Below are 139,722 nucleotides of genomic sequence, written 5' to 3'. Positions count from 1 at the left end.
CTTCTGCCCCTTCCAGTCACTGAGCAACCCCAGTTCTCTCTGGACCCCACAGCCTAGATGCATATCAGGAGAGAAGATATCTGTGGGGTTGATGAACTGGTCTTACCCTAAAATGCGACACCCTGGAGCATATGTGCCCCTGGGGCCCCCAGTGGGGAAGATCCTGGTCGGGGGTGGGCAGTGAGCTTGGTCTCCCCAGTCCTTCCTCCCACAGGTGGGCGGAATCACAGTGACGCAGACGTTTGCAGAGGTTACGGAGCTGCCCTTGATACCCTTCATGCTGGCCAAGTTTGATGGGGTTCTGGGCATGGGCTTCCCTGCACAGGCCGTCGGTGGGGTCACCCCCGTCTTTGACCACATCCTCTCCCAGAGGGTGCTAAAGGAAGACGTCTTCTCTGTCTACTACAGCAGGTGGGCCTGGGCCTCCAGGGGCTGAGGCAGGGAAAGCGGGGAGGCAGGCCAGCTGGGAGAGCAGGAGCGCTCGGGCCAGGTGTGTTCCCGGGCTCTTCCGCCCTGATGTAGAGCTGCACCGTACAATGTGGAAGCCACTACTTACATGTAAATTAATTAAAGTTAAGCAAAATTAGGCATTCAATTCCTTAGCCTCACGAGCACATTTCCAGTGGTCAGCAACCACAGTGGCTATTGGCTACCATATCAGATAGTACGGACACAGAACATTGGCATTACTGCGCAGCCTCAGGTAGACAGCACTGCTCTAGAACAAGGGGACAGTGCAGGGTAGGGGCATGGGAAGGAGGCACTGCTGTCACCTAGGGACCCTGCCTGTGAGGGCCCATGGCTCCTCCCACACAGTGACAGCCAACTTTGTTCATTCATTCATTGGTGAATTTGCTCACTCATTGATTCAACAAACATTGGGTGCTTATGTGCCAAGCACTCTGCGAGGCTCTGGGTGCCGCCATGAATGCAGCGTGTGAGACAGAGTGTCTGTGCACACAGAGCCTGCAGTCTACAGGGGAAACAAGAAGCGTGTGAGCAACAGCAGTGGGCACAGGGCTGAGGCCCATGGGTACTTTCCAACTCTAGGCTGAGCTTATGGGCAGCTCCGCCAGCCCTGGGGAAACCGTCGTCAGCAGCTGAGCAGGGCTATGATCTGCTCCGAGCTGCTGGGTTTAGAAAGACGGCCTGAGCTGGAGAGGAAGAATGATAAGGGTAAGAACATGAGGCCAGTGGCAGTGAGGATGCAGGGGACGGTCGAAGTCCAGAGAGATCGCAGAGGTCAAAGGGAGAGGAGCGTCTGGTTTGGTGAGAGAAAGGGAGGCACTGAGAAAACGCCCCGGCTTGGCTCTGCCGTCAGGGGCAGTCTGGCAAGAGCTGTTGCAGAGGGGAGCAAGGCCAGCCGGCAGGCAGTGAAAAGGCAGATGCAGCCTGCTCTGAGAAATTCAACAGGGAAGGGGATGTCAGGTGGAGGCGCAGGCAGAGAAGCAGAGAAAAGAAGGGTGGGTGTTTTTAAATGCTAGAGGATGCCAGAGCATGCTTGCAGGTGAGGGAGGAAGTCAATGGAAAGCAAGAGACTGAAAATGGAAAAAAGAGGAGATCATTGAGGGCCCAGGAGCCTGGAGGCCATGGCAGGTAGGGGCATCCAGCACACAGGAAGTGGGGGGGCCCTTGTTGAGGAGAGGGCCTGCCTCTTCCTTTGCCCTAGGCCGGGAAGGAGGGAACATCCCGAGAGATCTTGAAGTGTTGGGCTAGCCCAAGCACACACGTACTGGATTTGCAAAAATGCAATTAACTGCACTTGCACAAATAACATGTACACACCTACACACCCGTGCACAATGGTGCATGGAATCAGGCCTCCTATTACGAGTGCTGGAAAACCCCACCTCTCTCTCTTCACACACACACACACACGCGCACACACGCTCTGGAAACCAGCCCTAAGATAGGCCCTGAGCTGTGGGAGGCATCGTGCAGCCTGGAGGAGAGGAAAGCAAGGGGGATCAGCTTCAGACTGGGCACCAGGAGCCCTCGCTCCAATCCTCCATCACCCCACTCACCACCTGGGTGACTTCAGGCAAGTGACTTCACTTCTTGGTGATGACGCCATTGCCTGAAGGGTAACAAGGGTGCATAACACCCACCTGCCAGACCAGAAGCTGGTGAGGCTCACCGGAAACAAAGGCTTCCTTTCTGCTGTGTCTCTTTCTTTGCAGAAATTCCAAGTAAGGAGAAACCCCCCTCACGGTCCTGACCCTCCAGAGCACCTGGCCCAGAATCATACACGGCACTCGCCCAAAACTCACCTCAGCAGGCCCAGGCTCTGCGGATGCTGAAGTTCTCCCCCCCACCCCCACTTCCTGCCCCTGCCCACCCCCACCCAGCAGCTCCCCAGACTCCCCTCCCACGCACCTGCTCAACCCGCAGCAACCGGAACCCAAGTGGGGGGGCGGGGCATGGCGATTTGCCTCTTGTTTGCTTTCTACTGGCTGTCTCTGTGCCTGTTCCTTTTCTGTGACCTCTCTGGGGATGCTCTATTCCGCATGGTTGGACTGTCCTGGAACCACCCCTGGCTGGGCTTGGGGAGGAGCAGGAAAGATAAGGTGGTGTGCTCTGCAGATTCCCAGCCTTGCCCTCCCTGCCCCCCTTCCTCTGCCACACCCTGCACCCTGCCCAACTTCCCCTGTCGCTAGGGTCTTTGGGTCTCAGAGGTTATGGGTCTCCAAGAGCCTCTGATCTTCCCTTTAGGAATTCCCACTTGCTAGGGGGAGAGATTGTGCTGGGAGGCAGCGATCCCCAGTATTACCAAGGGAACTTCCACTACGTGAGCGTCAGCAAGACTGACTCCTGGCAGATCAAAATGAAAGGGTCAGGAATCCTCAACCCTCTCCCCTCTCCAAAAACGCTGCTGCCTGGGGGCGGGGGAGCAGGGAGGGCAGCTCCTCTCTCCTGACGCAGCCACTTCTTAAGGCACAGCCAACATTTGCTCTCTGCCTGCTCTGTCTGGGGATGGGAACAGAGATATGAGGAACAGAGGGGAGGGGGCCTCCTGAGAGTAGGTGGGGGGTCACTAAGCCATGCGCTGAGGGAGGGGGGCAGCACCTTTCCTCCTCCAGCACATGCCTTACCTGTCCTCCAGTGCATCACTGGACCACCGGCATGGCTTCCCCTCACTGGCCTGGCGTCAGGAAAGTTATGCAGCCTGGTGGTGCCCCATCAGCCCTCCCTGTCTGTCTGTCTGTCTGACTGTGGTCTCCCCCAGGGTATCTGTGAGGTCGGCCACCTTACTCTGTGAGGAGGGCTGCATGGTAGTGGTGGATACTGGCGCATCCTACATCTCGGGTCCCACCAGCTCCCTGAGGCTGCTCATGGAGACCCTGGGGGCCAAGGAGCTGAGCTCAGATGAAGTAAGAAGCTTGGGGGGGCGGGGGAGGGGGAGGCAGGCCAGGGATTAGGGGAGCACCACCTGGTCCAGGCCCTGAAATGACCCCAGGCAGCATTAGGTCCCAAATGAGGCCATTTTGGGCTTTCCCCTCTTCATCTCTCACACTCTTCCCCCCAGGGAGGGGGCATGCACCCAGCCCTCTCCAGAGAAGGGCCCAGGCCACAAGCACAGGGCTACGTCTGCTGGGGGACTTCCCACACTCAAAGACGCTCCCTCTACCCTCCCCCAAGTATGTCGTGAACTGTAACCAAGTGCCCACACTCCCTGACATCTCCTTCCACCTCGGAGGAAGAGCCTACACGCTTACCAGCGCAGACTACGTATTACAGGTGAGGCCCGGGCCTGCCCTCAGTGACAGGGAGGACGGGTGGGCGGGGGCCCTCAAAAAGGGACAAGTCATCATGCACAGATTGCACGCTACCTCACTGGTTCTCAAACGTGGCTGCATGTTAGAGTCACCTGGGAGCTTTTAAAAGTCCCACTAACAAGCCACTTCCCCTACTTCTTAACTCAGAACCTCTGGGCGTGGCACCTGGGCATCAGAGTTTTCAAAACTCCCCAGGTGACTGCAATGTGCAGTCAAGCATGGGAATCATGTGCTCATCCCCTTGTCTCCGGGTTCTCATCAAACGCCCCCAGGAATGCTGTGCTTCTGTCTTATCCCCTTTCATACCCAGCAGACTTAGCGCAATGAAGTGAAGGCCTAGGGTCAGAGCTCTGCCAGACTGTAAGCTCTTGAAGGTAGCGCTGTACCCAATGCATTGTCTGCCCGGTGTCTAGCTCAGCGCCTGCATCCAGGAGGCATGCGACCCACAGCGGGTTGAAAGGGCCAGGATGCGATGGAGGCCCACGGCAGATGGGGGGAGGGGACAATGCTGAGGACAGCTGCTGGGCTCAGGCGAGGTGGAGGAAGAATGGTTATGTGCTGGGCAGTGAGGAAACCCTCTTCCTTCCTGCCAGGATCCCTACAGTAATGATGATCTGTGCACACTGGCCCTCCACGGTCTAGATGTCCCACCACCCACCGGGCCTGTCTGGGTCCTGGGCGCCAGCTTCATTCGCAAGTTCTACACGGAGTTTGATCGGCATAACAATCGCATTGGCTTTGCCTTGGCCCGCTGAGGCCCTCTGCTGCCCAGGCGGGCCTTGCCCTCAGCCCTAGCCCAGAGCCAGAGCACTCTCTGGGAACCCCCTGCCTAGCTTGCGCCCTCATGCAGGAGCCCAGGGCGTGGGGCTCCTCCCCACCACTTCCCCTGTTCACATCACCAGCTCTTCCTGGCTTTGAAGACAAACAGAATAAAAACTTCATGTTCACAACCCTGTGGCACCTGGGTTCACTTGGGTTTGAAACTGAGGCACAGCCATGTGATCACGGCAGATAGGGGTGTGACACAAGATGATAAACTACACATTCCCCTGCATGCAGGGTTCCTGCGTGCAGGGGTGACGCCATTTGTCCAGTGTCGGCAGGGCTTAGCTGGGGTTGTTTACACAACCTCGGTGGGAAGTTTGCAGAGTCAGCCCCGTGCCCCCTCCAGCTCCTCGAGGACCAGAGCTAAGGCTGTGACAGTAGACAGTAGCTCAGAAAGGCGCTCCCAGCTCGTGGAAGCCAGCCCCAAGCTTAGGTCTGCATTGCTGAGCTGGCCAGTGCTGCCTCATGCACTGCAAACCAGCCTGGCCCCTGCAGCCATTTACATCTGCAGTCTAAGGCATCACCTAGAAACAGAGCACTAGAGAACCGACATGTGGGGAAACCGAGGCTCAGAGAATGGAAGTCATTTGGCCAAGATCACTCAGTGAAGTGCGAAAATCAAGACTAGAGCCAGCCTGTCAGACTCTGCCTTGGGGGACTACACGCAGGGGTGCCTTCTCAGGCGCTGAGCTTCCCACACCCTGGTGTGGGGCCGCGTGCACAAGCACACAGACGCACACTGTTCCCCTCCGTCTTGGGGACTTGGGAATGATAGGCTGAAGTCTTCTCCTGCTCTTACCCCTTGGGTCACCTGCAGGGGATGTGTAGCTTGGGAATGAGAGGCAGCACCCACCTGAAGCCACTGACACTGTCCCTCCTCATGGGAGCGGCTCACCCCTCTTTTGACCAAAATGGGTGGCCTAACCAAGCCCTGGCAAACCTCATAGTTCTAGAATTGCAACCTCTTGGGATTGTAGGGGACCCCAGCATTCCTCTAGGACAGCATTCCTGTGCAGAGACTAGAGCAGGAACCTGTGTTCAGGACCCTGGACCCCCACCTTGCTTTCCTGGTGGCTTGTTGCCTGCCTGGCTGTATTTTCTCACCACAAAAAGGAAGGGTTGCCATCGGTATCCTTTCCAGCTCTGATATCCTGGGGCTCCATGACCTGAAGTAGGCAGACCCCCATAATCTCCTATTCCAATAGGGTGGTCACATAATGGCCATTTAAATTAAAATTAAATAAAATGTCGCAGCAGCCATATTTCAATTGCTGGAGAGTCACACGTGGCCAGCGGCGACTGCAACGGACGGCACAGATACGGAACATTTCCACCATTGCAGAAGTTGCGGTGGGCAGAGCTGGATTCTGGACAGCAATAAAGATAGGGGCCTTGTGGTTGAGAGGGTCCTGAACAGGCCAAAGGGACAACCCGGGGAAAAAGCAAAGGGCCCCTTCTCTGCAGGCGCTTTGCTGGGTGGGCAGAGAGAGCTCTCCCACCTGGGCTGGTGACTAGTGAGGTCCCCATTGGCATGCCCACCCCCAATACGCATCACCCAGTGTCCTCTCGCCATCGAGTGTGTGGGGGGGGGGGGGGCGTCGGGGGCAGGATTTGTCTTGAGGGTTCCCTGCAGGGAAGGGCCTTTGAGACGCAGCAGGGTCGCTCCGCAGAGCTTTCTCCAGGAGTCAAGGGACTTGGGGCAGCGAGCCGGCGAACAAGAGCGCGAGCCCAAGCTGACCTTTTGGAAGCAGCCGGATCTCCATACTCCAGGACGGAGTCGGGGCGCAGGAAGAGACCTCCCGCGTCCCCGCCCCAGGAGGCCCAGGGAGAGCGGCCGCAGCCGAGGTGGGAGGGAGGAGGCCGCCTCACCGCCTCTCGAGCCGGGAAGGGAGCCGGGGCGGAGACGCCAGGGACCCAGGTGGGGGCGGCCCCGGGCCGGGCCCCGCCCCGGCCCCGCCCCTGGCGTCACGGCCTCCCGGCAGTGTCGCCCCGCCCGGCGCTCCAGGTAGCACCGCCGCGGCGCTCCCCAACGGCCGGCGAGCCCGGGAGGGGACGTCCCCACGGCCTCCGCCTCGCGGCCCTCGCCCGTGATGTCACCAGCGCGGCGGGCCCGGCGTCCCCGGGTCGGCCTCGGGCGCCGGGCCGCGGGCTCCTGAGTCACGGGCTGCCCGCGGCCCCTCCTCCAGCGCTCCCACTCGCGCCGGCCCTCTGCAGGGGCTGGCGTTGGCGCGAGGCTCCGAGGGGGCGGGGGCCGCGGATGGCTGTGCCCCCTCCGGCTCCTCCGCCGCGCTCGCCCGCGCACCTGGGGAGGCGGGCGCCGCGCGCACGCTGCTCATGGGGCATGGAGGAGAAGGCGGCGGCCAGCGCGGGCTGCCGGGCGCCGCCGGGCCCCCCGAGGGCCGGCGCCGTCCCGTGCTTCGGCATATCCGTGGACCAGGACGACATCCTCCCCGGCGCCCTGCGCCTCATCCGGGAGCTGCGGCCGCACTGGAAGACCGAGCAAGTTCGGACTAAGGTAGCCGAGCGGGCGCGGGGTGTGGGCTGTGGCCCTGCCAGGGCTGGAGCCGGGGCGTGGGGACGTCTGTCCGTGCATCCTCCCGGGTGTCGGTGCGGGCGCGCGCTGCTGCTGCGCAGCAAGGGGTTGGATTGGTGGTTTGTGTATGTATCTTTCTCCCTCTATTTTGGTCTCTAAGCAAAGCTAGGCTCCCACCTCCGTCGGCCCTGCACACACCCCAGTCCTCTTGGGGTCTCCTGCCCACTGTCAGCATGCTGCGCGAGCAGGCCCCACCCCCTGTCGCGGCGTGCTGGTGCCCCTGGCTGCCCAGAGGCACGTCCCCAGCCGGCTCTGAAGCCTGAGGCGGCGGGAACTTTTAAGGGAACCCCCACACGCACACACACATGCTGCTCCTTCTCCACCCTGGGTGGGAGCAAAGCCGCCAGACCCTGAGTGGCCCTGCAGCCCCGGGAGCCACCCCGAGGATGTGAGGCCAGCCCCAATCTCTGCTCTTGGTGGCAGCCCCGCCATGCGCCCCCACAGGGCGCTCCCCAGCCCAGCTGGGCACACTCTCAGGGACACAGATGGAGGCAGAGCCTCGGCTGAGGAGCCTCAGGCTGACTCCCCAGCTGACCTGCGTCCTCTGAAAAGTCTTCACCTGCCCACCTCCCCTGACCCCTCTGGGAGCTGCCTGTGGAGGAAGGTGCCCTGAGCCGGGCACCTGCAGCTTGCGCCGGAGTGGCAGGGGCTCTGCGCTGGGCTTTGGGGTGGGGGGAGGCGGGGTCAGGACCAAGTGTGGAGGCTGACAGTCTTCTCTTGCGGGAGGAGTAGGTGGGTAGTGTTTTCAGAATAAAAGGCCCACTCTGGTGTAAGACTGTCCCGTGTCAAGCAGGCCTGAAGCTGATTCCAGCGCCAGTTAACGTGCTGTCTGCCAGTCTCTCCTCTCTCTGGGCCTCAGTTTCCCTACCTAGAACTAGTGCAGATGTCCTCTAAGGCCCCTTCCAGCTTCGTCAGGCTGTGCCCCGTAAATTCCATGGTTCATTCCTCCCTGTCACCCTACCCAGAGAGTCCGCTCTCCCAGCCCAGGATCCCCTGCCGCTTCTGGTGGGAATCCAGAGGCCAGGTGGAGCCTTGGCCACGGAGCCCTGGGGTCCCGCACCTTTGCCCCTGAGGGCCAACGGACAGCAGACAGCCCTGTGCCTTGCAGGGAGTGAGAGGCCGCGGGTCGGATGCGCTCCTCCTGGGCGACTCCTGGCCTTCCTCTGCGCATTCTGGTCTGTGGAGGTTTCATTCAGGGCCAGGGTGAAGGAGTAAGGAGGGGGGACTTCTAACCACCGATTGGTGTGGGAGTTCCTCCACTGCCAGATCCCATCCACTAGAGGCAGGCCCGGGAGGAGTGAGTGCCGGGGCTGAGCCCAGGCTGCCGTCTTCTTCCTGAACTCTGTGGTCCGCCTCAGGCGTGGAGACGGAGTGGAGCACTGGCAACAGTGCTGAGCTTGGTTAAGTGAGGGGGCTAAAGGCCTGGGGGTCCTGCGTGGTGTGCTCAGCATTCAGATGAGCTCCCCGTGCTGGAGCTGGGGAGCCCGAGGGCAGGAGCGGAGGCCCTGCCCACACGCCCTTGCACTGTCCCCATGCTAGCGCTTCACTGATGGCATCACCAACAAGCTGGTGGCCTGCTACGTGGAGGAGGACATGCAGGACTGTGTACTGGTCCGTGTGTACGGGGAGCGGACGGAGCTGCTGGTGGACCGGGAGAATGAGGTCAGGAACTTCCAGCTGCTGCGAGCACATGGCTGTGCCCCTAAGCTCTACTGCACCTTCCAGAATGGGCTGTGCTATGAATACATGCGGGGCATGGCCCTGGAGCCTGAGCACATCCGTGAGCCCCGGCTTTTCAGGTGAGTAGGGTGCCCAGGTACCCTTCGTCTCTACTATTCCTCTGGCCTGGGCTTTGAACTCCTTGGCCAGCTTCTTATGGTGTCCATGAATGAGTGTCTTAAGATCTGTGAACTCCCTGAAATTGCATGAAAAATGTTTGTGCGTTTATGTGCATTGCTCTGCAGACAGGGGCAATAGCTTTGTGTAGGTTTTCAGTGGGGCCTGTTAGAAGGATGAGTTCTTGAGGAGGCGAGTGAGAATTTTGGTAAACATTGGACCAAAGGACCTGGTTCCCTAAATGCAACAGGGCTCTGCTTCCTGGCCCATGCCTCAGCCTTCTGCCCACCCCAAGTCTGCCCTGGAAACATTCTGGAGCCTTGGAGATGAAATCTGAGCCGAATCCCCAGAGTGGATGGGGTTTCCTGCCCTCCCCCGACTCCTGCCAAGAGCTCAGGCCTGCTAGCAGAGTGGGCCCCATCCAGGGTGAGCATGGTTTTACCAGCCCAGAGAGAAGCCATCCCTCCCCCCATCTGAGCTCCTTTCGGGTTCCCTGACAGGTGGGAGCCCAGGTTTGAGGAGCTGCCAAGGCTTCCTTCCAGAAGCTCACCAGAACCATGGCCCGCGGGGAACCCCTCCCATTAAATGCCTGGATAGGACTGTGTAGGACCCAGGAATTGGACTTGACCTTCAAGCCCTGTGGATGCCGCTGTGGGGTCTGGAAGGGGTAGAACCAGAGAGGAGCCCAGAGTGCATTCCCTCTCTCTGGCCATGCTAGGCAGGGGTGTCTGCCAGCTCTCGCCTTCCTCCTTCCAATGCCACGTCCACATGCAGGGCACTCAGATGCCAGTGAGGCCCCAGGCAGATGAGGTTTATGCCTGACACTGGGGACAGCCACACAGGGGTCTGCCTGGGATGCTTGGTGTCTATCCTGTCTCACCCAAGGGGAAGGAGCCTGCCACATTCCGAGGGGAAACAAGCCCACCCAGGGAGTCAACCAGGAAGCTTCCTTGCCCCTCACCTGGTACCCAGTGAACCCCGAGTTAGTGCATCTGGGCCTCTTTGTAGAGACCTTCTGCCAGGCCCTCTAGGGACCTAGAAGAAGGGAATCTGAGAGCCGCCCGCCCGTGCTCCTGAGCACTGCGTCTGGGGCTGGTGAGTTGTGTGTTCAGCTGTCTGTGTGGGTCTGCAGGTGGGGGACATACAAACCTGTGCAAGGGTCTTCTCAGGCTCCGGCTGAGCAGCTGCTGCGCGCCCACCTGGAGGTGTGAGGTCAGAGCAGGGCGAGGGACCTGTCCTGGCTTCTTGCACCAGCTTCCTCCCAGCTGTCCCTCAGTCTGGTGCAAATAAGCTCCGATCCTGGCAGCTCCTCACCACTCCGTCTGCCCCCAGCTCTGTGAATCTGATGCTGCCCCTCGTTCTCTCAGGGAGACAATTACCATTGTCAGGAAGATTGAAGCTGGATGTAGGTTCACTAATAAGAACTTTACATTTGGGGAGAGCCAGAAATTGGGATGGGTATAGGAGGTAGGCCCTTCCTTGGTGGTTTTCCCAGGATAGACCATTGTCCTTCTGGGGTGAAGGTGGAGCTCTGAGGGAAAGGCAGGGAGGAGAAGTACCTCTTTCTCCTACTACCTCCCCATGTCCCCTGAACCCCAGCTCCCACCCTCTGCCTGCCAAGGCTCTGCAGTGTAAAGATGCTGAGTGTTGAGGTCGCTTTCATTGCTATTCCAGACAACAGCCCTATTGATGTCCAAGGAAACGCTCTGTTCGTGCTCTATTTGGAATCTTCTTTTGGGAAGGGAAGGCCTGCGTCTCGGGTCTCTTTCTCTGCCTTGCCCAAACCCTGGTGGGCTCCCTCCTGCCCCAGGGCCTCCAGCCTCTGAAAGCACAGCCTTCATCTCTCACCTACTGGGTGGCTGCCACACCCCTGCCTCTTGCACCGTTTAGGAGGTGGGGGCCTCAGGGGCTTCTGGAGGAGCCCCTAGTCTGCTCTGTTATCCTGTTGGGTGATGGCCTGCCCCTTCCCAGGACCTGGAACAACTCGGTAACAAGGTTTCAAACAGCCAATGCCTTTGTTGTCTTTCCCAGTGATTATTATTTGAGCAACAGGCAGAGGCGAAGGAAGCTTGAACATTGGAGGCTTGGCAGCCGGGTGGGGGCTGGGACTCCAGAAGGGAGGGCTGTCAGAGGCCTGGGGGAGCCCAGCTGGCACATAGGGCCTCGATGCTGAGGTCCTTATCAAGGCCCTCCCTCTCTGACCGGTCAGTCCTCCGTCCACCCCCGCCCTCTCCCGGCAGCCTTCCCCAGTGCTGCTTTCTCCTCTCCCCGCCGCCCCCTCCTTCTCTCCCGGGGACCTTGGATAATGTCCACAGGAGAGCTTGAAAATAGACCGCTGGTTTGTTTTGCGGCCTTGGCACCCAGCCACCAGCATAAACTCCCTGCCACAGAGGAAGGGGCTGCCCTGCACGGCCTGCTTCCCTCCCCACCTTGGCCAGGCTGATAAGAGGTGGGCGTTCCCTCCCTGCCTGGCACACCATCCCTGATCCCTTGGTGCCCTGCACTCCCCTCCCCCTGAGGGCACGGGTCAGAGTCCAAGCAGGGAGGAAGGGTACCACCTCCATCCCCAGGTGACCTCTCTGTCCTCAGGGATTGCTATGGGCACAGCCTTGGGGTGGGGCCAGGTCACTGACCTGTGGCCAGCAGCCCACTGCTTTGCCCTTCTGCTGCCTGAAGCCACCTGGCTCTGGAGAGGGCATGGGAGCTGCTGGGCCAAAGGCTTTCTCTCCCTTTCATGCCCTCTGCTGAGACCCTCCTCCTGCAGGACCCAGAGCTCCTGAAAGATTTGTAGCAGCCCCACACTTGCCCTCTGGTTAGCCCCCAGTGGGCCCTGTAGGCCCCTTTCTGGGCAGGAGGGGCTGAGCCGAGGGGGGCCTGCCCCACACTGATACACTGCCCTTCCTGTTTTCTGCTGTAGGCTAATCGCCTTAGAAATGGCAAAGATTCACACCATCCACACCAACGGCAGCCTGCCCAGGCCCACCCTCTGGCACAAGATGCACAATTATTTCACCCTCGTGAAGAACGAGATCAACCCCAGGTACAAAGATCTGGGAGGGTTCAAGGCTGCCTCTGTCTCCACTGCCTTCATGTGATCCCCCCTTCTTTCAGCTCCATCCATCCCAGCAGGAGGTTTGGGGGATTTGGTCCTAATTGCCGAGCCTGTGTCTCCAGCAGAGTTGGGCTGACCGACCACCACAGGAGCTTAGATCCACAGTTTCATACCTGAGTGCTTATCTCTCCTTGAGTTTGCTGGTTGTGGCAGGGACTAGGGTCGGGGGCAGTGTCTCCCAGTTTATTTAAAGGATACCGGGGCTCAGAGACTAAGCTTTGCCCAATGTCAAGGCCTAGTCAGAGGCAGAGCTTGTTTTCCCAGCCCAGGGCCCTTCCTATCTGGGCTGCCTTCTGAGCAGTGAGAAGGGAGGGCCGGCCCTCAGAATGGGTTGAGACCGGGTTCAGACCAGGCAGAGGAGCTGCACTCATCAGCCGACAAGCCCTTGGAGCCTCGAGGCTCCTGCTGCCTGCCTGGCTGCCTCTCGTCCCCACACGCTCCAGGGACACTGCCCCCACCTGGTTCAGATGGCTGGGTGGCTTCTCTCTCGGAAGGGGGTACTCCACCCATCCTGACACTGCCTTTCCCCAGGGAAGACGGACTTCCTAAACAGTTAAGCTCTCTGGCCGGCACCCCGAGGGTCCTCCTGGCCTTCAGATGCCGACTCCCTGCATCGCACTGAGGGGTGGAGAACAGAGTGCTGCCCCTCCTCGCGCCTCCAGGGGGGCGCAGCACTGAGCCTCTCCTCCCTCATGCTCCCCACCGGGCTGAGCGCCATCCTTCTTCCAGAAGTTCACGGGAGCAGGCACAGAGGGATTTGGGGGAGGGGTGTCTCCTTTTGCCCTCTGAGATGACAAGACAGTAAACAACTCTGTCTTGGTCATGTGTCTCTGTCACATGCCCACACACATGCATGACTTTATCTGGATCCTTCCACTTAATGAACATCAAGCACTGCTTTGGGACTATTTGTCCAGGATGGCCCTTGTTCAGACCCTCTGTATCAAATGTCATCTCTAGGACAAGGACCGCCTTCTCCTTTAGGACTAGAACTGTGCGGGGCGAGCAGGATCCTTTGGTGTCTGCACGAACGGGACCCTCTGATCATGCAACCCACCATCTTCATTGGACAGATGGAAAAACTGAGGCCCAGAGAGAGGAGGGCACTTGCCCAAGGTGACATTGATCAGTGGCAGCTCAAGGACTAGAGTCCAGGCCTGTTGCTCAGGCATGACCCTTGCTACTGCAGCTTCCTTTGACTGTACTGTCACTGTGTGACCTTGGGGGTGACCTTCTTGGGAGGGGAGTGGTTCCTGGAGAAGAGCCAGCCAACCCCTTTGCTCTTGTCACACCATTGACCTTGGGCAAATCAAGTTTCTTAACCTCTTTGAGCCTCGTTAGGGGATGCTGTCTGCCCTAACTGCCTAATGTGCCCACAGCAGGGTGGTGGTGAGCAGTCACTTGGACAAGATGAAGCACTTTGCTCCAGTCATTGCCTAATAACCCTGACTTAGTCAGTCCTTCATTTCACAAATGTTGATGGATTGGGATTTAAAACAAAAACAAGAACTTGACATTCACTCTGTCCTCAAGGAGCTTAGGAACTATCTGGGTAAATAGGACCTGCCCATGCATAGCTAGGAAAGAAGGCAGGGTGTATAATGTATGCTGAGGGTGGGGGAGCAGGGAGAGTCTTCTTGGCGGAGGCTGCATGGCAGAGGTGAGAAGGAAAGCCATTCTGGCTGGAGGATGCGGCATGAGCTTGGTTTGCTCCTAGATGAGCCAGCTGGAGCACACCTTCAGGAGGGAGTGGGAGCAGTCATGCGAGATGGGCTGCAGGGGTGAGTTGGAGCTGGATTATTAGGGGTCTTAAATACCAGGTTAAGGAGCCAAGATTTAACCTAAGAGGCGGTGGAAAGTCATTGTGAAGGTGTTTGAGCAGGGGGCTCAGATCAGTAACTTGACCATGACTGTGGTTTAGGAAGAAAGCTTTCCAATGTTGTAGAGGAAGATTTGGGTGGGAGTGGGGGAAAGGGCAGGGATTTGGGGTAGGGGCCAGCTGAGGATGCTGTAACTGAGAGAGCAGAACCTGGGACTAGGGATTTCAGCCTGGGAGCCTGGGAGTCCCTGCACCTTGCTAGGCACACATGCCCGGCCCGAGTGGAGATCCACTGATCAGAGGCCTCGCGTCAGAGCCTAGGCTTCTGCATTTTGACAGGCTCCCCAGGTGATTCCGAGGCAGGGGTCAAGGAACCATGTTTCCAGGAGTATTGCCCTAGGGCAGCTCATCGAGGGGGCGGACAGTAGGGGGATGAGGCAGAGACTTTGTGGACATCCATTTGGTAGTCTTGCTATTTGGGTGGGCGTGGAGGTGTCCGCAGCGGCTGGGAGAATGTGGGGTTGATGACGGCGTGAGGGGCGTTAAGAGGTGACTCGGACGGGCTGAGTGGTGTGAAGGAAAGGTGAGGAGCCAGGAAGCTGGAGCACTTAGAAGGCCCACGGTGAGGGAGGGTACGCTGAGAGCTGAGTGGACGCTCGCTGGGCAGTGGTCCCTTGTTCAGGAGGAACTCCCAGGCCTCCTGGGGGGCCACCCCTCCTGCTGCCTCTGAGGGACAGAGGAGTGGGAGGAGCAGTTCTGGCTGCAGTGTGAACGTTTCTGTGGTGTGGTGGTGGTTGCTGTTCTGCCAACCCCACAGCCTTAAAAGAGTCCAGTGGTGTCAGGGCTGGTAGCAAAGCTGGCGACGGTTCAAGTGCTCGGGGAAGGGGAGCGGGCCGTGGAGGGAGGCTGCCGGGGAGATAGAGGCCACGGTTCCTGCAGTAAGCATCTGCATGGCCTTGGGGCGGGCAGGGTGGGGGTCAGACAGAGGTCATGGCCTGGGCAGCAGGTGTCTGGGGTGTTGAAGGTGTGTTTGCGGGCTGGGACCTGGGCAAACCAAAGGAAACCTCCTAGTCCTTCTCTTTGGATGGTCTCAGCCCAAGAACAGAAAAGAACCTTGAAAGAAAAGGTAGCTTCTTAAGGAGAGCCAAGCTGGAAGTGCACCTTATGCAGACCCGTCCACACAGATAAACTCCAGGGAGGAGGAGGGACTGCCGCCCCCAGGTCGCCCGCTGACAGACCCCCTGGCCTCAGGGCGGCTGTGTGGAGCTTCTGAGGGGCACCGAGGCCCTTCCAGGCAGGAGGCTCAGCTCACTTCTGGATCCTTGGACAGGCCGAGGACTGCTTTCCTGAGGCGAGGAAGTAGAGTCCAGCTGTGCAGGAGACATCAGGAAGCTGGAAGGAGGCCTCTGCCCTTCCTTGAGCCTCAGTTTCCCTGTGAGGTTGGAGCAGAGACATAAGATCCTCTTTAGTTCTGAGCTTCTCAGAGCCTGGGAGGGAGCCTGCCACTCATCTTTTTCCAGGGGACATGGGGTGCCTTGGTCGCTGAGTCCTCTTGGCCGTGTTCTGACCTCTGGGCTGGGTGGGGGCGACGAGCCGTCTGTGGCAGGTCAAAGAGCGCCTCATTCTCGTCCTGCTGTGTGCACTCTGGAGGAGAAAGCAGACCGGGGACACGTGGATGGAGATTAAGCTGCAGCCACCTCCCCTCCCCTCATTGGTGGTTCTGAGGTTTTAAGGGCTTTGCTGACTATTTGGCTTTTCAGTGTAAATAGACCTGTGTGCTTCCTGGAGACCAAAGTTCAGAGCATCTGGGCACAGTGTACCTCACCGACTTCCCAGTGCCTCTGGGAATGTTGCTGATTGACCCATGCACTGACTCCTCAACGCATATTTCATGCAGCAGAAATTCCCGCATGCGCCCTGGGACAGGGTAGGGCCAAAGGAGGGGTGGCCTCCTGCCCTCAAGCTGCCCCTGCACAGCCTGGCAGGGGTCTGGGACAAGGCAGGGTAGGAGGGGCGAGTTATTGGGAACTACAGAGCAAGTGCTTTTCTGATGCCCCTGGGCTGTGGAGGAGTGAGCCCAGAAGGAATTTGCTGGCTGTCGTATGTGGGCCTGGGGGTCTCTCTGTTAGATGAGAAGTAAGACCACGTGATCTCTCTGGTCCTTTACACTGTGACACCAGGCACCAAAGTGTGAGGGAGACTCCCCAGGACTCGCCTCTGCCTCCTTGAGAGCAAGAGCGTGCTCCGGCCCTCCCCAGGGTACCGCCTCCGCCTGCCTTGTTTTAGAGAGCTCCCCCTCCCTCAGAAATTCCTCCTGGTCCTAAGAGCTGGCCTGTCTGCCTGCCCCCCTCCACCCCTGCTCTCTTGGTCTGCGCTGATTGAGTTGGGATGCTCCTTCCCACCTGCCCTGTCCTCTCCCCGTGCCTCCTCCTTCCCTTCCTTTCCCTTTCACAAAGTAGCAGGGATGCTGTTCGCTCAGGGACTTTTGTGCTTAGCAAAATGCTCTTACACCTATGTCTTCCTCGGTTTCTTAGAGTAAGCACAGGAAGTCAGAAGGACAGGAGGCCTTAGCACCGTTTTACAAATGACAAAAGTGAGGGTCCGAAAGGCTAGCCATTTGTTCCAGGTTCCTCTGCAGTAAGAGGTGATGGAACCGGAGCTCAGAGCTTTTGAGGCCAAGCGCCTGCCTGTCTACTGTCAGCCCTCCCTCCACCAGCCACCTTTCTTGTCACTGTCCAGCCTTTCTGCAGATGTCCCCAAGGTAGAGGTGCTGGAACAGGAGTTGGCCTGGCTGAAGGAGCACCTGTCGCAGTTGGACTCCCCTGTGGTGTTCTGTCACAATGACCTGCTCTGCAAGAATATCATCTATGACAGCGCCAAAGGTACGGCTTCTCTGGCCCGGCCGGGCAGCTGCAGGGCTTGGGCTGGCTCATCAGCTGGCTTCAGGGTTCTGTTCCTCAGGCAGGTACTTGGACAAGTGAAAGGAGACCTTCTGGTTTAGGTCTTAAGTTAATTTGTAGGAGAGAAATGGAAAAGGAAGCAAATTCCCACTTAGAAAAATCTATGCCAAGAAAGAACTCAAAGTGTGGTTTGTGGAAGGCCTCAACATTAGGGCACCTGTGCCATTGCCCCTGACGACGTTTTGGGCTTCTGAGGACATCCTGGCTGCCCCAAGCCTTCATGGAGACAGAGCCTCCCCCAGGGGGTCCTGAGCTTGTTTTCTGGTCCCCAGCCCTGCTACGGACAGATGTCTGTGGGTAGAGAGTCTGAGGATGCAGCTGTGTGAGGATGCAGCTGTGTGAGGGGGCAGCTGTGTGAGGGTGGAGCTGTGTGAGAGGGCAGCTGTGTGAGGGTGCAGCTGTGTGAGAGGGCAGCTGTGTGAGAGGGCAGCTGTGTGAGGGTGCAGCTGTGTGAGGGGGGCAGCTGTGTGAGTGTGCAGCTGTGAGGGGGCAGCTGTGTGAGGGTGGAGCTGTGTGAGAGGGCAGCTGTGTGAGGGTGCAGCTGTGAGGGGCAGCGGAGGGGGCAGCTGTGTGAGGGTGGAGCTGTGTGAGAGGGCAGCTGTGTGAGGGGGCAGCTGTGTGAGGGGGGCAGCTGTGTGAGGGTGCAGCTGTGAGGGTGCAGCTGTGTGAGGGTGGAGCTGTGTGAGAGGGCAGCTGTGTGAGGGGGGCAGCTGTGAGGGGGGCAGCTGTGTGAGGGGGCAGCTGTGTGAGAGGGCAGCTGTGTGAGGGTGCAGCTGTGTGAGGGGGGCAGCTGTGTGAGTGTGCAGCTGTGAGGGGGCAGCTGTGTGAGGGTGGAGCTGTGTGAGAGGGCAGCTGTGTGAGGGTGCAGCTGTGAGGGGGGCAGCTGTGTGAGGGGGCAGCTGTGTGAGAGGGCAGCTGTGTGAGGGGCCAGCTGTGTGAGAGGGCAGCTGTGTGAGGGTGCAGCTGTGAGGGGGGCAGCTGTGTGAGGGGGCAGCTGTGTGAGAGGGCAGCTGTGTGAGGGTGCAGCTGTGAGGGGGGCAGCTGTGTGAGAGGGCAGCTCTGTGAGGGTGGAGCTGTGTGAGAGGGCAGCTGTGTGAGGGTGCAGCTGTGAGGGGGGCAGCTGTGTGAGGGTGGAGCTGTGTGAGAGGGCAGCTGTGTGAGGGTGCAGCTGTGAGGGGGGCAGCTGTGTGAGGGTGCAGCTGTGTGAGGGTGGAGCTGTGTGAGAGGGCAGCTGTGTGAGGGTGCAGCTGTGAGGGGGGCAGCTGTGTGAGAGGGCAGCTCTGTGAGGGTGCAGCTGTGTGAGAGGGCAGCTGTGTGAGGGTGCAGCTGTGAGGGGGGCAGCTGTGTGAGGGTGGAGCTGTGTGAGAGGGCAGCTGTGTGAGGGTGCAGCTGTGAGGGGGGCAGCTGTGTGAGGGTGCAGCTGTGTGAGGGTGGAGCTGTGTGAGAGGGCAGCTGTGTGAGGGTGCAGCTGTGTGAGGGGGGCAGCTGTGTGAGGGTGCAGCTGTGAGGGGGGCAGCTGTGTGAGGGTGGAGCTGTGTGAGAGGGCAGCTGTGTGAGGGTGCAGCTGTGAGGGGGGCAGCTGTGTGAGGGTGCAGCTGTGTGAGGGTGGAGCTGTGTGAGAGGGCAGCTGTGTGAGGGTGCAGCTGTGTGAGGGGGGCAGCTGTGTGAGGGTGCAGCTGTGAGGGGGCAGCTGTGTGAGGGTGCAGCTGTGTGAGAGGGCAGCTGTGTGAGGGGGGCAGCTGTAGGGGGGCAGCTGTGTGAGGGGGCAGCTGTGTGAGAGGGCAGCTCTGTGAGGGTGCAGCTGTGTGAGAGGGCAGCTGTGTGAGGGTGGCAGCTGTGTGAGGGTGGAGCTGTGTGAGAGGGCAGCTGTGTGAGGGGGCAGCTGTGTGAGAGGGCAGCTGGGGTTGGGGGCAGCTGGGGCTGAGGGGGCAGCTGCGTGAGGTGGCAGCTCTGTGAGAGGGCAGCTGTGTGAGGGTGCAGCTGTGTGAGGGGGCCAGCTGTGTGAGGGTGCAGCTGTGTGAGAGGGCAGCTGTGTGAGGGTGGCAGCTGTGTGAGGGTGCAGCTGTGTGAGGGGGGCAGCTGTGTGAGGGGGCAGCTGTGTGAGGGTGGAACTGTGTGAGATGGCATCTGTGTGAGGGGGCAGCTGTGTGAGGGTGACAGCTGTTTGAGGGGGCAGCTGCGTGATGGTTACAGCTATTTGAGGGGGCAGCTGCGTGAGGGTGACAGCTGTTTGAGGGGGCAGCTGTGTGAGTGGGCAGGTGGGGCTGATGGAACGGCAGAGGGACAGATGGACAGCTGGAAGGGAACAGCTTAGAAGATCGACGCTGAGGAGGCTGGGTTAGGTCAGGTTGGTGCAGATGTTCAGTAGGTGCATTCCAGAAGTCTGTGGAAGCTTGACCAGGCCCTTTTTCCAGATCTCCTGGGACCGACCATCATTGCCTCTCCTCTACCTCATAGGTCATGTACGGTTCATTGACTATGAATATGCCGGCTACAACTACCAAGCTTTTGACATTGGCAACCATTTCAATGAGTTTGCAGGTAAGAAGGATGTTGTTCTTTGACCTGTGTCCAAGATACCCTCCATATGATGGAGGGGCAGGTTGAGGGGGAGGAGGAGAGGGGTTCCACACTTGGAGGGTGGAGGTGAGACAGCCCTTGTCCTCTGAAATATCACAGCTCGAGGGGGAAAGGCACAGCCTGCCTGGGAGAGCTCCAAGTTTCACGGGGGAGGCAGGACCCACATACGCAGAGCAGAACCCTGCTAGCCCGTACGGCAGTGTGGTACAAACTAGGAAGCTGTGCCCTCTGTAAGGGCCCTGAGGATACTTGGCTTAGCATGTGAGTTAGAAAAAGGCCCCTTCCTCTGGGCAGACAGCCCACGCCAGCTGGGCTGCACAGACAACCCCAGCCTCCACTCGCCCCCTTGTCCAAGCTCCTTTATGCCCAGTACAACCTGCCCAATTGTAAATAAGGGCCCTGCGTACAGATAAGGAGCAAAATGAGCTGCGAGAAACTATTTGCCTGGTGGCCTGAAGAGAATAATCTAGGTGGAACTAGTTAAAAGTGTGGGTTCTACAACTTGACACCCCACGTTCAGATCTTAGCTTTGTTGCTTATTAGCTGTGTGACCTTGGGCAAGTTCCTTACCTTCTCTGTGCCTCTGCACAATGGAAATAATGCTAGTACCTGCTTCACAGTATTGATATGAGTTACACACGCAAGTCTGGCACATACTAAGCATCGTGTCGGTATTTATGGCTGATAGGAGGTAGCTGAGGGAGCCTGGCGCAGGGCGGCAGAGGCCGGATGAGGGAGTATTTCCTCAGGGCAGGCAGTTCTTCTCTAAGGGCGCCCTGTGTACAATAGAATCATTTGTATAAAGGAAACAGTGCAGGTAGTTCCAGCTTGAGGGCTTAATTCTTAAAAAAACAATTAGATGAGACTGAAGAGACAACTCAGGGATGGAGCTGGACACTGAGGCTGGAGGGACGTCCCTGGGCTGGCGGTGGGGGGTGCTCAGCACGAGGTGGCCAGCCCCTGTGGCTTAGGATGGGTGAGGCGGGCCCAGGCCAACTGTAGAGCCACCGTCTGGCCCAGCCCAGGCCAATCACGTCCCTTCTGGAAGCCCAGGTGACAAGGTCTGTGAAGTGCTGATTGTACCTGAGGGGATGACTCCCCGGGGTGGCCACACCAGCTGCACTTAGGTCCCCAGGGGACGATGGGGGTCTCAGCTGGGCAGAGCAGCTGAGCTGTGGGGTGTGGCGCAGAGCAGAGGCTGGCGCCAGCAGGGCACTGGGACCTGAGTGCTCAGCTGCCAGACCCATTGGCCTTTCAAAAGGGATAATTCTGAAGCATTTTAAGTCGTTCTTACCTACTGCAGAGAGCAAAGTCCAGCTGGAATTTCTCCAAAGGGGCAGATTGCGTCCTGTCCCAAGTGGAGATTGGAGGAAGAACCTGGCACGGGGGAGGAGGGGGGCAAGAGAGGAGACTGGGAACGAGGAAGAGGGCCCTCCTGTGTTCTCGGGAGCTGAGCGACGGGAGGCCGACCCTGAACTGACCTCTAACTGGCTGTGTGACCTTGAGCAGATGGCTTCTCTCTGGGCCTTAGTTTCTACCTCTGCGTGAGGAAATTCTTTTCCAGCGTACTCTTGGGGCCCCAGGTGACTGACTGGTTTCCCCGGGAGTATAATGGAGGCTTGCAAAGGACAGGAAGGAAGAATAGGTTAGGAAGAGACTGTGGGGAAGCTGGCCCAGTCCTGGTCCCATCTTCAATAAACTGCTGCTTTCTCTACCGGCTGTGGAGCCCAGGTCTCTGCCAGGCGCCCAGGATGTGGCTGGCGCGTAGCGGGCTGGCAGCCTCCGGACTCAAGGAAGGGTGGACTAGAAGGAGTCGGGGCCGCCTAGTCCAGGGGTTCCCAGCCTGGCTGCGTTTCCGAATCATCCCCAGAATTGGACGGGGGTGGGGTGCCTGGGAATCTGTGTTTTTACCAAGCTCTCCAGGTGATGTTTGTAAGTAACCAGCTCAACACTGGTCCAGGAAGCAACGTTTGAGACACGCCATTGAGTCCAGCTCCCTCCCTTTAAAAGGGAAGAGATTAGGCCTGAGGGCAGAAAGGGCTTGTCCCTGGCTGACTGGAGATGAGCGCTAGGCCTTTGCTAGACCTAAAAGGCCAAGAGGCCCCGACACTGTGTTTTGGCCGAGCGCCTTCTCGTGCCCTAGTTTCGTATAGGGCATGGGGATGCCGTGGTACTGGCTTAGGGGGTCCGTGTCACTCCCAGGACTGTGCCTTGCCCCTCAGCTGTCTGCCTGTCTCTGCTTCCCTCCGGCCCACTGACAGCAGTGTCCCCAGCTGGATGGGGCTGGACCCTCCACACATTAGATGAATTTGGCGGTCAAAGAAGTTTGGCTGCATTCCCAGGGCTGTCTCCGTGGGCACAGCCCCGCGGGGTAAAGTAGATGGAGGTTTTGAGGGGAGCAGGGAACACCTACTGAGCTGCAGGAGCCCCCCAGGTGGGGGGTCTCCCAGCAACCTCTGTGCGCCCTGCCTCCCCCCAGGTGTGAGTGAGGTGGATTACTGCCTGTACCCGGCGCAGGAGACCCAGCAGCAGTGGCTGCGCTACTACCTGCAGGCACAGAAGGGGAGGGCGGTGACCCCCAGGGAGGTGGAGAGGCTCTACGTGCAAGTCAACAAGTTTGCTCTGGTGAGTGCTTGAGGGGAAACGGGCAGGAGAAGGAGGGACGAAGACCCACCTCCAGCTGCTGCTTCTCCCAGCCTTGTGGTGGAGAGGGAAGCAGAGCCCAGGGTCAGATAGGAGGTCCTGGGGGCCCCATCATATGCTGCTGAACCACAGCCTAGAGGAGAGGTCCGGGCATAGTCATCTCTGGCGTTCCCTTAATACTGAGATGCCCTGCTTCCCCACCCCGTCAAGTCGAGGTTCTCTCCTTCCTAGAGAACTACTTCCAAGAAGGATCCTAGCTTCCTGTGTTAGCAGTTCTCTCCTTTGGACAGGTAGTTCTTTCTGGTGACTAACCTTAGCCTTTTAGGCTGCAGTTAAAAGCACTCCTTCATATTTGTTTTTAGCCTTTGGAGGAGATAGAGAATGTCAGTTCTAATCCTCCTTAACTGCCTCTGCGGACTCAGAAGTCTGTGTAGCCTTTCCCATCAGGCTCTTCCTGCTCCAGTCACCGTGCTGTCGGTGCTCAGGTGTGAGTGCCGCTCATCCATGGTTCATGCCAGGTCTCCACCGGTGTGTGCTCAGGGCATTGCTAAGTGGCTTATTAACGTCAGCACCCTGAATTTCACAGCACATCATAGAGCTAAAGAAAATCTTTACTGGTGGTTTGGGATTGCCTCCGCTGTTTTCCTCAGTGGCACAAAACTGACTCTCCATCAGGTTCTTCTTAACTGTTCCACCCATGCCTTTCTCTTGCTAAATATTAGTCATCATTCATATTGCTAATTGATTTATGTCCCCTTAAGTCCTGAGACGGGAAGAAAGTGGAAGGAGGTCCTTCCAGCCAGCCCAGAGCAAGCAGGACTGGGTGGGGCCCACCTGGGAAGGTCCTGGTGTCGCTGAAGCTTGTTCAGGGCAGCAGGAAGCGCGCTCTCTGGCTTCCTGAGCCTGGGGTGAAAGGGCCCGGGCACCTCTGGCTCTGGGGACGACAGTTAGCTGCTCTGTCAGTGCCCAGACTCAGGGTTCTCATTCCCACACCTACACTCATTCTCCAGCCCAACCCGCCTCCCAAGGAAAGAGGGAAAGGCGTGGAGGAACTCAGTGTCAGGGGTCTTCCAGCAGACAGGACCCCTGATGACCATGTGGTCAGGGCACTCCTGAGGGGCACCAGCCCCGCCACTGGCCGCTGGGCCTGAGCTCTGGCTTAGAGGTCCGTCTTGTCCTGGATACCTTGGCCTTGAAGTCTTGAGGAGATTCCCCAGGCAGGGGAGCGGCCGGGGGGAGCTCGGGTCCTGCTCAGGCTGGGCACAAGCCGAAAGCCCTGAAGCCCCGCCTGCTGGCCGCCCCAGGACAGGTAGGACCACATCTGCTGCCTCGTTGTAGCGGGAGCGGAGCCCCCAAACGCTGTCCAGTGACTTGACCTCTGCAGTCTGCCACACCTGTGCTGGGAGACCCCACTGTGTCTCTGCCAGTGTCCCAGCTGTGTGTCTTCCAGAGTGACTGTGTCAGTCCAGCCATGTGGGGTCCATGACGGGACTGCGTGCTGACCTTCTCTGGTCTTTCCAGGCATCTCACTTCTTCTGGGCACTCTGGGCCCTTATCCAGGACCAGTTCTCCACCATCGACTTTGATTTCCTCAGGTGAGTTGGGAGCAGGAGGCGGAGGAAAGGAAGGGCCTGGAGCCCAGGGTGTAGGAGCAAAGCACGGCCTGAATAGAGCGTCCAGAGGCCATGCCTCTGCTCTGCTAAGTCGCGCCCATTCCCGCCAGCCCATGTCCAGTGGGACCGCCACTCTGGGGAGCCTGGGGAGCCGTGGCCCAGAGCAGCCCTCTGAACGCAGTGGGGCCTCCCACTCTGCCCGCACCGCTGGTGGGTCGCCTACCTGCTGCCCTGCTCTGCTGGCTGTGCTCCCATCCGCTGGGCTAGGCAGCGAGGAAAGTGTTGAAAATCAGTCTGAAAGATCATGAGTCAACTCTCACTCCATAGCAGAGGGCACAGAGTTCCGGAGTATGCAAGTGACCCGCCAAGATCACGGGTGGGCTCAGTGCTTACTGTGTGGGTGTCAGACCCAGCTCCTCCTCCAGTGGCCTTGCTGACACACTGGGAGTTAAACGGAGACCATACTTGAATACTGACTGCTTGAGGGCCCGTCCTGCCAGATACATATGTCGCTGAGGGCCAGGAGTCACTTTGTCCTCCGTTCTGGCCCAGTCTCCTTGCCCTTCTCCTCCTGACCCACCCTCAGCTAAAAGGAATCAGTACCCTGGCTTCATAGTGTTCACCACCATTAGGAAATGCAAGTCCAAAGCACCATGAGATGGCACCTCACACCCATGAGAATGGCTACTGTCAGATAAACGGAAAATAATGAGTGCTGGCGAGGGGGCGGGCCCGCCACTGGTGGGAATGTACAGTGGGGCAGCTGCTGTGGAAAACAATACTGTGCTTCCTCAAAAATCACAAATCAAATGACTGTGTGGTCTGGCAACTCTCGCTGCTGGATGTGTGTCCAAAAGGACCGAAAGTAGGGCCTTGAAGAGGTGTTTGCACCACCATGTTCACAGCAGTATCGTTCACACCAGCCGAGAGGTGGAAGCAGCCCATGGCCATGGATGATGGATAAATGAAACGTGGTCTACACACCCTGGAATATTATTCAGCCCTAAAAAGGAAGGAAATCCTGTCACACACAACAACATGGATGAATCTTGAGGACATGGTGCTAAGTGAAATAAGCCAGTGGCAAAACGACAAATACTGTCTGAGTCCACTTATGTGAAGTCCCTGGAGCAGTCAGTCAAACTCACAGAGACCGTGGGTGCCAGGGGCTGGGGCCGGGGAGCGGAGCGTTGCTGATTAACAGGGACAGAGTTTCAGTTTTGAAAATGAGAAAGTCTTGGAGATCTGTTGCACCACAATATGAATACTACTGAGCTGTAAAAATCAGAAAGCAAGCAAACGTATTTGGGGAAGGGTTGCTCCAGTCTGATCTAAGAAGAAAAATAAAGTTATAGTTGAAGTTAAAAAAAAAGTCAGCCTGGGCTGGGGTTGCCCTGCCCAGACCTGGATGAGCTGAGCTGAACAGCTTTCCTCCTGGCGTGAGTGCCCCCAGCAGGGCCCACCTGGCCTCCCTTCTCACCCCCTGCCCTGTCTTCTGGCAGGTACGCAGTGATCCGATTCAACCAGTACTTCAAGGTGAAGCCTCAGGTGTCGGCCTTGGAGATGCCAAAGTGACCAGCTTCCTCAGCCTCCCCGCCTGTCTGCCTGCGCAGACCTGTGTCCAGGGCTCTGCCTTGCTCCACGCTCCACACCCTTGGACAAGGTGGGAGAGGGGGCAGGTAGGCATCCAGGGGGAAGGCTCTGCCCCTGCCACCAGCCCCCTGTGGATGCTGCTGGAGACCACATTCTCGTTTGGAGGAGCTCATAGGACCCAGCTCTGGGGGTCCCCCTTCACCTTGCCAGCCTTGGGAGGAAGTGCCTGTAGCCAGTCACAGCCCGGACCACAGCCACCCTTGGGAAGGCCAGCATTCCCAGCCCAGGCCATGCTGGAATCTGGGCTGCCTTAGATGTGTCTCTGACCTTTCCGGCTTGAGGAAGGGGAGGGGGGAAGGGCTCCTTTCTACCTCCAGTGCCCTGAGCCTCCAGCCCGTCCCCCCGCATACCCCACGTGGGAGGTGCTGAGCCCAGACCAGCATGGTGCCCACTCCGACAGAAAGACGGATGTACCAATCTTGGGGGGGGCAGTCTGCAATTGGTCTGACGGCTCCCCCAGCAGCTGCCTCATCTGACATCGTTCCCTTCCTCCAAGTCAGATCCAATCCAGTAGCCCCTTCCCAAACCTCAGCCCGAGGACCTCCGTTCCCCAGGACCCTTTCTGCTCTGAGCTTGTGTTCCCTCCCTCTGCTGCCTGCTGGGAGGGAAGGCAAGGGAGTGGTGGCGTCCTGGGCCAGAGCCTGGCTCTGCCTCCTGCTGTGGCTTGGCTGGGGACATAGCGAGAGTGGGGTGGCTGGACAGCAGCCAGCAGCCTCCTGCCTTGTTTGCTGCCCTGCCCTCCAGGCCCTCACTTCCAAGAATCTGTCTTTCCGTGTCCACCTTCTGTCCTGAAGTTGACCCAAGGGGTCCCTTGGGAATGACTGGCAGGAGTAAAGGGGCAGGGACCCGGGACCTCAGGGCCCACCCGTCCTGTGGGAGCCTGGGTAGGATGAGTAGAGGAGGTGCTGACAGCTCCCACCTCCTGTCTGCCCTCACAGCCCCTCAGGCCCTCCTGCCTCCATAAAGTGATGCATTTGTAAATTACTGTGGTTTCTGCATTAAAGTGGCCATGTCTGGACCACTCTGTGTCCGAGTGCCCACGGTGGGGTTCCGACGTGGAGGGAGTGGTTGCTTCTCCTGCACTAGCGGTGGAGGGCTGCTCCAACCCCTTCTTGGGGTATCCTTGGGCTGCACGCTTGCTGCCAAGGCTCCTGTGCACCTGGCTCACAGGCCTGGGCCCTGGTTGGGGGAGACCTGGGCAGGGCCAGCAATTGCCCTTTGACCTCAGCCTTTGACCCTTTTGTTCGACTGAGTTGACCCTGGGAGGACACAGCTGAACGGGAACTGGGCTGTGGGTCCGAGCACTTGGCCCAGCCAGGTGATGAGCCAGTGAGAGGCTGCGCGGAGCGCTCAGAACCGACTTCTTCCTCAGTCCTCGCTGGCTCCCAGCTGCTGGGGGAGGGGAGCTGCTCTGCCTGACGGGTGATTTCTGGAACCAATAAGGCCAGAGGGAGGGGACAGCAGAAGCTCAAAGGTGAGCAGGGCCTCCCCTCTTGGCAGTCCAGCTTGCTATGGCTGTACTCCCAGGGCTGGGTGGCTGGGCAGCAGCTGCGCCCAGGGCCCCCCAGAAGGTACCTGGTGCCCATAGGGGCAGCGACAGCAGCAGCCTCCTGCCAGCAGACTCTGGCTGTTTGGCTCCTGCCTGCAAAGGTACCAGGTGCCATGGCAACTGTTGGAGCTGAGCTGGCACTGGCAGCTGGGGTCTTCTTCAAGGTCACAGTGATCCAGTGTGGCTGGGCCCCCGGGAGGGGTGCCAGTGGAGGACATGGGGGAAAGGCGTGCCTGACAGAGGGATGGTGCCAGGCTGGACAGGTCGGGCCCTGGGGGTCATCTGTGGGGTCAGGTGGTCATGGTGTGCCCTTCCTGTGAATTGCATGGTGGTGCTCATCCTTGTTCCTCTCAGATCCACCTCTGGAGCTGAGGGCAGAAATAACCAGTGTGAAGGCAGCTTCGTTTCCAGACTCCTGGGGCCTTGATGTCACAGCATTGGAGATGGTGTTGCAGTGGTGAGCAGGGAATGGCTGGAACAGGACCCCCCAGGTATTGTCCTGTGCCCGAGGCCCCTGGCCACCACCTGCACTGAGGGAGTTAACCTGCAGGCACCATCCCGCGCCGTCTTTGAAAAACCATCCTCATCCCTCCAATGTTCCAGGAGAGTGGGTGGGGGGCAATGGGGGCAGGGAAGGGTGGTTTAGCTGCACCCCACCCTACAAAGCCTGGAGTCCCACTGTCTCTCCTTTGGCTGCCACCCCAGACTAACCAGCACTCCTGCCCTCCTGGCTCAGCACCAGGCCTTGGAGGCTCCTGAGGATGGCCTGGTTCCACGCCCCCAGTTCCCTTCCTAAACCTCAGAAGGAGCTCTGGGCAAAGCAGGCCTGGGCAGACGTTTCTCTGCTGGGCTCTGAGCCTCAGCCTCTGCAGGAGAGGCATGGCAGGGACAGAGAGCGAGCTCATGCCCCAGCCTTCCTGGTGATGACCAGGACACTGTTGTGCCTCACAACCCACTTGAGCCACCCTGCCTCTCCTGGGGCAGGGCATGGGGCTCCAGGACACCTGCCACAGGTCCCTGTGGAGGGCTCTTCCCATGCTGAGGCTGCAGGGCATGTGGCTGCTCCGAGGCCAGAGGACCGGGCATAGGGAAATGAGAGGAAGTCAGGACGGGAGCGGGTGGGGGTGAGCCTTTCTGGGAGTTTCCCAACCACACTGCCCCGATTTGGTTTGGGACACAGTGGGGGGCAGAGTGGTGGGGACTGGAGGGTGGGGGAGTGGACAGAAGTTGAAATGAGCAACCTCCTATGTGACCACTAGAGGGCAGTCTGCGGCCGCCGGGCTCCCCTCCCAAGGCAGCCGGCATCTTTCTCAAGGGGCCGGGGAGGCTGGGGGCGGCCGCTTGGCCCCGCGGAGACCTGGGTGGGGAGGGCAAAGGAGATGTGCCCAAAGCTCTGTGAGGCCGCGCTGGGAAAACCAGCAAAGGCCAGCAGCCGGGACGCTCCCTGGACAAAAGGCTGGGACCCTAATTCTTAGAGGGTCTTCACTCCCAAGTTGGTGGCCCTGGAATCAACCACCCTCTCCCCACCTACCTTCACCACCACCGTCTCCAATTTAGAAATCTCTTCCAGCATTTAAGAGCTTCTGCTTGGATACTTCCTGTGTTGGGAAGTTCACTACCACTTTTAAAATCTTTGTCAAAAAGTTGTTTATGTTAAGCCAAAAATATTGACCCTGGAGACTCCTCAAGGCCAAGGTCTACCTCATGAGCTACACAGAATAGCTATACGCTGCCCACCTGCCAGCTTTGAAGTAAGCCATCTTGTCCTTTTTGTCCTACCCTAGTTTCCTCTTTTCTGGACTAAACATCCCTAGCCCTTTGACCATTCTTCCAAGGACATGTCCACTAGCCTCCCTCCAGTCCTCTTCTGTGCAGGGTGCCTGCCTCTGGGCCCCTCCACTATGACAATGGCCTTTTCTGTTGAGGGGGCTAGGACTGGCATGATGCACCTGGGACCAGGACTGTGTGGTGTACACTGGTCCATCACCTCCTTTGTTGTGAACACAAGCCCCTATTAATCCAATCCAAGTCTAGGCATTTTGGGCGTATCAGTCTGACATCTAATCCTTTCAGGTCTAATTTTTCCTAGTGTGATCCTCATTCAAAGCGTGAGGTCACAGATAGAGCCCAGAAGCACATCATTAGAGACCCTGCTTATTAATCTGTATCCTGGGGGCTCATAAATGGGCTCAGGGTGTCCATGTGAGCCCTTTTCAGGATGAGGGTCCATAGCTTTCATTAGCTTCTCAAAGGGCTCCTTCTCTAAAAGAGGATAAAACCATGGATAGGGCTTAACCTCCTCGTTTTGAGATGAGGTCAAACAGGAAATGTGACACCTCCCCCCCAGGCCATGTGGCTAGTTCTGGGGGGAGCCCACCACTGACTTTTGTAGGACCCAGTAAGCACTCTCATGGGGTCTGGCTCACCTCCGCGAGGTGGGGCGAGGCAGGGGTCTCCTTTCCTCCCCAGGCCCAGCCTGAGGCTCCCTGGAGCTGCCTGGGGTGGGGGGGTGGGGGGGGTGCCCTGTTGCCGGTCTGGCGCAGACTCCCCCTCCCCCCACAGTAGGGCCAGATTCTGAAATGGTCTGTCTTTATTACGCCAGCAGGAAACAAAAAACTCCCCAGGTGTAAACAGGAGAAATGTGTTGGTTAAGTTACTCATCATTATCTTATTATTAACAAAATAAAGCACTATCTATGTTTACAGTCATAAAAAAAGAAACAGCCAGAAGAGAAGTTGGGCTGGGGGGGGAAGGGGAGGGGGTGGACACAGACGCCACACCTGCCCCTGTGGGATTTGGGGTTCCTTCTCACCCTGACCTGAGGGCTGTTGTGGATCTGTGGAGTCAGGGGCCAGTGGGGCTTGATTTTCTTAGGGAAATAACGGGTGAAGGTGCTCAGGCGCTGAGACAACTCTAGAGTGCAGATTGGGGGGGGGAGGGGGGAGGAGCAGCAGGAGCAGTGTGGAGCCTCTGTCCCCTCACCGACCCCTCCAAGAACGGGGAGCCCTCCCCCCCGCTCACGAGGGAGGAACGGAGACCAGCTGCCATGGGAACCCTGCTCTCCAGGCTCTGTCACTAACCATCAGTCTTCCTGACCCCTCTCCTGACACTTGGTTGGGACCAGGGGCTGGGGCACCAGGACAGAGCCCCTTGGAGGCAAGCACATTCCCATGCTGCTTGGAACTAAAAATGGCTCCATGGGAACCAACTGGCAGGGTCAGGAGGGAGTCGGGGGCGGGGCGGTCAGGGCGCTGTGGGCCCAGGGGCAGAGCAGGGGCCTACAGAGATCCAGAGTGACGAGCAGGCGTCACAGGGGCAGGGCAGACACCAAGGAAGGGAGAGGGACAGAAACAGGGCCCCGCAGGGAGACAAGGCCAGACAGAAATGCACTCAAGGACGCACAGAACCTGAGACACCCAGACTGACAAAGAGGTAGTAATTTGGGGACAAAGAGAAGCACAGAAAAGAGGCCCCCAGAGAAGCAAGAGTGGCATCAAGAGACACCCCCACAGGAACTCAGCAACAGTGCCTGCACGCAGCGGGCACTCAATAAATATCTCGTGCAAGAAATGAACACAGGAAAACATACACGTGTGTACACACACACGCTCACAGCAGCCAGAGGCACAACAGGCTTGGTGAAGATAAAGCCAGTGAGGGACAGCCAGAGCTTTTTGCACAAAGTACAAAGTGAGCCTGGTGCTTGGGGAGGGATCTGGGGGTGCTATGTGTCGGGGTGCTGGTCCCACGGTGGCTGGTCCATCCAGGACAAGAATGGAACAAAGCATGTGGCCCCAGGGGGACAGGTCTGTAGCTGCCATACCCCGGGGTGCGTAGACCTGCAGGAGGGGAGGGTCATACAGTGTCCCCTGGCCATGAGCCCCAAGGACCAAGGAGCTCAGCCCATCACCACCACGAGGCCCTGCCCACCTCAGCCAGCAGCTCCTCAGCTGTGCCCACAGGTGTGCTGGGCAGGGCCTCTTAGGAAAGTATCTGCAGGTGCACAGCTCTGCCCATCTCCCAGGCGGGCCCAAGTCCAAGTACCAACAAAGTCCAGGTGGGCCAGCTCTGCCCATCAGCTTGGGGCTGGTCTTCCCCAGGGAGGAGGACCAGGCCCCCACCGGGATCAGTCTGTGAGCACCACCAACTCGCCGTCGCTCTTCTCCTCGCCCTCCGAGTCCTCCTCCTCGCTGTACCGGAACATCTCACCATCGGCTGCGGAGTGCCTGTCCTCCGTGCCCTCACCCTCCTCCCTGAGGCTGCAGGTGTTGACGATGACAGGCATGTTTGGGTCCAGGCTCCGGGGCACATAGTGCTCCACCAGGGGCTGTGCCAGCGGCATGCCTGCTACCCGAGGGTACACGGCATCTGAGGAGCTCCCGTGCACCTGGCCAGCCTGCGGGCTGCAGGAAGACAAGGGGCAGGTTAAGGAGGCAGCCTCACTTTGACCCCAGCCCAGCCCCACTCCGGGCCCCTCAGGGTGTGCCCTCTCACCCACACTCCTTTAGCTCCCAGACACACACACTCCGCCCCCTGTTCTGCCTTCTGAAGCAAATTAACTGTCAACTACAGCCCCCACACATCAGTCCCAGGGCCATGGTTGGCTCCACAGATACTCCTGGAGGACCGTGTGTGAATGCAGTTTGTGGAAATCGTCTATTTTAAATGCCCGGGGAGTTTCCTGTTTAAAGGCATCCCAGGTGCTTGCTGTGGTCCAGTCAGGAATCCTCTGCATGGTAAGTACCTGGATGTTTAGTGCCGTGAATTTTTATTGAATTTGCCAGAAATGCGATCCACAGGCACGTTTCTCCAGGTACACACCAGTCCCCCACAGGCACTCAGTCACGAATCTACATCCCAAGCCACCATGGTCATAGTCACCCCTGCAGTCATGCATGCAGGCCCAGCCACCCCCAGATAACGCCCACACGCACCTGTGCACACACACACACTAAGCACCCCTGGACTCACACACACAGTCAAGCCAAATGCTAACACCCAGCCACTCACAAGAGCTGCACACACACACGCGCGCACACAGGCTCAGCTGCCTGGGGCAGGCCTGCTCACAGGGGCGCGTAGCTCTGGCGGGCATCCTGGCGCCGGGTCCGCATCAAGGCCTTGTACTCGCCCACCCGCAGCCTCTTGCCCTCCACGATGCAGGTGCGCTTGGGCCGCGGCTTGTACTTGTAGTCGGGGTACTTCTCCAGGTGCTGCCGGCTCAGCCGTGCCTGCTCCTCGTAGTAGGGCTGCTTCTCCTGGTTGGTCATGGACTTCCAGCGGGAGCCTGGTCCAGCCCCCGGGGCACACGCTCAGTGCTCGGCCCTGCCGACCACCCCCCACCCCCTGGAGGCCCCCAGAAGATTTTGGTCCGCGGGTATAGTGCAAGCACCCAGCAAGGCCCTGGCCCAGTGTGGGTGCTCCTTAGATGCTGGGCAGGTGAATGGAGATGGCACGGATATGGGTATCCAACTGCCAGCTGAAGACACAGCATCCACTCACATCCCAAATGACCCAGCAGCTCCTGGGAGGTCTCTGGGCTGCATGATTTGCATAAACCAAAGGGCAGCCACCCCAGGCCCCCAACAGTGCAGACAGGCTCCCTGCTCAGGACAAACACTGGAGCCTCAGTTGACAAGGGACCTGCATAGACACCGGAGGAGCCTCAGTGCTGAGGCAACTGCCCTGTTCCACCCCAGCTGCCCTGTCCCACAGCTCTCCTCAGCCTCCAATCAAGACATATAATTTTTTTTTTTTTTGAGGAAGATTAGCCCTGAGCTAACTACTGCCAGTCTTCTTTTTTGCTGAGGAAGACTGGCCCTGAGCTAACATCCGTGCCCATCTTCCTCTACTTTCTATGTGGGACGCCTACCACAGCATGGCTTTTGCCAAGCGGTGCCATGTCCACACCCGGGTCCGAACCAGCGAACCCCGGGCCACCAAAAAGAGGAACGTGCAAACTTAACCGCTGTGCCACCGGGCCGGCCACAAGACGTATAATTTAAGAAACCTTTCTACTGACAGCCCAAGAACACCAGTCTCTTCTCCTGTCTCCTGCTGGAGCCAGCTCCATGGTCTGGGCAACAGTGGAACAGGTTAGGGAGAGATGAGGGGGCTAAAGAATGCGGCGCCCACGCACACACTTCCTCCTTAAATTCCAGGGCATGGGTGGCGGCAGAAGAGCCTGCCACAGTGCCGGACCCAGCTGCCCCATGTCCCGCCTGACTCTCGCACCCCAACAGAGTCCGCTGGAGTTCAGCATGGTGTGAGCATCACCCAGCCAGGCCGAGGAGAGCCAGCTGGCCCCTGCCGCAGGTCCTGCTGGAGCCCTGCCGGCACTCACCCAGGATCTTGCTGATGCTGGAGTTGTGCATGTCCGGGAAAGCCTGCAGGATCTTCCTCCGCTCATCCTTGGCCCACACCATAAAGGCGTTCATGGGCCTCTTGATGTGGCTGCTGTTCCGGGACTCTGGGAAGTGGCGGGAGCCTGGGGGCAGGGGTGGCAAAGAGAGTCCTCCAGGGCTGGCAGAAAGAAACATCCCCTGCTTGACCGCTAGGGGGTGCTGGGAGGCTCCCAGAGGGGCCAGGAGCCCAGGACAGAAAGGGTAGAGACACACAGAAAGGGAGAGAAGGGGTTGGAAAGAGATGCAACCTGACCACCCTGGCCCTGGGGGAAGCAGAGGTGGGCCCTCCTGCCCGTCAGCCCAGTACCCAGAGCCCTCACCGTCCACATCGCAGCCCAGCATGGCTTCCTCCAGAGGATGCACACAGCTCTCCTCAAGCCGTTCCTTGGCTGGGGACGTGTCCAGGCTGATGAGGTCCTGGGGTTGACAGGGGCAACCTGCACATCAGCCCCCCTGTGTCACCCCACGGCCCTCCCCACCCCTCCCTCTGGTGGCCTCAGACTCTGTGCCTTCCACCTCTGGCTACTGTGTCTTCCCTGCTCCCAAGTGCAGGGCAGCGGGGACCTGTACCTTGCGGAAAGGGGTGCTAGGAGAGCTCTCTAAGGCCCCGCTGTGGCCGTGCAGCAGCTGTCGAGCATCCTGGATGGCTTTGGTGACAGCATCCCCTTCACCAAGAAAGCCTATGAGAGGGGGGAGGAAGAGAAAGGGAGGTCGGGGTCATGCCCAATTGCACTCCTGGGGTGGTGCTGCCTCTTGCCCTCCCAGGGCTGTTACCCTGCACATCCCCAAGGCGGCGCCACTGACATCAGCTGTGGTGCGGCGCCAATATACTGGAAACGAGAATAGTGTCCCCGAAATTGTGCAGCCCGGGGGCCTGAATACCCCAGGCCAGGGTGCCCAGACAGACACAGCGGGGAGAGGAGGGCGGGGATCTCCTGAGACTGGATGCTGAAACTGAAAGGGGCCGAAGACAGCAAGTCTAAGCCCCTGTTAGACTGTGACCTGGAGGGAAGGGACATGTCCCAGGTCCCGTCATGCCCCCTGGCTCCCCCTGAGAAGAGGGCCGATGGACAAGTGCGGGAGATAGAAAGCTTACCCAGAGGCAGACTTGGGGGGCTGGACTGCAGGTCCCGTGTGGGGGCCCCATGGCTGGGGGGTCCACAGTTGCTCATTTTCAGGCTCGGGGAGCTGGAGGTGTTGGGCAGCTCGGGGGCCTTGGGCTTGGCTGTGAGGTTCAGGGGCTGGGAGGGCTCCTGAGGGAGACCCAGAGGTCAGAGGGTGAGAGATGCCAAAGAGACCCCCATAGAGGGACGGAGGGGACATATGGTGACAGAGAGACAAGAATACCCAGAACAGACAAGGAGACAGAGAGGGAAAGAAGAGACAGAAGGAGCAGGTGAACAAGAACAGGCCCCACAGCCCCCGCAGTGGGCAGCCAGCCCTTGTATGCGAGGGAGGGAGCCCCGGCCAGTGAGTGGGCAGTACCTGCAGTGGGTGGTGGGCGGCCATGGTCCCAGGCCTCTTCACCACCTGGGCGGGGGGGCTGTGCAGCAGCTGCAGCGGATACTCCACTGTGGGAAAGGCGGCAAGGAGAAAAGTCCTGGATGAGCACAGAACAGCAGACGCCCTGCTTGACGAGGCCCCTGCAGCACCAAGTGGACAGAGGCTCCGAGCTGGCCCAGCCGGCTTCCGCCTCGGCCTTCCCCAGCCCGGAACGCGGCTGAGGGCTTCCTGTGCCCTCGCCCGGTGCCCTGCACGCTCCTGCCACCCCCCCACAGGCCCTGGAGTTCCAGCCAATGGTGAAGTAAGAACAGCACCCCACTCATTCTACCGATGCCTATAGCTTGTACCTACTACGTGCAGGGTACAAAAGCAGCTACCTGTGTGTCGCCCGTCTGATGTGCATTATCTCACAATAGCCCCTAGTGAGCAGCATATAATGGGCAATCAATACATCAACCCATTTTACAGATAAAGAAACTGAGACCTGGAGACCTTAAATGGGTTGCACATAGTTCATAAATGGGAGCACTGAAATTTTAATCCGGGTCCTCTGGACTCCACAGCCCATCCTTTCCCCTGGACATGGCCCTCTCTCTATTCTACCTAGCCTACCTCACTCTCCCTCGACAGGCAGCACAGAGGAGTTGACAGTGCAAGTGGAGAGAGAAGCCATGGATACAAATCACTAACCCCATGGCTGTGGTGATATGGGCTGTGTGGGTCGCATGCCAGAGAACTCTGTTCCATCTGGGGTGACTGGAGCAGCCTTCCAGGGGGAGGCAGGACATGAGCTAGTGCCTGCAGGCGGGCATGGAGTAGTGGAGTACTGGGGGGCCAGGTGGGCTCCAAGGCCCATGTAGGCTGAGCTCAGGAGTCTGGACTCCACGCTGTAGGCAGCACCATCTAAGGCTTGTGAGCTGGGGGGAGGCGCTGTTCACTCAGCTTCGGGAAGGGGCAGCCTGCAGGCCACCTGCTGGCTAGGATCCTGGAGCAAATGAAGCAGTCCAGGTCTTCCACGGCTTACACCTCCTGCCTCCCCTGTCCAGAAAGCACGTGCCTCCTCGCCACCCCTGGCCCTGCCCTCCCCACCCCTGCAGCTCTGGAGCTGCAATGGTTTGGTCCAGGTGCCCTGTCCTCCCCCCAGGCCCTCCCCCTCCCCCATTCCCAGTCTGTCCGTCTCGTCCTGTGTGGTCCTCATCCCCTATCCCCCACCTGGAAGCTTCCTCTGTGTTTCTCCTTCTCCCACCCTAGGGTCAGTGGGGCTGACCCATGAACTGTGCCCACAGCCCACAGGCCTCAGTGGTGGACCCACAGGAGCTCACCCAGGGGCATTTCCCCTGCCTTCTCGTGCGTGGAAAGGGAGAGTGGACCTGAGGGGGTTGACTTAAAGGCTGCTGCCCCTTCTGGGGAAATTATGGACAGCATCTCTGCCCTGCCCAGTGAATCAATGATCATGGCCAGCAATCCCATATCTGCCTCCGGCCCGCCGTCACAGTCCTAGCGCAAGCTGTCACCATCACTAGAAGCACCTCAACAGCCCCACCCGGTCCTGCCTCCAGCTGGCCCCCCATCCTGTAACCCCCATCAGCGTGACAACACATCCTCCACTCAAATGTCACGGTGTCCCACATGCTACCAAATAATCCCCAGCCCCACACCCAGTCCCACCCGCCCTCCCAGCCGCAGCCCACAGCCCTGTCATGTGCTCCCCTCACCCCAACGCCCCGCGCAGCTCCCTGCCTCAGGCGGGAGCCCTCTCCCGGCCTGCCACCCCGGCTCCTGGCTTCACCCTCACAAGTCCACTCCCCCAGGCCCCAGTCAAATGCAACCTCCTCAGGAAGCCTTCCCAGACTCCTCGGTCATTGGTATCCTGCTTTTCCCTCCACACACTAAATTCCTTGAGCTCAAAGTCCACATTTCATCACCCCTGTGGCTGCCTGACAACTCCACAGTGTCTGACATGGGGTTGGCACTCAGTCGGTGGTCACTGAATTTCAGTGACGGGGCAGAAGGCAAGAGTGGCATGGTCAGGCCAAGAACAAGAGTGTGAATTTGGGAGATGTATAATGCTCAGTTAACATTCAAGATATTAATATTCTGGTACAGGAAATGCCCCGGAGCTGGGGAGATCAGACCTAGATTGGCTACATCCGCTCATGTCTGGAAAGCACTTCATGGTTTTCAATGTGAAAACCACTTTTCATTCTCCCAGTGAGGTCCAAAGAGAAGGGATGATTCTTCCACGGGACAGCTCCAAAACTGAGGCCCAGAAAGGCCACCTGCAAATTACTGGGTGAGAGCAGCGCTGGGCCCCCGCCCTGCCCGCAGGAGGCCTCAGCCGGGGGCCCTCCCACACTCACCTGGTTTGCAGGGGATGGGCTGAATGGGCAAAGCCAGCTGCGAGTCAGGGCTGACAGGCAGAGGTTGGTGGCTCGGGGGGAAGGCCGGGATCATGACATAAGGCATGTTGATCTGCTGAGGGCAGAGAAATCCTATGTGAGTTCCTGGGGGCCCAAGCAGCTGCCCAGCTGTGGTCAGCCCTGGACACAGAGGGTGAAGGCAGAGATGAGAAGCACAGGGCCTGGGCAGGGACAGTCTTCAGAAGATCCAGCTGACTCCACGCCACTGTCTACCCACCCTCAAGCCCTGGCTGGGTAGGAAGGCCCCTCCCTTGACACAGGGGAAGAAGACAGGGGTAGGGCCTAGAGCAGAAATGAGCCCGCCTCCTGAGGGTCATGCCTGAGTGACTCCCCTGTCCCTCCCTGTCCCCAGCGCCTCTCCAGGCTGGTGGCAACCCCTCCACCTCCCGCTCTCCCACGCCTTTACCTGGATCTGCTGCTGCAGGAGGTTGATCTTATGCTGCTGCTGAATTAGCTGTTGCTGCTGCTTAGCGATCTGGCAGAGGGAAAGAGTTGGCAAAGGGGCCACAGGCATTAGGCCCCGGGACCCCACTCCCACAGAGCCTTCGCAGCCCCAAGCACACCCTGCCTTCTGCGGTAGCCACCATGCAGGGGAGCTGGGCGGGGAAGCAGCGGAACAGCCAACCTTCAGGACTGACTCTCTTTTTGAGGGCAGCTCGCCCTTCCCTCAGAGCCCAGGGATGGAGGTTGGGCAGGAAGCAGCCAGCTGCTCTTACTTGGAGCCCCTCAGCACCCCGCTACCCCCTGTCCCCCCAACAGGGCTTAGGAAGAGCCAGAGGTGGGAATCCTACAGCCCCTGCCCACCGCCCCTCCCGCACCCGCCCCAGGCTCAGCCTGCTCCCAAGGCGCTCCTCTCTGGGCCCTGACAGGCCCTTCCCCTGGAAAGAGCGCGACGCCGGGCCAGGCCCACCTGCTCCTGCTGCTGCCGGGCCAGCTCCATCTGCTGCTGCTGCTTCTCAAAAAGCATGGCGGCCATGTTCTTCTGCTCTGAGTGGGCCGTCAGGAGCTGGTCCCGCAGGGTGGACAGTTGGTGGATCATGACCAGAAGCTGCAGCTCCTTCTCTGCCAGGCTCTCCTGGGTCCCTGCTCCAGGGAAGCAGCACCACTGACCATTTGTTTGTTCATCTGTGCATCCTTCTGACACGTACTGAGCAACTGCTGTGCCCCAGGCCCTGTTAGGGGCTCAGCGACAGGTGACCGGGACATGAGCCTGGCCATGGAGGGGACTCCTCACCTGCATTAGGCTCTAGAAGTTCCCCACCATTAGCTGCCAATTCCAGCCCCTGGAAATGCTGGGGGTGGGGCCTCTCAGCCCTGGCCCAACTCTTGGACCGCCTTGAGTGCCCGGTGCCACGGGGTCAGGGTGGAGGGCCATCCCACAGGAGGGGCCCAGCGGGACACGCTCAGGCTTTGGAGCAAGACAGATCTGGGTTCAAATTCCCCATTCAGCCCACCCCGCCTGGGAGCTGGTGGGCCAGTTACCAAGTCATCTGCTCTTTAATCTCTAAATGAGCACAATAATCGTCACTTCACAGGGCTGCTGTGAGGGTTAGAGAGAATGCACATAAGCTCTTAGTCCAGATCTGGCACACAGTCCTCAACCAACAAACGTCACGGCTTCCCTGCCCCCCAGTGCAGCCAACGGCAGATGTGGGGGTGTGCTCCTACACGCCAAGCCACAGACCACCGCATTAGAATCACTCAGGCAGCCTCTGAAAAATACAGCTGCCCAGGCCTCCATCTTATAAGCGGTGTTTTTAAACATTTCACTCCATGCACTAAAGAATGAGTATCATTTCCATTCCCTGAAGTAACAGCATGCTGAATGCATCTTGCAAGTAGCTTGTTGGAAACATCTGTATTAAATGTGTTCTTAATCACTTCACTACGTTCAGTACAGAGGGGGCATCTTCTGGGGCTCTCATTCAGCAGGCAGGGTGGGGCTGGGGCATCCGCACTGTCTTACGGTCCCCTCTGTGGTGTGGCCGCACTGGGAAGATGACCACTCTGAAGAGGTCAAGCAGGAGCCTCCAGCACTTCTCATTCACTCCGTGCCTAGAATTAACTTTCAGCAGTGAGAGGGAACGTTCGGCTCACTTTGTAGGTGGATCTGGCAAGTGTCAAGGATGCTCGAGGTCACAAGGGTCCCTGGTAAGAGGTGGAGCCGAAACCCACACTCATGGGATCTGATCCCTGCCTGCCAGGCCTTGCCTGCATGGGAGTGAGCCAGACCCAACGCAGAGGCCCAGGTGAGGGATGGTGCTGACCTCCAGGGCCAGGCAGGAGGCAGAGTGGTGCAGGCCAGGGATAGGGCGCCAGGAGCCCCCGCAACTGCCCCACAGGCCCAGACTGCATGGCCAGGCCAGAAAAGGGGAAGGGCTCACACATCCCTCCCGCCCAGCCCAGGGGCCCTCACCTTTGACATCTTTGGTTTCCACAGAGCTCCTTCCCAGAAACTTCTCCTTCCAGTCACTGGAGAGCAGCTTCTCAATGGCTGGTACAACTAGAAGAGGATGAGGGATGGGGAGCAGCCATCCTCACGCCTCCCGCCCGGGACCCTACCTCTCACCAGGGTAGATATTGTACCTTCTTTTAAATTTCGGTTGAAGTCCAGCTTCTCCTGGCTTCCAGAAGCAGCCTCAGAGCCTCCTGGCCTCTTGGGTTCTGGGGACCCATTGCTCTCCGGGGAGCTGCAGTCCTATAAGACATGCTGAATGTCACTGTCACCGCCAAGAGAAGAGGAGCAGACTACAGGGGGCTGAGTGCCCAGAGCTGTGCACCCTGAGGGAATCTCAGAGTCCGCCCAGCCCCCAGGAGGGCCCTGCCTCCCCACCTCCCCACCTCCCCACCTTTGCTTGATAGAGTGAAAAGAACAAAAGGTTTGAAGACGAGAGAGCTGCATTCCAGCCCAGGCTCAGAGACTCACAAGGTGCTGGACTCACGTGAGTCCCTGACCGTGTCTGACCCTGACTTCCCTCTGCTGGAAATGGACACACTAACACCTCCCTCCTCCCTGTCATGGGGTTGTTGCTGGGATCAAAAGAGTTAATGCACATAAATGAGGTCTGCCACCACAGAGTCAGGGGCCAACAGCCATAGATTAATTACCACTCCATTGCAGACACCCACCGCTCCAGCCAGGCGGTTGGTTATTCCCAGGGCCACCACCTCAGCCCTCCTTAAGACACCATCCCCTCTCCTCTTTTCATCTGAGTCTGCTCCATTCTTTAAGACCCCGCTTGAGGCCCTCCTCCTCCAGGAAGTCTTCTCTGATCACCACCCAACCTCCTAACCTCCTCCCACACACTCCAGGCTGCATCCCTTCTCAGAGCCCTAAAACTCTCATTTGCACTCATTTGGCTTTTAATTGTATACTCCCTTTTTATATCTCTTGCATGGAATCATAGAGTTTTTAAGAGCTGCAAGAATCCTTATTGCTCAGGTAGCTCGCCTCCTTCACTGAAGGACGAGGAGCTGTACTGTCTTTAACAGAGATTTGATTCTGGCCTGGGTAATAAGGCTGATTTTCTTAAATTAAATGAAAAGGCTGGTATTTACCTTTAAGCGAAACTTTGAGCATGTACATCCTCTCTCTCCAACTAGTCCTCGGGGGTAAGGACTGAGTCACACAGGGTGAGCAGTTACTCTCAGCTGACTGAGTCCATGTCCTGCGTGGACAGGTGGCCTGGCTCCCAGCACCAGACTGAACTTGGCAGCCCCTCCCCAGTCACCTAAGTCTTGTCCCAGAAATGAACATTTCTGCCTGCCCCTCTGCCCAGCTGGGGGGTGGGTGCCTGCTAGCGCACAGGCCAGGGATGGCACATGGGTGTGGGGCACAGAGGCAGGGTGGGGACACTGACCCAGGAGCCCCTGGGAAAGTGTTAGGCACCTGGGCTGGAGCTTGGGGGTCAGCACCATCCTGGGGGGCCCGGGCTGGGTCTCCAGGGTGGGGTTCAGCTGCAGTGGCCAAGCCCTGGGGGGCCTCCTGGCAGGGCTCCTTCTTCCCCTCTGACTTGACAGTACAATTCACCATGGTGCCAACGCCATCCAGGGCCAGCTGCGCAGAGCCGGGGCTCCTCATGGACATTCTGAGGGAAGAGGGGTGGGTGAGTGAGGCGAGTCCCGAGCCCCAGAGCCAGCGACTCCACCATGCCCCCAGCCCCAAAAGGCACGCTCATGCAAAATGTGAGCCTCCATTTGGAACCCCACTGTGAAAAGCAGAAAAAATCGTCCTGCCCCTCTTTTTTTTTTTTCTTAAATTGGAGGGTCCAGAGAAGACTAGGCCCAACCTTTGGCACACCTGCCTGTTGGAGGGTTGGGACTAGTGGGTTGATGGGTTCACCTAAGGAGGCCAGAGATTGTCAACTGGCTGTTTCTGAGCCCTACAAAGCCAAGATTATATCTACACGTATGTGTCTGTGTATGTTTGTATAAGTACATATTTGTAATTAGTTACCAAAACTTAAAACTGAGAGATATCACATAAAAGTCTGGATTTGAACTTCTCTTAAAGTTGGTCTGTGGCATCCACTGGCTGGAACTGAGTAGCAGTTACTCCTTATGGACAGGCCAATTTTCCTGCTCTCCACTACTCCCTACCACTCCCCAAAAGGGAAACCAAGTATCAACTACCCTATATAACACATTTATCGTTTTTCTTATAGTAGAGAAGATAAAAGTGAATGATTTCTTATACCCATGTATTCTTATATCCATTTTATATCTACCAAAAATGGGAAAATAAATAAATTGAGAGATGAGTGGTTTTAAGAAAAATATTTTCTCCTATCTAGCTAGAGTCTCTCCTGTAGAATTTGGCCCCTGGGAGCATTTGCAATCCCTGGGATAAGCAGAGACTCTGCATGCACTGCTCCCATCACTGCCGCCACTCCTGTCACACCACTGCCTGGACACCTTGAGAAGCTGCAGTCACGAGCGTTCAGTGGCCATGCCAGGCTCAGGGCCAGGGCAGCACATGCCCACAGCTCACCTGCTCACCCTCCAAAGTCACTGAGACAAGCCCATGGGGGGACACAGCAGGTTCCAAGTATGCATGGGTCCTGCCTCAGCTACTCGATGGCTACAGAGTGACCTTGGGCAAGTCACTTAAACTTCCAAACCTCAGTTTGCTCATCTGTGAAGTGCACGGTCGCGAGGGCTGTGAACTGATCTTTACATGGTGCTTAGAACACTGTGGGGCCTGGTTCCACCACTGCTGGTTGGGAGGCGGCATGAGGACCCGCAGCCTCAGCACCGCCTGGGGGCTTGTTTGAGGGGCAACGTCCTGAGTCACCCACAAATCCGAATCTCTGTGGGTGGAGCCAAGGATCTGTTTTAACAAGCTCTCCAAGTGTTTCTGATACACACTAGTTTGAAAAGCATTGTTAAATAAAATTTTTAAAAAATTGGGGGGGCACTAAATTTTTAAGAGAGGGGTGTAAGGCAAAAATCAGATATAGTAAATCCCCTTAAATTAAATTGCAGGTGCTGTATTTGTATGTTAGAATAAAATGTTTCTCGTAACGTATAATGAATAACACTGTGCCATCTACCACAGGGCACATGGACAGTACTTCACAGTAAATAACTGAGAGCATCATAGGTGATTAAGATGGATTTGATTTGATCCCATCCTACAGATCTGACCAGACTCGACTCTCCTGCCACTTTCCGAGGGCAGGTGCCCTGGGCGCTGGCGCGGGGCCCAGGAGAGGGCACTGCAGAGCGAGCAGAGAGGGCCATTCCTGCCCCTAAGAACACCTGCCCTGAGAAAAGCAGAGCGCCCCGCCCAGCCGGCGCGGCCCCCCACCACCCAGGGCCCGGAGAGCGTCCGGGAAGCGGCGGCTCCGCCCATCCGGGCGCAGGGCGGGGCGCGGGCTGGAGCAGGGCGTCGGGAGGGGCGTTATCCTGAAGCTGAGGGCAGCAGTTACATAACAAACCCACCCCGGGCTCAAGCTGTGAATTAATCAAACCGCTGAAAATAAAACCTTCCTCTCAGGAACTTCAGACAAAAGAAATGAAAACAACCAGGCTGGCTGGAAAATAAAAGGCAGCAGCGCTGAAAGGGGGACAAAAGGAAACCAGACAATAGGGTGGTGGACAAAGGCAATAAAGCCGGAGGAAGCCTGACAGGCGGACGAGGCGGCCCGCGGGCTCCGGCCCCGCCGCCGCGCCCACGCCCACGCCCGCCGCCCGCCGCAGGCTCGGCCTGAGCCCCTGCCCCGCCGCCCGGCCCGCGGCCTCCCCGCTCCCACGGCGGCGCCTCGCCTCCCGCTGCGCCGCGGCCCGCGCCCCCCAGCGCCCGACGCAGCCCCCAGCGCGGGATGCGGCCCCCAGAGCGGGATGTGGCCCCCAGAGAGGGATGCGGGCCCCAGCGCGGGATGCGGCCCCCAGCGCCCGACGCTGCCCCCAGAGCGGGATGCGGCCCCCAGCGCCCGACGCGGCCCCCAGCGCGGGACGCGGCCCCCAGAGCGGGATGCTGCCCGAGGCCGCAGCGGTCGCGAAGGCCTGCAGGCGCGACCGGGCGGGAGCGAGGAGGGACCACCGCCCTGATACCCCGGCCGCCTGGCAGCGCCAGACCTGTGAACACGCCGGTGTGAAACACCAGGGTTCGAAGGCCCGGTGCGAACACTGAATGTGAGATAGCTCATTAATAATTAGCTATTGAGGAAATTATATTTTAGATACTTTGGTTAAATAAAATATATTGTTAAAGGGCCAGCCGGAGGCTAGTGGTTAAGTTCACGTGCTCCTCTTTGGCGGCCGGGAGTTCAGGGTTCGGATCCGGGGCGGACCTACACACTGCTCATCAGGACACGCTGTGGCGGAGGCCCACGTATAAAGCAGAGGAAGATAGGCACGGATGTTAGCTCAGGGCCAACCTTCCTCAAAAGAAAAAAAAATTAATTTCACCTGTTTCTTTTTACACTTCTTAACCTAACCACTAGAAAATTTTAAATTACTCATGTGGCTCGCATTCTGTTTCTGTTGGGCAGCCCTGCATGAGGACATCTCCCTCTGAGCTTCAATGGCTTTTTCTACCCCCACCTCTCCAGTACCTCCAGTCGGACACTGGGGATTATCTTTACAGTGGGGAGCCTGCCGCCTGGGGCGCCCAGTGGCTCGTCCTCGCCTCTGGCACAGGGCCTGGAAACAAAGAAAAGGGCCCCTGGTGACCAGCCCGGCTGGTTTGGAGGTGTCAGCCTGCTCCCAGGGCATGCCATCCGCCAGATCAGCCTGCCAGACCCTGCTGCCCAGACAGGCCTCCGCCCCAGGCGGCTGGCCCGCTGCCGGCACCTCACGGGCTCCGGGTAGGACCCCTTTGTAAATGGAGAAGCAACAGCACAGGCCTGATGCGCTCTCTGGGTCTCACCCTTGGGGGAGAGGCCCTTGGGCACCTGCTTTCCTCCGTGTCGCCTGCCCTGAGCCCTGCTCCTCTCCCTGCCCTCCTGAAGCCTCGAGGCCCACAGAGAGGAAGCTTCTCTGAAGAGCATCAGTGCCAGGTCTGCCCCTAACCATCCCGCCTGTGTCCGCAGGGTGCAGAGCAAAAGCGGCACGTGGTGAACTGAACATGAAGCCCTGCTCTGTCACTCGGCCGCTGACGGTCCCTGCACAGGTGGCTTCCCCTCTGCAGGCTCTGCCCGTAAAACGAGGGCACCTGGGGGAGGGGAGGGTCACTAGAACAGAGTCTGGAAAACAAGGCTTTTGAGTTCACCAACCTGGGTCCAAATTCCTGGCCTGCCACCAGCTGACTTGTGTGGCCTTGGGCCTCTCTCTCCTCCTCCGTATAATCGGGATCATAACCCATATCTCACAGGCGGCCAGGAAGATTACATTATACAGGATGAGCAGCTATTAAGTTGTCATATAGCCCAGGATGATCCCAGAGCCAGGCGGCTGAGAGAAAAGTATCTGGGGTCAGACAGACCTGGGTACATTGGAATCCCAACTCTGCCCAATTAATCACTATGCAGTCCTGAGCAAGTGACTTAACCTCTCTGAATCCGTTTCCTCAGTAGACTGGGAATAAGAAAACCCAAAATGAAGGGGTGAACCTTCCAGTAACACACCAGAGCCTGTAAGATATGCCTGTTTTACTTTCTCATGGCACCCAAAACTTGGCCTTCAAAGTCCTTATCACAGTTGGTAATGACACCTTACATGCCCTATTTATTTCTGACTCGCCTGAGAATCCACCCAACCCCACCAGGACACTGTGAAGATATACCTGTTTGTGCTCATCCCTGTAGCCCGGGGACTAGCACCGTGCCTGGAGCATCGGAGGCACTCAATAAATAATCGTGCAGTGGTCAGAGAGTATCCTAGGTCAGAGTGGCCTACAGCTCAGCAGCAGAGCACAGGCAGCCCTAGCGCAGGAGAAGTGACAGCTACGGTCCTCATCTTTATCAGGAGGATGCTGCTCTCTGCCCTTGCTGCCCGCACCCCTACCTCCACACCCAGTTATTCTCAGCCGCCTCTTCCTCGCGTCTCAGCTCTTCCTACGAGTGACCTAAATCCCCCAGCAGCAAAGCAAGGCCTCCTTCATTTTGACCACGGGACAGGTAAGAAACAGTTTCCATACTTCTCAGATTTAAAGACCCTGTTGGAGTGTTCCCTTAAGTCTCTTCTTTTCCAGAGGCTAAAAGCCCCTCGAATTCCCTTACCCCTTCCTTAAAAAGCATCCTCCATGCCTCAGTAGTCCATGTGGTTGCTCAGGAGGTTGTTTTTTTCTTTTAAAGTCTTTTTTTTTTTTTCCTGAGGAAGATTAGCCCTGAGCTAACATCTGCCAATCCTCCTCTTTTTTCTGAGGAAGACTGGCCCTGAGCTAACATCCGTGCCCATCTTCCTCTACTTTATATGTGGGACGCCTGCCACAGCACGGCTTGCCAAGCGGTGCCGTGTCCACACCCAGGATCCGAATGGGCAAACCCCAGTCAGCCAAAGCGGAATGTGTGCACTTAACCACTGTGCCACCGGGCGGGCCCCGCTCAGGAGGTTTTAAGGTCAGCAGCCACAACCTCCCCTCTCCCCAGATGCCCAGAAGCCAAAGACCCTGGGTGCCTGGGAGATATGAATCACTGGGCTCCCCTAGTTCCCACCTGGGTCCTGGTCACAGGCCACCAGCCACAGGACACTCCACTGGCCTCCCACTCACATGGAAGTGCTCCTGTGTACCTGACCTCCTCCCTCTCCCCCAGCCTTACTCATATTTTATAAATAGAGAAACTGAGGCCCAGAGAGGCCAAGTTCACATGGCTTATTCGGGCAGTACTGTTTCAGGACTTCAGAGTCAGAGGAACTTCAACAAGCTGGGACACGGGACAGCAGCCCTGCACTGCCCCCCTTCCCTTCTTGGGCACCCACCCCACAGGCCCTCTGTTGCCTTCCCTCTCCCCAGCCGTATCGTACCTGAGCATCCTAAGAGACGAAGGCCCCTGGGAGTGAGGGCTCCGGCCAGCCTCACCCTGATGCTGTGGAGCCTGGAGTCTCGGAGCCTGTGAGGCCCCAGGGCCCCTGAATCCAGCGCCCAGGATGAGGCATGGAGAGGCACCTGCCCTCCAGAGGCCCAGTGGCTCAGAGCATGGCTTCTAGGCAACAAGGTAGACTGCAGGCGTGATCCTTTCCCTTTCCTCAGCCCCAAACCAACCCTCTCCCAGCCCCTCAGACCCCCACCCACCACAGGCGCACACACACCGAGCCCCTTTCTACCCAAAACAAATCACCAGCCACTTCCTCTCCCAGTCGGCCAACAACCAGCCCAGCTGGACTGGCATCAAAGGAGTGTTCACTCGCAGCCCTTCCCCCTCCACAAGACAGCCCCCCCAGCCAAAATGTCGAGATGCAGATAAAGACAGAGATCAACTCCAGTCATCGGAGCATGACAGTGACTCAGACTCAGGGGTACAGGAAGACAGCCTAAACAGACAGCAGACCCTTGAGGAGGGCCAATGACCACACTTCCCCACTGGGCACCCAGCAAACCCCTCGACTGCAGGCTCCCACTCCCAAGCTGGCCCTGAGCGGGTGGAGACAAGGGGCATCTCCAGGGAGAGACCCTCGCGGCAGGGCTGGGGCTGGGCCTGCGTCCCAGGGGAATGGCACTTCCTCTCAAAGCCCAAGAGAGTCAGAGCCTCGGGCAGCCCTACACAATGGCCTGAGGCGTGGATGCCCCACCAGTGCCCGTGCCACATCCTGCCATTCTTCTCCCAGGCCGCACCCTACCACCCTTCCTGGCTACGCCCGATCCTATCTCTGATGTTTACTCAGAGCTGGGAGCTGGGCTGGCTGCAGGCTGGGGACAAAGCTTTCCTGAGAGGCCCCCTCACCCTCTCTGGCCTCTGTGGGCCTTGGTGGGTATCAGACCCTGGGTGTGGCCCAGTCTGGTCTAGCCAAGCTCAGGGAGAGGCCACAGCCAACACCCCTAGTCCCTGGGCTGTTCCCAGGCTGGCCACGATGGTATTCATCTGGTAGAGTGGCCACCACCAGCCAGCCAGAGTCTCTGTGAACTCCGCACTCCTGCAAAAACAGGCAGCTCCCCCTCCCCCCACCTCTGGCACAGCTGACCCCCAGCTCAAGGGCACACAGGACCGAAGAAGCTGGGGAGAGACTGCAGCTGTGGTGTCCCATCCACTGCCCCGTCCGGGTGTCAGGCCTCTGAGACACTGAGTCTTCTCCTAGCCCAGGGGGAGCCCAGGAAAAGACCGAAGGCACAGCTGGAGTGCTGGGGGGCTCCCAGGGGCACTTGTGCCTGCTCTACCAGCCTGAGTAAAACTGGGAAGAGGTAACAGGGTCTCTGGGAGTCCCTTCTCTGGGGGCCTTCCCGCCTGCAGGGCCTGATGCTGTCTCTGGCCCCTCCCACGCAGCTGCAGGCCCTGTCCTTGTCTCCCAGTGGCCTGTCCGAGCCTATGCCCTGGACAGGGGAATGTGTCTGGTCCTCTGTGGGAGCGGGGTGCGGCCCAGGGCCAGTGCACAGCAGAAATGGGACTGCTGCAGCTGACTGACTGGCCTCCCTTTCGGGATAGCCCTGAACATTGACCAAAGGAAGGGGAGGCAAAAAGCACGCACGACAGAGCACTCGCTGGGGTGCACGCCCTGAGCGAGGGCTCCCCACTCACTTCCCCGTCTGCCCAGGCCCCGTGGAGGTGGCATCTGAAGCCAGGCCTCACTGCTGCCACAGCCACGTCTAGCCATGTGCTGGCTGATGCCCTGGCCACTGTCCTTCCACGCCAGACTGCAGGATCCAGTCCAGCAAAGACAGATCTGCCACTGACTTCACTGCTTACACGATTCTAGTTGCTCTCAACTTGAGTCACAGCCAAGGAAGAATGAGACCAAAGAAACCAAGGCCACTTTGGGTACTTGGGGGGAAGACGTGACGTCTCAGAACCTTAGTTCCCTTGTGCAAAATGGAGATTCCGATGCCTGCTCTGTGACTAGAAGGCAGCATACACTTAAAGAATCTGGCATGGAATATACATTCAGAGGAGAAGCGACCTAAAGCAGGAAGGATGTCTCTTCCCCCCACCCCAGAGCCCCGGGGAGCAGGACAACCGCCCTGCCTTCCTCCCCAGCAGGCCGGGCATGTCCGGCTCTCCAGGAGGCAGGCAGCTGGGTGTGACCCTCCAGCACTGCAGGGAGCATCCTGGCATGGCTACAAGAGACAGGCCTTGTTGGCACCTAGGTGTGAGTGAAGCCCAGCTCCACCACATACCACTGTGGGACCATGGGGAAGTTCCAGTGTCTCCATCCCTAATGGAACAAATAATCACTATCATAGAATTATTGAGAGGACTGAATGTGAAATTTGTAAAGAGAAAAAAGAAGGTTTGCTTCCTGAACCCTCCTCCCACCTCCCCACCTCTGCATGGCCAAACCCACAGAAACCCCACGGCCAAAGGACACGAGAGTGTCTTCTCCATCCGCTCACTGTAGGTCTCCCTCTCTTTGACGCTGTCTCACAACCTGCTTAGGTTGTCTGCATTTCTGTCAGTGTCCCCATCAGCCTGGAATCTCCCCTGGCCGGTGCCGACACCTGAGTCAGGCACTCGGGCCCCACATGGTGCGAAAGGATCGAATTTGCCAAGGAAACCCCACATACTCAGCACCCCTGCTTATCTGGCCAAGCCACTGCACCTTCCCTCCCCGGGCTGATGACACAGAAGCTCTGCAGAACTCTCGCACTCCGCACTCCAGAGCCCAGGAGGGTAAAGTGGTGCTCTCTTCACCCCTGCAGTCCCCTGCCAATCCCAGAGGGGACAGGAAGGAGACTAGAGGGATGACCACAGAGGGGAAAAGGACAGTGGGAACAGCCTGAAAACAGCCTGTTGTACTCAGCAGCTGGATGACACCTCATTTGTGCCAGATGGTCCTCCTACCATGCTGGGGTGGGCTGGGCAGCATTTGGCTTCTGCTTGATGACAAGTCTAAGCCATGTGGACTGAGCTGTCATGGTGCATGGTGACACGGAGGCTCTGGAGACACATGCAGTTGGTTCACACCCCGGCACCCCTCTTGCAAGCAGCATGGATAGGCCAACTTATTCAATCCTCTCAGCCTACAGCTTCCGTTATCTACAAATGGGACTAGTAACAAATACCCAACAGTGTGCTTGCAAGGAGTAAACAAGGGAATATAGGTAGAGCCCAGCTCCCGGCAAGGCATGCAGAGCAGCTGCGATGCGCATTTTCATCAGGATGTAGAGCTGGAGGGTGGGGGAGCAGTCACTGGACCCCACACTGCTCCCAGGAGGCACCCACAGAAGGCCTGAGACCAACCTCTCTACACCTCAGATTCTCCATCTGTAACGGGGGTTAACGATGCCTCCGTCTCATGGTGGTTGGAGAATTAGTAAGTATTGTATATAATACACACAACGCTGGGCACAAAGCAGATTGGCACTTGGTATTATTGTGGTTGAATGAATGAATGAATGAATGTGCTTCCAGGGAACCTCCACCAGCCAGAGCACTCAGCCCCAGACCCAGGATGTGTTTCCAAGACCCTTCTTATTAAATAAAGGCATTCCAAATATCGGCCTCCACACATGTGATCCCATAGCCCCCTCTCAAAGTGGGCACCTCCACGCTACATCCGGGGGTCCCGAGGGCCCAGGAAAGGTATCTGACTCTTTCTCTAGTTCCTCACCCTCCTCCTGCCTCAGCTACCCACTGCAGAGGCAGGGGAAACAGGTCTGCGATTGACATGGGTAGGTGACAGAAGAAAGAAAGAGCAGTCAGTAAATGCCAGTCACCAAGAAGGCCATCAGTCAGTGTTGACAGGAACACAGCCTTGACCCCAGAAGGTGAGCATGCAGATAATCAGCATATAAACTTGGCCTCATCCTCTCCTCCCTGGGATGTACCTCCCTAAGGCTCTACAAAAGATACACCTTGAGAGGAGGTCTGGGGGCTTCCAGAGGGGTCCAGGCCTCCAGCTCCGCAGCAGCAGCAGCAGCAGCAGACAATGGAGAAACAAGGTGATGGGCAGCCCGGCAGTCATGGCAGCCGGGCCCATGGACGGGCCCCGGGCACAGTGGCCTTACCTCTGGGCACCCGCTCAGGTCTGCTGCTTCCCCCACCGCCTGCCCGTCTCCACCCCAGGGGTTCTGGGTGGGAGGCCCCCCAGGCCTTGTGTGAGTCTAATCACCGCCACCTCCCCCACGACAAGCTCGCTCATCGGAAACCCCAATTCAGCAGCTCTTGCTCAGGCAGCATTCATTCTTCCAGCGAACAAAGTGTTCCGTTCCTTTTCTCCGCAGAGGCCGTGTTTCCTCTCCCATTATCTACCCCATCGGCAGCCGAGCCTGCCGCAAAAGCAAAATTTCTTCTTTCTTTTTGTTATTTTCATGGTCCCCTTTATTTATGGGAGGTTGTTTTTTCTTGGCTTTGGCTCCTTTTCAAAGGGCCGGGAAGCAAGGGGAGGAGAGAAGCACCGTAGTTAGTTCTGAGCTCTTCGAAAATGCTCATCAAACATCCCCAAGGCAACCAGCCTGCACCCCAGTCTGCCAGGGACCTCACCTTCCAGCAGCAGCACCCTTTGGAAACAGAGGCAGGACCACCTCAACCAAGAAAAGAGCCCGATGCGGCCCGGGGGAGGATGCGGCCCGGGGAAGGATGCAGTATGCTTCTGGGTGGGATCTTGACATCTGGAGCCACAGCACTAATAATAAAAAAGCAATAATGGTGACACTCAAAGTATTTAACAAGTGAGTGACAGGCACTAACCAATTTCACGGGACTCTTGGGACAGTCAGACGAGTTGGCAGATGCCAACCACAAACAACTGGTCATCACTCTGGTAAGTACCAGCCAAAGACCCCTCTGAGCACAGCTAACATCTACTGAGCATTCACTGTGTGCCAAGCACCACTGGAATCACTTTTACTTGTTCCAATTTATTTAATCTTCACAATAATCATCTGAGGTATATGGCATTATCATCTCCATTTTACAGATGGCAAAACCAAGGCACACAGGTGATTTGAGCCAGGCAGCCTAGCATCAGAATCCACATCTCAGGGAGCTGGCCCCGTGGCCGAGTGGTTAAGATCGCGCGCTCCACTTCGGTGGCCCAGGGTTTCGCTGGTTCGAATCCTGGGCGCGGACAAGGCACCGCCCATCAGGCCACGCTGAGGTGGCATCCCACATGCCACAACTAGAAGGACCGAAAACTAAAATACACAACTATGTACTGGGGGGCTTTGGGAGAAAAAGGAAAAATAAAATCTTTAAAAAAAAACAAAAAAATCCACATCTTCACCACACAACAGGAAGAGAGCACCCAGATTGCTCAGTGTCATCTACAGGGACCAGCCCATTTAATTCTCCCAACAGTCCTGTGAAACAGTCACTCTATCATTTCTCTTTTGCCAGTGAGGACAGAGAGGCTTAAGGAGGCTAAGCAGTTGCCCAAGGTCATAGCCAGCAAGGGCTGAGCAAGACACTGAACCCAGAGACTGGCTCTCGAGGCCCTTTCGTTAAGCACTAGATTATACTGGCTTCTCTTCCACTTGTCTGAGGTTCCAAAAGCCACTGAAAGTCATCTCCTGGAGTCTGAATCACCTGTCCCCACCCCCAGCCTCCGCTGGGCCACTGCTGATCCCATGATCGGGCTCAAGGGACCCAGGCAGGTCCTAGCTGAGTTGATGCGAGAGAAGTCAAAGGCAAACTTGGGGCCAACAAAACCTTGGTTTCCCAGGTTGCAGGCCTCACTCACTCCTGCCAGCCACCCGGGGAGACCAGGTCAAAGGCAGTGGAGTCGCAATGCGGCCTCCCCACACCACTGACAGACATACGACGACTCATAGCCAGGGTCCTACCCAGAGCATCTTGCGAGGGCATGAGGGCAGCACTGGGAGAGCTCAGGGCTGCCCCAGGGCCACCGCCTTCACAGCCATCGCTTCTGCTCTGTTCTCCAGCCGTCCTCAGGCCATCTGTCTATCCCAGGCCTCCACTCCTGCTTCCCGGGCTTCCCATTCCTGCCCGACTCTCACCAGCATCGAGCAGAGCTGTGCACTTGCAACACATATGCCTAATAAAGGACTGCGTCACTCTTATTATCAATTTCTTTCTGAATATAAAGGAATGTGTGCCCATTGTAGAAAATCTGCAAAATTTAAAATAACAAAGAAAACAGAAAAATTAAAAAGTCACCCATTTCCCATCAATCCAGAGGTGGCCACTGATGACAATTTGGCATATTTCCATCAAATCTTTTTACTATGCGTAGTTTTCTTGTTCATCACTGAGCCCATAAGCAAGTTTGTATACTACTTCCCCCCAACACACTTAATAGCACCTCGGAGGAGTTTTCATGTTACTAAAAATTGGAAATCATTAAAAATTTTTATGAAGTGGGGCTGGCCCCGTGGCCGAGTGGTTAAGTTCGCGCGCTCCGCTGCAGGCGGCCCAGTGTTTTGTTAGTTCGAATCCTGGGCGCAGACATGGCACTGCTCATCAAACCACGCTGGGGCAGCGTCCCACATGCCACAACTAGAAGGACCCACAACGAAGAATACACAACTATGTACCGGAGGGCTTTGGGGAGAAAAAGGAAAAAATAAAATCTTTAAAAAAAAAAAAAAATTTTTATGAAGCCATTTGTAATGGTTGCACATCTTCCCCTTTAAATCTCCTATTACTAGAACCTCCTCATCCCCAAGTCACCCACCCTCTCTGGACAACTCTGGTGGGGCGGGGCCACTCAACTCCTTTGAAAACAGGGAAGGAAAGGGGCTGACAATCAGCGGAGAGGGAGAGGGCCAGGCAGCAGCAGCACCTCGTCTGCCTCCTCTTGATGGGCGGGGGCACAGTAGCAAAAGGGGCACAGGAGGGAGGCGGGAGGCGGGAGGCGGGAGGCTGGAGGCCCCGGTGGGCCCGGAAGCTGGGCCCAGGCCCTACCTGCTTCTGCAGGGGGAGGGCATGCCTCAGCACTTCTCAGGGCCTGACTTCCCCTTAAAAAGATGAAGACCACAACAGATACCACTTCACACCCATTACAAAGAAAAAAGGAGTGTGGGCAAGGATGCAGATAGCAGCTGGTGAGAATGTAAAATGGTGCATCCGCTGAGCAAAACAATATGGCAGTTACTCAAAAAGTTAAACACAGAACTACCATAGGATCCAGCAGTCCCACTTTGGGCTGCACACCCAGAAGTAAAAGCAGGGGCTTGGAGAAATACGGCACACCCTGTTCATACAGCATTCCCCACCACAGCCGAAAGGCGGAAACAACCCAACAGGCCGCAGTGGGACGAATGGACAAACAAAATGTGATTATGTATGTGTGCGTATATATACACACACACGCACGATGGAATATTATCAGCCTTAAAAAGGAAGGAAATTCTGACACATGCTACAACACAGATGAACCTTGAAAACATTATGCTAAGTGAAATAAGCCAGACACAGACTAATATTTTGTAATTCTGCTTCTATGAAGTACCTGGAATAGTTAAATTTACAGAGACAGAAAGTAGAACAGAGGTTACCAGGGGCTGGGGAGAGGGGCAAAGGGGGAGTCATTGTTTAAGGGTGACAGAGTTTCAGTCTGGGATTATACACAAAGTTCTGGAGATGGATGGTGGCAATGGTCGCACAATGTGAATGTACTCAATGCCCCTGAACTGTACAGTTAAAAATGGCTAAAATGGTAAATTTGGTTATTGTACATTTTACCACAATAAAAAGAAGACGGAGGACATGAAACTGCTAAAAATGTACATTTCGTGGCACCTTTAATCTTGTAGATGGGCAGAGGCGGGAGCACAAACAGCCTCCTAGCCTGGGGCCTGATGTGAGGCTGGGTGTCAGGAGAGTGCAGGCTGAAGACCAGCTGTCTGTGGGGAACCCCATGCTCTGAAAGCCATAATTAACATCACGAATTGAAGTGTCTAGAAAAGGCCAGAGCCAGACAGAGCCAGACCTGCCCCAGCAGTGAGAAGGCCTTCCCCGACGCCTCCCTCGCCTCAGAACAATTAAAGGCTTCCACCTGCCGCGGAGAGACAGGTGTATCAGGATCACTCCGCAGGGCGGGAACGGGGTCTGGGGGCAGGAAGATGGGCACAGAGGAAGAGATCTAGCTTCCCTTAGGGTCGGTTCCTCGGCTTTCCCAGAAATCTTTTCTTAAAATGTCCTTCTGAGGGTGGCAGTTTCAAGGAAGCACTGGGCTCACACCTGTTTCCAGAAGGGCCTGCCCCAACTTGCTGTACAAACCTGGGCGAGTTATCCTACCACTCTGGGCCTCTCTCGAGGTCCACCTGGAGAGGACAGTGACAATGGTCCACACAGCTCTAAACCAGAAGCTCTGTGCTAACAGAGGGGGTGACTGGGGCGGGAACCACCAGGCAGAGAAGGGGGAACGGCGCAGCCCTGCCGGTTTGCAGGGACCCATCACTTATCCCACAGATGCCGGCCTCTGTGGGCCACCCAAATCGTTCTTTTCCCCCTCAATGAATGACAGGCTGGGACTAAAGTCCCTCCCAGCACTAAGGTTCATTTGATATTTCCATTTTCTATTACTGGTAAAACTTAGCCCAGTTCCCACTTGACCAAGAACACATTGCAGGGTTTCCAGCGTCTCTAAGAGCTGCCTGTGCTCTGTGGCCTGATTAAGAGCGCAGGCCACTCTGATGGCAGGCCACCACAGGGGACACTTAGGGATTTCCTACAGAAACCAAAAAAAGCCACGGTGTCTCTATCCATCTTCAACCAAAGAGGAAGAGGGATGAGTGTCTCTCCGCTGCCCTGCTTCCCCCAGCCTGTGGCCCTGACCCCTGGGTGGGGCGGGGGTCAATGAGGGGGTCACTGGAGGTGCCCAGCTCAAAACTAGCTCTGTTGTTAGAAAGAATTTAAGCCTCTCCCTCCCGGCTCATGACTATCTACCCTAACAGACCTACCTGTATGAAGAGAAAAAATAATTACAGAGAGGTCTAGACAGGCCAGGTGAGATTCTGAGCGCACAGAGGAAATGAGCGCTGGATTTGGAGGCGGACGGTCTGAGTTTGAGGCCCAGCTTTGCCACAAACTCAGTCTGCAGCCCTGTGCAAGTCTTAATTCTCTGAACCTCAGTTTTCCCATCTGTAAATTGGGAGTCAAAATACACACCAGCAGACTGCTAGGAGCCTCAGCACAGCGATCTTCTGAATGTCAAAGCATTCCAGACACTCGATGGTTTAGAAAGCCCCACGCGAGCCTTTAACTCACAGGAGGGCCTGGGACACGCCGCACAACCTTCCAGGGTCTCCGTCTTCCCTTTGCACAGGGAGCCAATTATTACTCCTTCTCCCAGGGACAACGCGACAGTCGGGGAGGGCTCCCCGATCTTTGATGCTGTGGAAGTGCAAGTGCGGCTGAGCCTGACCCCCACCTTCAGGCTGCAGCCCAGATCTCCAGGAGGATAACGACAGCACCCGCGCTGACTGAGGGGCCCAACGAGCCGCTCACTTCACAGGGATTTTTGGCAGCAGCAGAACTAGAGGAGGCAGCTGAAGCTCAGGGGTAGGGGCAGACGGCCGTCAGGGTCTGCCTGACTCCAAAGCTCAGGGGTAGGGGCAGACGGCCGTCAGGGTCTGCCTGACTCCAAAGCTCAGGGGTAGGGGCAGACGGCCGTCAGGGTCTGCCTGACTCCAAAGCTCAGGGGTAGGGGCAGACGGCCATCAGGGTCTGCCTGACTCCAAAGCTCAGGGGTAGGGGCAGACGGCCGTCAGGGTCTGCCTGACTCCAAAGCTCAGGGGTAGGGGCAGACGGCCGTCAGGGTCTGCCTGACTCCAAAGGCGAGTCCACTGCACAGGAGCTTGGAGAAGAGGCTGCTTCCCACAGGCGCTCCAAACCCAATGAACGCCCTCCACCTCGGGGCCGGCGCCGCAGGGACAGCCTTCACTTCCTGCCAGGTTCCTGCAGGCAGCTCCTAAGTGCCCAGGGTCCAAAGGTTAAAGGCTGTTTATTACTGTGAATTATTAAAATTCACCAGCAGTGGGTTTTGGGAATGTAACGGCTTCATGCCTCAAAGCGATTCCAACTACATGTGAATTTCATAGGTTCCATAAAAATCCATCCCACTCGGTGTAGAACTGTCCCCCTTAGTGACCAGTTTAAGGGACAACACTGGGCAAAGGACAAAAGGCAGGCGCTCGGAGCCAGACTGTCATCTCTGTCACACCTGCAGCACCTGGCCCGCGGTCAGTGTGTGAGAGTGGGTGCATTCTCTTCTCCGGGCTGCTCCCTGGCACCAGCCTGGTGGGGTCCACGCCCCAGCCCACCTCCGGCCCACAGCCTGCCCCTGCTCCCAGAACACGTGGAGCAGCAGCTCTCCCCCTTTTCTTTGCATGAATGGTCACTCTGGTAACAGAATAACCACAGCAACAGACACCTGGATAAGATTCCCACATGCCAGACACTGTTCTGAACACTTTCCATGTAATCGTTTTTATTTATCCTCCCAACAGGCAGGCACAACTGTCAGTGGCATTTTAGAGTTGAGGAAACTGAAGCAGAGAGGCTAAGTAACCTGACCAGGGCTGCACAGCCCAGGAAGAATACTGTGGGAGGTTGAGAGGGTGTCACTGCAGACCATCCATCCCCACCACGCTCTGGAGAGCGCTCCTCCTCCCTTCCCAGACCTACAGAGGCCGCGCTCAGGACCGAGGAGGGGCTGCCCCACATCCAGGCAGGCCCGGGGAGCTGCACTACCGCCACCCCAGCACAACCCCAACAACCACGACCACAGCAGGCATGACACTAATCCCGGCTCCCAGGCCCTGCAGTGTACACTGTAACATACATCGCTTCCTCGAATCCTTCCAACCCTATGAGGTAGGTATTATCCTTTTCCTACTTTGCAGGTGAGAAAACTAGGTTCTAGGTAAGTTCTAGGATTTGCCAGAAATCACGCAGCTCAGAAGAAGCAGAGCCAGCCCCCGAGCCTGGGTCTGCGTGGCCCCCCAGCACCCAGGCTCCTGACCTGAGGCTGTGCAGAGGGGAGCGAGCCCACCAGTCCCGGGCGCCCTGGCGACTCAGGTGAAAGGCCCGTTCCCGAGCAGCAGCCCCATGCCCATGCTTCTGCCTCAGCTGCCCTGACGGATGGCGGCTTCCCCGCAGGCAGCGCCTGGCTCCCCACCCAGCCTGCCCAGGGCCTTCCTGGGCTAAGCCCAGGGCGGCAGGGGTCAGGGCAGACAGCGAGCCCACCAGCCTGGCAGGGAAGGGACAGCCGTCTGCATTGCCAGATGGTGCAGCGCGATCTGAAGGCAGCAAAAATGTCAGAATGGAAAGAAAATAACAGGGTTCTGCTGGAACTGTCCACAGGACAGCGAGAGAGAAGTTTCAGGCAACGAACGACCCCCCATTCTGAAAGTTCTCTGTTCCTCCCTGTCAACCAAGTTCTAGCCCCTCGGCCTGCTCTGCCCGCGGCATCTCCACGTGCTGCCGCCCCCAGCGCCTCCACGCCAGCAAGGCCCGGGCTGGAGCTCAGTCGCCGTCGCCCCTCACAGCGCCGGGCGCAGAGGGCCCCACGAACATCTGTCTTCATGGACCACGGGCTTGCTGACAGAGCCGAGTCTACGGCTGGGCCCGGAGTCTGTGCCACAGACCCACACACTGAACTTCTCCGTGCCGAATCGGTCCTCGGAGCTCGTCCTTCCACGGACCCTGGCAAGAGCCCCGAGCTTCCAGGAAGGAGGAGGTCAGCACAGAGAGCAGAGGACAAGTCACCGCCTCAGGACTGACTGGCCATCGGCTGCGTGTGGATAAGAAGATGAGAGCTGGAAACCAGGCCGTTCTCTCACTGCACAACAGCCGTCTCCCGCCCCGCCACCACACACATCCTCTGCCCTGTCGCTCCAGCCCCACAAAAGCGTCTCATCTTTCCAGCGGGTCTGGCCTCCAACAACCATCCAGCGGCACAGAGCGTGGAGATGGGGCTGGGATGCGAGAAACTGCCTCTTGAGTGGGTCACTCCCCAAAGCGGCCTGGGCTCCTCCCAGCCATGAGGCTGAGGACAGGGGACCAGGCACTGCTGCCCCCGACCCTGAGAAGCCCCCCACCACAAAGTTCCCTGCCATTTGGCACCATGGCCCCTGGGGTACACGGCTCCCTTGAAGAATGGCTAATGTAGCTGCTTCTAATCAAAGCTAAACAGTTGGGAGGAGAATGAGAAGAAACGAGAAGAATGAGACCAACTTACGTGAGGAGGGGATGGAGGGCGGGCACATGCTTCCAGGAGCCAGGACTGGTGATGAGTCCAGGGAAGCGTGGAGGCCAGCCTGGTGGAGGGGGCACCCTGGGTGCTGCACCTGCCCTCTCCATTGTCTCCCAGGACCCCCACAACAACCTGCACACACAGCCCAGGCGCCCGCAGCGCTCTATCTGCTGCCCAGATCTCGCGGCTGCGAGCTACATTCCGCCAGCTCAGCACTTTCGCAGAAAGGGGTTGTTCTGCTTATGCACCATTCTTTCCATGGGGTGGTCATCCCGCTTGCTCCCTTCTTCCGGAGTCCCCTCACACACTGCTGCTCTCCTTTCTCTAGGGGTCTTCCCAGGCCCTTCCATCTGAGAAACTCTACAGTGACTCTGTTCTCAGCATCACTGTTCTTACATTTCACGGAGAGGAATCTGGAGCCCAGGCCCAGTGGGCACGATGTGGGAGGGGAGCCCACTCACCCTGCTTCTGAGGGTTCCCGTGAGGAGGCCACGCCATCCAGAAGGGGTCTCTCACACAGGGCCGCTGCTCAAGTTGCCCCCTGCTGACACTGTCCCCAAGCAGAGGCCAAGACACCACACAGTCAACTGCAGACCGTTGACCCATCCCTCTTTCCTGTCCAGCCTCTCGCCGTGGCTCCTGCGAGCCTTACCCCAGTTGGAGAACAGAATGTGCTTGGCTGGAGACCTGGAGGTCATAAATTGCTAATAACAGATGCTCAGTCTCAAAAACAAAATAAGAGAAGGCCTGGCCCTTCCTTTCTGCTCCTCTCATCCTCAACATTATTTCCTGCAAGGCCAAGGAGAGAGAGAAACGTCTCCTCTGGCCACAGTCAGAGAGGGAAATTGGTTCCTCCCACCCCAGGACCCAGGAGGCTCAATTCTCCCCACCAGCCTCACCCCAACAGGCACCAGGGCCAGGCCCCAAGGAGCTTGTACAGGATGTCTTCGTCCTCCGATGCTCCCTGGTCTCTAACTTCGCTTTACCCTCAGATTTACCGAGCACCTGCTAAGTGCCAAGCCCTGTGCACCTGCGTGTGAAGGTGCCCTTTCCGCACTCACAGGTGAGGGCCAGCTGTGGGGAGCAGTGGGGAGGCTGGCCTGCGTGTTTCCGCTACAGAGCAGCCGTCGGAGCTGGCCCAGCCCTCTGTGCTCACCCCAGAGAGGGCGGATGGATGGCAGAGATGACCCAAAGCTGACTCTGTTCCCAGTCGCCGCCCTCTGTTGAGGAGTTGGGGCAGAGGGCACAGGAGTGAGAAAGCGCAGTCAAGAGCTGAAAGCCAGAAGCAGTCATCTTTGAAAAGAACAATAGTAAAAGGCAAATCGGAATGTGCCTGGGGTAGATCATGAAATCATGTTCAGTGCATTGGTTGTATGCAAACTGTATGTAAACATGCACACGGCCCTGGAAAGATCCAAGTGTCACTGCTGTTCTTCTGCCTCTCTCTTACTCAGGCCGTCTCCACGGCTGCCTAGGAAGCTATCTGACTGCCTGGCCAGGGTCTGGGAGTCCCCTCCCCAGCCCGATCTCCCAGCATCCCCTTTGCCCCAGCTTCTCTCCGTGGCCTCCCCTCACCTCAGGGCCACCTGAGAAACATGAGTGCAGAGGAGGAAGAGAAAACAGGGCTCTGCCACGTGGGGCGCAGCGGAGGCAGCAAGTGAGAGGGGAGACGAGCAGAATGGTGGCCTCTGGAACCCGGGATGGCTTCCCTGTAACTGTCAAGAGACCCATCTGGCTCCAGACGTTCCTCAATGCCCCTAGCCATTCCCATCACCAATTCCTCAAAACCAAGGGCAGGAGGCCAGGGCAAGAGGCCAGGGGGCTCTGCAGCAAGATCCCAGAGGGGGTTTCCACTTGTTCTTCAGAGGGTCAGACACGCCACGTGGACCAGCCTCATCTGGGCAGACCCACAGCCAGTGTGGGAGTAGGAAGCCCACCCCATGGACAAGTCCCTGTCTCCAATGTCAACTTCCTCATCCACAGAATGGGAGAATGGCAGGATGCTCTCTGCCCTTCCTAACTCACACGGTTCCACGAGGCCCACCCTGAGACGAGCCATGCGGGGGGAGGGGCATCATGGAGGGCCACGCCAGGAGCAGATGCGGGATTGTGACAAAGTGTCTGACTCCACGTCTGGATTTTGAAACTGCAACAAAAATTCCCAGGGTGGCTGTCACTGTCCTCACTTGACTCGACTGCCACAGCAACACAGCAATCTTGTTCCATCCCAGGAGTCGTCAAAATGGTCCTTCCCAAGTTGCAGATGGGAAAAGTGAGGTCCCAAGAGGTAAAGTGACAGGGCTGGGGGCACACAGGCTAGGCCAGGGCCTTGGTGCCCTCTGGTGCCCACCGGTCCCAGCTGCCCATCGGCCTCTCCAACAGCAGCACAGCAGTCAGAGGAAGATGTTAGACGGCTCCACCCCGCAGGAAGGGCAGGACGGGTGCCGCTGCCTGAGGCACAGGGAGCAGCGGCGGGCTGGGGGCACTGGTATAGCCACTGTGGAGTCAGCTCCCTCCACAGCAGCCCTGTGGGCCCGGCCGGTCCCGGGAAGGCTGGTGCCCAGGACCCCGCGTCCAGTCGTTCTGGTCCTGGGTCACCCAGCCTGACCGATCTACCCAGGAAACAGGCAGCCTGGCCCATGACCAGTTCGAAAACCATGGAAGGAGGCAGACAGACCACTGTCTCCACATTAGGGATCAGAGACGCAGGCCCAGAAAGGCTCCTGACGTGGGCGAAGACACAGACAGTGACCCGAACGGGCCCGCCTGCCGTGCAGCTGCCGTCACTGCACCCGGCTCACCTCCTCTCCAGTCCTCACGACAAGCTGCCCTAGGGGACGCCGCTACCCCACCTCAGGGACAAGGACGATGCAACCCAAAGAACGAGGTGAATGGCCCAACATCGAGATTCAAAACCCGCAAGTTCAAATCCAGAACTTCCGGACTCTCAAACTCCACGGTACTGTCCCTAAACTACCCTGCTTCTCTATAAATTGAAGAGGATTCCAGACCGAGTGAGAGGGAGTTAGCACAACGTGTTGGTGTGGCGAGGAGGAAAAACACGCTGAGTGACGACCAAAACAGGCACTGAACCCTGAGGCAGGCTGGGCACGGGGTGTGCTCAGCCCGGCCACGGCCCCAGCGGCGGCGCCACAGGCCCGACTACAGGTGCAATGTGCACGACCCGGGCTCTGGCCCTGGTGCCCTGCCTGGAAGGCCTTTCTTACATTCTTGACCACAGCTCGCTCGAAGCCCAGTGCAACTGTGGCCCCTCCTTAGTAAATCACTCCCTGAGGAGGGCAGTTCCCCAGGTCACTCCAGAGCCTTTGGACAGCACTGGTCTCCACCATTTGACCAGACTGCGATTACCTGCCTGCCCACCTCCCAGGCTCCGCTCCCAGGGACAGGGACTCTCATGGCCTTCTCTCAGACAGCCCTCAAGACACAAGGGCAGCACAGCAGGCCCCTCTGCACACACCTGACAATCACAGCAGCCCCATGAGGCAGTGACTGTCATCACTCCCACGTGACAGGTGAGGATGCAGACTCAGAGGGGTTAAGTTACTCACCCAAGACCGCACAGGCAGTCTGGCTCCAGAGTCTGCCTGTCTCTGCTGGTACTGCACTGCCTCAGACACACTAGGCATTCGGTGACGGTTTGTTCCATAGAGCGGTACGGAGGGAGGAGGTGTTGCCACACCCCAGCCACCTCCACCCCAAATCCCACCTGGAACCCCTTGGCCCAGGTCTCCCTACTTCTCGCCCGGCCTTCCCTCACTCCTGACATCTAATCCTTCCTTCCTCTAAACAGCTCCAGGTTCTCTTCCCATCTCCCATCCATTGCTTCCTTGGGTGTGGCAGCAGGGCTGAGCTGAGACCCCCAGAGGCCTCACAGCAGGGGATCTGTTCAGAGGCAGGATCCTGCCCTGGGGCTAGTGCCTCCCATGGACTGCTGTTACCTCTGCCTCAAGCAAGAAAAACCAGCACTGAGAGTAGGGGTCTGGAGGGCAGCACCTGCCGTCCCTCCCTCCTGGGTCCCTGGCTGACCCTGCCACTGCTCTCTGGAGCGAGCCTGGGTGGGGGGTGTTCCTAGGGCCACAGAGAAGAGACAAGTGGCCCTTTGTGTCGGCACTCCTGGGACACCTGTTTGCCCGCCCGCCTGTCCTTGTGCAGGGCCTGCGTGTGCAGGGTCGGGCCATGCGCGGGGCTTGTGTGTGCGGGGCCTGCGTGTGCGCGGCACCAGCCCACGTGCAGCCATGTGGATCCTGCAGCCGCGGCAGCCAGGCCCAGCCTGCGCTTGGCGTGGCGCCCCTGCCAGCTCCTGCCCGGTCCTGGGCGCTGGGAGGCTCCTGCTGTTGACACAGTGTTGATTTTTGGGAGGACGGAGAGGGAGGGGAGGGAGGAGAGAAGTGGCAAAGCGTGTTGGCCCCAGCTCTCCTGCGTCCCGCGCAGCCGCCAGGTGAGGCTGGCTTCCAATCCCTGGGTCACTTGGGCCACACACCACACTATACCTAAGCCGCTTAAACCGACAGCACCATACCACAGGCAGCCTGCACACGCCCCATAATGTACCACAAAACCCATGCTCCCCCATGTTGGCACACACAACTCATGGCTGAACAAGGCCTCTGGGTGCCAGGAGCCCTTAGTCACCCTGTTTTCGAATGCCCGCCACTCCTGCCCCCAAGTCATGACACTCCCAAGGTCCTTGGTGAGGGACGGGGCCATCTGACATGCCCTTGGAGACCCAGGCGGGGCCCCTGGGAGACATGGGGGGGATCTGCCCTTACAAGTTTCTCTTCTCTCTGACTTGTTCTTGCCAGGCCATCTCCTCCTCACCCTCCAGGTCTTTATGTTTCCTCTTACGGGGAGCCTTCCCTGACTGCCCAGATCTGGTGGTGGTGCTCTCCTTGGTGCTCAGAGCACTCCACCCTGTGCCTCCCACGCTCAGCGTCAGGCAGTGTAATGGATTATTCACGTCTCATCATCTTCCTCAAAACTGTAGGGCTGCAACACAGCAGGGCAAAGCCCGAGGCAGACGCTCCCTACGTGTCTGCTGAGCGGATGGGTGAACCGGCAGCCCCACAGACCCACAACCATGCTGCCTCCACCGCACGTCCCGCCCTGACAGCCACCTCCTGGGTTAGTGAGGCCCGTGCTGGTTCACAGGCCCATGTGCTTCGGGAATTACCTGTGACTTTGCCGCCAGCATTACACATTGTTGTAGTACTTTTGGAAACTACAGAAATAAGAGCCACTTTTTTTTTTTTGATGATCAAGACGGGCCCTGAGCTAACATCTGTGCCGGTCTTCCTCTATTTCGTATGAGGGAGGCCGCCACAGCATAGCTTGATGAGCAGCATGTAGGTCTGCACCTGAGATCCGAACCCGCCAACCCTGGGCCGCCAAAGGGGAGTGCACGAACTTAACCACTGTGCCACTGGACCAGCCCCACGCCACAATTTTTAAGCAAGAAGTCAACTGAAGATGTTGGTCGAGGATTGGGCACCCCAGCTCCTGGTGTTGGGGACGGGTCTGTGTGGCCTGCTCTACCCCTGGTCTCAGACTGCCCCCACCCTCATCCTGGACTTCCAAGGAAATCCCCCCACTCTGGCTGCTCCTTCAAATGGCTGGACCTGGATGCCCTGGCACCCACCTCTGACTCAACTCAGTACAGGGCCTGGGATTGGCAGCGGGCCCCTCCCGCCAGGCCAAGGAGTGGGACTCACCCCAAGGTTCCCACCCCTTTGTGGGACCAAGGCCCTCTGAGAACTATTCTCACCCCATCCTGTTCCACAGGCTGCACATTCCATCTGAGTCAAGCAGGGGCGGGGCCAGGGGAGGTAAGGCTGAGGGGAGAACAGTCTGGCCTCCTCTGGGGCGGATCCCCAGGGAGCTCCAGGCCTGGAGGGATTACAGACCTAAACCCCCAGGGGAAGGGAGCCCACGTGCTCCTGCCCAGCCCGAGCCTCTCCCAGTTCTCCCCTGCGCAGCCGAAACACTGAAACCCTACCTCGGACGTGTCCCCAGAAGACACAGGGGGACGATGTGCTGGGCAACAGTAAACCCCTTCCCCCAACCGCCCACAATCCCCAGGGCTGCTCCCGGGGCTTCCTGCCAAGGCCATTTAAATGCTAAGGCCACTGCTGGGGGAAGGGAGCCTGAAGGCCCTGTGTATCAGGGGAACTGAATTCAGATTTGATGGCATGTGTCAGGCTTCCCAGTGGCCTAAAGGGCCTGGGCAGTAGATGCTGCTTAGGTAAACAGGGGGCAGCTGGAGATACTGACCCCACTTCTTCCTTCCTCTCTTCTAGGACCCCAACACACCCCCTCCTCAGAGACACTCCTGACTGGAACCCCCGTTCTTTAGGCACAGCTCTCAGCCCCGCTGCTCTCCTAGCCTGTCCCCACGTGCACACTTGTGCTCTGAGATGCAGGACCACACACAGCACATCCCTAGAGGTGCCCGGGCCTTGGATTTACCCACGGATGACCTTGGGAGGAGGCAGGGGAAACCCCAGCCACCCCCTCCTCACCTCCTGCATCTCAGGTCTGACCACTGTAGCTGTCCTACCCTGGGTCCCCCCAGGCCCTCCCTGAGGGCACCACAGGAAGGCCTCTGGCTCCTCCCAAAAGAGGCAGGTCACAGGAGCAGAGGGGTCTTCCTAAAGCAAGGGCAAGAGAGCCCGGAACGTGCCCGGAGTAATCGGTGGTCACTGGGGGGTCTATGCTGTGGACCACGCAGGGTGGACAGAAACCTGTTCCCAGGAGAGGCCCAAGGCCTTCGCCGCCCTGAGGCTTAAACAGGGCCGGACGGTCCCCTGGGTGTCTGCCGAGGTCTCTGGCACAGAGCAGGCTCTGGGGCTGAACTGGAGGCCACAGCCCACACTGAGGGGGGAACTGCCACATCCCTGCTGCTCAAAGAAAGGACTTGGATTTTTCAAAGAAACAGAGTCACTCCTGATCAGAGAAGCTGGCGGAGGGTGAAGCCACCTTCAAGCTGTCAAGGCCCTGTCAGGCTGGCCTGTAACAAGTCTCCTGATCAAGTCTTCCCAAGGAGCTGGAAGGAGGACCAAGGAAGGGGCCATCAAAATGGGGGTCACCAGGCAAAGACCCCCATTCAGGGCATGGCTTCCTGCTTGGGAGCAGGGAGACAGGCAGGCGACAGGAGACGTGAAAGCAGTCTCTGTGGGTCCTTGTTCCCCACCTGGTGACAGGCACTGTGACAGCCTTCCTGGCTAGCACACACGGGTTCCAGAAAGGGGACCAGCAAAGGGGAGGATCCCAGCGAGTCCTGGCAGGAGCGAGCCCTCTTAAGCAAACACTGAGGACGAGTCATTCCCGCCACAAGCACTTCGCACTGTCAGGCCGGCAGGGGGGCGGGCCCACCAGCACAGCCCTTCCAAACACTCAGCTTGCCCCTGAAGACGGCTTGGGGGAGGGGCGTGCAGCAACTTTTCCCAGGGGCGTGGGCTGCCCGGCGACCTCCTCAGGGAGCTGCCCAATAAGGGCCAATCTCAAAGCAGCCCAGGAGGAGAAAAGCTGTGTAGAGTCAGCCCGTCCAGGGCAGGGACACCTGGACCCTCAGGAGGAGGCCTGGCACTAGCGAACGCTTCTCCGGCAACAGGAAACCCAGACCCTGGCCACTCCTGGGCGCTGCTGTGGACACAGCAGATGTAAGCCACCCAAGTTCTCAGAGGTAAGTAGTGTCGCTGCTATTGTCCCATTTCACAGACAGAAAAACAGAGGTTCAGAGATGTCATGTGGCGAATCTCTTGCCTGGCTCTGAATCCTTCTTACTGTATACATCATGTTGCTCCCAATCTGCTAGCTGTCAAAGTAGCAGAATGTTCAGGATGGAGCTCTGCCCGCTAGGAGGAATGAGGGGGATAAGGATGTAGCTGGAAGCAGAGACCTTTCCACCGCCAAGGCAGCACTCGAAATCGCCCTTCCCTGTTATGATCCCGCCACTCCTGACCACGGAACCTGAGTTGGGGGTGGAGCGTCGTCTGCAGGCAAGAGCAGAGCCAGAGTGTCAGGTAGGGAATGAGCCTGTTGCTTCTCCCTCCAGAACAGCCTCCCTTCGAGCCACTGCATCCAAGGCGTCGGTTCGGAATCAGCCTCCGAGCCGGCCTGCTTCCATTCCTGCTTTCCCTTTCAAGCTGCTCTCCAGTTAGCAGCCGAAGCAATCTTTTTAACATTTTTTTCCACTTATAAAAGCAATTCATGACCATTGTAGAAGACTGGAAAAATCAACAGAAGATAAAGAAGGAAATAAAAATCACTCGTCCGTCCAGGATCCAGAATTAACCTCAGCAAACATCTCAAGGCAGCCTTCTAGTCTTCTCTCCACGTACGCGCGCATGATGGGCGTAGGTATGCATATAGTGTACCATACAGGTTTATATCTTTGTCTTCTTATTACATACATATTCCAAGTTATAAGCTATTCTTTTTTAACTACTTTTTGGTTTTGGGGTTTTTCGGCATAGTTGATATAAGTACACGGTACTACATTCAGAAAGGACGCAAAGATCTACAGAGAAAACACCTTTTTTTCTCCATCCCATTCCTCAGTCACCATTTCCCTCCCCGGGGCCATTCTGATAACCATTTCTTGGGTACCAAATAATCTTGTAAAATCATAGATCAGATCGTGTCACTCCCCTGCTTAAAACTCTCCGATGGCTTCCCATTGCCCTGGCCATAAAATCCAGGCTCTAACCAGTCCCACCAGGCCCGGGTGACCAAGCTCCGTGCTTCTCCCTTTGCTCCATCTCCCCGTCCAGCCACACTGCTGTGGAGAACCCCGCTCTGGCCGCAGGGAGTTTTCATGTGCTGTTCCTTCTGCCTGCAATCCTGTCTGCAGGTTGTGTGCCGCTGGCTCCGTCTCATCCATCAGGCTTCGGCTGAGCTGTCCTCTCCCCAGGGTGGCTTTCACTGGCCTCCCAACCTAGGCGCCCCCCCAACCTGTACCCCCACCCACATTCTCTGTCCCATCACCCTGTTGGATCTCTTTCACATCACACAGGATCTAACACTGTCTTGGTTACTTATTATAAAGTTATTTATTGCCCGTCTCCTCCCACTAGAAAGAAACCTCCCTGAAGGCAGGCACCTGCCCTCTCTGGTTCACGGGAAGCCCTGCCCCTAGCCCGGGGCCGGCACACAGCAGGCAGTCAACAGACTTCTGTGACAGGAGGGAATGTGGCGACTGCAGTGCTGGTCCTCATCACCGACAACAGCCCAACTGTGGGTCTCCGAGCACTAAGAACCAACCTTCCGGCCATCCCCCATGTCTAGGGTGGGGGCAAGGTCAGAGAAAGGAGAGAGGAGCCCATTGTCCAAGGCAGCGTTGCAGGGGGCAGCAGCCTGCTCTTCCTCCCTGTCACCCTGTTGCCCAGTGAACCCCTTACTTATGCTGTGCACGTGCAGAGTCCAGAATCAGACAAGGAGCTTGTGACAAACCCAAATTCCTAGAAACTACTCTTTAACTGCAAGTGGAAAGTTGAAGGTGAAACTTTTGCCCCTCACTTACCCCAAATCCCACATCCAGCCTGCCCAGGCAGCTGAGATCTCCCCGGTTCCCAAGTGAGCCCCACTGCAGCAGGTGACAGCCATGCCACCCAGGGAGCAGAGCCCCAGGGATCAGCCCCAGCCATCCCACCCGAGGCCCTAGGCACCTGGCTCCCCCTTTAGAAATTCACCCAGCCCCAGAGACACAAGTGCACATCCAATCTCAAACCAGCAGCGCAGGCCAGGACACTCAGGGGACACCCTGCTGCAGACGCTTCCTTCCTGGGGCCTGATTTCCACTGAGAACACTGCAGTCAGGCCAAGACGGATTTTTAAGAATGAGGAAAAGCAGAGTCACGTGCCTTTCACAGACATTGTGAAGGGAGGGAGGGTGTAAGGGAAAAAAGAAAAAGAAAAGAGACTTAGCAAGACGGAACTAGACCAGGAGTAGGGAGGATCTGGGAAGCCAAACTCAGGAAAGGGTGTGAAGAAGAACAAGGATTCCTCCTCCCAGAACTGGACAGCTTCTGCTAACTGATGAAATGAGCACAACCCCAAGTGCTCTCGCGGGCTCTATGCAAGGTCACTAAAGTCGTAATGACAATAACAGCTCCCACCTCTCCAGCACTTACCCTACGCCAGGCACTGCTCTATGAGCTCTGCTTTACTAAGACTTGTAATCCTCAAGACAACCGCAGTACACTGTGCTGCCATATTAAACCCATTTTACAGGTGAGCAAACAGAGGCACAGAGGAGTAGGTTAAATACCGACAGTGGCAGCATCTGGGGTCTAACTCCAACCCCAGCTCTTAACCTCTAGGCTACCCTTGGCTTCAGTGGCCCAACCAGGGGGTCCCCACCCTCCTGAATTCATGCTTCCCAATCAGTATCCCTGAACATCAGCCGAGGCGAGCTTCAAAGACGCAGGCACAACTCTGCCCATTGTGCATAGCAGAAATCTAGAGAAGTTAAGGGATCGCAGGAGCTCACACTGCCCACAGGTGGGGAATTAAGACCAAATGTGCTGAACCGCAGCATCTGGAGCGCCACTTCCTAAGGGAGCACGGTGGAAACCAGAATCTCTGGAAACTCCGCCCTGAGCAGCAGCATCTTCCGTCTTTCGCCAGATCCTTCACCAGGGCCAGCGCCCGCGCCCAGGCGCCCTGCCCGGAAATTCTCACAGAGTCAAAGCAAACTTCCCAGGAAAGCTGCTCGGCTTCCTCCTAGCCCCCGTCTCGGAGGCGCTGCCAAGAGCGCCTTCGGAGTCCTTGCAGCTGCCGTCGGCCCTCGAGGGTGGGAGCCGCCGCTCGTGTGCTCGGAGTCCTCTGGGAAAGGTCCAGGGCTGAAGTTCAAAATTCACTTCCCGCCCAGGCCCGCTCGCGGCCGCGCCCGGGACTCTCCGGCAACCCCCACGCCTCCTGCCCTCCCCGGTCGCGGCTAAGGAAGGGAGCACCTCCAGCCTGCGAGCCCCGGGCAGCAGCTGGAGAATCCCGCGGGCGATCCCGGCGCGTCTGGGGACTCCGAGCAGCCGGCGCGCACGTGTGTGTGTGTGTGTGTGTGTGTGTGTGTGCGTGCGTGTGTGTGCGTGTGTGTGTGTGTGTTTACGTACGGAACGCGCGGGGTGGGAAAACAATGGCGAGCCGCTGGGAACAGAGCAACTAGCCCCCCTCCCCAGCTCCCTACCCTCAGGCAGGATTTGCTTTTGCCGTGAAATAAGGATGAAAAGATTCACCTCCGACGTCCCAAGGCGGGAGGCGGGGGCGGTCAGAAGGCTAGGGTGGGTGGGAGGAGGGGGTGAAGCAGAAAACAAACAGGATGCAGCGCCCGGCTGGTCCGCTGGGGAACGAACCTGGAAGGATGGGAAAGGTTGCGTGGCTGGCCCCCCGCACCCCACACAACCAGGGCGGGGAGGAGGTCTGCGTCCCGGCGCGGGCGCCCGAGCCACACGCTGGGCGCGCACAGGTCGCCTCGGCTTCCCGCTGGGAAATCCTTGAACTGGGCGCACACACAGGCTGGCGAGAAAGACCTAGTACCCCGGCCGGTCGGCGAGGAGCGGGTGCGGGGGGGCACCCCAAGCTCGGCTCGCACGGGGCGCACACGGACACAGACACACAGCCACCCACGGCCCTGCTGGACTGCCACCCCTTTCCGCAGGACCTGGGTCTGGCCGGCGTGGTTGGGGGTCGGTGGGGGTCTGGTCCTTCTCGAAAAACTTTGCAAAGGATGGAAACTCGCAGAGATGAGAGCCGGCGTGTGCCCAGAGACGTGGCGGCGCGAGTGTCAAACTTCGGAGGGCTAGGGCGAGGGGCGCGGAGGGGGCGCACTTACTACTCCGCCGGGCGCTGGGCTCGGGCTCCGCGCTCCTGCTCCTCCTCCGTCCGGTCCCCGCGGCCGGCAGCCCGGGCTTCCCGCTCACATGCCCGGCGGCGCAGCGCCTGGGCGGCGCGGCTGGGAGGGGCACGCCCCCCGCCGGCGGCCGGGGGGTCGCTCGGCACTCGGGGCCACCCTGGGTCCGCGCCCCACGACCGGCCGCCGGCCCCGGCGGAGAGCGCGGTTCCGGGCGGGCGGCGCCCTCCGCGAGCCAGGCCGCTCTCTGCCCTCTGCCCTCTGCCCTCTGCCCGCCGCCGGCTCCCTGCCTTCCGCGGCGCTCTGCCTGGCTCGCCGGCCCAGCGCCGGCCCGCCCGGCTCCCCGCTCCGCGTTCCGCGCCTCGGCTCGGTCCCGATCGGCCTCCGCGGCTGCCCGCTGCGCCCAGGCGCAGAGCTGGGCTCGCCGCTCCGGGCCGGGGCGCCAGGACCCGCGCTCACACAGTTCAGTTCCAAGCCTGGACCAGGAGCAGGGCGCTCGCGGCTCGCGGCTGCGAGGCGACTCCACAGCCTCAGAGGAGAAAGAGGGAGGGAGACAGAGCGGGCAGGGGGAGGAGGAGGGAGGAAGGGTGGGGAGACGGAGAAGGAGGGAGGGACAGAGTTCCCGCCTCCTCCCTGCAGCCAGGTCCAGCCCGGCTTCAACAGCTGGAAACCTCTGCTGGAAGGGGCGGGGGTTGGGGGGGGGCACTAAGGTTCCGGGAGACGGGGCGTGGAGGTGCAGGGAGGGGGTGGAGAGAAGAGAAGAAAGAGGTGGCTTCTGCCCACTCCCACTGCCCAGGTATGACGGTCGCTACGGAGAACGTGCTCTCCTTAGGGCGAGAACCAAGAAGTTGTCGCTCCAACACCCACCCTCCCAACTCCTCCAGACAGATAGCCTCGATTTAGGGTTTTTAAAAACCCCTTTTCCGAACCTCCCTTAGGAACCCGATCCCCCTGCAGCTAGACAGCTCCCAAATGTCTCGGGCCACTCCCTAGTCCTGTCATTTTGCACTCTCTCAGACAATCCTTTATTTTTTTTCCTGCCTTGTTCTCCATAGGGAGGTGGATTGCTTTAATTAAACGTATTTATTAAATTGTTACAATATGCCTGGCTCAGCTGGGTGCTGGGGACACCAGGATGAATGTGACAGTGCCCTGCCCTTTCTGGATTCCCATTTTGTGAAGGAGACAGATGAGTGAACAGGTAGTTAGAGGGCAGTGGAAGGGTGCTGAGAGCAGGCAAGCACATGGGGCCTGGGGGCCACCAAGGCACTAGGGTGTGGGGACAGGATCGGTCTTCTTGGGGACGGTCTCATCTGAACTGGACTTAGAAGGACCTTGGGAGCTGAGCAGGCAGTCATGGAACTGCGAGTAACAGGGCCCACGGCCTGGGGGCCAGCGTCTCAGCAGGTGACAGTGTGGCTGGCACATAGACCTTCCAAGGCCTTTGGATTGTGTCATTCCCCACTGCCTTCCTTAGCTAGCTCCTTTCATTCACCTTCTAGGTCTCAGCCTGATACCAATTCTTCCAGGAGCCTTTCCTGATGGCCACATCCGGGTCAGGAGCCCCCTCTATGTATGGCTCTGGAAGCCCCCAGTCGTAGATGGTATGGTAACCGTTCATGTGCCTGTCTCCCCCACTGGACTGTAAGCTGCATGAGGGCAGAGAGGTGTCTCTGTGGCTCACTGTTACATCCCATGCTTGGCAAAGAGCAGGCCCTTGATAGATGCTTGTTGATCAACTGGCTGATGGAAGGCAGTGGGGAGCCACTGGGGGATTCTAAGCAGAGCCTCTGACGAGAGCAGGCTAGCTGCATGCAGGGAGGCCAGTGACCAGAAAATGGCAGTAACTAGGGTAAAAATGACGCACACCTGAGCTAAGCCAGGGGCGAGCAGGATGGAAAGGAGGAAACAGGTGTGGGTTAAGAGGTAGGAGAAGTCAATATTAACTCTTCAGGGCCTGGCTTTTGGAGAGTGTGGATAAAGCCATTTCAGAAACCATGAATGAATCACCCAGGTGCACCAAGCCTTTCCTCCTCCGGCCAACATGCCTGTGTTTTCCATTGATCTGGTTGTTTTTCTCTGGCCCCCGATCATCTTCAGGGGGCACTTTCATTGTGTATCCGTCCCTGTAGCTGTCATTAGCCACGGCAGACTGAGAGAGGAAGAGTGGGGAGGTGGGAGGTGGGCTCTCCTCTCTCCAACACCCGCTATCCACTATATCTCATTTCATTGGTGTTTACCCTTCCTACTCGCTGTCACGAAACTGAGATATTTTTAAGTATCTGCCTACTATGTCTGAAACAAGGAACTATTTTCATATACAATATCTATTTGTACCTTATCTCAATTCTGCAAGGTTGCTATTATAATCCCCATTTTAGAGGCGAGAAAAGTGAAGCTCAAAGTCATAGCCAGTAAGTAATGGGAGGAAGTTATGGACTCTGGAGATTCTAGGTCCTTCCATACGACCACACCATTTCCTGGGAACACCCATCAAACTTACCTAGTTGAACACCCCCTCCTCGAAACACTCACTTCATGATGCCAGTCTCCTGGATTTCTTCTGACCCCACCTGTTGCCCTTTCTCAGCCTCCCTTATTTATATTCCTTCCTCCACTCTTGTCTCCAGGTGAGTGTTTCCCGGGGAACTTTCTCCTGCACCCCGTTTTCCTTTCTGTCTACCTTTTCCCCCTAGGGGAAATTTTATGTGTTTCCATAGCTTTACATACCAACTACGTTCTGATGATCCTCCAAATGTTGACGTTTCTACCCAAGGATCTCACAGACGTCCTAAACTTAACATGGTCAAAATCGAACCTTTAACCACTGACCTGCGCCGAGCCGTTCACATCTGTACCATCTTTCCCATCTCAGTAAAGGGGACCACCACCTACACAGTGGCTGAAGCCTAAAACCTATCATCCTTGATTCCTCTTTTCCTATCTGATCAAATTAGTGACTGCTGTTGACCTATCGCTAAAAATATATCCCAATCCTTCCACTTCGATCTTCACTGTCCCCACCAAGTCCAGGCCACCATCATCTCTCAGCTAGACCACCACAGCCTCGCTGCTTCTGAGAACTGAGACCACTTGCAGCCACATAATTTAACTAAGACTGCTTACATCGGCGTGCCCTTAATATTTGTTCCAGAAGTTTCTTGCCTAGGAAGATAAGACTGTAAACCAGTAAATAACTTGATTATTTGCTTCAGGAACTTCCTGAAAATGAATTTACCTGAACAAACAAACCTCAGACAGCCCCCTTCTCTGGATAATAGTTTGCTTGACCTGGCAAACCATTAGCTTATCAAACAATTGTTTATTTTTCAAGACCCTCCCTCACAGTGTCCTCCAGTCCTAAACTATCTCACAAATTTTGCCCAATCCCAATCAGATCTCCATGTTGAAAGATCTGCCTTCAACCAGACTTCAAATCCTATAAATCTCTCTTTACCTGGAAAGCACGTCCTCGAACCCCACTCCGGGCTTCTCTCTGTCTTCTGGTCTCAACACACACGTCCCTTCCTTCATCTCTCCTCCTTGTCTAGACCCTTCCCCACCCCGCCCCCCCGCCTTAGTCTCCTTTTCAACCTGTTTGCTGCCTTCGTAGCACTTACCTCAGTTGGTACTTATTTTGTCTGTTTTCTGTTTTCTTGTGCTTTTTCTGCCTCCCCTAAGACTGTAGGCTCTGTGTGGGAAGAAACTTGTCTTCTCTATTTTCCATGTAATTTCAGAGCATATAGGAGATGTTCAAAAAATATTTGCTGAAGGAGTGACTTGGATCGGCTTCAGTGTGTGTGGTCTCCAGTCCACTTCATGTGGCCGTCAAGCCCGCTCCTGAGACCCTGGTGGGGCCGCAGTGCTCAGGGCTGCTGGCGTTCCCCACCTGCCTTTAACCACCTAGGTGAGACGAAGAGTAAATGCAAACGCCCTGGGAGAAGCCGTTGGGATTGAATTCATAGAATGGTGCAAACTGTTCCAGGAGCAGGGTGAGGGAGAGAAAGCTCCAAGAGAGAAGGCGACTTGAGGAGCTGGAGAAGGAAGAACTCTGAAATCCCTGTCCCCTGGCTTTCCTGAAGCCCTCCCTGCCGCCCCCTAGGCCACCATCCCGAGCCAGGGCCATTATCTCTGCGAAGCCTAGAAGACGGTTCTTGTCAGCTGGTTCAGGTCGGGTCAGGCCCAGCCTAGCGGAGCTTGTCTCGATGGCAACTCTTCATCCTACTGACTGAGGAAGTGCTTTTCTAGATCCCTGTAGCCAGACACGTGAGTCAGAAGTGCTCAGCTCGGGTGGCTCTTGCCCCGTGGCGAATGCCCAGGAGCCACCTTCAGCAGGCCCTCCCTTCAGTCCGAGCTTGGTGGGCCTCTACTCAGTTCCACTTGAGCTTTCCAGACTCACACTAAGGTGTGGAAGCTAATCAAGAAGATAGGTTGATTCAGAGAATGTTTCATTTACCTATCAGAATTTGAGAGTATAAGATCTGGAAGGAATCAGCCTTCCAGAACCATCTCTTCTCCTTGTGCACAGAAAGGAGAGGTATTTTGCCCAAGGCTGGCACTTCACACATGTGACCTCCTTTATCAACAACACTGTTCCATTTTGCAGATGAGGAAAACCACACTCAGAGGGGGAGGAAAGTTTGCAAGACCACGTAGTGAAGGGGCAAGAGCTGACATTTGAATCCAGGTTTTCTGGCCCTCAAATCCATGCTGTTTCTGCGATACCATCCTGCTTCTCTTCTTAGAGGGTTTGATGGTCCTTAGAATCTGAACTATATAAACTAACACTCGAGTATTATTCAACATCCTAGATTCAAGCCGAGACCCTAGAAGTAGAAACAGCTCTCTGACTCTTACGTGACAGTTGGCCTCCTGTCCCGCAACTGGGGGACTTTCTTCCAAGGACACAAGACTCAGCCCACATCACCGCCCCCCAACACACACACAGGGACCCCACTCAGTGCACGTGCTCAGCTAATGTTGGGGGCTTGAGTCCTTTTTACACAAACACACACACACACACATACACATACACTTTCAAAACTTTTCTGCTCCATTCTTCACATGTTTAGCTACCGTGGGGAACTGAGCGTGGAGAAGAGGACTGGAGTAGTCATTCTCACCTCCGGAGCTAGTGCACACCTTCTCTCCATAAATTTAATTAGTAGTAGTAGTCGTCCTAAACGCTGGGGGTAAAAATCAGGCTGCATGTCCTACGGGTCAACTTGGAATGGGTGCAGTGCAAAGACAGGCCCCCTCCCTCTGAGAGGGCACCCACACACCAGCGCACACGCACACGTGCACATGCACACAATGGTTGTTTTTTTCTTTTCTCTTTCCATTCTCTCCCATTCCTTCCCACAGAGGGGGGCACTGGGCCTCACCTGAAAAGGCAGCTGATTGAAGGAGGGAGGGAAAGAGTGAAGAGGGTGCTTCCTTCCAGAAGCCTGGGCAATTTTAATTTAGAAAATCCTGACGTTGCTTCCTCAGTCCTCTTCCCTGCCACCCTCCACCACCTACCTGGCTTACAGTGCCCCACCCCCACCACTTAACTCTTTTTTTGCTCCTCTTTCCTGTCTGGGGGGACCTAGCTCCTCATCCTGGGAGGGACCGGCAACAATTAACAAAGGCACCATGGAGGAAAGACAATTAACAATCCAGAAAAGAGGGGAAAGAGAGGCTTTGTTCTGGTCTCCATGGCAACGGGGGGGGGGGGGAAGGGGCCATTCAGAGACGCTGATACTTTCACTTTCCTTTCATCCGCCTCCTCTCCCGCCCCCTCGGGGTTTCTGCCAGGAAGACTGAGGGGTCTGGAAGGGAACAGGCCTGGGACTGGCCAAGTCTGCAGGCTGGAGAGTCAAGGTGGATCACTCTAGGTTCATGGCCTAGCTAAGGACTCACTGAAAGTGAGGGCCAAAGAGAAAGTCTTGGGGCCTGAATCAAAGGCATCCTTCCTTCTACTTTTCTGAAGGGTTTATCCTGTGCTAAGAACTGTGCCCAACCTCTCTGCTCTGGACCGCTCGTGGTCAAAGAGGGCTTGGGTGGCTTGTGCTTCCTTCCTCATCAGAACATGGTGGGAAGTGGAATCGGGTGTAGGACTGGCCGCCACAACTTGCAGGGCCTACTGCAAAATGACATGTAGCACCCCCTGTTCCAAAATTATTAGGAATTCAATATGGCACTAGCAAAACGTGAAATCAAGCACAGGCCCTCCGAGCACAGGGCCCCCTGCAGCTGCACGGGGCAAACGCCCACCGAGCCAGCCCTGGCGGAAGGTGACTAGAGCCTGGGCTATGTCTGCCTGCTCAGTGTGTGTGTGCGTGTGTGTGAAAGAGAGAAAGAGAGAGAGAACACTTTGGGGCAAGTATTTCCTGCTGGGATTTCTGTTTCCTCAACTGTTGACAAGGAGATTGAACTAGTGACCTCCGGCTTGCTTCTTCTGCAGCCCCATTCTCCCTCTTCTCCAGGAGGAGAGAAGGATTTGCAGGCCTTGAGTCCCGAGCTCCACCTCAGATAAGAGAGAAACCAAGTACAGAGAATTCATTCCCCAGAGCAGGGTGTTCCGGCCCAGCTCCCCTGGCCTCCCTGTTTGGAAGAGGCAGACGATGATGAAGCTCCTGCAGTCCGTTTGGGGGAATTAGAAGGCAGCTTCAGTCTCCCAAGGTGTTTCCAGCAGAGCAGAAGCTTCTTGACCTGAGAAGCCAAGCACTACAGCCCAGTCACCCAGGTGGCCTCAGGGCCAGGACATGTCTTGTTCCCGCAACCCTAACATTGTGAGGGAGATGGGTTAGGGACTTCAGAGTCTTATCCTCCTCAGGCTCAGCCTTACTGCCCTGTGGGTCCAAGTGAAATGCAGAATATTAATCAGAAACCCAAATCAAGGAGAAAAACAGTCAGGTCCGCCAGAGGCCCCAAACCAGGCAAGAGGTCAAAAGTCTTGCTCTCTGCCTTCATTTCTCTGCCTAGAGGGTATCCTCTCAGGGACTCCCTGTAGGTATGCTGTTATGGGCTGAACTGTGTCCCTCCTTCCCCAAATTCATATGTCCTAACCCCTAATAACTCAGAATGTGACTGTATTTGGAGACAGGGTCCTAACAGAGGCAATGACGTGAAGATAAAGTCATTAGAGTGGGCCCCAATCCAGTATGATGGTGTCCTTCTAAAAAGAGGACATGTGCATACAGACACCACAGAGCCAAGACACAAGGAGAAGACAGCCCTTGACAAGCCAAGGAGAGAGGCCTGAGGCAGCTCCTTCCTCATGGCCCAGAGGACACCCGCCCTGCCCACACCTTGCTTGTAGACGTCAGCCTCCAGAACTGTGAGACAGGAACTTGCTGCTGTGGACCAGCCCCCCCACCCCCCACCCCCAGATGTTACTAAGCTGAGCTCCGGGATGTTAATACGCTGCTCAGAGGTCGGGAGGTCTCACAGCCTGGAGGCTGCCTGCACTCGGAGGTGTCTGCACCAGGGGCAGGCTTTCCCAGGGCATTGCAGCATTGTTTAACCTGACGCAAACTGAGCTATTCCTGTCTTCCCCACAGCCCAGTCTTTTACATTTTTTATTTCTTTTGGTATCAGTTTAACGCATTTTGTTGTTTGAATCCCTTTAGTCTTTTATTTTTCTGGTTTTAATGATTTTACTTATCTCAGTCATTTTTAATCTCTGTTTTGTCTTCTAGCTATTTTATACTATTTTCTTTTATCTCATCTTATCTTCCAGATTTATTGTATTATCTTTTTATTCTCCATCTTTTATTTCTTACCTTTGCCCTATCGTGTCTTTGTTCTATCTGTTAGTTTCTTTTTAGTTTTTTTGGTTTATTTTTAGTTCATATTATCACTTTGCCTGCTGCCTTTTTTTTTTTTACTTTTTTACCATCTTTTTATCTCTTCTTAGTTTATCTTTTTATAGACTATTGCATTATCTCCCTTATTTTACTGTTTTCAATTCTCTCAGCTTATTAAATGTGGAGGCTGGAAACACAGCCCTCAGGGGAGAGGAACGAGGCGAACCCAGGCCCCAGGCTCAGGAGGCTGGGGGCTGTGCGTTCCAAGCTGGCCCTCCCAGCAACTCTCAGTAGATGCCCTCTGTGCTCCACAGCTGACCCCTCCTCTCTATCAGGATTCATCTGTGTACTACGGGAGACTTTGGGATAAAGTTCTCTCAGGAAGACACCAGGTTTGCTCACAGGCATAACACATCAGAACTGCTGGAAGAGCCCAGCTTCCTCACATCACATGCCACCAGCCTGCTCCAAGTGCACTGCTCCACCTAAGACCAACCAGCAGAATTCAGTCCAGGGCTGTGCAGGAACCACGCTGACTTGTCCGCGTGGCTGTGGCACGGAGGAAATTTCCCTTCCGGGAGAACTCTCAACAGACCTCCTCCGGTTTAATTTTAACAGGAAACTAAGTGGCCTTGATCCTTGGAAGAGGCACAACAGAGGGTCTCTCATTCATTCATTCATTTGATAAATATGTATTGAGAACCTACTGTGTGCCATGAACTGTGCTAGAGAATGACAATAAAATGAAGAGAAAAGGAACGAGGGTCTTTGCTGTCATAAAGTTTATAGTCTAATAAAAGGATATTTAACTATGACCCATCTGATTTGCCTCCCTTCAAGGAGTTCATTATGTCAGAGACTGCTAGTTATTCCCCCAGTATCTGGCTTTCCCTTCCAGAGTAATACAAGTTTTAGCTGAGAAAATGACTGCCAATCAAAAGACTGCATTTCCCAGCCTCCCTTGCAGCTAAATATGGCCATCTGCCTAGGTTCTGCCCTACAGGCCCTAAGCAGAGTGATATATGCAACTTCCTGGTCATGGCCTTAACAAGAAAGGGTGTATTCTGCCCATTCTTTCTCCCTTCTACTGGCTGGAATGTGGACGTGAGGACAGAAGCTGTAGCAGCTATCCCAGGCCAGAGATGAAAGGGGGCATTGAAAAAGGAGTCTGGGTCTCTGATACCACAGAGCCCTCATAAAGTTCGTATGGCTTGTTCTTGGACAATTACAGGAGGGACTAAGAAACTGCTGTCTTATATAAGCCACTGTGACACTGGCAGCTAAATCAGTTTTCTCTAGCACGAAGGTCTCCCCCAAAGCTTTCCCTTGTTTTGAGGCGAGCCTGGAATCATATCCTTCTGAGAACTTTTAGAGAATAACTAGATATATCCCTGCGGGGTTGCTCTCAGAGGCAAGAAAGAGAGCCCTTCCTTGTCACCAGGGCGCGTGAGGGAGAGCGATGTGCCACGTTTCATGACTACACAAGCCTCACTGTGCCCTGTGCTCTTGAGTCCTGGAAAAGTAAGCTGGGTCCTAGCACTTGTTCCCACTTTAAATATCTTTTTCATGACAAACTATTTATGCAAACTAAAGAAGCTATTCTGTTACAAACAGTCTTTCATCAGTGGAATCTACACCAATGACCATGCTGACTCCACCTCTCTGCCAACAATGTGATTCCTTTCCAAATTTTCTACTGTTAGTGTAGAACTCCAAGCTGGCCCTTAAAATGTTTACTTCCATGCTCCCCAGGCACATTTTCAGTAACTTCTCCAGCTGTCTGAGCTCCCTCGCATTAGCCCTGCCCCTCTGCAGACAGGCTGTTGTCAAAGCCTGAAGACCCCTGCACCACTGAAAACTCTGTAGAACCCTAACACTGCATTTAGTCTTGCTTCTACCCAACCACGTGACAGGGACCCCTTACACCAGCCTGCTCGGGCTGTTATAACAAGATGCCATGGACTGGGGGCTTAAACAGCGGATATTCACTTCTCACTGTCTGGAGGCTGGACATGCAAGATCAAGGTGCCAGCAGATTGCGTTCCAGGAAGAGAACTCTCTTTCTGCCTTGTAGATGGCTGCCTTCTCCCTGTATCCTCACTTGGTGAAGAGAGAGAGTTCTCATCTCTCTTCCTCTTCTTATAAGAACACTAATTCCCCTCCTGGATTTTGGGGAGACACAAACATTCATCCATAACCCCTCTCCTCCCTACTCCCTGCTGTCTTGTTCATAGTTGCATCCCCAATCCCCAAAATAAATAAATTGAGTCATAATCCTGCATAATTCTAAACTGCAAAGGATAATGGTTATGTCCTTCCAGAGAGTCCTTGAAGTTGCCTCCAGACATTTAAGGTATTTCTCCCACCATGGGTCTGGATACAGTTCTCAGCAAAAACTACTATTACTTTTTATTTTGGGATGTAATAGCATAATATCTATAAAGAGGACTAGGATCTTTGAAATAATTTTATTTCTAAGAATTAGGCCCTTTTCTTTACAGTTCTGTGTGGAAATGAAGCCAAGGTGAATGGGCCATTTCAACCTCAACGTCACTAGGCTTCCAGATTCTTTTTTTTTTTCCTAAAGATTGGCACCTGAGCTAACAACTGTTGCCAATCTTTTTTTTTTTTCTGCTTTATCTCCCCAAATCCCCCCAGTACATAGTTGTATATTTTAGTTGCAGGTCCTTCCAGTTGTGGGATGTGGGATGCCGCCTCAACGTGGCCTGATGAGCAGTGCCTTGTCCGCGCCCAGGATCCGAACTGGTGAAACCCTGGGCTGCCACAGCGGAGCGCACAAACTTAACCACTCGGCCACAGGGCTGGCCCCAAGATTCTTAAATTGTAGTCTATGAGGGTATCTGTGGTTGTAAGTCTCTAAGATGGCCCCAATGATCCCTACCTCTTGGTGTGCACGCCCTTGCCCTATGTAATACCTTCCCATTGAGTGTGGGCTGAAACTTCTAACGGACAGAATAAGGCAGAAGTGACAATGTGTGATTTGGATACCACATCATAAAAGGCAGAGTGGCATTTGGATCATTGGCTCTAAGGGAAGCCACCTGCCACGTCAAGCAGCCTTTGGAAAGGCCCACATGGTCAGGAACTGAGGCCTCCTGCCCGCAGCCATGAGAGTGACCTTAAAAGCAGACCCTCCAGCCCCAGTCGAGTCTTCAGAGACTGCAGCCCTGGGCGATAACTTCATGAGAGACCTACTAAACGACCCTGAGCCGGAAACACTCAACTAAGCCACCCCCGGCTTCCTGACACTCTGAAACTGTGTAAGACGACAAATACTTATTGTTTTAAGTTGCTAAGTTTTAGGGTAATTTGTTATAGGGAATAGGTAAGGAGATAATATCAATAAGATAACTCCACAGCTTCTAAATATATTTACCTTCTATGGAAGGGATTGGCACCTACGAAAAAGAAAATCAGTAAATGAGAATCTGAGAGAATATTTGCTCTCTGGAAAGCATGATTGAATCATCTGCATAATCTGTATCCTCCCAAACCTCTTAGCATGATGCTGGACGCAAAATTAGCAAATTGATTAATTGATGGCTGCTTACTGAGACTTGCATTGCTTTCCATTTGCCTTACTTAAACAAATATTTAGTAGATTCACAACGCTCTTTCTGGAGTGAAGGAGAGTTATTTTGCTTGGTGAATCTATTTTAAATGTCTTCTCTGAGGTCTCCCGGACCACCCCCACTCCCACCCCCATCTTCATACCAGCCATCAGAGGTTGGCATTCTTTCCGTGCCCCCGAGAACACCTCTGTTTGGGCACTTGGCACCTCACTGCAATTGCCTGATTGTTGGCTGTCTCCCTCAGCAGGCTGGGGGATTTTCGAAGGCAGAAACTGTGGCTTATTTAACTTTGTTCTTAGAACAGCACAGTCTCTAGCTCACAGTATAAGCTCAACAAATATGTCTTACGTGAGTGAATAAGAATGTATTAATGAAGGAAGGAAGAAAGCAATGAATCAATGAGTTGGCCTTGAAAGAAAACTAAGTGGCCTGAAAAAATTCTTTCCCCCTCGGATTTCTGTTCAGCTATAAAATGAAGGGGTTGGACAAGATCGTGTCTAAGACCCTTTCCATTCAGCCCTTCTGTGATTTATGATTGAAGATGAGTGTGGGAACCTATGCCCTTCTATGACCTTCAAAAAGCAATGTTAGGAAGAAAATGAAGATAAGAGTGGAAATCAGTGAAAAAGGAAACAGACCAACAATGAAGAAAATCAATGAAAGCAAAGGCTGTTTCTTTGAAAAGATCAATAAAATTGATAAACCTCTAGCTAGACTGATCAACAACAAAAGAGAAAAGACACAAATTACCAATATCAGGAATGAAAGAGGGGGAGCATCACTTCAGATCCTACAGACATTAAAAGGATAAGAAGGGAGTATGACTAACAACTTTTTAGAATTAATTTAGCAACTTACATGAAATGGACAAATTACTTGAAACACACATATTAGAAAAACTGGTCCAAGAAGAAATAGAAAATCTGAATAGCCTATTATCTATTTAGGATTTGAGTTCATAATTTTTTAAAAACTGGCAAAATTCTATCAGTCATTTAAGGATGAAATAATACTAATCATACATTAATTGTTTCAGTAAACAGAGGAGGAAGGAACATTTGTCAACTCATTTTGAGTCCAGCATTACCCTGATGCCACAACCAAAGATCTAACAAGAGAAGAAAACTACAGACTAATAACCTACTGTAATAGGATTTTATTTAGTTAGTTAGTTTGAGGAAGATTGGCCCTGAGCTAACATCTGTGCCAGTCTTCGTCTATTGTATGTGAGATGCCACCACAGTGTGGCTTGAAGAGCAGCGCTAGGTCTGTGCCTGGGATCCAAACCCTCAAACCCTGGGCTGCCAAAGCAGAATACATAAACTTAACCACTAGGCCACTGGGCCAGCCCCTGCAATAGGATTTTACTACACTCCTGTTGGAATGGCTAAAAGAAAAAAGATAGACAGGGGCCGGCTCTGTGGCCTCATGGTTCAGTTCAGCATGCTCAGCTTTGGCGGCCTGGGTTCAGTTCCCAGGTGCAGACCCACCCCACTCAGCAGCCATGCTGCGGTGGTGACCCACATACAAAATAGAGGAAGATGGATACAGATGTTAGCTCAGGGACAATCTTCCTCAAGCAAAAAGAGGAAGATTGGCAACAGATGTTAACTCAGGGCAAATCTGCCTTGCAAAAAGAAAAAGAAAAAAAGATGAACAATACCAAGTGTGAGCAAGGATGCTGAGCAATCAAACTCTCATGTATTGCTGGTCGATGCATAAAATGCCACAACCACTTTCCAAAATAGTTTGGCAATTTCTTATAAAGTTAATGTACACTAACCATACGACCCAACAATTCCCCCACAAGATATATACCCAAGAGAAATGAAAATATATATCCACAAAGACTTTTACACTAAGGCTGAAAGAAGTTTTATTCGCAACAGCCCCAAACTGGAAACAATCCAAATGTCCATTAGCAAGTATGGTTAAACAAACTGTGGGAAAGCCACAGAATGGAACACTACTCAACAATGAAAAGAAACAAACTGCTGATACTTGCAACAACTGGGCCAGACACAGAAGGGTCCACACTCTATGGTTCTGTTTTTATGAAAATCTTGAATTTGCAAAAGTATTCTGTAGCGACAGGAACCAGACTGCTGGTTGCCTGGGGTCGGTGGTTGGGGGACACTGGCTGCAAAGGGGCATGGGGGACTTTTCAGGGGTGATGGAAATGTTCCATATCTTGGTTGTGGTGGTGGTTACATGAGTGTACACATTTGTCAAAACTCATTGAACTGTACCCTTAAAAATGGTGTATTTTATTTTAAGTAAATTATATCTCAATAAAGTTAATTTAAAAAGAAAAAAAGGCACCGTAGCTGCGTCCTATGTTGAGGGAATGTGGTTTGAAGCCAGTCTCAGTCTCCATCTCCCCATCTTCCTTCAACATGTTTCCAGCCTCGTTACCTCAAAGCCTCCCCATAGCAGGGCTCCTTTCTCTGTGAAAGTTCTCTTTCCCAGCACGTGCTCCCCACCTGCCACCCCCAGCCAGGACCTTTCTTCCTCACCCTCCGCAAACGGGAGCGTCCTGACCCCCTGCCAGCTGGCTTTAAGAGCGACCTGTCTGTGCTTCCCCAGGTGCGGGCTTGGGGCCAAATCTGGGCAGCGTCAGCAGCTTGTGCTCCGCAGACGCAGAGTTGGCCCTCAACTCAATACATCAGCCTTCCCAGCTCTCGCTCGGTCTTGGCAAGGGTGAGAGACTGCACACAGAGTCTCTGGCACCTTTGCCTTCAGACCTCAACGCTTATCCGTGGACCACCAGGGCCAGGTTCTCTGGCTGTGCATGAAGTTCCACAGACCTGGCCCAGGCTTCTTGGTCTTGTCCCCAGCCTGAGTCTCATCCTCTTTTCAGATCCTAACTCCCTCTGTCCCAGGTCCTCTCTTGCTCCTAAGTCATCATTCCACCTAAGAAATCCCAAATAGAAATAGAGCTGTTTAAAAGAAAGAAATTCAGGTCGGCAGTGATTGTGGCATAGGCTCCTCTGACAAGCTGTTAGCATCCCTTGAGAAGGAATACCCTGGGCTGGAAGCGGTCGTCTCCACCAGGTGAATGACTCCCTGCAAGGCTCAATGACCTTGCTGCTCACATTACTGAGGGACCTGCCACCACTCAGTCCCTCCCTGGGGATATGTACATGAACAGATTGGGGACATAGGGAGCAATGCTAGCCAAACAGAGAGAGAAAAGGGATGCCAAGAGGGCTCCAGCCCTGCATTTCTTTGTAGAGTCTTCTTTGCACATCTGTTCCAGGGAGAGGCTGAAGCGTGGAATCCAGATGGGCCGCCATGGCCACAGGCCTCCCAGCCATGGGATTTGGGGATTGAGGCAAAAGCATCCTAAGGGAGCCACGGCTCTTTACCCCCAGCCACTTGTCCTGCCACTTTTGGACGGCAAAGAGGGTGCAATTACCCTGGTCATGGGAATGGCTGGACCCCTCCGACTTGGAGACAATGGCTTGGCCAGAGCACGTGGGCGAGCCCAGGAGACTGGCTCGGGTCTGTGGCTTCCTGGGAGGAAGTGAGGCATTGTTTCGGGGGCTGTGTGGGCCCGCTGGAATGCCGCACAATGCAGGGAGCAGTGGGCGCCAGGTCCAGCCCACCGACAGTGGGAACTTGTTTATTGCTTTAATGACCCCACAGTGGATCCACCTGGAAACAGACCTGCTAATGAGCGGAGACAGAGCTGGCACAGCCCCAAGGGAAGCCTGTCGGGCCAGCTCCCCTGGAGGCGCTAAGGGTGTGTGGTCTGAGACTGGAGGGCTGGAAGTAGAGACCTGGGTTCCTCCTGGGAAAACCACAGGGAGATCTCCTGCTTTTCCATCCCCATCCGCCTCCTGCTGTGGGGTCATGAGAAGGCAGAGTAGTGGAAGGCGCTGAGATTGAGGATGGGAGGCATAATCGGGCTTCCCGTTCCAGCCTCTGCTCTAATCTGCTGGTGGCCTTGACCAAGCCATCTAAGCTTTCTGGGCCTCAGTGTCCCCATCTTTTGGGAAGGGATACCAGAACCATTCCTGCTGTCTCCCTGCTTCCCTAGGGTGTTGGGAGGATAAGGTAAGATCAGACACAGCAACCGCTTTGAACTCCTTGGAAGAAAAAACCTTTTAGACATCAAGGCTTTGTGCTGTTTGCTTCTTCCCCCTGTGGCTGGAACCTGGGAGCCCGGGCAGATGTACTGTCTGGGACTCGGTTTTCCTAGACTGTTTGTCAGACACCTGCCAGGGCCTGAGACAAAATTAAAAACCGCTCATGTGTCAAGGACACAGGGGAGCCAAGGGTGCGCTGTATAGGAGAGGGCCACTGTGGGCTGGGGCTGCCCTGCCGGCTCAGGAGCCAGGTGGGAAATGTCCGGGAACGTGAAAGCCATTGGTAGCCTGCAGTCAGCCGCTGTAGGAGTTTTGCACTGCAGAAATCAGCAATCTCTACAAATCAGGGCACTTGTTTTTTGAAAGCTAGACCAGCAGGTCTGTGGAAGGCTTACTTAGCACTGCTCCGACCCCACCCCTCTGCCCAGCCAGGTCTCCCCAACGCAGGTGTGGCTTGTTTCCCCTCTGGACACAGACCCTGGAGGCCTGAGTAGTTAAGAAAATGGTCCCAGTCCAGGCAGGCGTGGGGCGGGCACGACTAGTGGGATGGAGGTTTCTGGATTCTGGGGCTAGAGCTAGGAGAGGACTTGTCTCCTCTGCACCATGCTGAGTTCTGAGGGGCTGGGAGCCAACCCAGAGCTCCAGGTGATGCTGAGGAGGCTGCTGCTCTGGGCTTTTCTTTGCCCTGGTTCAAACACAACAGAGGCTGGGGATGGGGACTGCAGACCTCATGCGTTGAACATATCAGGCATCTATGAGGACATTCTTACAGGAGCATAACTCAGGAATCTCGTTAATTATTTAAGGAATTGTTTGCTTGCTTGTGTTTTGGGGGCTTGTTTTTAATCCAAGAACTTTCTTTATAGGCTGAAAAGGGGCGATGATCACAGATTCTGCTGGAGGCCTCTGACTTGGCAGGCATTGGAGGATAAAACTGTGAAGCTGAAGGAGGAAGCTGCCAGTGACCTGCGATGGGTCAAGGGGACAGCTCTGGGCCTGGAAGCCGGGTTCTAGTCTGGCTCTGCCATCTGCTCCAGGGCAAACCCCTCGCTGTCTGTGGTCTCCGTGCTCTCATCTGTGCCCTGTGGTCATCAGCAGGTGACGCTCTAGGGGCTCTGGCTGCATCCATGTTCTCTGACATAGAATTTGTCTTCCTTGCCCTTTGCTTTCTCTTATCAATGTCCCTACTCTAATGGGGTGGCACATGAGCTTGAGGTCACACCCCCCCCGCCCCCCCGCCAGCCAGGGCCTATCTGTTTGTGGCAAAGGCATGTGCTCCAGAGTCCAGCAGGTGCTCAGCTTACATCTTGGCTCTTGCCTCTTCCTAGCTGTGTGACCTGCACTGACTTCTCTGATCCATCACCTCATCTGAGAAGAGCAATCTACAAGCCCGCTCCCCAGGGTTCCTGGGGGAATTGGTGGCATCACTCATAAATCCTTGACATAGGCTCCACCACACAGTGGATGTGCAGAAATGGTAGCCGTGGTCTGTGCTTCATTCTGGGGGTTTCCTGCTCTCTAAAGCAAGATGACACAGGCAGGCCCACGAGGGACCTGCTGCTTAGGAGAAGTAGGCGACCTTGAATCCCCTGTCCAGGGGGATATGCATCTCCAGGTGGTCTTACCAGGGGATTTCAACCCAACAAGTGAAAGTCACCGCCTCCCAGGGGAAACCCCCACATTGTCACAAGGAAACTGCATAACTGATCTGAGGCAGACAGGCAGGGTGCTCGGGGCCCGGTTTTGACTTGGGCAAGTCACTTAGCTGCTCTGTTCCCCGTTCTCTTGTTTATGATATGGAGTGCATCTCTGCCCTGCCTCATTGCCCTGGACAAATAAGGTCACTGAGGAGCAAGTGCTGAGGAGCAAATGAAATCAGTCAAACTGTTTTAGAGCACTCTATAAAATGGATTATTATCACAAATGATATATAATCAATCTCCAGGGCCCAGGACAGCCCTTGGAGATTTCTTCATAGGTACAAGAATCTCTTCTCTTTCCCATTCTTTGCTAGGGAGTTTTTTTTTCCAGTGGAAGCCTCTGCACCTCGGGGACAGAGTGGAGCCGAACGTCCAGTGTGGTTCGCAGTCCTGTCTCCTCCCTCCCACTCGTCCCTCCACAGGGAAATCCCGGTGTATTTTTAGGGAGCCTCATTGCTGCCGCCTGGCTTCCCCTCCAGGGCCAGCCTGGGAAAGCTCTCGGAACACAGGCCTAGGCTGCTGCAGAGACGGGCCTGAGCCCTTCTCCTCTCTGACCCTGGGCTTTGTCCCCAGAAGGGCTGACCAGGGTAGGAGGCCCAGGGGCTGAGATGGCCAGAAAGACAAAAGGTGTGGCACTGACAAGCAGAGTGAGAAATGCGGGTCAAGTCTCGGGGAGGGAGGGACAGACTGTGAAGGCCCCCAAGAAGAGAAAATGAGTAAACAGCTCAGCCACTGCCCTGTTCTGCCTCGTGCAGGCTGAGGGCAGGGCTCCAGGCCCCTGGCAGGTTAGCTTCAGATTGCGAAAGTTGGGGGTGGAGCAGGCCGGGGACACCCCCTCCTCTGGGAGTAGGTTAAATAATCTTCAGCTGCAACAATAAAGATCATTTATGACCTGATGCCCCAGCCTGATTCGGAAGGCCGCAGGGCGGGGGGGGGGGGGGGTGGGGGGGTGGGGGGGTGGGGGGGTGGGGCGGTGGGGGGTGGGGCGGGGGGGGTGGGGGTGGGGGGGTGGGGGGGGTGGGGCGGTGGGGGGGGGGCGGGGGGGGGTGGGGGGGTGGGGGGGTGGGGGGGTGGGGGGGTGGGGGGTGGAGGTGGATAATGTGTCTCCTCCACTCTGTCCCTCCAGGGTTAATTATCTGAACAGTCTTTGGACTTTGGCACACTCAAAAGAGAAAGAAGATCTGCAAATCATTAAGCCAGGGAATGGCCTTCACGAAAGAAGCGTCTGTGGGCGCGGGGCAGACGGTATGCAGGTGCCCCCTCCGTGCGTCCGTGTGGCCTGGGCGTCGGTGGGTCAGAGAACCGGAGCAGAAGTGGCCAAGGGCTCCAGGGCCGGGAGGACGCCCGCAGGGAGCCTGCGAGTCGGGTCTGGGGGGGGGGCGGGGGGGGTGGGGGGAAGGCAGGCGCGCAGCGGGCCCCCTCCCCTGTCGTCTCTACGGCTCTCCGCACGTTTTCAAATGCTAGCGTTGGCAGTGTCCTTGAAGGGATTGAAAGAACTCAGAACACCACCAAACAAGTCAGGGTAATGATGGCACTCAGTGCGACAGGGCACGTGTTCCGGAGTCCGGGAAAGCATCTGCTGTCGTCTCCTGCCCCCCGACTTGTCCCCCGGGGGCAAAGCCGCGTCCCGGAGCCTTCCCGCCCTGGCCAGGCCTCCTGCCTCGGCCGGCGGGCTGTGCCTGCTCGGTGCATCCTGCACCACTCGCATCACTGAAATGTGTGCGTGTGCACGGTGGGGCAGGATCGGCTCCCACGGGCCGGGGGCCGGCGCGGGCTCTCCCGAGAGGAGCGCCGGGGTCGCACTCATCCAACAGGGGTCCCTAACAAGGCCCCAGACGGGACTTTGTGTCTCCTGCTCCACATTTGCCCCTGGCTTCCTGAGGAACCCCTCTGGAATCACAGCCTGTGGGTGCCTGGAGGAACAGTGAGAGGTCATCGGATCCATTTCACAGAGGAGGAAACCGACGGTTCTTTCCTTTCCCAAAGCGGCTCTCGGGACTCCCATTTGCTTTCTAAATGATTTTGCACATTGGTTTTTGCTGGTTACGTATATCTTTACCGAAGACAGTGTTGCAGGTGCCCTCCCAACCAGGGTCGTTAACGTGACGCTGGGGCTGGCGGGGGAAGGCGGAGAGCGGGGGCCTGCGCGCCGCTGTGCGGCCGAGGACCTTGGTGTGCTTATGTCCTAGTGTTCTCTTCTATTTTAGAAACGCCTGCCCCTTGTGCTTTGGCTTCCTGGGGCAATGCTGTTCTGCTGGTTGTGCAGTCAGGCTTTTCAATCATAAACAAGAAAAAAAAAATCCACGTTTCTATTTCTTTATGTATCTCTGCTTTTTCAGGAAAATAAATACTTGTTGAGTTGAACTGGAAAAATTTTTGAGAAAAATGTTTTTGTACCTTGTGTGTTTCGCTGTTATTGTTGCTAAATAAGTGCTTTCAGTGGCAGGTCTTTTGTTCTGAGAAAAGACTTTTTATTTGGGGGGTGTTGTGCATCCAGGGGGTGGTGTTAGCTGTCTCAAAGCGGGAAAATCTGAAATCGTGCAGGCCTGCAATGGCCCCTCTGCTTCTCCGCCTCCTAATTCATATATTCCCTCGCGTCACCAGGCGGTCACCCCCACTTGCCTTCCAACCATTACATGGTAGGAGAGTAGGGCCGACAGTAACACAGTTTGTTGGTCCACCCAGGGAAAACAGAGGTTCCAGGACCTGTTCTGGGTGCTGAGCAAGACACAAGCTCCCTGCTCTCAGGTAACTTCCATCCCGGGGGGGGAGACAGTGAAAAGGCAACAAACAAACATGGAGTGATGGATGCTAAGCAGAGAACGACTGCAGGAAGGGATGAGAATGAGTGACTGAGCCACTACTTTGGGCTGAGCAGCCAGAAGAACCTTTCTGGAGAGAGCTGAATAAGAAAGTCGGCCGTGGGAAAACCAGGCTCTCCAGCAAAGGAAACAGCCACAAAAGAGGCCCAGCCAACACGGCTGTTTCAGGACGTTCAACAGAGGAGCTTCTGTCAGCCATCCCCTGCTCACACCTCTCTGGGCCCTTGAAATAGTCATTGCTGCAGAATAAATTACCCCAAAATTCAGTGACATGAAACAGTGAACATATTCCCTCACGTAGTTTCTGAGGATCAGGATTCTGGGAGCAGCTCAGCTGGTGTGTCTGGCTCAGGGTCCCTCTTCCTCGCCACATGGGCTCTCCAGAGGGCTCCTCACAGCAGCGTGCTTCCCCCAGAGGGAGTTTCCCTGGAGAGAGACAGAGACAGCGAGAGGCAGCACACCGAACAGTGGCCGCAGTCTTTGATGCGCGGCCTCAGAAGCGGTACGCCATGACTTTTGTTGGATGCTGTGGGTGCAGTGAGGGAGGCACTGCAGAAAGGTGTGGCCACTGGGGGCCATCTCGGAGGCTGGCTACCTCTGTCCTCCCGCCCCTCATGTTCACATCCCTCCCAAAGACCCAAAAGTTGGGCCCCATTACAGCATGAGCTGTATCGCATCATTGAAATCGAGTGCAGTGCAGCTAAGGCTCCTCAGGTGTAGCTCCTGAAGCTCAGCTCCCATGGAAGGCTCCGCTTGACCAGTTAAGCAAAGAGGTGAGTCGTCTGGCCCCACACACACCCCGTGTACAATGTAGGAGGGCATAAGATAGCTGCTGTAAACATTCCTGTTAAAAAAGGGGGAAAATGGTGCACAGCAATTCTGAAATCCATCCAGGCAGATGGATGAATTCTCCATGGCTCTTGGCTTTCCCCTCTGAGCGTTTGGTTCTGACTGTGCGTCTCTCCTCTTCCATGGAAGCTGGCATGTGTTTGCAGCTGAGTAATTTTCTCAGCTTGCTTCCTGCCAGTAGAATTTTGGGAGTCCAAAGGCCTCTTTTCATTTGTATTATCTCTACAGTGTATGAAAATACTTAGAAAAAAAAGATAGCCCAGAGCCTAAACTACAAAAAGTGTTCCATAAACAGTAGCAATTATTAAAGGAAAGAGTATAAGTGGGTATGGTAGGCAGAATAATGGCCTCTGAAGATGCTCACATCCTAACCCCTGGAAACTGTGAATATGTTACCTACGTGGCAAAAGGGACTTACAGATGGGATTAAATTAAGGATCTTGAGAGGGAGGGGTAATCTTGGATTACCTAGGTGGGCCCAACATAATCACAAGGATTCTTATAAGTGAAAAAGGGAGGCGAGACACTTGGAGAAGGAGGTACGATGGATGCAGAGCTCACAGTGATACAGTTGCTGGCATTGAAGATGGAAGGCACCACAAGCCAAGGAATGCAGGCAGCCTGTAGAAGCCAAAAAAAGGTGAGAAAATGGATTTCCCCCTAGAGCTTCCAGAGAGAACACAGCACTGCCAACACCTTGATTTCCAGCTAGTGAGAGCCATTTTGGATTTCTGATCTCCAGAACTGTAAGATGAAAATTTGTGATGTTATAAGCCACTAAGTTTGTGGTGATTTGTTATAGCAGCAACAGGAAACTAGTATGGGGGTAATGGTGCCATTAAGGTATGAAGGCGTAGGAATAGATTGGAGGAAGAGAAAGATTTATGTCTTGGACATGTTAAGTATATGGAGCCCAGGTACAGATGTGCAAGAAGTAGCTTGGTATTTGAGGCTGGAGCTCAAGAGAGAAGCCTACGCTGGGGAGAGAGAGCCAGGGTTTCAGGTGATATGGAAGCCATAACTGCAGGATGGAAGTGAGGAGAGACGAGAGATGGAGGATGCCGAGAGGGCAGGCTGAGGAAGAAAAGTGTGGAGCCCTTGAAGGAGAGAGAAGGACCGATCAGCACGGATTAGCCAGGTAGCGTCCCTCACAAGGCGGTAAAGTGACAGCCTGGTGAAGACTCTGCCTGCGTTCTGCTTAGTCCCTGGGGTCTGCTCTTTATTTTCCAGGTTGCCTGAATCCTCCTGAGATGGGGTCTCATTGCTCCCAGAAGCCCAGGGAGGAGGGACGGGGAAGAGCAGACAAGGCATGCCCCTGCTCAGCTGTCCCCTCATCCTGGGAGCTATGCCCAACGGGGCTCTCGCCTCGGGAGCACACTCTGGGAGGAGAGGGCCGGAGGGACCGCCAGGTGAAGCCGTCTTTTTTACCCCTTTGGCCTCAGCCCAGAGCCTAGATTTATCCTGCACTGAGTGAACTACTGTTCATATTGCGGGCCAGATGAGGCCAACGTGGACACCTGAGCAGAGCTAGGGGGTCCAGGTCATGGGGAGAGGGAGGTTCTTCCAGATAGTTCCTTTCCTAGGAAGGAGGCCTTCCTGGAGGGAGGCCTTGGTGACTCATCCCCCTTCTTCCTCTGTAAAGGCTCAGAGGCTCCTTTAAGCGTCCTTCCTTTGAAAACATCCATAAGCAAGATTATCACTCAAGAATGCTTTTCAATGATGGGAAACAGAAAAGCCAACTAACAAGGGCTTAAATAAATTGGGATTTATTTTCCTTACATAGCAAGAAGTCTGGAGGTTGTCAATAGCTGGCATTGATTTAGGGCACTATAAAATTAAGAATAACATCTTGCATTTTTCTTGACCTTTCTCTCAGAGTCACAGTATGGATGCCATAGCTCCAGGAATCACATTCCCATTCAAGGTGGGCAAAAGAGGAAAGGGATGGTGCCAGATACATCTGTCCTGTTTATTAAAAAGCAAGCGTTTCCCAAAACCCAAACCAATTTTTACTTATATCTAATTGGCCAGGAAATTGTCAAAAATCACCTATACCTACAGAAGACAAAAAAGGTGGTTTTAGTTTTTCCAGCCTGCAGCGTGTAGACTGGTAAAGGAAAGGAGCTTTGGAATGGGTGTGGGGTAAGCCCGTCTACAACTAAAGGGATGCTTATGGACTCAATTGCCTCTCCTTAGAGAAGGTGTTTTGCTCCATTTGAGGGCAGCTGGGCTATAAGGGACCTCTTACCCCTGCCAGGGGCCCTCCCCCAGCACAGCCAGGCCCCCACCTCGGACCCCTGGGGATCTATCCAGGCACCTGGCTCCATGGGCTACAGCCCACTAGCATTTCCCCCCTGGGGTTCCTGTCTTTCAGAGCCACACCACTGAAGGAAAAGATGAAGTCTGTCTTAACTTCCAAGTAATAGAACTTAAATGGCTGTTTTTTGAGGTCAAGGATAACTGTTCAGTTAACTTAGGGAGGAAGTCAAACCAGTTGTCTGGGAAGGTGACTAGTTCTCATCTTTCAACCGGCTGGTTGGTCTTGGTGAGACAGCTGGTTCCCAGGTCCGGAGCTGCACGAGGGCATCCTTCCAGCCAGCTCTGTCCCTTTCCCCTCATCCCTGCGCTTCTTCACCTGGTCCCACCTGACAGCCACACCTGTGTACCCTTAGTTTGGGCCGTCCTCCCATTCCTCTGTCTCACCTGCAGATAGAGGGTCTCTGAAGCTATGTTGATGCCCACCTCCTCCCTGCCCACCCACACACTGCTGCCCCACTGTAGCCAGCTGGCAGGGAGACCCCCCTTCCTGACCGCAGGCCCCTGCCGGGTGCACACTCGCTACTGGGAAGATTACCCAGAACCATGTGATGCCGTTATACGTGGTGGGAGGGTGTGGAGGGGAAGGCTCTCCCCACTCCCTCTGGGAGAGGATCAGGATTTGGGAAAAATCCAGACAGACCTTCAGGCATGACTCACCCTGGCGCTCAGTGGGCGTCTGCCCACTTGAGCAAGAAGACAGGCACCCGCCCATTCTCAAGCACACCTGGGGCTCTCCTGCTTGAGCACGGAAGTTGCTGCTGCTGCTGGGCTGCAGGGAACCCATGGCGTGTGCTTCAGGAGCTGGACCTTCATGGCGCCCACACCCCCTGCCTGGGGGCAGCCAGAGCAGGACACTAGCCCAGGATGTTGCATCGCCTAGTGATTGGTGGTCACTCACATTGACCCCATTTCCTGAATCCTTGCAGCCTGGGAATGGGGGAGGGGTGCAGGGCGGGGGAAGGCTGATACAGAACGAATTTGAAGGGTCTGATTTAGACCCTCTTTGTGCTGGTGGGTGTCGGGGAAGGGGGAGAGGGGCCCTCGTAAGAGCTGTTGGTAGGAATAGAAACTGGCTCAGCATTTTTGGAGGACAGCTTGCCCTTCGTACCAAATGTTACAGGGGCATGTGTCTATGCTACAGACATATTTCCACAGGTATATGATGTGAACAATGTTACTCTGAGTCTGGAGCAGGAGTTGGGAGGATGTAACTTTTTACTTCCTACACTCTTGCATGTTCATGTCTTGGTGATGAGTGAGAAATAGAAAGTGTTACCATCATCTCCCTGCTTCAGGTGTGCTACGAGTGCCGGTAAATATATTATCACCCTAGGAATATTCTGCCAGGGCCTCCTGAATTCCACAAGTAGAAGTTTTTAAGAGTCAGGAGGGGGGCCAGGCCCGGTGGCCCAGTGGTTAAGTTCGGCATACTCTGCTTTGGCAGCCCAGGTTTGGTTCCCAGGTACAGACCTACACCACTCTTCAGTCGGTGGCTATGTTGTGGTGGCAGCTCACATACAAAAAGAGGAAGATTGACTACAGACATTAGCTCAGGGCGAATCTTCCTCAGAAAAAAAAAAGTCATGAGGGGTCACTAGGGATAAGACACACCTGGTAAGGGGTGTTGGGGTCCAATCAAAGAGGGCAGAGTATCCAGCCTTCTTTGCTTGGGCTGCCTGACAGCGCTCCCTGAGGCCTGGGCCCACAGCATACATAAGGTGAAGAAACAGAAAACAGGAAGAGAAAAAAAATAATATAGCAGTCCATAAAGAAAGATAAAGTAAATTAAAAGAAATAAAAAGATTATTAAAACAATATAGGGGCTGGCCTGGTGGTGCAGCGGTTAAGTTCCCATGTTCCGCTTCTCAGCGGCCTGGGGTTCACTGGTTTGGATCCTGGGTGCGGACATGGCACCACCTGGCAAGCCATGCTTGGGTAGGCGTCCCGCATATAAAGTAGAGGACGATGGGCACAGATGTTAGCTCAGGGCCAGTCTTCCTCAGCAAAAAGAGGAGGATTGGCAGCAGATGTTAGCTCAGGGCTGATCTTCCTCAAAAAAAAGAAATTCTCCACCAGATAGAAGAATGGACATATAAAGTGCGGCATGTTTACACAGCGGAATACTACGCAGCAATGACAATGACTTACCTCCAGTACACGCAGCACAATGTTGAGAAAAAGAAGCCAGACACAAAAGCGCACGTGTCGGAAGGCTCAAGACCACGTTGTTTTTGTTTGTTCATCTTTTAAATTCTCTGTATATAAAGTTGAAACACATAAAACGTAATCAGGTAGGATTTCTTTCACCAAATATAGGCCAGGAGGCTAGTTCCTCCTTGGAGCCTCGGCTGACACCCCCGGGGAACATATTGCTGACCCCTAAGCTTCAGCCCTGTCATCAGCGCAGGCCCAGTCTGCGGTGCTCCCTCCCTTTCCGCCTTCCTCTCCTGCCTTGGTCTCCAGCTCCTCTTGGCTTTCCTTGGATGGAGAGGCTCATGGGAGGGTGGCAATCTTGTCTTTTCATGCTTTTGTCCCAACTCCATTTGGAGTCCCTCTTCCCTAGCCATCCACCTGGCGTTTCATCTTCCTTCGTTCCCTCTCTTCCTTGGCTGACAGGGCTGCTGAGCCCGGGGCAACCTGCCTCTTCCTGTCCCTGTGTCTCTACTGTCTGATCCTTGGGATCTGCTGGTTTTAGGCTTTTGTTTGGGCCGCAGGGCTTTCTCTCTGCCTCCGCCTCCCTCTCCCACCACCCTCCCTTCCTTCCCCCTCATCTTGATGTCTTTTGTGGGACACACACTTTTATCTCCCTTTGATTTGCTCTCGCCTCCTTGGCAGGGAGAATGAAAGCTCGGCTAATTGTAGCAGGAGGGCAGTGCCGCCTGGTTCCCTTCCCAGTGTCTTCCTCCCCAGGCTGAGCAGGAAGGGAAATGAGGGCAATTTCAACTCCCACCTGCTCCCCAGTCGGCTCCAGATCTCTCTCCCCTACGGGCGTTTCTTCCCCAGTTTTCTCAAGGGGAGAGAAGACAGTCCTGAAGCTCCTTACCACCTCCTCCGCTGTCTCCCTGGACCCACACTCATCCACGTATGTCTTCCCTGCACCCCGGCATGTGCAGGCGCCATGCAAGGTGCTTGGCGTGGAGTGCTGAGCCAGACAGACGTGCAGTCTCTGGGTTCACAAGGCATAGCCATAAAGGGGCTGTGAGGGGAAAGACAGTGACGGCCCCAGCAGAAGGACTGACCTCAGAATGGGGGCAAGGCCATGACTGAGGAAGGGATGTCGACCCTGGGAACTGACTTGGAGGAGGTGGTCAGGTGAGAGAGGGGAGGAAAGCAGGTCCTGAGCTGGGGAGAGAGCATGATGAGAAATTCATTCTATGGATTTGTGGGGCGTAAGCTGCTGGGGGCCCAGGAACGCAGTCTTGTAAGGAGCTTGGAGTCTGACCTAAGGACGCGGGAAGGTGTGAAGAGCTGTGAGTGGGGATGTGACAGGTCCTGTTTGTGTTTAGGGTGGTGAGGAGGCGAGGCTGGAGTAAGCCGGACTGGAGGGAGGGTTCGGCGGTGCGTTCACTTCCTACAGCTGCTGTAACAAATGACCTCAGATTTGGGGCCTAAAACAACACAACCATATGATCTCACAGTTCTTGAGGTCAGAAGTCCAAAGTTAGACTCATTGGGCTGAAGCTAAGGTGTTGATAGGGCTGGTTCTTCTGGAGCTTCAAGTGGAAAGCCATTTCCTTTCTTTTCCAGCTTCTAGGGCCCCCTGCAATCCTTGGGTCGTGGCCCCTTTTCCCATCTGCAAAGGGCATCACACCAATCTCTGCTTCCATCATCACATTCCCTGGTCTGGCCTTCCTGCTGCTCTCTGGTAAAGACCCTGGTGATTACCTTGGGCCTGCTAAGATCATCCAGGATAATCTCTCCATCTCAAGATCCTGAATTTAGCCACATCTACAAAGTTGGTTTTGCCATGTAAGGTGAAATAGTTACAGGTTCTGGGGTTAGGATGTGGATATCTTTGGGGGCTACTGTTCTGCCTGCCACAGGAGCCGGCTGTGGCATTTCAGGCAAGACATAATGGTAGCCGAAACTGTTGGTAGCAGTAGAGACAGAGCCAAGGGTAGAGACGTGAGATAACTTTAGGAAGGAGGTGAACTGGTGACGGATTGGATGTGGGAGGTGAGGCAGAGGGGTGAGCAGGGATCATTTCTAGCTTCCAGGCCCCAGTGACTGACCAGATGGGGATGTCATTTACAAGATAGATAACATGAGAAAGAAACCCAGTGTGGGGAGGACAACAGAGGGGAGATGAGTTTAAGCCACCTCTGAGACATCTAAGAAGAAACATCCGGAGGGCAGGTGTCTGGAGTCCAGGAAGAGGGTCTGATACGGTGATACAAGTTAGTAGGGGTCAGCAAGTTATGGCCACAGGCTGGCAGCCTGTTTTGCAAATAAAGTACCATTGGAATCCAGTCAAGCCCATTCGTTCACCTGTCGCCTATGGCTGCTTCCGCTCTCCAGCAGCAGAACTGAATATCTGCAACAGAGGCTGCTTGACCCACAGAGCCACATGGCCCTTTCAGAAAACGTTTTCCAACCCCTGGACTAGAAAAACATCGGCCCACAGGTGGTCCATAGGAGTACAGGGTGGCCCTGAGCAGACGTGGAGCGAGCAGAGCAGAAGCCCGAGGAGCCCGGTGTTCAAGGAGGAATAATATGAGGAACCGTAGGTGGACGTGGAGAACGAATGGCCCGAGACACGCAGACAGCCAGGAGGGCTGACTGCTGCAGAAGGCAAGTGTGGCCGTTGTTCAATATGTCCACAAATTCTTTGATACTCTAGGGGCTCAGAATATGCCACCCCAAATATGCCACTTTGGCATAAGGATTATTTTGAGCTGAAGACAACTGAGAAACAGCAAACCCCAAAAAGAGCTCTCTGCCCTTCCCCACCATTTACCTGAAAGCAAGCTTAGGCTCAGTCACCAGAGACAACACTGAGAGATCTGTGTGACAACCCTGCTGAAACCACCCTTGTCCTCCATTAGTGTCCTACGTGTCAACCTTCCCACAGTTTGCCCCTCTGGAAACCTAAAACCCTTTTCCTTTGTCTTGTCACTTCTCTACAAATGTCTTGTTCTTAGTTAAGATGCTACAAGCCTAGGTTCCAACCACCCCTTTGAGTTACTCATAACTGAATTTCTCCCTTGCGTGTGTGACTCTGCATGGTTAATCAACTATTTGTCTTTCTCTTGTTAATCTGTCTTTTTTTCAGTCTAATTTGCAGGACTCAGGCAACGAACCTAAGAGGGTAGAGGAAGAAGGGTCCCCCCCCACCCAACAATATTCCTCCATTTGAGAGGTCAAGTCGAATTCTCCTCCCTTTGAGTGTGGGCTGGACTTTCTGACTCACTATTAAGAAATAGAGCAAAGTAGAAGTGACAATGTGTGAACTTGGAGACTAGGTTATAAAAGGCGTTACAAAGTCCTCCTCTTTCTGGGGAAAGTTATGCCATGTTGTAAGGACACACAGATATCCACGTGATGAGGAGCTGAGGCCTGCTACCAAAAGCCATGTGAACGAGCCACCTTGTAGGTCCCCAGCCCTAGTAAAGCCTTCACATGCTGCCAGCCTCTGCCAACATCTCGGCTGCAGCTACTGAGAGACTTTGAACCAGAACCACCAGCTCGGCTGCTCTGGAACTCCTGACCCACAGAAACTGTGAGATAATAAAGATTTGTTGTTTTAGACCACTAAAGTTTTGGAGTAATTCATTACACAACAGCAGATGACTGATACGATGAGGAAATGAGCATTTCAAAGGGAGAGGGGTCAAGCACGTCCGTGCTGCTGAGAAGTCCAGCGGGATTCAGCAGCTTGTGCCCGTGGTTACCCTGTGGTGGGACTGAGTCCTGCTGGCTGTCCCTGAGGTGAGGAGTCTAAGCGTATATAGGAGTCCAGGCCAGGATGAGCACACACAGTTGCAGGAAACGAGCAGTCATTTGCTGTCTCACTTCTGTGATGCTGGAGGGGAAGAAAAGAAAGAAGCGTCTGGGGCTGGCCTTGATCAGTCCTCACTTAGGAGACAGTTGTGGCCCGTTGCAAGGTGAATCTGGAAAAGCCTGACTTTTAAAACAGGCACCAACGCACAAGTCTGCTCTGTGCCTTTGGCCAGGAGGCTTATGGAGTAAAATCAAATAAGTGAATTTTCTCTGCTCCCTCTTGGGATTCCTCTGGGTAAAGTCAAGACATCTGTTGATACTTTATTATTTTCAGTAAAGGACCCAAACTGACTTGTGTGTTAGTCGGCTATCACCTGACCGAGCAGCTCTCCAGGGGGAGATGTCCCAGGAGTCTGACTTCAGTTTCACCTCTCACCTGGAACTGTCTCGGAGAAGCACCACGGAACTCCGTGCCAGATGGGCTGATCCCTTCTCGCCTGCGTACTTTTTGACAGAGATCAGCCAGTTTGGTAAGAGAATTAAGCCCTAATGCTCTAGGCACCCACTGTGTGCGATGAATTAACTTCCCTCCTTTGCATTTAAACGGTATTAGTTATGTACTATCCTAGTTGAGACAATAGTCACTCGAATACTTTTCTGTGTTCTGTGGTTCCACTGAGGGACTCAGTTAGGAAAGACACACATGTAGGAATGTTGGATTTCATAGTTGCCTCAGTGTGAAGAACTCCGACTGACTTGGCATGAGGCTGCTAACTGCTGGATGTGCTGCTGCGGCGTGTTTAAATGCACTGTGGTTCTTCTTAGCTTTTACCTTTGCCTTTTTTTTTTTTTTTTTTTTGCTGAGGAAGACTGGCCCTGAGCAAACATCTGTGCCCGTCTTCCTCTCTTTTGTATGTGGGACTCTGCCACAGCGTGGCTTGACAAGTGACGTATGTCCATGCCCAGGATCCCAACCTGTGAACCCTGGGCCACTAAAGTAGCCGGCGTGTGTGAACTTAACCACACAACCACAGGGCCAGCCCTTACTATTTTAGCTTTTAAAAGTTATTTGGTCCTTTTCATCATTCAGTCTTTAACTTGGACTGATTTGCACAGTTTAATTGTTCTTTATATGCTTTGTCTTATTATCTTATTCCTCTTTGTTGTATTTCACTGAAACTTTTTGTTCTCAATTATATTTTTTTCTGTCTCTTTATCACTTTTAACTTTATGATTGCCCTCTTTTTATCTTGTCTTTTATTATAGTTTTAATTTTCCATTTATTTCTATCTTTTTTTCTTGAGTTTATCTCCTTATGAATTACTTTTTGAAAAATAACTTCTTTTCTCTTGGTTTATTACGCGGGAGTCATAAGTACGGTTCTAAAGTGAGCTGTGCTGCGTGTGACGCCCCCTGTGAACTCCAGAGGATGGAGGAGATCACCTTCCAGCTACATCTAGTGGGTGCCACATTCCCTTGCTGATTCAACAAGTTTAAGGGAATTGATATCAGGAACCCAACAGGCAGAAGTTTCCCCAAGATCAAGTACGGTAGGCAGCATTCTAAGACAGCCCTTCAGAGTCCCATCCCCTGGAGTACATGTCCTGTGTGACCCCTGCCCACGAGTGTGGTGGGACCTGTGAGCAGGCTGGGTTTCACTCCCAAGATCAGGTTATGTTATAGGACAAAGCTGAAAGGATTCCACACATGTACTTAAGGTTCCAGATCAGTTGACTCTGAAGTAATCAAAATGGAGATTATCCTGGATGGGCCTGGCCTAATTAGGTGAGTCCTTAAAAGGGACAGGGCCTGTCCTAAAGCCAGAGATATGAAGCATGAAGAGATTTGTTGCTGGCCTTGAAGATGTAGGCTGCCGTGTTTACAGGGCCTGTGGAGAAGGCCCCACGGCAAGGACCTGAGAGCATCCCCGGCTGACAGCTAGCGAGAAAATGAGGAGCTCAGTCATACAACCACAAGGAAATGAACTTTACCAACAACCTGAGGGAGCTTGGAGATGGACTTTTCCATAGTTGACCCCCCAGATGAGGACAAACCCAGCTGACACTTGGATTTCTGCCTTGTGACACTGTGAGTAAAGGACCTGGCTAAAGCATGTTAGTCTCCCGACGCACAGAAACTGTGGGATAACTACATGTTACTTTAAGCTGCTAAACTTGTGGTAATTTGTTACCCAGCAATAAAAAACTAATACATCACTGGTCATACGGAGAACTTTTTTGAACAGCTGAAAAGGAACTGTTTGTCCATATACTGTCCAGTTTCTCTCTGAGGAATTACAACCTGCAATCTCCATCCTTTGGACCTGGGGCAAACCCTTGACACACATCACCACGTATCAGGAAGGGGAGCTGGGTAAGATGCTCCATGAGCGGAAGGATCCTCAACACAAAAATGATTAAAGTTAACTAATAAACAAAAATGTGGTCTTGAGCCTTCCAACAAGACTTCTGGAAGGAAGTAAGGTGAAAGAACCGAAACTAGGTGTCACAATTATATTTTCCCAAAATGGGCAAAACAATATTGCCCATTCCATGAGATCTTCTTAGAAAGTGACTTTGACGCTCCTCTCATTGAGAGGTGAGCTTCATGTCCTCTTTCCTTGACAGGGGGCAGACTTGGGACAGAAGTAACACTGTGTGACTTCCAAGGCTCAGTCGCCAGCGCATGCGTCTGTGAAGACTTCCGCTACCGTGTAAGCAGTCTGATTATCCTAAGGCCACCGTGCTAGGGGCCACCTGAAACCACCCCAGGAAGAGAGGCCCTGTGACCGCATGGAGCAAGTGAGACCAGATGCCCCGCTGTTCCAGCTCGCCAGTTGACACAGCTATAAGAGACCCCAGGCCACAAGCGCCCAGCCCCCTCTCCCCAAACTCCTGACCCACAGACACAGGGAGAGCTAGGAAAACAACCGCTGCTGTTTGAAGTCAGTAAATTTAGGGGTGATTTGTTCTGCAGCAACAATAGCCGGAACATGAGTTTAGAATCCTTCCTTAGGTCGGTCTGCCCCCCGCATGGTTCTCAGTCTGCGCTGGTCTCCCTCTCCTCTTACCTACTCGAGACTTTGCCCCCAGAATCCTCTGAGCAGGATCGTGAAAGGTCCTTTTGGTGTGTAAATTGCCTCGATCCCCTTCCTTTGTCTTGAGATTTAGGAGAGTTTGGCTGGAATTGGGATTGTCCTCAACGGCTCACCTGGTCATGAGTCACTTGTGTTTTGCTGGGTAACTGAGAGGTGAGAAGCCTACACGTAAAAGTTATGCTAGATATAGGGGAAAAAATAGAAAACACGATATAGACGTCAAGGAATTCACAATCTATCTAGCGTTTTTTAAAAAAGTAAAACGATGAATGCCCTGTTCAGAAAGCTTGAGTGACTCCATGTTGGTTCTAGGTAGAACGATCATTTCATTTGTTGCCCCAAACAGTTTTGAAAGTGAAAAGACACTATTACTAATCACCTTGGAAAACCAAGCATACACTAGGGCTCTCCTGGGCAAACCAGCATCCGTGGTCCTCGTAGCTGCAGGAACTTACGTGAGGAGAGCCGTACCGCCTCTCACTCGCTGTTGTGCTCACTTAGCCCAACCCAGCTCTCCGACGGCTCTGCACCCGCTCCCACCCAGCTGAGCACAGCGAGCTGGGAACAGTGCACAGCTGTGCGGGCTGGTCTGCTTCAACTTCACGGCTGTGTGCCCCGCACGAACGGTCAACGCAGCACAGCAGTCATCCCGTTCTCCCGGACGCTTTCACATCTCCCTCTTTCCTCCAGAACTCCACCTCCTCCTCCACCTTCACTCTGGCTTGATGACCTCGCCCATCTACCCACCTCCCCGCTCCTGTGCCCAGCATTCTGCCGTAGAGGTACTTTCTGTGCTCCTCGATGAGGGAGCCTCTCACTCACACACTAGATCCTATCCACTCTCACCCACTCAAGATTTTGCCCCAGTGACTCTGTCTCCCCTGCTTCATTAATGTTTCCCTCCCATCATTTCCTCAGTACACAAACGGGCTATTATATCTCCCATCTTTAAAATATCCTCTGTTGACTCCATTTTCCCTTCAGTTATGACCAAATTCCCTTCTACCCGTCACACAAAATTATTTGAAAGAATATTCAGTCTCAAATTTCCCTCCTTTCATTTTATCCGCAACCCACTCCAATGGGGTTTTTGCCAACACCACTCCCCCACAACTCCTCCACTTGTGGTAGCTGTAGGTTCCACACCCTACATCCAGCAGACATTTCTCATCCTCTCAGCAGCATTTGATAAAGGGCACCTCTCTAGGACTTCCTTGAAAGACATCTTCACTTAGCTTATTGGACAGTACACTCACCTGGCCTGATTCCTGTCTCTCTGACCGCTCTCCCAGAGTCCTCTTTGTTGCCCGCCCCCATCCTAAATGTTAGTGTGCCTGGGGCTCAGCCCTTGGACCTCACACATTCCTATCTGCACTTACTTCTTAGGGGATTTTATCCAACCTTAGAGCTTTAAATATCATCTCCATCTGACAGTTCCCCAACTTGTATCTCTGACCTGAACCTCCTTCTGTAACTCCAGCCCTCATTATCTCACCGTTTGTTCAACCTGTCCACTTGGATGTCTCACAGGCATTTCAACCTCAACACGTCCCAAACTGAACACCTGCTGTTTACCCAGCACTGCTCCTTCCTTGGTCTTACCAAATGCAGAGAAATGGCAACACCATTCTTTCAGTTACTTGGACAAAAAACCTCAGTGTTATCTTTGGCTCCTCTTCCTCTCAAATCCTACAGCCAACTCATCAGCAAATCCTGTCTATTCTACCTTCAAACTGCTTCCAGAACTAGACCACCACCATCTCTCACCTCCTCACCATCACCTCTTACCACCATCTCTCACCTCCTCACCATCACCTCTTACCACCATCTCTCACCTCCTCACCATCACCTCTTACCACCATCTCTCACCTCCTCACCATCACCTCTTACCACCATCTCTCACCTCCTCACCATCACCTCCTACCACCATCTCTCACCTCCTCACCATCACCTCTTACCACCATCTCTCACCTCCTAACCATCACCTCTTACCACCATCTCTCACCTCCTCACCATCACCTCCTACCACCATCTCTCACCTCCTCACCATCACCTCCTACCACCATCTCTCACCTCCTCACCATCACCTCTTACCACCATCTCTCACCTCCTAACCATCACCTCTTACCACCATCTCTCACCTCCTCACCATCACCTCTTACCACCATCTCTCACCTCCTCACCATCACCTCTTACCACCATCTCTCACCTCCTCACCATCACCTCTTACCACCATCTCTCACCTCCTAACCATCACCTCTTACCACCATCCCTCACCTCCTCACCATCACCTCTTACTACCATCTCTCACCTCCTCACCATCACCTCTTACCACCATCTCTCACCTCCTCACCATCACCTCTTACCACCATCTCTCACCTCCTCACCATCACCTCTTACCACCATCTCTCACCTCCTCACCATCACCTCTTACCACCATCCCTCACCTCCTCACCATCACCTCTTACCACCATCTCTCACCTCCTCACCATCACCTCTTACTACCATCCCTCACCTCCTACTCATCTTCCTCCTCCTGTCTTTGCTTCTTTTTGGTCTATTCTCACCACAGCAACCAGATACATTCTGTCAAATTCTAAGTCAGACACTTCTCTGCTCAAAGTTCGTAACTCACTCAGGGTAAAGATGGAAGCATCCCCCTCGTCATCACCTCTTCGACATCTTCTCTTCCTCGCCCTCTCATGCACTCTGTACCAGCCGCTGCACCCGGCTGTCCTTCAAACACACCAGGCAGGTAGATTTGCTCAGGCTGTTCCCCCAGGTAACCTAATGACTCCCTCCCTCACTTCCTTCAAGGATTAATCCAACGGTCATTTTCTTAAGGAGGCCTCGCTTGGTCACTGTGGCAGCCAGCCTCCAAAATGAGCCCCATGTCCTGATATTTATACCCCTGAGCTGTCCAGCTGTCCCCTCCCACACTGTACCAGGGTTGGTTGCGTGATGGTATGCCATTTCTAAGATTAGGTTATAAAAGTCTGCAGCTTCCATCTGGAGCATGTCATCTCTCTCTCTTCAATCATTCTCTCTGGGAAAGCAAGCTGCTGTGTCATGAGCAGCCCTGTGGAGAGGCAAGGAACTGAGGCCTCGCCAATAGCCATGGGAGTGGAGCATGGAAGCTCACAGCCAATACCTTGACTGAGATTTTGTAAGAGATTCCAAGGCAGAACCACTCCAGTTAAGCCACTCTCGTTTTCCTAACCCTCAGAAACTGTGTGATGTAGTAAATCGTGATTGTCTTCGGCTGTTAAGTTTTGGGATCATTTGTTACAGCAATAAATAATACAGACGCCATATCCCAATCCGTCCTCTGACACGTCGTTATCAACTCTTCTGCTTTAATTTTTTCTTCTTGGGGTTGATTACTATTTAATATACTTTATGTTGTATTGATTTGTCTTGTTTTTGACTCTGTCCTTAATTAGGACATGCCCTCCTGGAGGGCAGGGAGCCCTGTCTGTGCTGCTCACTGCCACACCCCCAGCACTCACACCAGGGTCTGCCCTAGAGTGGGCGCTCAGCAGACATTTGGCAAATGAAGGAATCTGACTCCAGCCTCCGTGTGAAAATTCTCTTTCATAAACTCAGTTAGAATCCTCCTCATTTACTCACAGTTGTTCAAGTATTTTTATTCCCGAGTCTGTCCAATTAGTTCTGCTATCACACAATCTGTGTGCTCCTAGAAATCACTACACTCTGGAAAAGCCATGAAATGAAAACCAGGGGGCTTGTGGGAAAAATGGGGTTAGAGGTCACAATCCTCAAAAACTTCGTCAGTAACAACAAAAAAAGACAGGAACCTAGTAAAATGGTAGCACAGTTTACAAATGTTAAGTGGTTAAGAAATACGTAAATACTACAATAAATACGGCACTATACTTTGAAACAGACCTGAATTTTGTATACGGAAGTGGGTGTTGGAAGGAGAGTACCTTACGAGATACTGAGAGGTGGTGGAAGGAGGAGCATCTGAGGTTGGAAAGAAAGTTCTGACACCAGACGTGGATGGGATGGTTTATAACCCTCTGTGAACGGAGGGAGCGGGTGGAAATTCGAGGGATGTGCTTGTGTACATTCTGTGTATTCCTACCCTGCTTGGTTCAGTTGGTGCATTTTTCTCCGAGATTCACCTAGAGTTTCTCAGGGCAAAATCAAGCATAAGCAAATGTAAAATTCGCATAATTCTCAAATCGCTCCCTAATATATGAATCAGACTGGCATGAATTCATGTTTTCAAAACAAGCCTCATAGCAGAACTGACTGCATCTTTGTTTATATCGTTTCCTAAGGCCCTAACAATCTCCTTCTCCTTTTTGCCTGGCCAATTCCACCTTTTCTTCAAGGCCTCTGTTCCATGGCCTCTTGTATTACCTACATGCACTTTATCTTCTTTACACGTTCTAATGCTGCCTTCTCACTTCTATTTTGTTGTTATTTTGAAATCTCTGGTCAGTTCACTCTACGTGCCATCATGTCTGCTTCTCCAACTGGCTGTGAACTACCTGAGGGCAGGGAGCCTCCAGCTCAGCGTCTCTGCTCATCTCCCAGCACTCATCGAGGACGGCATATCGCATGCAACGCCTGTGGAACAATTATTTGTCGATTTGGTTTTGACCCCGAGGCAGGACTAGTGAGGCCTCCTTCATCTCGCAGCTCGATGCCTGATGGAAGCAGCAGAGTCGTTCATGGAGAAACTCAGACCAGGAACCAGTACAAGAAACCGAGACCTGAAGGCAGAGATGAACGTGGTGCGAAGCAGGGCGTGAGTACCGAGAAAGGAGCAGCGCTCAGAGACCACAGCGTGGCCGGTTTAACCAAGGGTTTAATCCCAGAATGCCTGAGTGTGGAACAAAATTTTGAAGTAAAGAAGGATGGGTTTGACTCGGAATCTCAAACTTCTTAACTAGGAGGAAAGCAGGCCTTGGTCTTAGACACCTCTCCACCTAGCACAGCCTAATCAATCCTCCTGAGAAGTGAAGGGTGGGCTGAAATTACGTTTCTTCCCAAAGATAGCAGGCAGAGCCACACAATGGACGAGGAGAGCGATCTGGGCAGTAAAGGTCAGGGGTCGGGCAATGAAGTGGGGTGCCTTTGGTGCCTCATTGATGGAGCATTGATTTGAGAAGCAAAAATGAGTCAAGCCACATCATTGCTCATTCCATGGGCGTCATTCAGACGCCGTCTCTGTGACTCTCCTGTATGCCAAGTGGGAATGCTTATTTGAAAGGAAGACTGACAACACACCTGCTTCCAGGCATGCGTCAGGTGGGGAGAGGCTACGGGGCAGGAGTGGTGTGGACAGTGCCTAAGGCTAGAACTCACTCTGGGGGTCTACTTAGGGTCTATGGCACAACGACAAAACCCTGCGTCACTCACTCTCGACAAGAGCCCACGTGATTTTACATGCGCCTTTTGTGGTCACCAGCAGAAGTGGAAACTCCTTCTTCACCTTCCACAACTCAGAAGGCTCTTTTCCTGGTGGGGGCCATTCTCCCCTCAGCCAGCCCTGATGGTCTAGTGGTTACGATTCCACCCTCACAGCCATGGTTCATTCCTGGTCAGGGAACCACACCATCTGTTTGTCACACTGTGGTGGCTGCGTGTTGCTGTGATGCTGAAGTTGTGCCACCGGCATCTCCGATACCAGCAGGGCCCTCCATGGTCGACGGGTTTCAGCAGAGCTTCCAGACTATGACAGACTAGGAAAAAGGACCTGGCCAACCACTTCTGAAAAATCGTACGAATAGCGGCACCAAAAGGTGAGAGGATGGCGCAGAAAGATCAGGCAGGTTTCCTCTCTGCCGTCCACAGGGCGCTAGGAGCCGGAATCTACTCAACAGCACTAAGAACCCTCCCCCATCTCCCTAAGGAGCCCGGAGGCCTTTCCATGTCCCTCACGTAGGGGAGGAAAGACTTTTCCCTCTACGCATCTCAGGTTCATTGGCTGTGAGGCCCTATAAATCAGACTGATAAAAGACAGATCAACAAGAGAAACGCAAGCAGACATTTGTTCACATGCGCGTCTTCACACACGTGGGAGGACTCAGCGATGAGTGACTCGAAGAGCAGGTGAGAAGTGGGCTTATACCGCAACTTAACAAATTTTTAGAAAGGTGACAAGAAAAAGGAAAAGGACTTTGAGCTTCTCAGGCAGAAATTTGTGGGAAGGTGAGTATTCGGGGAACTCTGGGTGATGGAGGTCGTTTCCAGTTCACTATGCAGATGCCGCAGGTGCTGACAAGGGTCGAGCAGGGTCTCCAGTGATGAACCTCTGATCTTTGGGGTGGAGCGGGGAGGGGGACACCCTTACAAATGTGTGTCCTGCCTTCAGGTAAATAGGGGGAGGGCAGAGAGCTCTTCTTATGCCTGCCTCTTCTCAATTGCCTTCAGCTCAAAGTAATCCTTATGTCAAAGTGGCCTGTTTCAGGGTAGCGTATTCCGCTCCCCTTCATGAACATTCTATGAGTAGGCTCCCCAACTCCCCATCTTAGGTCATCCCTTCAGTAGCTTAATTTCTACTTTGTTGAACTTCCTTGAGAAACCTGAGCAAGTGCCCGCACTAGCTGCCGAGATCTTATAAGATTGTTGTCAGACTCTGGATGAATGATGGCGCCATCCCCTGTGCCAAACCCTGTGTGTGCTGGCCGTGGGCCCTTCCCACGAAGCAGAGGTGGCCCACGGGGACAATTAGGCCACGTCAGAAAACACACATGAATGTGCTGAAGGGGAGAGGGCGCGTGAGGCTCTTGTAGGCCAGTCGTGACCATGACTGCGCTCTGTGAAGTAGGAGCGCTAAGAGCACAGCTGTCGTTGTGGCTGCTGCTGCTTGCTGAGTGTTGAGAAAAAATCACAATGCCGCTATCCTTGCTCTCTGTGGCTGAGAATTCAGAACTAATGATAAATATGCTCACGGTAGTCCATCTGAAACCTTAATATTTTTCCTCTTTTCTGCCCTCTCCTAGTCTGAGGAGTGGGGGTGGAGGCTATCTGAGATAAATGACCTCGGAGGAGTCAGGAGGAAACTTCTGAAAAGCTGATTTTCCAGTTTGGCTGTCCAGCAGCTTGCCAGCCCCAGCCACTCCCCTCCTCCCAAAACATGACTGCCCACAGATCGGAACTGACGCTGCCCTGCAGCTCACTGGAGGGGACTGGCTGCTTTGATCGGGGAAGACAGCCAGACGAACACCCTGCAGTGGTTTATAAATCTGTTTAGACTGGTCGAGTACATGGGGGTCATGATGATCTTTACAGAACATGATGAAATGTAACATATTAGGATTAAAACAACCACGTGGATAATGCCTTTTACAAGTAGGCACCAGCAAAGGTGTTTTGTTTTTTTCTAATCTATGGCAGAAAAAAGTTTTAATTGTAACGGTGAAAATTGGATTCTACCCATTCGTAACTCCTCCCCGACAAATCAGGAAGATAGCACCATTGTCTGCACAACAGCAGCAGAATCTTCCAGTCCAAGAAGAGTTTTGAACTGGCGTAATCACAGTGGTCCTGAGCGCAGCCCATCCCCGCCCAGGAATTGCTTTGAGTTTAGGGCACACAGCTCACTCTGCTGTTGTCCTGTTCACACTGAGGACAGCAGAGGATGGAGACGTTACCATCTCCACTTGGGAAGATTAATGAGATTCCGTGTCCTCTGCTGTGAGGCCGTTCCCAAGAGCTTCGCTGCAGACTCCGTGGACCCAGAGGCCTCTCCTTCTCTCCCCTTGTTAAGAATTGTAGGAGTCAGCTCAGGCTGCCGTAGCAAAATACAGTAGATGGGGCTTAAACAATAGAAACTCATTTCTCACATTCTGGAGGCTGTCTCCAGAATCACGGCCCAGCAGGCTCCGTTTCTGATGAGAGCTCTCTTCCTGCTGTGTAGCTGGCTGGCTGCCTCTCGCTGTGTCCTCACATGGTGGAGAGAGAGCAAGCTCTCTGGTGTCTCCTCTTATAGGACACTAAACCCACCTGGGCCCCACCCTTATGATTTCATTTAACCTTAGTTTCTTCCTTACTCCAAATACAGTCACAATGGGAGTTAACTCTTCAACACATGAATTTGGGGGGGATACAATTTGGTCCATAGCATTCTGCCCTTCGTCTCCCAAAATTAATATCCTATTTGCATGCAAAATACACTGATTCCATCCCAATAGCCCAAAAGTCTTAACTCATTCCAGCGTCAACCCTAAAGTCTAAAGTCCCACCTAAATATCATCTAAATCCCATAAGTGTGACCCTTGAGGTACATTCATCCTAAGGCAAAATTCCTCTCCAGCTGTGAACCTGTGAAACCACACAAGTTATGCATTTCCAAAGTACAATGGTGGACAAGCTTGGGATAGACAGCCTCATGCCAAATGGGGGAAGTCCAAAGGCAGAAGTAGGTGATGGCTCCCCAGCAAGTGCAGACTTTAGCAAGGCAAACTCCGTTTGATCTTAAGGCTAGAGAATAATCCTCTTTGGCTTGATGCCTTGCCTTCAAGACCCACTGGGACACTGGTCCCACCTCCACAGCTCTGCTAGGTGGGGACCCACCCCCAAGACTCTGGGCAGCCCCACCTCCAAGGTTTCAGTGAAAGGCCATCTGGCCTGTTGAAACCCACCCTTTGAAACCAAGGAGGCAGCCCTGATAATCTCTGAATTACCTGAGGGGTCATTCATTCTCTCCTTTTCTTTCTTTTTTTTTTTGAGGAAGATTAGCCCTGAGCTAACACCTGTTGTCAATTCTCCTCTTTTTTGCTGAGGAAGACTGTCCCTGAGCTGACATCCGTGCCCGTCTTCCTCTACTTTCTATGCGGGACGCCTACCACAGCATGGCTTACCAAGCAGTGCCATGTCCACACCCAGGGTCCGAACCAGTGAACCCCGGGCCACCGAAGCAGAACATGCGAACTTAACCGCTGTGCCACTGGGCCGGCCCCCATTCTATTCCTTTTCTTGAAGAATAACACACGTTTGCAGCTGAATAGTTCTATGATCCTGTTCTATAGGATCCAGAAAGTCCAACAGCCTTCCTTCCTTTTCTCTCCTTTTCTCTGTCCCCGCTATTCACACTGGCAGTGTATCCGCTGGAGTAATCCCGACTTCTGCTGAGATGCCTGGTGAAGGCCCTGGGCCGCGCCCATGAACGTGTTACTCAGTGGTTGTTTAGCCATTTAGTAGCAGTCCCTTCAGAACAAGCTTTCTCATTTTTTACAACATGGATAGGCTGATATTATTTGCCTTTTTGCCTAATAATTCCTTCTTCAATCCGACTCTCTCCTTTCACATTTTACTATGAGTCAGGAAGGACCAAACGTCTCCTTCAGCACTTTGCGCTTGGCAGTCTCCTAGGCTAAATATCTGATTTCAGGGACCAGCCCCGTGGCCGAGTGGTTAAGCTCATGCGCTCTGCTTCAGCGGCCCAGGGTTTCACTGGTTCGGATCCTGGGTGCGGACATGGCACCACTCATCAGGCCATGCTGAGGTGGCGTCCCACATGCCACAACTAGAAGGACCCACAGCTAAAAAATATACAACTATGTACCGGGGGAATTTGGGGAGAAAAAGCAGAAAAAAAAATCTAATTTCATTGCTTGTAAGTTCTGCCGTCCACAACACACTAGAGCATCATTCAGCCAAGATCTCTGCCACTTCATGACAAGGACCACCTTTCCTCCAGTTTCCAATAACAGGTTCCTCATTTCCATCTGAGACTCACCAGAATCGCCCTTAACGGCCATATGTCTTGCATGCGTGCCAGAAATCTGCCAGCCTCTACCCAGTTCCAAAGCCACTTCCACATGTTCAGGTATTTGTTACAGCAGCAGCCCACATCTTGGTACCAAACTATCCGTATTAGTCAGAGTTCTCTGGAGAAATAGAACCATATATTTATGGTTTTATATATATATATATATATATATAAATGGATTTATCATAAGGAGTCGGCTCACCTGATTATATGTCCCAAGGTGTGCAGTCAGCAAGCTGGAGACCCGGGAGAGCTGATGACGTGGCTCCAGTCCACGTACAAAGGCCTGAGAACCAGGAGAGCTGACGGCGTGAGTTTCAGTCCTGAGGCTGGCAGGTCGGAGACGCAAGGGAAGCTGATGTTTTAGCTTGAGTCCAAAGACAGGAGAAGACCCATGTCCCAGCTCAACAGACAGGCAGGCAAAGTTCCCTCTTACTCAGCTTTTTTGTTCTATTCGGGTTTTCAACTGATTAGGCGAGGCCCACCCGCATTATGGAGGGCCATCTGCTTTGCTCAGTCTATCCATTCACACGTTGATCTCACCCAGAAACGTCCTCGCAGACACAGCCAGAGTGTTTGACCAAGTGTCTGGGGACCCATGTCCCAGTCAGCTTGATCCGTAAGATTACTCCTCACCGGGAGCATCTGAGGAAGTCGTAATAGATGATTTAAACCTTTCCCTCAACCAGCTTTGACTGAGCACATGCGAGGTGCAAGGTCCCATTCCTAAGACTCTGAGTGTCAATTTAATTCTGTCCAATCTGATTTGATTCCGACTTGGAATAGATTGCTGCCACAGATGGCGAGCTTATCTCTACAGAGGTCTCCCTGTAAACGCTGGCTGGAAGGCCTGGTCAAGCTCACAGTTTCTTTGATTCTGGGTTAGGGATGGCAATACTGCCATGACGTGTGCTGGAGTTCTGGGAAGGCACAGAGGGAGAGACTGGACTAGGTCGGTGCTTACCAAGGCGGATAGGAATTACTTGGGAAACTTGTTAAAATGCGGATTCTGACTCAGCAGCTCTGAGGTAGAACCTGACATTCTGCATTTCTGAGAAACTCCCAGAAGGGGCCGCCCGGTGGCTGAGTGGTTAGGTTCGCGCGCTCCGCTTCAGCAGCCCGGGGTTTCACCAGTTTGGATCCTGGGCGCAGACACGGCACCGGCTATCGGGCCGTGCTGAGGTGGCGTCCCACGTGCCACAACTAGAAGGACCCACAGCTGAAAATACACAACTATGTACTGGGATGCTTTGGGTAGAAAAAGGAAAAATAAAATCTTAAAAAAAAAAGAAGAATAGCAAAAGGAGATCAGTTAGGTGAAAATTGGAGGTTCTATCTGAGCCCATGGGGGTAGCAGCAGTGGGCTACAGACCTGAGAAAGCCAAGAGCGCACCAGCCTTGTATACAGGTAGCCCTGGGAAAGGACCCAATAGTGTGGGGTCAGATTTTTTCTAGGAGGCAGCATGGGGGTCACAGTGGGGAGTGGCTAACACCGTAGACTGGGTCATGTGCTCCCGATGGGAGTGGCCATTGGGTCAGTGCTACCAGATAGTCTTTCCCCAAGCTAGGACTAGTTACCCTGATGCCTTAGCTTCAGCTTGAAGCGGCAGAGGCAGGAGAAGTTCGGAGCCAGTCCAGGGACTGGTAAAGCTATAGACAGAGACGGGAGAAAGCAGTGTCCCTGGGGACCGGGGTGGGGAAGACTCGCTGGCACCAGAGAGGAAGGGGGCAGAAGGGCGGGTGGGACCCCTTATGGCCTTGGCTATTAAAGGAACAGCCAGCCACAAGAGGCAACAGACGTGCTGAGTCGGCCTTTTTGTGGTGAACAAGCCAGGTCTTGTGATGGTTGGTGGAGATGGAATCTACTGCCCGAACAACGCCCCTCACACACCCCAGTTCTCCAGCTCCCTCCTGCCACGGAGGCTGGGCAGGCTGAGGGCGACGGGAAGGCCTGACAGACACCCTCCTTGCTTGGTCCCTCGGTCCCTTCCCAGCACACACACCCGCACATACACCCTCTAACCAGGCCAGTGACTTGAGCTCAGAACTGGTGGGGGTTGCAAAAGGGGGAGGGGAGGAAAGGAAGAAGAGAATCAAACAGAAACCTTCTCATCTTTCTATCAGCAGCCATGCAAGGAATATTGTTCAGCATGGCACAAAAGCGGCCCTGAAAATAGCTGCAGCCAGCGCGGCTGCCAACCACTGCCTGAGATAGCGTCTACTTGGAGACACTGGTGTCTTTGTGGGGCTGTCAGTGTCCCTATTGTTCCTGAGCCTATTGCCTGGGGAATATTGTTCCCAGCTTTTGTCTCCCCAGCTCACTTTTGTTTGCCTTTACTCACCATTTCTTCCTCCTCCCTTTGTGCCCTCCCATCCCCCCGTTTGTCTCTCCTTCTGTAAGCCTGCCTGTGGCTGTGGACTGGTGCCCAGGGAGACAACAGGCCCTACCCCCTCCCAACCTACGCCCCACCCTGAACCAGGGCCCCCCAGAGTTCCATTCCAGCTCGCCGTCTCCCCACTGGCACCCAAGATGTCCCAGAGCAGGAGAGCCTTGAGGGATGGTCCAAGCTACTCACTCCCCGCCTGGTAACAGCGAGGAGAGACCGGTGGAATACTCGCTTCCCGGAGGAAGTCTGAAAGGCCTGCAGTGGGCCCCTGCTTCTCTCTGGATCTCTTTTTTTTTGAAAAATAGGTTTTCGGTCTAGTCAAAGGAATAAGGACAGCTCATGCTCCACAACCCCACACCCTCTTTAAGTGCCCAGCATGCACTTCTTTGAGCAGGGCACTCAGTTTTCTTCCCCTCCCTCCTGGCCGGCCTGGTGGATCAAAGCGACTTCTGTTTATTTGCACATTCAAATCCAGGCTGCCTCCAGTAACCCGATCCGGGCAGGCGCCAGGATGGTGCAGGAAGAGCCCCGCTCGCACCCTCCCCCATCTCACAGCTCTTTGGGCAGAACTGGGTGAGGAAGGGGACAGGGGTCTCCTAGGGTCAGAGCTGGGAGTGGAAAAGGAGCTGCGCAGCGGGAAGAAACAAGCCTGCCAATTCCTTTAGAATGGCCTCTGGTCCTCCCACCTTTATGGCAAGGGGGGGACTAAGGCATCAGAAGAGATTTAGAAAATATGGGGACCAGACCCTGAGCTTGCCTGCCAACACCCAGCATGCTCAGGTGTCCACTGCATCCTGCGGAGAGAGGCCGTCTTAGTTCTCGCTAAGAGAAGACGGGCCCGCCTGCAGCAAGGGGCTGGGCGGACTATAGGCTCAGAAGCAGTGACTAGAAAGTGCCTTTCCTCTGCCTCCCCCAGCTTCCTGCCTCTATCCAGATGGGGCAGAGCTTGGAGAGCTGAGGAAGCTTTTACTTTGGGGAGAAGGCTGGGAGCAGGGATGCAGCCTGAAGCCAGAGAGCAGGCTCTCCTCTCATTGTTCTAGTTCCAAGGACAATGGGACTAGCCTCCAGAGAGCCATTGTTTCAAAAGCTGGAAATTGGGTAGGGATTTCCGGAAAGTTTGAATGGAAGCCAAGCCCAGCTGAGAGGAGGAGGAAGGGGAAGAGGCAGGGGAGGGGGCAGTCTGGGGTCAGGGGGAACTCCTCTGGGCCCTGAGGACAAACTTGCCCTCCGCATCCCACGGCTCTCAGTCCCAGACTGCTCACTTTTGCTCTGCCCTGCTCCCCATCCATCTTCTCCAGCCAAGGTTAGCTCTTGATTCTTAATACTCCCAAGCATAAGGAGAAGCAAAAATACCTTGTCCCTGTGATGAGGGTAAGAGTCGAGTCTGATTCACCTGTGGAACCCCAGCCCGGAGCAGGAGGAGCTCAGGAAATGTGTGGAGGACGAATGAATGAAGATGGCACAGACTCTGGAGCCCAGAAAGTCACCACCGCTCGCCGGGGACTTCTAGTGGGTAGGCATAAAACTGCAAGTGCGAGGTAAGGAAAATCTGAAGGTGGGAGATCCTGAGGATTTGGGGGTAGGTCAGGCGCACGGTGCAGAAGGTGAGGTGTGGTCATCGGACAGCAGAGAACAAGCCACGCAGGGCAGTGGTTGGGCTCTAGAACAAAACCGCCCGCCTCAAGCCGCCGTGCCCCCCTGCTGGCCCTCCGCAGTCCAAGCTATGCTTCAGAGATGCCATCTGTCCTCTCCGTAAAACCGTCGAGTGACTTCCCCCTGCCTCCAGGCACCTGTGAGTCACGGAAGCTGGACCTCCTCAAGGACAGGGCCATCCCGATTGTCCCCAGTGCCCACCACAGGCGACTGCGTCTAGCCGGCACTAAAGCTGTTCAGTAAACATGGAACTGAATTAACTGCAATTGTGGGAGTTAGTTTTGCCACTTCCACAGTGCTCCCTGGATAGGATTTTGATGCTTAATGTTTTATCCATTGTATAGCTATTGATTTATCTTTGACAGTAGCCAAGGGCCATGAAAATCAAAACACTTATATTTATTTTAAATATTGAGTCATATTCCACCTAACTAGAATATAATTGAGAACCAGGAAGTAAGTAATGTATACTGTAGAGCAACCAAAAGTGATGACGTAAAGGCAATATATTCAATGTATTTGAGACAACAAAATATTTCCCTTGTAGCTAGGGACGGCCAGTGAAATATAAGTGGAAGAAGTGAGTGTCTGGGAACTTTTCCTAAAGGAGGCTGACTCAGGTGGAAAGCATAGCTTTTTGCCCTTCTCACCTTCCTCTTTGTCCTGGCTGGAAGGTGGTTGTGATGGCTAGAGACCTAGCAGCCATCTTGTGACCATGAAGGAACATTGAGTTTGAAAGCCTTGTGTTAAGAAGGCCAAACAGAAAAATAGAAAGTTCTTGGGTCCCTGATGACTGAGGAACCACAATGCTAGCCTCAAACTGCCTACTTATGAAGTTTATTTCTGTGGGGTAAAAAAAAGCTTTAATTAGATTAAGCTCTTTAATTTGGGAATTTATTATTAGGAGTCAGACACAAGTCTCACTAATACAGTAGCATGATTAAAACAATAAAAAATAAATGTCTCTGCCATTTCTTTTTGTTTGCTGAAGTGGTAAGAAAAAGAAAAGGAGTCAGAAGAGGTATCCCATTGTGAACTAGAGCACATGAATAATCTTGGGGGTTTTCAAAGTGAAGCTGCAAGCTGAGTTTGGAGGCAGGGGTTGAGACAGCTCAACTGCTCCACACAATAAAGCAGGAAAGATCATTCTGAGGTGGCTGGGGAGTAGCAGCGAGGCCCAGCAACGTGCAGAAGCCTGCTGTGGATGGCGTCCAGGCATGAGCATGGAGCGGCAGTTGATGGCCTGAATGAAGAGAAGAGGGGACGTCTCTGAAAGAAGACACAAGAACTAAAAACACAGAAGCTTATTAATATTAATGCCGCTTAGATAAATCCAAATAGTTCTATAAACTTCATCAGATGCGTGAGGGGCATCAGGCTTTTGCAACATCACACAAAAAAGACCACTCAGCGTGATGAGCGCATGTCAGGAAAACAAGCCCACTCCGTCCAGTGACGCCGGAGCCAGGTTCCGGGTCCAGACCGCAGGTGGGGCAGATCCTGAAACCTCCTCCTCCTTCTCTGAGCACGCAAAATGAGGGGGAAAACAGATTTAAAAACTCATAGCCGCAACTGAAAACAAGAAAAGGAACCAGTAAGAGCTGCCAAAGAGGGAAAACAGATTATTTCCCAAGAAACAAGAATCAGATTGATCCCAGACTTTCCCATATGTAACAGCAGATGCCAAACGACAATGGAATCAAATCTCAAAATGGTGAAATAAAATCACGTTCAATGTAAAATGCTATGCCCAGTGAGACGACTGCTCCAGAGAAAGGGCAAAAATAAAGACGTCTCCAGGCGTGCAAGAACTCAGAGATTTCAGTAATCATGGGCTCATACTGAAAGAACTGTTTCAACAAGAAGAAAAGTGAATCCTGAAGGAGAAAATGTGGGATGCAAAACTCAACAGAAGATTTTACAGATATCACACATGTGATTTTTTTTTTTTTGAGGGAGATTAGCCCTGGGCTAACTACTGCCAATCCTCCTCTTTTTGCTGAGGAAGACTGGCCCTGAGCTAACATCAATGCCCATCTTCCTCTACTTTATATGTGGGACGCCTACCACAACACGGCTTGACAAGCAGTGCCGTGTCCACACCCGGGATCTGAACTGGCGAACCCCGGGCCCCTGAGGCAGAACGTGCAAACTTAACTGCTGTGCCACCGGGCAGGCCCTGCACAAGGGTGGCTTTTTCAGGCAGGAAGTACATAGGTGGGTGACGCCACAGGAACAAACGTCCCCAAACCCGGAAAGCGTCCAATCACAAAGGTGTGTTTCTGGCTCCTGTCGGCTGAGCTGCAGGTTGGCTGGTGCTCGCGCTGTGCGTTCTTTATTGGGAGATTGAAGCGGCAGAACCAGCTGTATTCACGAAAGGCAGAAAAGAAGCGTGGGGCGCCCTGGCCGTGCAGACGTCGGCTAGCCCGCGGCCCACAGCCTCCGACCCACAGAACAAGTCAGGGGGCCAACCTGCCATGGACGGGATGTGTCCTGAAAACCATGTGGCAGCGGGAGGAGGCACATGCAGTTCTCTCAGGAAAGGGTGTGAATACCTCAGGAACAGTAATACAATCTACCACAAGAGGCAAAAAGACTGGGAAACATGGCTGTTAACAGCTACGAAATCTGGGGAGGAAACATAGGTAATTATATTCTGTGTTTTTAAAGTTCTCAAAATGAACCAAGAAGACGAAGGAAAAACGTTTAGATCCACTAGAACAAACATATTTATATCCTTCTTTTTAAAGTTTAACATTAATCTTGTGAGTGTAGGGGAGGAAAAAACTTTCTCGGGCTGGGGCCCTGGGAATTAAACTGACAAAAGACAGGAGAAAAACAGTGTATTAACATGTGCAGAGGGCATACACCTCTGGGAAACTCAGTGATGAGTCAAAGGGGTGGTTAGAACTTAGAAAGGCTTATACGGGGCTTATAAAGGGCTTATAAAGCATCTCCACCAAGAACAATACGTTTGTAGAGAAGAGACAAGACAAAGGAAAAGGAGTTTAGGCTTTAGGGCCGGCAAACTGTGGGGAGGCAAGCACGTGGGAAGCCAATGGAAATGAGCGTGATCTCCGTAGTGTTTGTTTGCAGAACCGTCCAGGGCTGACCGTCCACGTTCCTCATGGCTGTGAAACTCCCCCCAAGGAGACCTCCGGCCGTCCTCGTTTCTGGGCAGCCTCTGCTTTCAGTCAGACAGGGAAGCTCTCAGAAGACGCCTCATCTACTGATTCTCATTTGCCTCCAGCTCAAAATAATCCTCATGCCAAAGCAGCATGTTTGGGGGCGACATATTCTGATCTCCTATAGGAGATTTGCTCATATTACTAATAGTCCTTCCCATTTATTTTTTAAAGAGGCAGAGATCGTTAGATGTTTAGCAAAACCAAAACGGATGAAATGATAGAACTTTGGGGTTTGAAGGGGTAAAACTTATGCACATTTCCGGAGGAATCTAGATATCTGATGTTTTATTGTGTGTAATTACGACTCTAAGGTACCATATAACTAAATAATTGAATTTAAAACTTCATTTTGTTTTTAAAGATTGGCACCTGAGCTAATGCTGTTGCCAATCTTCTTTTTTTTTTCCTTTTCTCCCCAAAGCCCCCCAGTACATAGTTGTATATTCTAGTTGTGGGCGCCTCTGGTTGTGGCATGTGGGACACCGCCTCAACGTGGCCCAATGAGCAGTGCCATGTCCGTGCCCAGGATCCGAACCAGTGAAACCCTGGGCCTCTGAAGTGGAGCACGTGGACTTAACCACTCGGCCACGGGGCTGACCCCTAAAACTTCATTTTTAAAAATGAAAAGATACCGAGTAATACTGAGCACATAAAAATATTGGACAGAGAACATTGTGAAGAAGTGTGTGTACCAACAACTCAGATATTTTCAGTTGTCAGGAAAAATTGTGCAAGACTTTGAAAGGGATCAAAGGATCCGGATGCCTTCAGTGGAAAACTGCGCTGTCTAGAGCAGGCCCTTCTAGGCGATCCGATTCCGTGGAGTTCGCACCTTTCCTTGTCTTTGAGCTTTTTTACAACACTGTAAATCGTAGATAACATAGCAATGCAAATAATTCTGTTTATACACGTGCAAATGAATTGTGTCCAGTGGAGGGACAACTGATTTCTCTCTCCTCCCACCACCTAAAAAAGCTAGTTTTGCATCTATTTATAGTTTCATTATACGACCTATGTATATGTCTGATCTTTGAATTCTCCTTTGAACTGGTTGAAACATTTTACTTATTCCTTCATTAATTAATGAGTTAAAATCTCTGACATGGGGGCTGGCCTGGTGGTGCAGCGGTTAAGTGTGCACATTCCACTTCGGCGGCCTGGTGTTCGCCGGTTTGGATCCCGGGTACAGACATGGCACCGCTTGGCTCACCATGCAGTGGTAGGCGTCCCACATAGAAAGTAGAGGAAGATGGGCATGGATGCTAGCTCAGGGCCAGTCTTCAGAAAAAAGACGAGGATTGGCAGCAGATGTTAGCTCAGGGCTAATCTTCCTCAAAAAAAAAATCTCTGACGTGTTCATTTCATATTTTTAAGGGTGTCATGATTTTATCTTTTTTCAAGTTGCTTTTTAACACTGAATATTCCACAAAACTTCATTATTATGAACAATTATTAGGAGTCAGTCTCTAATGCTATAAGTTTTGGTAAACATATGTTATGAGACAATATTTCAAATTATTAACTGCAGCCTTTTCCCCGTGATTTTTTTCCTTGACTCACACCCCATTTGACCCAAGCTTGTTCCGTCAGATTCTCTTTCTCAGTGAAGTGAATTCAACGGCGACCATGAGTCCTAAGGCCGGGGGTACGGCGACAGCGACTTGGCAGTGGCAGGGCAACCATCTTCCGTGTGGTCATGGACGGAGAAGCTGAGGGAGGCGCGCCCGATGAGGGGTGGGGGCAGACAGGCCTGTAGCCAGGCTCCTGACTGCTGCCTGCTCCTGACTCTTGGCTGTGGATTTCTGAAAATTGTCTAGAATTCTTCCAATAAATTTTCTTTTTTGATTTACCTAATGTGAGCTGATTTCTGTTACTTGCAAGCAGAATAACTTTAACCAAAGCAAAGTGGCATTAAGGAGGGCGTAAAACCATGACCCTGCTAAGCCCAGGTCTCGACCTGCCTGCCTGGACCCTTGTGGCCTGAGAAGACCCCCAGCTCTACCAGCTTGTTCTCCCTTTAAATCCGTGCTCATTACTCTCAGTGATTTTTCATGCTGTCCAGCAATCCTCCTTTCCTTCCTTGTCTGCGCCCTCTCCCCGCCCCTCTCTGCTCATAACCCCCATCCCTCCTTTCACAGCCTCATCCTGCCATCCTGGCTGGCTTCTTCCCCGATAAAACAGAAACTCTCATGAGAGAATCTCTGCCGCTGATCCCCACTTCCACCCACGTGGCTTCCAGAAGGCCACAATGTCTTGGTTTCCTTTGTACCTCACAGAGTCCTCCTTCTCAGTCTTTTCTCCTAAATCTCCTCATCTATGTGGTCCAACTCGTTAGCCACTAGCCTCACGTGGCTACAGAGCACTGGAGACGTGGCTAGGCTGGACCCGGACTGCTGGGAGCATTCAACACGCCCACGACTTCCAAGTCTTACTAGGAAAAAAGGAATATAAAATATTTCATTAATAGTTTTCATAGTGATCGCATGTTAAAATAACATTTTGGATCTCTTAGGTCAAATAAAATTAGGTGAAAATGAATTTCACCTGTTTCTTTTTTAAATGCGGCTACCAGAAGACTTGAAATTAGTGTGGCTCATGTTACGTGTCTGTTGTCGGCACTGCTCTAAACGGTGGGCTGCTGGGGGCTCCGTCTTTCATCATCTGCTCTTTCTCTCCTCTCACTCTCTCCTGCAGTTTCATGGCTTTAAATCCTTTCTATATGCCAGCAACTCTCTCCTGAGCTCCTGACTTGTGTGTCCAACTGCAACTTGCTCAGCATCTCCACTTGGAGGGCTAACGCACATCTCAAACCGCTCTCCCCTTGACCTTCCCGTCTCAGTTGATGGCACCTCCGTCCGGTTGTTCAAGAGAAAACCTTGGAGTCATCTTTAACGTCTTTCTTTCTCTCAAATGCCACCGACATTTCTTCTGGTGCGCTTATATTCAAAGCGTATCCCGGATCTAATCATTCTTCACTATGGTGGGGTTCCGGACACGTTATCCTCAAATATGGCACCTTGGCATGCTGAATATTTTAAGCTGAAGGAGTTTGAGAAAATGGCAAAAGCACGAAGGTCACTCTGACCTTCCCCCCTCCCCTTCTCTCCTGGAGAAGGTCCTGAGACCCTCCTGTGAGAGCTGCCCTCCCTTCACCCGGACAAAGGAGCATCCTTATCTCCAAGAGGAGGGGTGTGGAGGGGAAGCTGAGTGAACAGGCCTTGTCCAGTCTGCCCTCGTTTACCCCGCTCCGCTCACACTCTGCTCTGTCATATCCTTCCACTCGTCAGCAAACCCAGCACTAAAAACACTCGGGTTTAGCCATTTTTTCGGGTCTTCATTTCCTTATGAAGGCTCTTATGTCATTTAAAATGAATACGTATGCTTTTCTCCTGTTAATCTTTGTCAGTTTAATTTTCAGGCCCTATCAGGGACCCTAAGAGAGTCAAGGAAAACTTTTTTTCCCCCTAAAACAACTTTCCTTGCCACCACTTCTCGCCTGGATTCCCGGGATAGTAAGAGGCCCCCCCAGCGTCTACCCTTGTGCCTGCACAGTCGAGTCTGTTCTCAACACAGCACCTGAGGGATCCTTATAAAACTTAAACAAGTGCTGTCACTCCTGCTGAAAACCCTGCCGAGACTCCCAGTGTCACTCAGAGTGAGAAGCCGAGTCCCCACGTGGCTGAAGGCTGGACCCCACCCGACCCCCAGCGGCTCCCGCCCCGTTCAGCTCGCTGGGCCACAGGCTGCTTCCTAACACAGCAGGCGGCTCCGGTCCGGAGGCCTCAGCGCTCGTTGCTCCCTCCGCCCGGAATGCTCCGCTCTTAAATATTCACGCGGTTGAAAACCTCGGATCTTCACAAGGCTGCGTACTAATTTACCTCCTTCAATTTTTGTTCATATGTCCCGTTCTGAAGGAGGCCCTTCTGTTTAAAATCGCAACCCCCTCCCCACTCTCAGTCTCTTTACTCCCATCGACCTTTGCTTTTCTCCAAAGTACTTACTTACCACCTTCTAGTATCCTGTACAATTTACTCATTTGTCGTGTTTATTGTTTATGGTCATCCTGATGTGGATCAAGGCTGCCGCAGGGAGAGAAGCCCAAGGCGTCCTGGCCTACATGCCGATCTATATGACCCGATTCATATCTAAAGTTATATGACGACACGATAACCAGACCCGACCTGCACTGATACCATTTTAATGACTTTTTTTGCATGATATCTCCTTTGTCTTGTAAAGAAATGTCATGTACCTATGCCTTGTAAATTTAGCCCTACCCCTCAACCCATTGCAGCTCTTCGCCGCCCACGGGCCCTGTCCCCAAGCTATTCTCTGAATAAAGGAGCACCACTACCAGACCTTGAGAGTCCCAGAAATCCTTCTTCCGACTCCTCGGCTTGCCCAGCCTGCATCCATCGCAGCCGCCCTCCGTCCCACTGGAGTGGAAGCTCCCCTATAGGGCCAGAACTTGTGTCTCTTTTGTTTCCTGATCACCCCACTTGTTGGCACATAGCAGACACTCAACCCATATCTGCTGGACGAACATCAGCCTAATCAGAGCGGGCTGATTATCTCACAAGGTGCAGTAAGACAAATTCAGGTCCAGGGTGGCCAAGCTGGAAGCAGAAAAGAAAAGCAGAACCACAAATTGGATTCTGAAATCTAAATCAATAAATCAATTCCTCACTAGGCTCAAAGGCAGCTAACCAAATGCTTTGACTTTGTTCCTGGTTTTTTTTTTTTTTTTTTTTTTTTTTGAGACTGGTTGATACACTTGATTGAGAAAGGGTGGGATCCTGAAAATCTCACTGGGAATATGGGGAAAGCATCAAGAATTGCTGGAACTCTGACCCTGGCCCTCTGAACGGCCTCTTTTCATGCATGCCTTTGGGGAAAGAGGGCTCCCAAGCCAAGGCTAGGAATGGAATGCGGTTGGGGGTAAGGGCAACATTCCTGGGGAGATTAGAGAAGATAGGTTCCTTGCAACCTCTTTTCTACTTCTTTGTTCTGGGTCTATGCCTGGAAGCTAAGGCCATTAAGCAGAAAACAATTGGGAATGCTAAGAAATGGAAGATCAGCAGTCCTGGCCCTTGCCTGATTTTTCACCTCGGTAGGGAGGGGGTACACATGGCCAGACCCAGCAATGTCACTGACATTCTTTCAGCCATAAATGAATATTTATTGAGCTCCTATTATGTGTCAGATACATTCTTGGCCTTGAGGAAACAGTGGTGATTAATATAAGGTCCCTGCTTTCATGGAGCTTATGTTCTGCTTGGGGAAACAGAAAATAGTCAAGTGAAAGATGACTATAATAATTTTAGATCATGGTACATTCTTGGTAGGCACTAAGAGGAAAATAAAGATGGAAATGTGATGGGGGCTGGGCTCCTTTAGCTAGGATGAGCAGAGAAGATCTCTCTGAAAGGTAGTATTTCACTTGAGATCTGGACAATGAAAAGGATCCAGTCAGGCAAAGAACATGCAGGTAGAAAGAAGAGCAAGCACCAAGGCTCTGGGTTGAAGAGGATGTTGATGGAGACCAGAGGAAGCTGACATGGCTCGTGACAGTGAGAACGAGCAGAAAAAGAACAGAAGATGAAGCGGAAGGCCTGGGATGAGGTCACGTTACAGGGTGGGCAGACACTGACAGTTATAGAGAACTGAATATCGTATTCTGGTTTTAATTTTGTAAATAGTACTCTAAATTGTAGGGATGATTGAAAAACTCGTTCAATAGTCCAGGTGAAAGATAATCACAGCTTGGACAAGTGAGGTGGTGGTTGTGATGGAAATAAAAAGAGATGAATGGATTCAAGAGATATTAGATATTTTGGAGTGTGGAAGACAAAATTAACCCAAGTAATTTCTATTTGACAGAGAAAAAGTAAGAGGTGGATAACTGTGCACTGTCACACACCAGCATTTATACACTTCTCAAAGTGGCAAAAATGAACACGCTAATTAAAAACCCAAGACTCTTTCTGTAGTGTAAAAATAAGAAGCATATAAACTTAAAATTATACTTAGTAATCAGTATTTCAGTATTCTATCTTGGAAATGACCTAGGTGTCTAATGAATATCATTAACTTACTCCATTTAGCACTGTCATTTCAAGGTTTTAAGTTCCCTAAGATCTTGGAAACTAACTTCAAATTAATTATTGTTAAAATAAAGTTTTTCAGAATAATTGTTCTATTTGGTTAAACACAAGCTTACACTTTTTGTAATCTTAAACATTAAGTAGAAGTAATGCTAGCTTATTCGATCAGTAAATCTATATAACATTAAGAACATATCCAAGCAGAATGAAAATGTGCACTTATAATATACTTAATGCCTATAACTCAGAGAATATGCAGCTATTTTTATTAAACCAAAATTCCTAAACTTGTTTTGTTTGCCTGAGATTTATTGAAATTATGTTAACTTGAATTCTTAAAATTTCTGAGTTAGTTTCTACACAAATACTTCTTTTTCTTCACATTAAAAGTATTAGACATTCAATTCCCTTAATTTCTTGGAATTTTAGGACTATTTAACTTATTGCTTATTTATCTCTAAACCAATCAAAATAGAGCTCCTCTAACAGATTTTATAGTCTAATTTGGTAATACCATCTGGAGGTAGGAAAATAGTACACATTCACACAATGAGAAGTAAAGGCCTTCTTGAATTATAGTCATATAAACACGTAGACACAGCGAAAGAGGAAGCTTAGAGCTTCAGTTCTAAAATTTCAACCATAGGTTAAGCATAACCATGAGGTGGGTCACACAGCCAGAGAGTGGCAGAGCCAGGATTCCAACCCTGGCAACCTGGCTCTGAGCTAATCATGTCGTCAAGATAACTGCTGGCAGGAGCCCTCCCTTACCATGATGGAGAAAACCAGCCCGGCTGCAATCAAGATATCCTCTTAGGAAAGGGGACGAAAGGACACTTCCAGGACAGCTCCAGACACTGATCCCCAGTCAAGCACATGGCGGGTCCTGCTGGACAGGACACCCAGGTGAAAGGTGACACCTACCGACCTCGAAGGGATTAGGTCAAGTATTCATCTCCTTGATCAGAGATTTGATTTGAGTTTCCTGGTCAAAGAATTCAATTGCCACAGATTCTGTCCTTTGAGAGGTTATTCCTCATCCCGTTCCCTTCAGACCACACTGCTGCCTCTAAATGTCAGGATCTTTTCACTGGTAGTGCCCAACCAATGGCTGCAAAACCGCAAAAACAGTGCCTCCCTCTCCCAAGAACTATTTTTGACCATAGTCTCAAAACTATTTGAACTTCAGGCTGACTTCTTAAGCTCAAGCTCTATAAATTCGCCACCTTTCCTCCTCAAGACAGAACACCCCTGTTGAATGCTTCTCATGCTTCCGCGTTCTGATTGAAGGCTTGTGCTTCCCAGTGTTCTGGTTGATTCTCTTCCACAGTTTCTGGTGCTGGGACCTGGACCCTCTGGTGCTCAGCCTGGATCAAACACAGTAGAAACTTTTGCCGTCTCCCTTTCTGGGAGTCCCAGTAACTGCAGAGCTAAGGGCTGCTCCTGACAAATGCGCCACTCTTGTCTCTTGAACATTGTATACTCTCTCTTTATTGCCTTTGGTGTAAGCTTCCTGATTTGAATCATTGTGCCCCATTCAGGGCTCTCACAGACAAGGTGAGGTACAGTGCTGAGGCTCTCTGGGGCCATTATTGTCTCTTGTTTGTTTTCATCATTTAAATATGAGCAATCATCAGTTATTCAGTGAACGTCCAGCTCATTGTCCGACTTCTTACACGGACGTACAATATGGTGCAAATAGCACCAAATATATGAAGCTCTAACAGGATTCCATCAAGGACAATTTAAAACTTCAGTGGCCACTCTGGGGAATTGATACAGAAACAAAATTATTCGCACTCCTGGTGCATTACAATCAAAGGCTTCAAAAATTCCAAAAGATTTGATGATCAGCCTTCTTTTATTGTTATAAAGAGGTCTCTGAAAGTCAGAAAAATTCTAAAATTGTTTCCCTTAAGGACTTTTAGAAAAGGCTCATAAAAATCTAAAGAACCTGAAAATCCAAACTTCAAGCCTCCCTCCTCCTGCTGACCAGCTCCAGATGCGCCTCTCTTTTCCTCTCCTCCTGATCTCAGCCTCCTCCTCCTCCTTGCTCTGCCTTCCTCGTCCTTCTTCTGCACCACCACTGGGCCCTCTGCTCTTTCCTTCTCAACGCATTCCTCTCACTGACAATATTCCCTCCCAACGGTTTATAATAAGGTGTGAATGAAGATAGTCGCCCACATCAATGGATTTATAAGTTTAAACCTTGGCCCAAATCAAATTTGCATAACCTAGTAAAAGACTTTCCTAATTTTCTGAAGGAAAGATAAAAATTTACCTAAGAATTTAGGATTGTTCTAAAAACTTATAGTCTGCCATATCTTTTTGGGACCTAGAGATGCAAAACTTGAACACAAAAGACAGATGGACTTACCACCAAATTATGTTAAATATATGCATCAAAATTTGAGCACAAATGGCTATTTAAAAGTTATAAAAATAGGACCAGACCTCTTAGAAGCTCTCCATGAAGGCTTTTCTATAAAAAATTGGTCAAAAAGTCAAGTATGTAAACAGAAAAAAGAATAAATCTATCCTAATTTCAGAGACCTCTTAACTATCACCTTTCAGGAACACTCTAGTCCTGATAAAGGCAAAGATATCACAGCTGTCTTATGTAATTTCTTTGTTGATAGTCTTAAAGTAAGGTGGCAGATATAGTTCAAAAATAGAAGATAGGGGGCCGGCCCAGTGGCGCAGTGGTTAAGTGCACATGTTCCACTTTGGCACCCCGGGGTTTGCCGGTTCGGATCCCGGGTGCGGACATGGCACCGCTTGGCAAGCCATGCTGTGGCAGGCGTCCCATGTATAAAGCAGAGGAAGATGGGCACGGATGTGAGCACAGGGCCAGTCTTCCTCAGCAAAAAGAGGAGGATTGGGGGCAGATGTTAGCTCAGGGCTAATCTTCCTAAAAAAAGAAGATAGTATGCCCCCTTGTCTGAATTATAAGATCTTTCAGAACACTGTGAAGGGACTTCGACTTAGAAAGAAATATGTAGACAGAGTTAATAGCTCTTTAGATTAAGTAACCAGATAGAGCTAGAACAAAGCCACCTCTATGTCCAGTCCAGACGAAGTCACCTGTAGGAATTGTAAGGAAGGGGGACATTGGAAGAACAATTTCTTGGCTTTAGCTTGGAAGATAGGATCTAAAAGGACAAAGGACAAAGTTTGCCTGCCAAGATGACACCACTGTGCGGAAGTAGCTGCTCTGGTCTGCCCACAATTGCCCTTAACACAAGAGAGAGATTTCCATGCAGTTGCAAACACAGAATGTTTTGTTTCTACATAAACTATACAAGCTTTCCATGATTCCCTTCTTGGGAGTAACAGGGAGTTTTCAGCAGTACGAATCTCAGCTGTACCTTAGACCTTGCCTTTCCTGCCTCCCTGGGTCTTCTCACTAGTTGACATGCTTTTCTGCTTGGTCATTTCTCTCCGGTGAATTTGTTGTAAGTAGAGTACCATAATTTGGCCAATAATTTTGTGACGGCACAGATTAATTACCCACTGCTTGATGCCTCCCCTATTAACATCTCAGAACTTAAACCGAGCCATGATATCCTCCAGGCCAAGAGAGTTCAGGTGTGGGACGCATAAAGAAGGCTGAATCCTTAAATATCTCCATCGATCCAGCTACACCTTTCCAAAATTGACCCAAAACCTACTAAAAAAAGGAGGATATTGAAGGTCTTTAGACCATAATATTCTGTATACCACCAGAAGAGACACAGTATTCCTTGCACTAGCCCTTGTATGAACCCCATTCTGCCCATCAGAAATGCCAATAGGCTCAGCAGCCGCTTTGTACAAGATACGAGAGGCGTTACCAAGACTGCGCGTCCTTGCTTCCCTGGAAGCTCCAACCCCAGTTCCATCCTCCGCTCAAGTCCTGAGTCAGCTACTCACTCTCCAGTGGAAAACCTCATATTCTCTAGAACACTCACAGCCAAGCATAGTATTTATTTGTACTCATTTGGGAAAACCTACAACACACATGGACAATTATGCCCCAAAGGCTTAGGAGGCACCCTCTTATTTTTCCCCAAAACTCAACCATAACCTTAGAGATACCCAATTCCCCCAGGAATCTATTCTTATACAATATGGTGACCGTCTGCTAGGCTCACCAGATGGAGAGCCTTGCAAAATTGACTCCCTCCATTTGCAGACAGCATTAACGTACAAGGGACACAATGTCTCTAAGAATAAATTCCAATTTTATCAGATTCAGCGCATTATCTAGGCCATGACATCACACAAAGTGGAAAGTCTTTTCTCTTGATATATCAGAAGCTATTTGGGACTTGCCTCCACCCAATTATCAAAAGATAACGCCAAGGATTTCTCAGTCTCACAGGATACTGTAGACATGGGATTCCTAACTTTTCAGAAATAGCTGCCTCTTTATATGTTCTGAGGAGAGGAGACACACCTGAGCTCTTGCCCTGAGAAGGCTCTCTTGAGACTGCTTTCGGTAACTTACAGAACTCCCTTCAAACCTTCCTATCCTTGGATTCCCCGATTACCATAACCCTTTCCACGTATGCAGGAAAGATCAGTACCAGTTTTGAGGTTCTAAATCAACAGCTCAGTGGATATCGTGTCACAGTCCTATTGTTTATTTTGGCCTCTCCCGTGACCCTGTAGCGAAAGCCTGCCTCCCTGTGTGTGTGATGGCAGCAGCTGCAAAATTAACTGAAGCCTTTGATGACTGAGGATTCCCGCTTAACGTCACAGTCCCTCATGCTGCTCGATTCTCACACTCAATTGAAAATACCCAGTATTTCTCTGCTTCTCGACTGATCTCCTGTGGAACCCTTCTCCCCTAATGTGCATATATTTCCATCACTGCAAAACCCTAAACCCCACCACTCTTCTTCCCCTCCCAGAGGATGGTGAAGCTTGTGATTCTCATGCATGAATTTGGGAGAATTCTTTGCCTCACTTTCATTTGATTTCTAATTTAATTCCATTGAGGTGCCAGAACACACTTTGTATGATTTGAATTATTTCAAATTTATTGAGATTTGTTTGATAGCCTAGAATACGGTCTGCGGTATATGGTTCCATGTGCACTAAAAAAGAATATTCTTGTAAGAGTTTGGGTCAACTACACAGAGGTCACAGTCCCCAAGACGCTCTCACCTCTGACACCAGCTGCAAGTTTAGGGTACTCCCCACACCACCCTCAGTTCTGATAATTTGCTAGAAGAACTCACTGAAAAATATCATACTCTACACAGCTGCAGTTTATTACAAGAAAACGACACAGAAGTGCGTTGGGCAGAATCCAGGAGAAGGACCAGATTCGGAGCTCCTATTTTCCTCTCCCAGTGGAGTCAAGATGCATTGTTTTTCTGACATTTATGTGTGACGATACGCAAAGAAGTATTGCCAACAAGGAAGCTCACTTGACCTTCAGTGCCCAGAGGGTTTTTTAAAAAATTATTTTATTGAGTTCGTGTTGGCTTATAACATTGTGTAAATTTCAGGTACACACTATTACGTATCAGTTTCTATACAGACTGCATCGTGTTCACCACCAATAGTCTGGTTTTTATCTGTCACCACATACATACGCCAGTTCACCCCTTTTGTCCTGCCCCCTAGAGTTTTTCTTGGGGCTTCATTACATGGGCATGATTGACTGATTGACCTCAGGGTTGAATTCAGTGTGCAGGTCAACTGATACTGAGTGACGCAAAACTGTTACTCCAAGGTTATTGTTTGTGGCCGTCGTCACCCTAAGATTTGATGTGGCCAGCCTAAACAAAGACACTCCTATCAGGTATGACACAGATTACCTCCCAGAAGCTGAGGGAAAAGGCCATACTTCTCTTTGGGCAAGGCCAGATTCTTTATTACACAACTCTATTGTAGTGTAGAATGTTCTATAAATGTCAGGTAGGTGAAATTGTTGACAGTGGGGCCAAGACTTCTATATCATTACCTATTTCTGTGTACTTGTTATATCAATCATTGAGAAACAGGTGTTAAAATCTCCAACTGTAATTATGGATTTGTCTATTTCTGACTTTTCTATAAGTTTTTTCTTCATGTATGCTCTGCTATAATGTACATGAACATTTAATATTATTATGTCCTCTTGACAAATTGACATCTTTATCATTATGAAATGACCCTTTTTATCCTTGGTAATATTCTTTTATCTGAAATATATTTTTTCTGATATTAACAAAGAAACTCCAATTTTCTTTTCCTTTTCTTTTCCTTTTTTGTAACAGCTTTATTGAGATATAATTCATATATCTCATATATCATAAAGTGCACCCTTTTGAAGTGTACAATTTAGTAGCTTTTAGTATATTCACAGAGTTGTGCAGCCAATACCACTAGCAAATTCCAGAACATTTTCATCAACCCAAAAAGAAACTCCATACCAGCGATCACTCCTCATTTCCTTCTACTCCCATCTTCTGGCAGTCTATCTTCTGTCTTTATGGATTGGCCTCTTCAGGACATCTCTTATAAATAGGATCATATAATATGTAGTTTTTTGTGTCTGGCTTCTTTCATTTAGCATAATGTATTCAAGGTTCATCCATGTAATAACATGTATCAGAACTTTATTTTTTTTTCACGGCAGAATAACATTCCATTGTATAGATATACCATTTATCAGTTAAAGACATTTGGGTTATTTCCTCCTTTTGACTGTTATAAACAATGATGCTAAGAGCATTCCTGTGTAAGTTTTGTGTGGACATGTTTTCAGTTCTCTTAGTGTATACCATCTCTTGGGTGTACAGCTACAAGTGGAATTTCTGTGGCATTTAGTAACTCGATGTTTAACTTTTTGAGGAATTGTCAAGCTGTTTTCCAAAGCAACTGCACCATTTTACGTTTCCGACAGCAATGTATGAGGGTTCCAAATTCACCTTGCCAACACATGTTATTGTCGTCATTTTGATTATAGCTATCCTAGTCAGTGTGTAATGGTATCTCATTGTGGTTTTGATTTATATTTTCTTAACGACTCTAGTGATGTTAAGCATTTTTTCATGTATTTATTAGCTGCTTATGTATCTTCTTTGGAGGAATGTCTATTCAAATCCTTTGCTCATTTTTAAATTGGGTTATTTGTCTTCTATTGTTGAGGTGTAAGAGTTGTTTATATATTTTGGATACAAGTTCTTTATTAGATATACGAGTTGCAAATATTTTTCTCACATTCCATGGGTCATCTTTTTGCTTTCTTGATGGTGTTCTCTGAAGCACAAAAGATTCTAATTTGATTAATTCCAATTTGTCTATTTTTCCCTTTGTTGCTTATTCTTTTGGTATCATATCTAAGAACCCATTCTCTAATCCAAGGTCAAGAAAATTTCCACCTGTGTTTTCTTCTAGGGCTTTTATAGTTTTATTTCTTAGATTTAGGTCTATAATCCCTTTATTAAATTAATTTTGTATGTGGTGTGAGGTAGGGGTCCAAATTCACTCTTTCGCTGATGGCTAACCAGCTGTCCCAGCACCATTGTCGTGTAAGCACCTGAAATTGAGCTTTTTGATTGTAGTGTAAGTGCCTGACATTAAGATTTTGATTACTGAGGCATCCATTTCAAAAGACATCCATCCTGAATAAACATATTTCTATCTGTATGACACAGCTACTAGCAAAACAACCAGATAAGGAATTAAGTTGCCTCCACCTATGAAGTTCCCTTTCGGAAAGCTGTGGGTAGCCTAGGTGACCGACCACTTGAGTGACCCCACTTCTCCCTTCCTGCAACTTATTTCCCACTCTTATGCTTTAAATTAGCCAGTAAAAAGTGAATTGCAAAACCTGGACACCTCACCCTTGGACCCTAATAATAGCAGAGCTCTCTCTCTCTACCTGTGACCTTGCTGTGTGCCCTTTGGGCATGCTGTATACCCTCCAGGAACTGTGAATAATAAATCTTATTCCTCAAAGTTTCCTGGTGGTTTTTGCCAAGGTTTTTCCTGCAATCGTAATAAGAATCACAAAGGCCATTCCAGCCACGACATTGGCCCAGTGGGTGAAATGTCTGTGGGGGCTTGCTGCGAGAAATATGGGCCCAGGCGAGTGCCTCAGGTCCTCCTAGCTGACAGCATCACTATCAATGGGCTGGGAGGGGCACAAAGCCATTTGTTGAAGAGACTATTCTTTTCCCATTGAATGGTTTTGGCACCCTTATTAAAAACCAGTTGGTCATAGATGTATGGGTTTATTTCTGGATTCTATTCCATTGATCAATATGGGTTTCTTTATGCCAGTACCACACTGTCTTAATTACTGTAGCTTTGTAGCAAGTTTTGAAATTACGAAGTGAGTCTTCCAAATTTGTTCTTCTTTTCAAAATTGTTTTGGATATTTTGGTTGCTTGCATTTCCATATGCATTTTAGGATTACCTTGAGAATATCTGCACAAAGGGCAGCTGAGACTTTGATAGAAATTACATTCAATCTGTAGATCAATTTGGGTAGTATTGCCATCTAACAATATTAAGTATTTCAATCTATTGACATGGGCTATATCTATTTATTTAAATCTTCTTTAATTTCTTTCATTGATGTTTTGCAGTCTTCAGAGGACAAGTCTTGCCCTTCTCTTTTTAGATTTATTCTTTAGTATCTTATTTAATTAATTTATTTTAAAAGATTTTATTTTTCCTTTTTCTCCCAAAGTGCCCTGGTACATAGTTGTGTATTTTTAGTTGTGGGTCCTTCTAGTTGTGGCATGTGGGATGCCACCTCAGCATGGCCTGACGAGTGGTGCCATGTCTGTGCCCAGGATCCAAACCAGCAAAACCTCAGGCCCCAAAGCCGAGCGCACGAACTTAACCACTCGGCCATGGGGCCGGCCCCTTAAGTATTTTATTCTTTTTGATTCTATTGTAAGTGGAAGTGTTTCTTTAATTTCATTTTTGGATTGCTCCTTGCTAGAGTCTATAAATACAACTGATTTTTGTATATTGACCTTGTATCAATACACAACCTTGCTGAACTTCCTTATTAATTTGAATGGATTTTGTGTATGTGTGTGAATTTCTTAGCATTTTCTCTATATAAGATCTTATCATCTCTGAATAGAGGTAGTTTTATTTTACTTTCTAATATAGATGCCTAATTGCTCTGGCTAGATCCTCCAATAGTTGAATAGTAGTGGTGAGAGAAGACATCATGTCTTGTTCTTTGCTCAATGGTGATTTATCAGTGTGTTGTTTAATTTTTTCATACATGTGAGTTTCCCAAATTTCCTTTTACTAATTTTGTTTTAAAGATTGACACCTGAGCTAACAACTGTTGCCAATCTTCTTTTTTTTGTTCTCCTTTTTCTCCCCAAATCCCCCTGGTACATAGTTGTATATTTTAGTTGTGGGTCCTTCTAGCTGTGGCATGTGGCACACCACCTCAGCATGGCCTGATGAGTGGTGCCATGTCTGCGCCCAGGATCTGAACCGGCAAAACCCTGGGCTGCTGAAGCAGAGTATGCAAACTTAACCACTTGGCCACGGAACCGGCCCTGTTATTAATTTCTAATTTCATTCCATTGTGGTTGGAGAATATAGTTTGTACAATTTCAATCCTTTTAAATCTATTGAAGCTGCGTTTATAGTTTAACACATGGTCTATCCTGGAGAATGTTCCACGTGCCCTTTTTCTTTTTTCTTTTTTGGAGGAAGATTAGCCCTGAGCTAACTGCCGCCAATCCTCCTCTTTTTGCTGAGGAAGACTGGCCCTGAGCTAACATCCGTGCCCATCTTCCTCTACTTTATACGTGGGATGCCTGCCACAGCATGGCATGCCAAGCAGTGCCACGTCTGCACCTGGGATCAGAACCAGTGAATCCTGGGCTGCCGAAGTGGAAAGTATGCACTTAACCGCTGCGCCACCGGGCCAGCCCCCGTGTGCTCTTGAAAAGCATGTGCACGCTGTTCTCGTTGGGTGGAGGGCTTTATGGACGTCTGTTGTGTCTAGTTGCTTTACAGCGTTGTCCAAGTCTTCTGTTTCCTTGTTGATCTTCTGCCTAGTTGTTTCATTATTGAAAGTGGGGTATTGAAATCTCCAACTGTTATTGTTGAATTGCAAATACATCAATTCAATTCGGTCAAACTTTGCTTTATGTGTTTTGAGATTTGATTGTTATGAACGTGTATGTTTATAATTATTATGTATTTCTGATGGATTGACTCTCTCATAAAATGTCCTTCTTAATCTCTAGTAACAATTTTTTTGTCTTAAAATCTGTTTTGTCTGATATTAGTGCAGCCGCTCGAGCTACCTTTCAGTTACTATCTGCATGGTTCATCTCTTTACATCCTTTTAATTTCAACCTCTGTCTGCCTTGGAATCCAGAATATATCTCGAAGACAACTTATAGTTGGATCTTATCTTTGTTTGTCACTCCTGCCAATATCTGCTTTTTCTTTGGAGCATTTACTCCATTGTAGTAACTGAGGAGGTGGAATTTATGGTTTGCCATTTTACACAACAGACTCCCTTTATTTATTTTTATTTTTTATTAAGATTATGATAGTTAACAACCTTGTGAAATTACAGTTGTACATCATTATTAGTCATGTTGTAGGTGCACCACTTCACCCCTAGTGCCCTCCCCCCACTCCCCTTTCCCCTGGTAACCACCGATCAGTTCTCTTTGTCCATATGTTAACTACCACCTATGAGTGGAGTCATACAGAGTTCGTCTTTGTCTGTCTGGCTTATTTCACTCAACATAATAGCCTCAAGGTCCATCCATGTTGTTGTGAATGGGATGACTTTGTCCTTTTTTATGGCTGAGTAGTATTCCATTGTGTATATATACCACATCTTCTTTATCCAATCATCAGTTGCTGGGCACTTAGGTTGGTTCCACATCTTTGTTATTGTGAATAATGCTGTGATGAACATAGGGGTGCATGGGACTTTTGGAATTGCTGATTTCAGGTTCTTAGGATAGATACCCAGTAGTGGGATGGCTGGGTCATAAGGTATTTCTATTTTTAACTTTTTGAGAAATCTCCATACTGTTTTCCGTAGTGGCTGCACCAGTTTGCATTCCCATCAGCAGTGTATGAGGGTTCCTTTTCCTCCACAACCTCTCCAACATTTGTCACTCTTGGTTTTGGATATTTTTGCCATTCTAACAGGTGTAAGGTGATATCTTAGTGTGGTTTTGATTTGCATTTCCCTGATGATTAGTGATGATGAGCATCTTTTCATGTGTCTATTGGTTATATGTATATCTTCTTTGGAGAAATGTCTGTTCAGGTCCCCTGCCCATTTTTTGATTGGGTTGTTTGATTTTTTGTTGTTGAGCTGTGTGGGTTCTTTATGTATTATGGAGAGTAACCCTTTGTCAGATAAATAACTTGTAAATATTTTTTCCCAATTAGTGGGCTGTTTTTTTGTTTCAATACTGTTTTCCCTTGCCTTGAAGAAGCTCTTTAGTCTGATGAAGTCCCATTTGTTTATTCTTTCTATTGTTTCCCTCTTCTGAGGAGTTATGGTGTCCAAAAAGATTCTTTTGAAACTGATGTCAAAGAGTGTACTGCCTATATTCTCTTCTAGAAGACTTATTGTTTCAGGCCTAATCTTTAGGTCTTTGATCCATTTTGAGTTTATTTTTGTGAATGGTGAAAAAGAATGGTTGATTTTCATTCTTTTACATGTGGCTGTCCAGTTTTCCCAGCACCATTTGTTGAAGAGACTGTCTTTCCTCCATTGTAGGCCCTCAGCTCCTTTGTCAAAGATTAGCTGTCCATAGATATGTGGTTTTATTTCTGGACTTTCAATTCTGTTCCATTGATCTGTGCACCTGTTTTTGTACCAGTACCATGCTGTTTTGATTACTGTAGCTTTGTAGTATGTTTTGAAGTCAGGGATTGTGATGCCTCCCGTTTTGTTCTTTTTTCTTAGGATTGCTTTAGCAATTCGGCGTCATTTGTTGCCCCATATGAATTTTAAGATTCTTTGTTCAATTTCTGTAAAGAATGACATTGGGATTCTGATTGGGATGGGGTTGAATCTGTAGATTGCTTTAGGTAGTATGGACATTTTAACTATGTTTATTCTTCCAGTCCATGTACATGGAATGTCTTTCCATCTCTTTATGTCGTCAGCAATTTCTTTCAAGAAGGTCTTGTAGTTTTCGTTGTATAGATCTTTCACTTCCTTGGTCAAATTTATCCCAAGGTATTTTATTCTTTTTGTTGCAATCGTGAATGGGATTGAGTTCTTGAGATCTTTTTCTGTTAGTTCATTGTTAGCATATAGAAATGCTACTGATTTATGTATGTTGATTTTATACCCTGCAACTTTGCTGTAGTTGTTGATTGTTTCTAATAGTTTTTCTATGGATTCTTTGGGGTTTTCTATATATAAGATCACGTCGTCTGTAAGCAGCAGAGTTTTACTTCTTTGTTGCCTATTTGGATTCCTTTTCTTTCTTTTTCCTGCCGAATTGCTGTGGCCAACACCTCCAGTACTACGTTGAATAAGAGTGGTGAAAGTGGGCACGCTTGTCTTGTTCCTGTCCTCAGAGGGATGGCTTTCAGTTTTTGTCCGTTGAGTATGATGTTGGCTGTGGGTTTGTCATATATGGCCTTTACTATGTTGAGGTACTTTCCTTCTATACCCATTTTATTGAGGCTTTTTATCATAAATGGATGTTGGATCTTGTTGAATGCTTTCTCTGCATCTATTGAGATGATCATGTGGTTTTTGTTTCTCATTTTGTTAATGTAGTGAATCACGTTGATTGACTTGCGGATGTTGAACCATCCCTGTGTCCCTGGTATAAATCCCGCTTGATCATGGTGTATAATCTTTTTGATGTATTGCTGTATTCGGTTTGCCAGAATTTTGTTGAGGATTTTTGCATCTATGTTCATCAGTGATATTGGCCTGTAGTTCTCCTTCTTTGTGTTGTCCTTGTCAGGTTTCAGGGATCAGAGTGATGTTGGCTTCATAGAATGTATTAGGGAGTGCTCCATCTTCCTCAATTTTCTGGAATAGTTTGAGAAGGATAGGTATTAAATCTTCTTTGAATGTTTGGTAGAATTCTCCAGAGAAGCTGTCTGGTCCTGGACTCTTATTTTTGGGGAGGTTTTTGATTACTGTTTCTATTTCTTTACTTGTGATTGGTCTATCCAGATTCTCTATTTCTTCCTGATTCAGTTTGGGGAGGTTGTAAGAGTCTAGGAATTTATCCATTTCTTCTAGATTGTTCAATTTGTTGGCATATAGTTTTTTGTAGTATTCTCTTATGATCATTTGTATTTCTTCTGTATCTGTTGTGATTTCTCCTCTCTCATTTCTAATTTTATTTATTTGAGACTTCTCTCTTTTTTTCTTAGTGAGTCTGGCTTAGAGTTTATCTATTTTGTTAATTTTTTTCAAAGAAGCAACTCTTTGTTTCATTGATCCTTTCTACTGTCTTTTTTGTTTCAATATTGTTTATTTCCGCTCTAATTTTTATTATTTCCCTCCTTCTACTGACTTTGGGCTTTGTTTCTTCTTCTTTTTCTAATTCCGTTAGGTGTCGTTTGAGGTTGTTTATGTAAGATTTTTCTTGCCTATTGAGGTGAGCCTGTATTGCAATGAA

At 52.9% G+C, this 139,722-nt stretch overlaps 3 protein-coding genes and 2 long non-coding RNA genes across 15 annotated transcripts in view; 2 read left to right on the top strand and 3 right to left on the bottom strand.

Annotated features, from left to right (window-relative positions):
• Nucleotides 1-2,311, bottom strand: part of LOC139081770 (uncharacterized) — a 3,117-nt gene extending 806 nt beyond the window's left edge. The window contains exons 1-2 of one of the 2 annotated variants that reach the window (XR_011537060.1): nt 2,271-2,311; nt 107-548 (exon numbers count right to left, since the gene is read on the bottom strand). This is a non-coding gene — a long non-coding RNA (uncharacterized lncRNA). Of the gene's footprint in view, nt 1-106; nt 549-2,270 lie in introns of those variants that run through there. The other variant, XR_011537059.1, reaches the window with a different exon arrangement.
• Nucleotides 1-4,724, top strand: part of REN (renin) — a 10,616-nt gene extending 5,892 nt beyond the window's left edge. Inside the window, exons 5-10 of the mRNA XM_070608716.1 lie at nt 215-411; nt 2,181-2,189; nt 2,713-2,832; nt 3,227-3,371; nt 3,640-3,738; nt 4,370-4,724. Coding sequence (XP_070464817.1) covers nt 215-411; nt 2,181-2,189; nt 2,713-2,832; nt 3,227-3,371; nt 3,640-3,738; nt 4,370-4,531 — 732 coding nt within the window. The 3' untranslated portion in view covers nt 4,532-4,724. The remainder of the gene's footprint in view (nt 1-214; nt 412-2,180; nt 2,190-2,712; nt 2,833-3,226; nt 3,372-3,639; nt 3,739-4,369) is intronic.
• A 1,834-nt stretch (nt 4,725-6,558) lies between these two features.
• Nucleotides 6,559-26,428, top strand: ETNK2 (ethanolamine kinase 2). 3 transcript variants are annotated; one of them, XM_008530040.2, is made up of 8 exons: nt 6,559-7,116; nt 8,734-8,993; nt 11,948-12,070; nt 16,701-16,843; nt 19,379-19,462; nt 21,981-22,126; nt 23,666-23,739; nt 25,260-26,428. In XM_008530040.2, the coding sequence occupies exons 1-8, from the start codon at nt 6,859-6,861 to the stop codon at nt 25,330-25,332; spliced, it is 1,161 nt and encodes a 386-aa protein (XP_008528262.2). In that variant the 5' UTR covers nt 6,559-6,858; the 3' UTR covers nt 25,333-26,428. The 3 variants fall into 3 exon arrangements, with proteins under 3 accessions (XP_008528262.2, XP_070464815.1, XP_070464816.1); XM_070608714.1 differs by lacking the exon at nt 11,948-12,070 and having other exon boundaries at nt 6,589-7,116; XM_070608715.1 differs by lacking the exon at nt 21,981-22,126 and having other exon boundaries at nt 6,591-7,116.
• A 3,103-nt stretch (nt 26,429-29,531) lies between these two features.
• On the bottom strand, nt 29,532-70,965 carry SOX13 (SRY-box transcription factor 13). Of its 8 annotated transcripts, none has more exons than XM_070608710.1 (14): nt 70,826-70,965; nt 41,177-41,375; nt 39,874-39,985; nt 39,704-39,790; nt 38,198-38,370; nt 37,694-37,762; nt 37,228-37,342; nt 34,850-34,935; nt 34,461-34,617; nt 33,935-34,044; nt 33,685-33,781; nt 33,304-33,447; nt 32,031-32,247; nt 29,532-31,363 (listed from the first exon to the last, which is right to left on the bottom strand). In XM_070608710.1, the coding sequence occupies exons 2-14, from the start codon at nt 41,372-41,374 to the stop codon at nt 31,087-31,089; spliced, it is 1,842 nt and encodes a 613-aa protein (XP_070464811.1). In that variant the 5' UTR covers nt 41,375; nt 70,826-70,965; the 3' UTR covers nt 29,532-31,086. The 8 variants fall into 8 exon arrangements, with proteins under 8 accessions (XP_070464811.1, XP_070464813.1, XP_070464812.1 ...); XM_070608712.1 differs by having other exon boundaries at nt 37,228-37,339; XM_070608711.1 differs by lacking the exon at nt 70,826-70,965 and adding an exon at nt 59,442-59,654.
• A 19,501-nt stretch (nt 70,966-90,466) lies between these two features.
• LOC139081769 (uncharacterized) lies at nt 90,467-115,547 on the bottom strand. Its single transcript, XR_011537058.1, has 4 exons — nt 112,998-115,547; nt 112,763-112,913; nt 96,156-96,262; nt 90,467-91,265 (listed from the first exon to the last, which is right to left on the bottom strand). It is a non-coding gene; the product is annotated as an uncharacterized lncRNA (long non-coding RNA).
• Between the last annotated feature and the right edge of the window lie 24,175 nt (nt 115,548-139,722).

Source organism: Equus przewalskii, unplaced genomic scaffold (assembly GCF_037783145.1).
Source record: "Equus przewalskii isolate Varuska unplaced genomic scaffold, EquPr2 ChrUn-1, whole genome shotgun sequence".
Lineage (NCBI taxonomy): Eukaryota > Metazoa > Chordata > Mammalia > Perissodactyla > Equidae > Equus > Equus przewalskii.
This window is presented reverse-complemented; position numbering and strand designations above follow the sequence as displayed.

Coding starts and splice junctions, on each gene's coding strand:
- ETNK2 (XM_008530040.2), top strand. CDS start 6,859: ATGGCTGTGCCCCCTCCGGCTCCTCCGCCGCGCTCGCCCGCGCACCTG. Junction 7,117..8,733: donor CCGAGCAAGTTCGGACTAAG/GTAGCCGAGCGG, acceptor TCCCCATGCTAG/CGCTTCACTGATGGCATCAC. Junction 16,844..19,378: donor CATCTATGACAGCGCCAAAG/GTACGGCTTCTC, acceptor TCTACCTCATAG/GTCATGTACGGTTCATTGAC.
- SOX13 (XM_070608705.1), bottom strand. CDS start 59,087: ATGGAGAGGGCAGGTGCAGCACCCAGGGTGCCCCCTCCACCAGGCTGG. Junction 33,448..33,684: donor GCTGGGCTGCGATGTGGACG/GTGAGGGCTCTG, acceptor CCCTGCCCCCAG/GCTCCCGCCACTTCCCAGAG. Junction 31,364..32,030: donor CGCCAGAGCTACGCGCCCCT/GTGAGCAGGCCT, acceptor GTCTTCCTGCAG/CCCGCAGGCTGGCCAGGTGC.